This window comes from Phyllostomus discolor, chromosome 10 (genome assembly GCF_004126475.2).
Source record: "Phyllostomus discolor isolate MPI-MPIP mPhyDis1 chromosome 10, mPhyDis1.pri.v3, whole genome shotgun sequence".
NCBI classification, from domain to species: Eukaryota; Metazoa; Chordata; class Mammalia; order Chiroptera; family Phyllostomidae; genus Phyllostomus; species Phyllostomus discolor.
This window is the reverse complement of record NC_040912.2, coordinates 17,083,126-17,227,304: the sequence shown is the minus strand read 5'-3', so window position 1 is coordinate 17,227,304 and position 144,179 is coordinate 17,083,126. Positions and strand designations below refer to the sequence as shown.

General features: G+C 38.3%; 3 protein-coding genes across 11 annotated transcripts; all 3 read right to left on the bottom strand.

Annotated features, from left to right (window-relative positions):
* Positions 1 to 54,272: 54,272 nt before the first annotated feature.
* Positions 54,273 to 56,991, bottom strand: LOC114507288 (MAPK-interacting and spindle-stabilizing protein-like). Its single transcript, XM_028525196.2, is given in 3 exon segments — positions 54,273 to 55,642; positions 55,645 to 55,683; positions 55,686 to 56,991. Coding segments are annotated over 3 exon segments (1,020 nt in total). The 5' UTR covers positions 56,254 to 56,991; the 3' UTR covers positions 54,273 to 55,229.
* Positions 56,992 to 57,245: 254 nt separating this feature from the next.
* Positions 57,246 to 67,448, bottom strand: POLR1F (RNA polymerase I subunit F). 4 transcript variants are annotated; one of them, XM_036010541.1, is made up of 5 exons: positions 67,101 to 67,405; positions 63,515 to 63,656; positions 59,491 to 59,699; positions 58,092 to 58,246; positions 57,246 to 57,914 (listed from the first exon to the last, which is right to left on the bottom strand). In XM_036010541.1, the coding sequence occupies exons 1-5, from the start codon at positions 67,352 to 67,354 to the stop codon at positions 57,532 to 57,534; spliced, it is 1,143 nt and encodes a 380-aa protein (XP_035866434.1). In that variant the 5' UTR covers positions 67,355 to 67,405; the 3' UTR covers positions 57,246 to 57,531. The 4 variants fall into 4 exon arrangements, with proteins under 4 accessions (XP_035866434.1, XP_035866435.1, XP_035866432.1 ...); XM_036010542.1 differs by having other exon boundaries at positions 57,246 to 57,782; positions 67,101 to 67,404; XM_036010539.1 differs by having other exon boundaries at positions 57,246 to 58,246.
* A 13,450-nt stretch (positions 67,449 to 80,898) lies between these two features.
* TMEM196 (transmembrane protein 196) lies at positions 80,899 to 134,349 on the bottom strand. Of its 6 annotated transcripts, none has more exons than XM_036010536.1 (5): positions 132,888 to 133,996; positions 89,141 to 89,197; positions 87,654 to 87,908; positions 86,426 to 86,499; positions 80,899 to 83,711 (listed from the first exon to the last, which is right to left on the bottom strand). In XM_036010536.1, exons 1-5 carry the CDS (start codon positions 133,050 to 133,052, stop codon positions 83,705 to 83,707), a joined length of 558 nt encoding a protein of 185 aa, XP_035866429.1. In that variant the 5' UTR covers positions 133,053 to 133,996; the 3' UTR covers positions 80,899 to 83,704. The 6 variants fall into 6 exon arrangements, with proteins under 6 accessions (XP_035866429.1, XP_028381890.1, XP_028381891.1 ...); XM_036010537.1 differs by lacking the exon at positions 132,888 to 133,996 and adding an exon at positions 134,045 to 134,349 and having other exon boundaries at positions 83,585 to 83,711; XM_028526087.2 differs by having other exon boundaries at positions 83,585 to 83,711; positions 132,906 to 133,995.
* Between the last annotated feature and the right edge of the window lie 9,830 nt (positions 134,350 to 144,179).

The window sequence follows — 144,179 nt, the reverse complement described above, 5'->3', positions numbered from 1 at the left end:
ATATATTTTGCTATGCTTTATCATTGTTTTAGAGAGTACTCTTTCTACTTATAATTTTGTTTCTATAAAACAGTATGCCAGGTTCTTGATGTTGCTAGCAGCTTCATATATCACATATTAAGCACGTCTCTTGGTTGCAAAATTCTCTCTTGTGCTTGATTTAGTCTCATGTTTTACCATTTCAGTGTGGCCTAAGTGTACAGTGTTTTAAAGTACAGTGGCATGCAGTAATGTCCTACGCCTTCATGTGGACTCACCACTCACTCACTGTCTCCCCGAGCAACTTCCAGTCCTGCAAGTTCCATTCATGTGAGTCCCTATAGAGCTTGTAATTTTTTTCTTTTATAACATACTTTTGCTGTACATTTTCTATGTTTAGATACACAAATAATGATCATTATGTTACAATTGCCTACAGTGTTGAGTACAGTAACAGGCTGTATAGGTTTGTAGACTAGGAACAATAGGCTATACCATTTAGCCTAGGTATGTGGTAGGCTATACGATCTACGTTTGTATAAGTGTACTCTAATATTTGTACAATAATGGCATCAACTAACAACACATTTTTCAGAATGCATCACTGTCCTTAAGCAATGCATGACTGTACTTATATGTCATAAATTACTTTAAAGAAATAGACATAGAACTTTTGAAAGGAACAAACCAGTAGAAGCATTTTTTTCTGTCCTCCCAAAGTGTCCTTTCTCATCCACTTCCCATCCCATCCCAAGTGAGATCTTTCAGTGTGTGGATTTTCCATGTTAAATTGATTCCAAAGGGGGAGGGAGGAGTGCTGGCATCACAGTGAACTTATTCACTTTGGGCAATACTTCTCAGTTTCTACAAGACTGAAGATGGTTGAAGATGAGCCCTGCCTGGCATAGCTCAGTGGATTGAGCGCGGGCTGCGAACCAAATTGTTGCAGGTTTGATTCCCAGTCAGCCCACATACCTGGGTTGCAGGCCATGGCCCCCAGCAACCACACATTGATGTTTCCCTCTCTGTCTCTTTTTCCCTCCCTTCCCTCTCTCTCTAAAAAAAAAAAAAAAAAAAAAAAAAAAAAAGGTTGAAGATGCAATTCAGCTATTTTCAAGCAATTGTGTTCATGATGATTCTCCTTTTCTGTTTTCAGCAGCTTCAACAGTAGGCTTTGTTTTCTACTCTAAAAATCTTTAAGGGTGTTTATTCTGTACCTCCTGGAAACATTTACCAGTGTCTTCAAGTTGTATCCAAATTCAATGTGTATTAAGGAGACTTTGTCCAACTTGTTGAAGCTTACCCAAGCATAGTGTAATATATCTCAAAAAAAAAAAGATTCAGAAAGTAAAAGAAGTAATTAAGCATTTTTAGGAATGCAATTCTTTTTTAATAGCAATAAATATTGACTAAATTTTTAAGGTGAAGAGTGACTTTATGAATAATTTTCTAAGGTGCTTGAGAGTTTAAGGGTCTTCTTTCTGGCATTGAATAACTCTTACCCTGCAGAACTTCTGTCCAAAGTCCAGTATCCCTCTTTAGAAGTGAGCATGCCTAATTTGTCCACTTTCTCCGGGTGTATTGAAATCCAATATTAGACTTTAAATCAACAATTACATAGGTATGTGTTTATTAGACTAAGTCCAAATGAGGTACTTCGCCTGGAAAACCTTGTATCAGGTGAGAAATAATGAATCTGTTAAATATAGACTTAATAACCCCATATGACATAGGGCAGAGGGAAAATTCCAGAAAGAAAGATCATTTCAAACACCTATTTACCACTGACTCACCTATTGAGTATGTAGGGTATATGAGTCCCTCAGAGAGGCATTTATAACCACTGAAAATTCCTGTGCTTAATGATGACCTTCTACCCCAAAAACAGTCAGATATGAATCCCATTCCCTCTCCCTTCCCACCTTTCCTTCTTTTAATTTTCTTTCTATGGAAAAATCTGTCTAGTGGGAGATGTAAGTGAATATCTCATCCTACCTTAAATATTCTGTGCAACTACCTTCTGTCAAGGTAGAAGGAAACAGGGGGACAGCACAGCACAACATAATTTGGAGACAAGCACCTCCTTAGAGTTAGCCTATGCATGATCCAAAACACTAATTTGGCTTCCCACTGTCCTGTACAGATGGGATGTTTGTGTCCCTCCAAAATTCATGTTCAGTACTGATAGCTGATGTATTTGGAGGTGGAGCCTTTAAGAGGTGATCAGGCCATGAAGACAGGCCCTCATGAAAGGATTAGTGCCTTTATAAAAGAGACCCCACAGAGCTTCCCAGCCCCTTTTCACCAAATGAGAAGGTGGCCATCTGTGAACAAGGAAACCCACCCTCACCAAACACCAAATCTGCAGGTACCTTGATCTTGGACTTTCCTGCCTCTGAAAGTAAGAAATAAATTTCTCTTGTTTATAAGCCACTCACTTTATGGTATTCTCTTCTAGCGGCCCAGATAGACTAACACGCTGGCTCATGGCCTACTCTTCTAATCTAAGGTTTTGGGTAGTAGCTCTTTGATATTTGCAGAAGACGACCTAATTGTGTTTCTTTGTGTGTATTATGTGAGAGAGAGGAAATTTTCCCAAATTTAATCATGTAATAGCTGCCATTTTATTTTCACATAGCCCTTTTGTTACAGGTATTACAGACAGAGTAATAAAAATCTGTAGAAAATTAAAATGTTATTTTATAGAAAATAATATATTTTAAAAATCTAGGACTAAATGAAAAGGCATCAGTGATTTACTAACAATAATTTATTATGTTGGGTGGTCAGTCATACAAAACTTAGAAAATAGAGTTCTGAAATGGAAAATCCTTGTGCTCTCCCTCTATCCAAACTTGTTCTTGGAACAGTCTTGCTTTGAGAACTATTCTAATGCTAAGGTTCACGAACCTTCTCTCTGTCTCCTCAGAAACTTACCCAGATCAGCAGTTCCCCATCTTTCATGGAATAAAAGGTGGGGATGTGGTCAGATTTTCTGAGATGTGTTGCCAAAACTTTAAGGTTATATCAACAATAGAGTGGATATAAAATGAACCATCCTTTCTATTAAAATGGGAGGAAAAGAGACCCAATTTCATTTAGAGGTTTGCTTTGAACATTTTCTCTGTGTTCTATAGTGACCTGAAGTTGCTTCTACCACCACACCCAATCCCACAAGGGTTTTAATTGGCATGCCTGATAATATTGTTTTAAATTTAGTAGGAAAGGCCTCCCACCGCTAACTGTTTCTATAGAGCGTTTTGAACTCTTGGGGAATTTTCCCTCCAAAGAAAGCATGGAATTCCTCTCTGAAATATTTATTTCTCTAGGACTCTAAATGGAAGTGTCTGGAATAAAAAAGTGAGTGAGAATGAGAGTGAGAGAGCAGAGAGAGACAGAGTAGTGGGGAGAAAATGGAGGGAGAAAGAGAGAGATTCTTGGCAAATTAATTTTTATTATTATAACTCATTTAGTAACTCTATTATTACCTATGAAAAACAAAAGAATGCAATTTTAATAATGTTGAAGTTTCACATTTGTTTGTTGTTCCATAGATTGTACCTATGGAAATCCTCTTTTTGGATTTTGAACATTTGCATTTGACTGAGAATAATATATTTGATGTTTGCCAAGCGAGGTTTGGAAGATGCTAACAAAAAACTGATCATTTCCATGTCTTTGGAAATATTCTTTTCAAATTATCCAATAGTAATAAAGTAAATGATGAATTATTTGCTATCTGTTGTCTAATAATCAGATATCGTTGAATCTAAAATCATTTTTTTTTTTCCTTTAACTGGTAGAATGTAGCTAAACTCCAGGCTGCAATAACAGATGTCTCACTACTTTGAGTCATGCCAAGACGTTTCGTTTCTTTTCTGACAGTAATTTTTCAGTAGTCTTCTCCAATTAAATTCTAGAATTTTGGGACATGTCAGGATGAGATGTCCTCTGTTCTGCCATTTAGACACATGACATAACCCTAGTAAAATAATCTAATCTACACTTTTAATTTGCTTGTTCTAGTATAAAACTTCATTGTTGGATACTTTTAGAAAATATATAACTGTGTTTGATTTCCTTCTTTTCATATTCTTCAGATGATCTCATGACCCACGTCCTTTCTTATACACTCTACACAGATAATCACCAAAGAGCAGTTTTGGCTGATGGACACTGAAGTCAGAAAGATCAATAACAATGTAGAACTTGAGTCAAGTTCCTGATGCCTTTCCTGCCATCACTTCCAAAGTAGCCCTTTTCATGCATCCAGGTAACGTGTGGGCTTTTAATCCAAGATTTAAAAACATCTGTGAGAGGAATGTCAAACAGTCTTGGAACGCTTAGTCGAATTCACAGGAACTCATCTGGGATGGTGATACTCCTTTCATATCTTAATTGTTTCTAGCACCTCCATAGATCAAAGTTCTCTCCGTAATCCTTTCTTTCCATCATGCATATTTACCTATTTTATATCAAAATATATAATCTTTACCATCTGGTTTCATAGGAGAATATAAATTCTTATCAAAGTAAATTAACATTAAGTAAATTCTTTTTCAGCTCTGTGTGCTTGTATTTCTTTTCTTATGTGCAAATTTAAGAAAATCATACGCTTTTCCATTGTAGATTTTAAATTTAGAAGCAGGATCCCTGAGCTTTTCTTAACTGTGGAGTATTTTTAAATGTTGCCTTGTGTTTGAATTTAGAAGTTCAAGGAAGTTAGTGTTTTGTTATATAGTGTTTTGATAGTTTTCTAAGAACAGTCTTGATTATAGTTTTTCACACTTGCAAATCTATGTCATATCTCAAGCTATCAATATCTAAAAGATATGATTAGCTTTTAATAATTTTTAGTATTCAATACTTGGCCCAGTGACTAGTTCATAGTAGACACTCAATAAATTACTATATTAATAACATTAAATCATTATGTTATTATGTGCTTAACTATTATGTTAAAACGTTAAATGAAGATTTCCAAGTTAAAATGAAATTGTAAATCAGCTAAAATGGCAGAAACTATGAAAAAGGAGCTAATTTTAAGGCACAGCTTGAAAAGATAGCATTTCTTCTAATGACATATTTCCTGTTGAACTTCAAACAGTAAAGTGTTTTAGAAGCAAATGATAGGGAAAATGTTGGGGAAGTCTGTAAGAGAAAGGAGAAGAAATATGTGAATACAGAAATTTTATTGAAATCATAGTTCTATAAGCTTTGGGATTTTGCTACAATATCATATTTACATTGATGAAGTGAAACATTTAAGTTTGAACAATTAAATTTATAAATATGTACTTGTCTAAAAAAGTGAAATACTTATAAAACATTCAAAATGATCTCTTTCATCCCCTGAATTAATTTTACTGTATTAAAGTGCCTAATAAAAGACCAAGAACCATGAAGTAGGCTTCCAAGGGTTAGGTTTAATCCAGTGTCTCATACTAATGGGAAGTTATGATCATAGACAACATATTTCATTACTCAGGGCCTCATATGTAAAATAAAAGGATTGGAATATGTGATTCCTAAAGTTCTTTTTCTTTCTTTTTTAATTGTATTTTTTCCCATTACCATTTAGTCCCCTGCACCCACCCTACTCACTACACTGTTGTCCATGTCCCTGAGTCCTTTTTCCTTCTTGCTCAGTCCCTCCCCCTACAACATCCCACACCTCCACCTTCGCTGTCACCCTGCTCTCTATCTGTGAGTCTGTCTCTGATTTCCTTGTTAGGTCAGTTTGTTCATTAGATTCCACACATGAGTGAAATCATGTTTTTTGTCTTTCTCTGACTGGCAATTTCACTTAGCATAATGTTCTCCAGGTCCATCCATACTATCAAAAAAGGTAATCTTTCTTTTCTATGGCTAAGTGGTATTCCATTGTGTAATGTCCCATAGTTTTTTTACCCACTCATCTACTAATGGACACTTGGACTGCTTCCATATCTTGGTGAATTGACTATAAAGGTGTGGGTTATTTCTGGGCTCTCTGTTTCTGTTCCATTGATCTACGTGTTTGTTTTTATGCCAGCATCATGCTGTTTTGATTGCTATGGCTGTAGAGTGTAGTTTGATATTAAGTAGTATGATTCTTCCAACTTAGTTTTTCTTTCTCAGGATCATTGTTGCTATGCAGGGCCTTTTGTGGTTCCATGTAAAGTTTTGAAATATTTGTTCTAGTTCTGTGAAATACATCATTGGAATCTTAATAAGAATTGCATTGAATCTATAGATTGCTTCAGATAGTATGGACATTTTAATTATATTATTTCTTCTATCCATGAATATGTTATATGCTTCCACTTATTTGTATCTTCTATGTCTTTCTTAGTATCTTATAATTTTCCAAGTAGAGGTCTTTTACATCCTTGATAGATTTATTCCTAAGTATTTATTCTTTTTGAAGCAATATGAATTAGATAATTTAAGCCTACTCTTTTATAGTCAGTTAATATTGGACAGAGGAAGCAAGCACATACAATGGGCTAAAGACAATTTAAATGGTCTTGGAAAATTGGACATATATGCGCAGAAAAAATGAAAACTAGACCACCCTTCTTACACCACACACAAGAATAAATTCAAAATGTATTAAAGGCATAAATGTTAGACCCAAAACCATACAAATCATAGAAGAAAACATAGGCAGCAAAGTCTCAAACATTGCTCATAGCAATATTTTATCCCAAATATCTCCCCAGGCAAGGGAAACAAAAGAAAAAAATAAATAAACAAATGGACTACATCAAACTAAAAGTTTTTGCACAGCAAAGGTAAACATAACAAAATAAAAGGACAACCCACAGAATGGGAGAATATATTTTCCAACATATCAGAGAAGGGGTTAATATCCCAAATTTATAAAGAACTTATAAAACTAAACACCAAAATAATAAACAATCTATTTTAAAAATGGGCAAAGGACCTGAATAGACACTTCTCCAAAGAGGACATACAGATGGCCAACAGACATGTGAAAAGATGCTCAGTGTCACTAATCATCAAAGAAATGCAAATTAAAACCACAATGAGATATCATCTCCCGCCTGTCAGAATGGCTATCATCAATAAGTCAACAAACAAGTGCTGGCCAGGATGTGGAGAAAAGGGAACCCTTTTGCACTGTTGGTGAGAATGTAGATTGGTGCAGCCACTGTGGAAAGCAGTATGGAGATACTTCAAAAAATTAACAATGGATCTGCCTTAATGTTCCTTTAAATGTCAAAATTCTGAGATCCAAGACTAAAAAACACTTAGATCATAATCACAACTCACTTGAAACTAACATAGTATGATATGTCAACTGTAACTGAAAAATAAAAGGAAAAGAAAGTAAGCCAAACAGCACATGAACCTCTGTAGTGCAACTACAACCATCACCCTTAAAAGCTGAGTGGAAAGCCGAGAATTTACCTTCATGAGGTTGTAATGAGATATCTTAATACCCCCACTGTGATGCTGTCAGGGAAAGCCAATTGGAGAGCTAGGACTTTTTGTCCCTGCTGGCCAGCAACAAGCCTTCAGTTTAACCTCAGGGTCAGTGGAAACCAAGTAGGAAGCCTGAACATCCCCTTACACCCAGAAGTAATAAGGCATTTCTTCCCCTCCCCACTGGGTGGTATCAGAAGAGGCCTAGTGGACAATCAGGACTTTGACAATAGCTAAGCCACCCAGCAGTAATGAGGAGCTTCCCTTCTTGTATAGTGAAGGATGAGTGGGGAATATGGACTTCTGCCACCAACTAACAATAATGATGTGGTGCTCTGTCTTCTACTGCCAGAGCAGTGTCAAACAAAGTAAGAAAACAGAAGGTTTAAATGAGATCCAGAGGCTCAGAGCATAGTAAAAATTGCTCTGGTTGCAATAAAAAGTCTCTCATCATCAAGAACCAGGAAGATCTTACACTGAATAAAAAGAGGACAAACAAAAGATGCTAACACCAAATGACCTCGATATTAGAATTATCTGACAATATCTTTAAAAAGCCATCATAAACATGCTTTAGGCAGCAACTAAAAACATATTTCAAACAAGTGAAAATTAAAAAGTCTCAGCAAAGAAACATATAATGTAGAGAACCAAATGGAAATTCCAGACCTGAAAAATACAATAACTGGAATTAAAAGGCCAGTGCAAGTGGTTGGGCTCAAGGGCAGGATGAAAAGGACAAGGGGAAGAAATTACTCAGTCTGACCAACCAAGGTCAAGTAAACTAAGTATAAAGGAACAGAGCCCAGGGACCTGGGAGATTATAACAAAAATTCTCATATTCATGTCATTGGAGTCCTAAAAAGGATGAGAGAAAAAGAAGAGAGATTTAAAAATACTCAAAGAAATAATTGGTGAAAACTTAATGCAATTTCTTTCTTTATTTTTATTTTTATTGTTGTCACTATTAGAGATGACCCCTTTCCCCGCCCCTCCTTTGTTCACCTCCCCCCAGCCGTCACTCTCGCTTCCCTCTGGCCATCACCACACTGTTGTCTATGTCTGTGGGTTATGAGTACACATTCTTTGGCTAATCCCTTCACCTTCTTTCATCTAGTCTCCCCCTCTCTTCGCCTCTCCCTCTTCCCTTCCAACAGCTGTCAATCTGTTCCCTGTGTCCATGCCTCTAAAACATTCCAAATTGGGTAAGAGATATAAACCTACAGGCTTGGGATATTGAATGAGCCCCCCAAAATAAATGCCAAAGTACCACAAAATTAAACTACTGAAAATTAAATAGAGAAATCTTGAAAGCAGAGACAGACAATACCTCATGAAGAGGAAGAAAGCAGTTAGAATGACAGAGGATACCTTATCAGAATCCATGGAGTGTAGACAGAAGAATTTCAATTCAGTTATAAAGCTAGTGAATATATCTTTCAGGAAGGAAGTAGAAATCAAGAGGAAAAAAAACTAAGAGGATTTGTCCCAGGTTAGCTAACCTCAAAGAATGGCTAAAGGACTTTCTCTAAACAGAAAGGAAACAATATAAAAAGGAACCTTAGAATATCAGGAAGGAAGAAGAGCATAGTAAGCAAAAGTATGAGTAAATACAATAAGCTTTTATTCTCTTGAGTTTTTCAAAATTATGTTTGATGGTCGTAGCAAAATTATAAATTGTTGAATGTAGCTCTAAATATATAGAGAGGAAATGTTTAAGACAACTGTAAATATGTGAGGGTAATGAGAAGTAAAGAAGCTAAAGTTTTACCCCTGCTGGTGTGGCTCAGTGGATTGAGTGCTGGCCTGTGAACCACAAGATTTCTGGTTCAATTCCCAGTCAGGACACATGCCTGGGTTGCAGGCTAGATCCCCAGTTGGGGGCACACGAGAGGTAATTACACATTGATGTTTCTCTCCCCTTCTTTCTCCCTCCTTTCTCTTCTCTCTAAAAATATATATAAATAAAACATTTTTAAAAAAAAATAAGCTAAAGTTCCATACTTAAACTGAGAAAAAATGAGGACATCAATTAACTGTGTTATGTACATATAATGTAGTAGTTAGAGCAACCACTAAGAAATCTATTCAAAGAGTTATACTCAGAATACTATCACTAAATCAAATAGAACTGTAAAATAGTGTTTGAGTAACTTACAGGAGGACATGAAAAGGAAAACAGAAAAATAAAAAACAGAAAGAACAAACAAAACCAAAATGGCAAACACGTCAATAATAACAATAAATGTAGTCTAAATTTACCAATTAAAATGGAAATTGGCAGATTGGATTAAAAAACATGGTACAACTATATCTTGTTGACCATAAAAATCACTTCAAATATAATGATACAGGCAGGTAGAACGTATTGTCAATTAAAGGAAGGCAGGAGTGGCTATACTAGCATCAGATAGACTTCAGAGCAAAGACAGAGATAGGTATTATATAATTATAAAAGAACCAATCCACAAAGACTAAGAAGTAGACAATAAGTTGCAAAATCTGGTAGGAAAAAAAACTCACAGACCTGAAAACAGAAAAAGTCAAATCCACAATTACAGTGAATCTAGGACTTGACAATGAGTTCTTAAACTTGACACAAAAACACAATCTATAAAGGAAAACTGATAGATTGGACTTTATTGAAATTAAAAATATCTCTTCTACAAAAGGTTCTGTTCAAAATACAGAAAGATAAACCATAGGCTGTAAGTTCAAGATTAGGTGCCAACATAATCAATTTCTGGTGGACACTTCCCAGCTTACAGCCTTCTCAGAGAGAGAGAGGGAGGGAGGGAGAGAGACAGAGAGTTGGAAGGGGGAGATGACAGGGGGAGGGAGGGAGATCTTCCTCTTCTTTTTTTTATTTTTTTATTTTTAGAGAGGAAAGGGAGGGAGATAGAGAGAGAAAGAGAAACATCAATGTGCAGTTGCTGAGGGTCATGGCCTGCAACCCAGGCATGTACCCTGACTGGGAATCAAACCTGCGACACTTTGGTTCGCAGCCTGAGTTCAATCCACTGAGCTACTCCTGCCAGCCAGGGTGATCTTCCTCTTCTTATAAGGCACTAATCCCCACATGAGGGCCCCATCCTCATGACCTCATTTAACACCAATTACCTCCTGAAGGCCCAGTCTCCAAATACCATCATATCAGGGGTGAGAGCTTCAACATGTGAGTGTGGAGTTGGGGGACACAAACATTCAGTCCCTAACAAAGCAGGAATGCCCAAAATCCTAGAATTACAGAATATGTAGTTGAGAACTTCCTTGCTCATACAAGATCTATAAAGAGACCTGACTGTTTCAGAGTTCAACCGAAATTGGGAAGTTTCTTAAAATTGCAGTGAGCCCTCAGTTCTTTTGCATGAAGATATCAATAACATTTTCTGTTTATGTTTGTATGGATAACTATATCCATTTATGGATAATGTTAGGTCTCCTCAAATGAATGTGTTCTTTGGAAATACAGCCGAGATTCATACTGTTAATTTTTTAAAGTTGTACTGTTAATTAAAATTTTAAATATTTTGAATTTTGATGAAGTTCAAAATTGTCTGTTGGTTTAGATTATTCTACATTGTACATTGGTATGATATTGAAATATGCAAATCCTTTTGCAGGTCAGCACTCCCAGCCACACATTAGGTGCATTTCCAATGAATCTGTCTAGGGAACTGGGCTCTAGATAAATAAACATAAATAAAAAATACTAGACTCCTGACTAGGTGGCTCAGTTGGTTGGATCGTCATCACATACACTGAAAGTTTCCAAGTTCAGTCCTTGGTCAGGGCACATACCTAGGTTATGGGTTCAGCAGCAACCAAGGCACAAATCAGAGACAACTGATCAATGTTTCTCACCTCTCTCTCCCTCTCTCTAATCAATAAACATATCCTCAGGTGAGGATTTTAAAAAATACTAGATAAGGTGTGAGAAAACAATACCCTTAACTTGATGTTTACAAAAATATGATTGCTATTTGTTAGGGTTAATTCGCTTCTTTTTTTTTTTCTTTTAAGAGAGGAACATAAGAAAATAACTGTGACCTGGTGCCAGCTGAACATTGAATACAGATGGGAATTCCCAAGGAACTTGTGCTATAACTAGAATAACTACAGAAAAACCATGTCTAAAAATTTAAAGGGACTCTTTATTCTATTTAAAGAATTTGGAGTTTGAAATAATTCCATCATGAATGAAGTTTACCATCAGCAGTCAGAAATAGTCCTGGTGAATGATGCTATAGGCATTTAGAAGGGTGGTAAGAGAAGAAAAAAATAATGAGGAAATAAAGAATTTTTTGGTAAATGGACCTGAAGAAGTTGTAGTAAGCATTTCAAAGTTATGGAAGGCAGGAGAAAGTCTAGTGATTGACATAAACATTGACAGTTTATAACCAGTAAGGAATAGTCGACAATATGGTCTTAATATCACTATATGCTATCTTACAGATATCTGTATGTTTTATGTGACATCTCCACCTCCTACTACCATCACACTGGGGGTTATGTGTTAACATGTGAATTTGGGGGGGGCACAAATATTCTGTCTGTAGTATAGATACATACAAATAAAGAAATGTGCATACATACACGTGGTCTTTTTATCTCACACAAAAGATGAGGTGTAAATATAAAAAATTGCCCCTTGTTTATTTTTCATACAACACACATATTCTTGAAATCCCTTTGTATCAGTTAATAGAGATATTAACTTTTTTGTGGCTTGATGGTCCTCCATTATACAAAAGTACCATAGCTTATTCAACTACTCTCCTATGTATGGACATTCAGGTCATTCCCAATATTTAAATATTGTAAGTAATGCTGCAATGAATTTACCTTAAGCAGATTTTTTGTATTCTGAGGGTAGGACTTAGATTAACTTACTAAAAATGGAATTGCTTGGACAAAAATTAGGAATGAACACCTTTACATGTGTTTAACAGTCATTTGTATATCTTTCCCTATAAAGTATATATTTATGTTCTTTGAGCATTTTTCTGATGGAATTGGGCCTTTTAATCTCTCAATTTTTTTAAGAGTTCTTTACCGTTAAGAGTGGTTTAAGAGTAAGTTTGTTACATGTTTGCATTATGTAAAAAATGCCCAAGCAACATTATATTGAAAATTAAGAACTGAAATTGGCAGATTTTAAAAAAAATTTTATTCTTTTTTTTTTAAATTATCGTTGTTCAATTACAGTTGTCCACATTTTTCCTCCCATTACTTTCCCCTGCCCTACACACCCCTAACCTCCCTTGTTCAATCCTCCCCTCCCTTTGTCTTTGTCAATGGGTCCTTTATACACTGACCTTCCCCATCTTTCCTCCCTTTTCCCCTCCCCCTTTCCTGTATGGTCACTGTCGGTTTGTTTTTTATTTCCATGTCTCTAGTTCTATTTTGCTTGCTTGTTTGTTTTATTGCTTAGGTTCCACTTAAAGGTGAGATCATATGGTATCTGTCTTTCACTTTCACTGGTTTATTTCACTTATCATAATGTTCTCCAGTTCCATCCATGCTGTTGCGAAGGGTAGGAGTTCCTTTTTTCTTTCTGCTGTGTAGTAGTCCATTGTGTAAATGTACCATAGTTTTTTGATCCACTCACTTACTGATGGCACTTAAGCTATTTCCAGCACTTAGCTGTTGTAAATAATGCTGCTATGAACATTGGAGTGCATATATTCTTTTGAATTGGTGATTCAGGATTCTTAGGGTATAATCCCAGCAGTGGGGTCATAGGATCAAAAGGAAATTAGTTAAAATAGATAAAATAGAAATCAACCCAGCAGGGTCACTTATCACGTGTTTATAAACTGTTATGTTCACACTTTAGCAATTTATTACCTATGCTTAAATATATTACACTATTCTGAAACCTTTTAATCATTATTTCTTCTATTTTTCCCCTTTGCTACTACTCAGTTTCATCTCCTTTCTGATTTATAATTAAATAAGTTGCTCTTGACAAACATAATTACTCAAGTCTGCAAGCTGAGACGGAATTTCTTTCAAGAGGAATAAGACTTATCTCAACTAATGAGTCATTAAGTTTCATTTCTGTTGCCAAGTGCTCATTATCTTTTATTCAACATGATATGCTGAATCCAGAAACTTTCCTGAATGCCAAAATGTCATTTCTCTCTCTCCACACTCTTTTTCCTGGGATCCGTGCATTTCTGTTCACTCACCTCAGCCCTGATCCACATGCCTGCTATTCCCATTGCAGCCATCTCTTCAAGCTGCCAATCACACCGCACTTGGCCCGAAGGCTCGGGGATTTTGAATTTGTGCAGCCAAATATCCAGAGACTGGGTTCACTCCACCCAACACTTTTGGATTTGGATTTTGGCATTGTTTTCACACAGACTTCCAGAGAGGAACAGTTGCTTTATCCCCCTGCCACCGGGCTCCTTCTCCTTATTCATCTTGTGTTGCCCCAGCTACATTGCAGCAACCATGTAGGAGGAAATAGCAGAGACCCTGGGGGGCACGTTGCCTTTCACCCATGCTGCCCAACTGCTGCCCAGGGGCCTTATTCACTGGAAATCTCACAATTTTGTGTTTCCTTCCAAGCCACCTTGGCAAAAGCTTTTCTTTTGAATTTCAGTGGTGAAGGATGATAGGATGACAGGTTGGTGTGATGCAGCTTTACCGACTGAACAGAAAGAAGCTTAAAGATTTGGGAGAAAATCTGCAGAAATAGCCATAGACCATTCACTTGGAGAATGCTGAGTGGTTCAGTTGAGTGACTTGAAACCACTGAGAGTAGCTTATTTGCTTCTCACAGCGACATTCTTATTTCTTCTCAAAATTTGGAGTGAAAAGTTGTTGAATTAGCACATTAATATGTTTTATTACCTCCTACTGGATGATGTGTATGTTGGGCTATACAAATATACAAATGGAAATCAATTTGATCAAAAGTGTTAAAAAAATGTCATTTCATCATAGACAACTTGTTACTTGTGCCTCATGAATTTTTTTTTACAAATTACACTTCTAAAACCCATCGCCCTAAAATAGGAGATTTATTCATTAAAACTATGTTCTCCTGGATCTAGAGGGTAGTTTTACTGCGATTTTTAAACATGTGTTTTAATCGTCAGGTACCAAATGGGGACAACCTCATACCATCTTTCCCATCAAACCCACTGCACACTAATCCCCCGTGGCACACGTGTGATACCACTTTCTCACCTGTATCCGGACTGCAATGCACCCTGCACTTCCCTCAGGGGTGAGGCAGTAGGCTGTATCATAAAGTCATCATGAGGTTTCTCAATCTTGACTGGGTCCTCATAGTGGCCTAGTACTTGATTCTGAACTTTCTGCATCCAAGATTTCAATATACCAGCTCTTCGGTGAGACCTTGGAAAATTTATGAGTCTGATTATATATACATATCAGACATGCATTTATAAAGTAAATTTCAGATATATGTATTTATCTTTGAACACATCTTTCCAATAATCAAAAATATTTCTGCTATACTAGATAACCAACTCTCAGTATCAAAGTCGTTAGATATGGAATTAGCAAGCAGAGACAGTTTAGGGAGAGTGAGATCATGCCGAAGGCCTGGGCTGGCACTAAAAGTGGCCTCACCAAGCCCTGTGAACACTCTTGTCCTATAGATTACTCCTTCCTGTGGGCCAGAACCTGTTACTTGAATCTTCCATACACAGCCAGTCGCACTTACGTGCTCTCTTACTCTTTCTTGCTCTTTCTCTTTCTCTTCCTTCCTAAAATTTTTCTGATGACCACAGTACATTTTTCTTTCTGGCCCATTCTCTCTTTCTTGTATCATTGTAACTGACTTTCATTTCCATTGCAATATACTTTCTTCATTTCAGCGTACTTTTGTGGTGTGTTACAAGTCATAAGGGGATAAATTAGAGTGCCATCTGCAGTGAAACCACATGGGAAAATCACCCAGCTTCGGTTCCCTTAGCCACGATCAAGCGCTAAGGGCTATAGCGCTTGAGCGCTAAGTGCTATATTAGCGAAGGAATGGATGAGAGGGGCCGTGCTGCACGCAGGTCATAAATGGGGGTCTCTTGTGAGAGATTTGGATTTGGACTGTAGCTCCTCTGTTACCTCAGCTAGGGAATCCTCTCTTAGCTTTAGTTTCTGTATTTGTAAAATGTAGAAAATAAAGCTCTCTCTCCTCTGGTGCCCTCTGTCCACACCACCACTGGGGTTGCTGCAGAACTTCAATGAGAAAACATGAAATGCTGATTAGCACAATGACTGGCAAGGGTGGGTCTTCAACAAATGTCTGCCAACGTGCTCACATCTGAAACAAGAAGAGGATGCTGGGAAACAAGAAAAGGAGCTTTGTGGGCTGCCAACTCAGAATCATAACCACACCCTTCTAAGGTCAGGGAAATTATATTCCCCAAATTCCCCTTCCCTATTGCATTCTGGAGAGGAGTTCCCTTTGAGAGGAAGCTGCATGAAGGCTGGGCAGCAGAAGAGAAGATGAAGCCATTATTCTCTGAATGTGCCGGCAACCACACTTGTAAGAAGGCTTAAGAGTCACAGCACCTTTTCAGCGCGATCATATGAATCTCTGACATTATTGCTGTAGGTTGCAGAAGTCTTCACTGACTCCCCTGACTTTGCAGCGTCAGTGCCCTTGATTTTCCATGACAACTCTCTGACCTTCCCTCCCCAGGTCTTCCAACAGCCCTGTAAAGCCAAATTTCTAATGAAACCTTTTATTCTTGGAATGGTAACAGTGGCTTTGTTTTCCTGACTGATCCCACACTGATAGAGCTGGCTATGGTTGGGTTCAGGAAGTTTCCAGAGAGTGCAATTCATTTGGAACAGGGCACTGCTCCTGTCCTCCATTGAAAGGGCTCAGGATGTAGAAAAAGAAGCCAGTGATTGCTCTAAGTTGGCTTAGGAGCGGGTGGTGGGGAAAATTAGGGCAACAAATGGCAAAAATATAGTGTGAGGAGTAGAGAGATGAGCCATGAAACAATGTAGGGGTGCCTCATCTAGACTGCATGGGACAGGGAAGGTTTCCTTTGGACGTCAGCTAAATCCTGAAGGGTAGTAGAAACCAGCCAGGCACAGAAGAATGAGCATTTTAGGCAAATGAAGCAGCATACACAAAAGCAAAAAGAGATGAGGATGTTTGGAGAGGAGCAAATCATTCAGTGTGGCTGGGGCCAGGAAGAAAAAAAAAAAAAGACTCAACATAAGAATTCTTTTTTGGAAAATAATTAAATAGGTTTGCACTATGCTTAAAAGGGACCTGAAATTAATCACAAAGCAAAAATAGTTTTGTTTTTTTTAAAAAAGGTGTGACAATAATATAAGGACTGAAATAACAGGATCAGCCCCAGAAGAAAGGAAAATGAGACAGAGAAGCATGAAAATAGATTGACCTTTGGTTGTGGGGAGGCAGATGAAGGTCTCTCTGTGGTCCCCTCAGCACAAATCAAGTCAGCCAAGGTGAAAGTCACCTGAAGAAACAGACATAAGTCACTGTGTGCATTTATTTTCCCTACCACAATCCAGAAGTGGGACCAAATCTACTCAGAACTTGTGGCTTTGCCTGCATGAGTGATAGCAGGTCGTTTTCCGTGGGCCAAGCCCAGCACTGTATTTATTCAGTGTTGAAATGTAGTGAGGGAACAGGGAATTGGTTGACTTCCAGAATTATGAAATAAAACATTTGGCCACAAAATTAACCAAATGAACAAATGTCTTTTGAGGTTTGTTGTGGTAGCTGCATTTTGCATCAAGCCTACTTTGGGATGTATAGGATTTTCATCTTACACTACATCAATTTGCCTCAGCCAATGAAAATCATCAATGTCAGAATATATATGATATTATGTATTATAAAATCCCCAGCCGTTTCCCTGAACCCCAGCAGAAATTGATACCTGAATCACTCTAAAGGAGATTTGCTTTCAACACTGGCCATCTCGCCAGGGAGGTAAGTCTCTAAAATTTTTTAAATTCCCCAAAGCCAATATTAACACAGACCCTGAAGTTCTATTCACTTAAATTCTTCCAGCTCCCTTTGTGAGCTGGGGTTGAAATTGGCTACCCAACTAGACTTAATTAGGTTGTATTCTATTAACTCCGTTTTTTTATTACTATTCAATAAATGCCTAATAAAGTGGGATGGGCCCACCCACTCCATCAGAATCTCCAAACTGGGAGGGAACACATCAAGTTATTTTCAGTATTCTTTGTATTCCATTTAGAGCTCTAAAGCATAACTTTAAAACTGGGTTTTGAATAAGAGCTATAAATTACCATTTTGTAATAGCAAAAGCAACTTCTTGTTTTCGTATAGTGGAAATATCACTGTGTTTGGATCAAAAAACCTACTTTTTCCCCTAGAGATGGAACTAATTACATTCTTTATATTGAACACGTCAAACCTCCTCATTCTTCAAATTCCAAATTCTTCCTGTGTAACATTGGGTATATAGACCAAATGGCCCCTATCATTCCTTCCTATGATTTGCTGAATGTTTAAACAAAGGTAGTTCACTGAAGGCTCCTGTTCAAAGAGAAATCTAGAGGCAAAACATACCTTACAATGAAGTCGCACCAGCAAATCATTTTTTGAACAGGCTTCATAATCGCCCTGACAATGATAACCCCAACTATGATGATATAGCATTTAATCAAATGTCTACATATTCACGTCACCATGCTAGATGCTAAGATATATCAAATAAACTAAACAGATGTGGTCTTGGCTGAACTCCTAGGAGCACAATAGATAAAAAGGGAAAATGGTTTCCCACATGAAACTGCTCCCTCAAAGGAACTATTCTTCTGGCCTTTCCTTCAACATGATTCATGATGTGTAGTGTTCTGTTCACTTCCAGGTTAAGAACAGGAATAACCAAGAGAAGGACTGACAAATTAAGGCAGTCAGTGCCACCTGCAGTTGGAACACGGACACAAATCCTACCACTTTTTACAGGAAAATCTCATGGAAACTGTTCAGAAGAAAAATCAATGAAGCCATCACATGCTGGGCACTGGTTAGATAAGAGTTTTCAGAGGGAGAAGGCAGAGAGTATAAGATGAGAATGTATATTTTAGTGACAAGAAGTATAACTGCAAATTAAAATTGATTCCAGAAATCATTGGCCATTTTATTAACAGCTGAAGCTTATATGCATGGAGATACTTATCAGTAAACACAGGACCTAACGATTATCTTGAACAGAAAATAATCTATGAGGTGAACACAGAAGGAGAGCTGTGAGCTTCCTAAACTCATCTGTGCCTTGAATGAGACACACGCAGGGTGGCTTTCCATTCATTTGTGTCTTCTTCAAATTATTTCAGCAATGTCATAGTTTTCAGTGCACACATATTTCACCTCCTTGGTCAAATTTATGACTAAGTATTTTATTTTTTTAAGATTTTATTTATTCATTTTTAGAGAGGGAAGGGAGGGAGAAAGAGAGAGAGAGAAACACCAATGTGCGGTTGCTGGGGGTCATGGCCTGCAACCCAGGCATGTGCCCTGACTGGGAATCGAACCTGCAATGCTTTGGTTCACAACCCACACTCGATCCACTGAGCTATGCTAGCCAGGGCTATTTCTAGATATTTCTTGATTTTATTTTAGTTTAGTTTTTTAACTTCTTTTTATTGTTGTTCAAGTATAGGTGTCTGCATTTTCCCCCATTACCCCCCACCCCAGCCATTCCCACCTCCCACCCCTGATCCCAACCGCACTTGGTTTTTGTCCATGTGTCCTTTATAGAGATGTTCCTGAAAACTCTTACCCCTTTTCCCCGCATTATCCCTTCCCACCTCCCCTCTAGTTACTATCAGTTTGTTCTTAATTTCAATGTTTCTGGTTATATTTTGCTTGCTTGTTTGTTTTGTTGATTAGTTATTTTTAAGCTATTTTCAGTGGGATGGTTTTCTTAATCTCCCTTTCAGATAGTTCACTGGTAATGTTTAGAAACACATCTGAGTTTTGTATGTTGATTTTGTATCCTGTAACATAAATGAATGTGTTTATTAGTTCTAATAGTTTTTGGTGGTCATTAGAATTTTCCATATACAACATCATGTCATCTACAAACAGGGACAATTTTACTTCTTACCTTCCAATTTGGATGTTTTTTTCCTTGCCTGATTGCTCTAGAAAGAACTTCCAGTATTATTTTGAATAAAAAGTGGCAGGTATGTGCAGCCTTGTCTTGTTCCTGAGCTTAGAGGAAAAGCTTGAAGCATTTCACCACTGAGTATGATGTTAGCTGTGGGCTTGTTTTCTGTGGCCTTTGTTATGTGGAGGCGTGCTCCCTCTGTACCTAGTTTGTTGAAAGTTTATATCATGAAAGGATGTTGAATTTTGTCAAATGCTTTTTCTGTACCTGTTTTGGTGATCTTTTTTCTTTTTAAAAATATATTTTTTTAATCTTTCATTTTGTTCAAGTGGTGTATTATATTTATTGATTTGTGTATGTTGAATCATTCCTTAAGCCCAAGAATAAATCCCACTTGAGCATGGTGTATGATACATTTAATTTGCTATTGAATGTGGTTTGCTAATATTTTGTTGAGTATTGTTGCATACATGTTAGTTAATCAAGGATATGCACCAGTAACTTTTTTTGTAATGTCCTTGTCTGGCTTGTGTCAGGGTAATACTAGTCTCATAAAATGAGTTTGGAAGTGTTCTCTCCTCTTCAATTTTTTTGGAAGGGTTTGAAAAGAATTAGCATTAATTCTTCTTCAAGTGTTTGATAGAATTTGTCAGTGAAGCCATCTGGTCCTTGACTTTTCGTTGCTGGGAGATCTTTGATTACTGATTCCATCTCCTTAAAAATAATTGTACTGCTTAGATTTTCTGTTTCTTCATGATTCAGTCTTAGTTAGGTTGTATGTTCCTATGAATGTATCCTTTTCTTCCAGGTTATCTAATTGTTGGGATATAACTAATTGGCCATAGTAGCCTCTTATGAACCTTTGTATTGGTGCAAGTGGTAATATCCTTTTCACGTATAATTATGTTTGTTTGAGTCCACACATTTTTCTTGGTTAGTCTAGCTAAAGGTATGTCAATTTTGTTTATCTTAAAAGTATCACAGTTTCATAGATTTTTTTTCCTATTGTCTTTCTAGTCTCTCTTCATTCATTTCAGCTCTAATTTGTATGTCCTTCCTTCTACTAATACTGTGTTTCATTTGTTCTTTTTATAACTCTTCAAGGTATAAAGTTGGGTTTTCTGTTTTATGAGAACTTTTATTTTTTCTTTAATATAGGCATTATCACTATAAATGTCCCTTTCAAAACTGCTTTAGCTTCATCCCATCAGGCTTGGTGAGTTATATTTTTTATTTTGTTTCAAAATACTTTCTGATTTCACTTTTCTTCTTTGACCTACTGATTGTTCAGGAGTACATTTTTTGATATTTACATATGTGTGAATTTTAATGTTTTTCTTCTATAATTGATTTAAGCTATATATCATTGCAATCAGAAAATAAGCTTGATATGATTTCAGTCTCCTTAAATTTGTTAAGACTTGCTTTGTGGTTTAACATATGCTCTACGCTGGAGAGTATTCTGTGTGCACATGAGGAGAATGCATCTTCTGCTGTTGTTAGATGGCATGTTTTGTAATTGTCTGTAAGATCCCTTTGCTGTTCTTTATTCATGTTCTGTCTGGCTAATCAAATATTAGTAAAACTGGATATTCACATACAAAAGAATAAAACTGGACCCTTAGCTTACACCATACAAAAAAAAAAAACAGAAACATTTAGGACTTAAATGTCAGACTTTAAACCATAAAACCCCTAGAAGAAAACAAGAGCAAAAGTTCTTGATATCAGTCTTGGCTTTTATTACTTGGACATGATACTAAAAGTACAGGAAACAAAAACAATTAACAAGATGGACTACATCAGCCTGAAAAGCCTCCCACAGCAAAAGAAACAATGAAGAAAAAAAAGGAAACCTATGGAAAGGTTGATATCAATATATATACAAGAAACTCATACAACTCAGTAGCATAAAACAAACAAAAAACCCAAGAACCAAAACCCCAAAACCAAATAACTCAATTCAAAAATGGGCAAAGGACCTGAATAGACACTTTCCAAAAAAGACATACAAATGGTCAATATACAAAATGATGCTCAGCATCACTAATCAACAAGGAAATGTAAATCAGACCACAATGAAACATCTTCTCAAGCTTATTGCAATGTTTATTACTTAAAAACAAAAAAGATAAAGCCTGGTGACAATTTGGAAAAAAGGGAAATTTTCCATTTTAGGGCATGTAAATTGGTGCAACCACTATGGAAAACAGTATAGAAGTTCCTCAAAATATTAAAAATAGAACTAATGTAAGTTCCAGCAATTGCACACCTAAGTATATACCCAATGGAATTGAAAGCAGGACCTTGAAGAGATAACCACACTCCCATGTTCACTGCAGCCAAGAAGACATGGAAGCAACCTAAATGTCCATCAACAAAAGAACAGACAGAAGTTGGTATATACTTACAATGGAATATTACTCAGTCTTAAAAAGGAAATTCTGCCATTTGTGACAACAGGGATGAATCTACAGGACATTTAGCTAGAAATGAGGCAGACACAAAAAGACAATACTACATGATACCACTTATATCAGAAACCTAAATTGTCAAATGCATAGAAACACAATAGAATGGTGGAAATCCATGGCTGGAGCAAGAAGAAAACAGGGAGATATTAGTCGAAGATCACAAAGTTTCAGTTATGCAAGATGAATAAGTGCTAGAGATCTACTGTATAGCACATTCCCTGTAGTTCATGATACTGTATTTTAAAATTTGCTGAGGGCATAGCTTATGTGAAGTAGTAGTACCACAAAAAAAGTCTGCATACTGTATGCTTCTGTAAGGACAATCTATAAAGACAGAGAAAAGATCAGTAGTTGTGAAGAACTGACTTGTGAAGTAGGTTGACTACAAAAGCCAAAGTGAATAATTGGTGAAAGATAGGAAACTACTCACTATCTTTATTGTGGTGGTAATTAACATTACTATATATATTTGTCAGAACTCAAAGAACTATACCAAAAAGGGTGAATTTTACTGTACATAAATTATATCTCAATAAACTTGATTTAAAAATATATATATGTAAATGAGGAGTCAATTGGTTTACTTAAAATTTGCATCAAAAACAAAAGAAGGCAGTATTGGAGGAGATGAGGAATCAAGAAGACATAAGACATATAGAAAACAAGTAGCAAAATTGCAGAAATGAGCCCTTCATTATTAGTAATCACTTTAAATGTAAATCAATTAAACTCACCAGTTAAAAGACAAAGATTTACAGAATGAAAAATAAAACAAAACAAAACATGATCCAATGACATGCTGCATACAAGAGACTTACTAAAGACACAACAACACAAATATGTTGAAGGTGGAAAGATGGAAAAAGATATTCCATAGAAATAGTCCCCAAAGGAGACCTAGTGTAACTACATGAATATCAGACAAAATAGATTTAAAGTAAAAAATTGTGGCAGGAGACAAAGAACAAAATTGCATATTAATACAAGAGGATATAAAAATTATTATAAACAAATACACATAAACAAAAGGGTTCCAAGATATATGGAACAAGCATTGACATAATTGAATGGAGAAATAGGCAATTTGGCAATTATAATGGGAGACTTCAACAATCCATTTTTAATAATGGATAGAATATTTAGAAAGCAAATTAATGAGGCAATAAGAACTTGAACAATGCTGTAAAGCAGCTAGCCCCAACAGTGACATATCACATAACAGCTCTATATACATATATATACACACACACACGTGTGTGTGTCCCAATATATACATATATAACCTAAGAGAACATGTCACACAACAAAAGCAGAGTACACACGAAATATTGTCCAGGTTAGAAGATATGTTAGACCATATGACAATTCTCAATATATTTGAAACAATTGAAACCATGTTAACTGTCTTCCAATTACAATGGAAATGAAGCTGGAAACTAGTAACAGAAGGAAAACTGGAAAATTTGAAAATACATAGAAATTAAATAATACACTTTAAGCAACCAATAAGTCATAGAAGAAATCATTAGGGAAGTTAGAAAATGCTTGGATATAAAAGAAAATGAAAATACCAATTACTAAAACATGGATGCAGCATAAACAATTCTCAGAGGGAAATGTGTATACTTATGAATATCCACATTAACAAAAAAATGATCATAGATTAACAATTCAACTTTACACCTTAAGGAATTAGAGGAAGAAGGGGAAACTAAACCTCAAATCAGAAGTAAATATAAGATTAGAGGAGAGTTAAATAAAATAGGAGATTAGAAAAAAATAGAGAGAACTTCTGGCCAAGATGGAGGCATAGGTAGACGCACTGTGCTTCCTCGCACAACCAAAAGAAGGACAACAACAATTTAAAACAAAAAACAACCAGAACCAACAGAAAATTGAACTGCATGGAAATCTGACAACCAGGGAGTTAAAGAAGAAACATTCATCCAGACCAGTAGGAAGGGTGGAGTTGGGTGGCCAGGTGGAGAGAACTGGCTGCAAAGTGGTGGCTGTTGGACACAGCAAGGTGGCAGATTGTGGAGGCATACGACACACAAGACAGCTGGCGGACCAGACAGTCCCACATTCGTGAGCAGATAAACCAGGTGAAACTGGGAAGCAAGACAGACCACACAACCCAGTGTCCCAGTACTGGGAATTCAAGTTTCAAACCATTGATTAAAAACACCTGTGAGGATTGAGATGCCAGAAGAGACTCCCAGCCTCACAGGAGAGTTCATTGGGGAGACCCACAGGGTCCTAGAATGTACATAAGGCCACGCACCAGGTATCAGCACCAGAAGGGCCCAGTTTGCTTGGGGGAAGCAGTGGAAGGGACTGAAATCCAGCAGAGAGTGGAGCAAGTGCCATTGCTCCCTCTCTGGCCCCTCCCCCACATACAGAATTACAACCCAGCAACTGGATTGCCTTACCCAGGTGAACACCTAAGGCTCCACCCCTCATAACAGGAATGTCAAGACAAAAAAAAAAAAAAAAAAGGCCTGAACAAAAGAACAGATCAAAGCTCCAGCACAATTACAACTAAGCAATGAAGAGATAGCCAACTTATCAGATGCATAGTTCAAAACACTGGCAATCAGGATGCTAACAGAATTGGTTGAATTTGGTTGCAGATTAGATGAACAAGTGAAGGCTATGCTAAGTGAAATAAAGGAAAATGTACAGAGAACCAATAGTGATGGGAAGGAAACTGAGACTCAAATCAATGGAGTGGACCAGAAGGAAGAAAGAAACAACCAAACAGAAAAAAAAATGAAGAAATAAGAATTCAAAAAAATGAGGAGAGGCTTAGGAACCTCCAGGACATCTTTAAACGTTCCAACATCTGAATTATAGGGGTACCAGAAGGAGAAGAGGAAGAGCAACAAGTGGAAAACTTATTTGAACAAATAATAAAGGAGAACTTCCCCAATCTGTCAAAGGAAATAGACTTCCAGGAAGTCCAGGAAGCTCAGAGAGTCCCAAAGAAGCTGGACCCAAGGAGGAACACACCAAGGCACATCATAATTACATTAGCCAAGGTAAAACTGAAGGAGAGAAAACTAGAAGCAGCAAGAGATAAGGAGACAGTAATCTACAAAGGAGTGCCCATAAGACTGTCAGCTAATTTCTCAAAAGAGACCTTGCAGGCAAGAAAGGGCTGAAAAAAAGTATTCTAAGTCATGAAAGGCAAGGACCTACATCCAAGATTGCTCTATCCAGCAAAGCTTTCATTTAGAATGGAAGGGCAGATAAAGTGCTTCTCAGATACAGTTAAGTTAAAGGAATTCATCATCACTAAGCCCTTATTATATGAAATGTTAAAGGAACTTATCTAAGAAAAAGAAGATAAAAAACATGTACAATAAAATGACAGAAAACTCATAATTATTAACAACCACACCTAAAACAAAAACAAAAATAAACTAAGCATACAACTAGAACAGGAACAGAACCACAGAAATGGAGATTACATGGAAAGTTAGCAACAGGGGACTGGGAGGAAGAAAGAGGGGAAAAAGGTACAGAGAATAAGTAGCATAGATAGTAGGTAGAAAATAGACAGGGGGAGAGTAAGAATAGTATGAGAAGTGTAGAAGCTAAAGAACTTATAAATATGACACATGGACGTGAACTAAAGGGGGGGAATGTGGTTGGGAGAGGGTGTGTAGGGTGAAAGGGAGTGAAGGGGAGAAATGGGACAATTGTAATAGCATAATCAAACTAACTAACTAACTAAATAAATAAATCAATAAAATAGAGAGTTAAAAACCAAAGTTGATTGATTGGATAGATCAAGAATATTGACAAAACTTTAGCTAGTCTTAGAAAAAATAGAATACACGAATAAATTAGAAATGCAAATGAGGGTATTATTCCTGACTTTACAGAAATTATAAAAACTACCATGAATGATTGCTGAGGGGAGGGGAGGGAAGGGGACTAACTGACAACGGAAAAAGAATACAGTAAAGACTAAGTTAAAAAAAGAAAGAAAAATAAACTACCACAAGCAATTGTAGGCGAAAAACTGATATAGATGAAATAAACAAATTTCTAGAAATGCACAGATCACTGAAACTGATTCAAGAATAAATAAAAATCTCCAAAGATATTAAATCAGTAAGTAATCAAAAACCTTTCAGTAAAGAAAAGTCCATAATCAGGTGACTTCACTGATGCATTCTACCAAACATTTAAAGAAGAATGAACAACAAAACTAGTCAAACTCTTACAAAGATTGGAAAAGGAACACTTTCTAAAACATTCTATGAGGCCAGTATTACCCTGATATTAAAGCCAGACAGAGACATTATAAAAGAAGAAAGGAAAAATAACAAATCAATATCCTTTATTAAAATAAATGCAAAATTCCTCAACAAAATACTAGCAAGCTGAATCCAAAGGCAAATTGAAATGTTTATATACCATGATCAAGTGGAATTTATCACAGAAATGCAAGAGTGGTTCAACACAAGAAAATCAATCACTGAAACACACCACATTAACAGAATAAAGGAAAAAAATAAACATCTCAGTAGACACAGAAAGAACATTTGGCAATATCCAACAACGTTGAATAATATAAATACTCAGTACACTAGAAATAGAAAGTCCTTAACATTAATAAAGGGCACTTATGAAAAACCACAACTAACCTCATACTCAATGGTGAATGGCTGACAGCTTTCCCCCTAAGATCAGGAGCAAGGCAAGGATGCAGCTTTCACCAGTGCTCTTCAATATTGTACTGGAAGTCCTAGCTAGGGCAATTACGCAAGAAAAAGAAAATAGAAAGTATTCAAATGGAAAGGAAGAAACAAAACTATCTCCCTTTGCTGATGACAAAATTTAAAGTATATAAAATCCCAAAGAAACAAACAAAACAAAAAATCCCTGCTGGAGCTAAGAAACAAATTCAGCAAATTCAGTCAAATGAAAAAAACAGTTGTGTTTCTTACAGCAGCAGTAAAAATCCTGAATGTTAAAAGGAAAAAAAATGTCATTTACATTAGGGTCCATGACTAAAATCCCTAGGAAAAAAATTTAACCAAGAAGGCAAGAAACTTGCTTATTGAAAACTACAAAACACTGCTGAAATAAATCAAAGAGGACCTAAAGAAACAGAGAGAATGCATTCTGTGTTCATAAACTGTAAGATTCAATATTGCTAAGATGGCAATACTCTCTAAAATGATCTTCAGATTCATTGCAATCTCTATCAAAATTCTAATTGCCTTTCCTTGTGAAAATGGAAAATCTTTCTAGAAATGCACATGGAATTTCAAGGAGTGTCAATTAGCTAAAAACAACATTGAAAGAGTTCACAATGGAGGACTCACATTTTTATTTCAAAACTGATTACAAGTTCAAGTATTCAAAATGGGATGGTACTGGCATAGGGATACAAAACAGACAAATGAAATGGAATGGAGAGTCCAGAAATAGGTTCAAGCACCTTTTGATGATTGGTTTGAGACAAGGGTACCAAGGCTGTTTAATGAGGAAAAAACAGCTCTTTAACAAGGTGCTGGGACAAATGGGTAACCTTGTACACAAATTTAAATTGGGCTCCTACCTCACTTCATAGGCAAATTAACATAAAAATGGATGAACAACCTAAGTATAAGAGCTAAAATTATAAAACTATTTGAAGAAAACATAGGGGTTATTCTGGATGACCTCATAATTGGGAATGGATTCTTAGATTTGACATCAAAAGCACAAGCAATAACAAAAAGAGATAAATTGACTTCATAAACATCAAAAATGTTTGTGTAGCAAAGAACATTATTAGGAAAGTGAAGACAACCTACAGAATAGGATAAAATATTTGCAAATTATCTAATAAGGATTTAATATTCAGAATATATATGTAAAACACTAAAACTTTACAACACAAAGAGTCAATTAATAAATGAACAAAAATTTAAATAGGCATTTAACCAAGGAAGACACACAAATGGCCATCAGCCCATGAAAAGTTGCTTAGCGTCATTAGTCGTTAAGAAAATGCAAATCAAAGCTACAATAGACAGTACTTCATGACTACTGAAATAATTTTAACTAAAAGCAAAACAGCAAACTGGCAGCTAACAAGGAAGAAGGGAAAGGGCCATCAAAGAACATGTATAAAGGACCCACGGACAAAGCCAAAGGGGGGTAGAATTGAGGGTGGGAGGTTGGGGGTGGAGCAGGGGAAAGTGGTAGTGGGAAAATGGAGACATCTGTATTTAAACATTAATTAAAAAATGATAAAAAAAGAAACAGAAAGAAAAGTTTATAAGGATGTAGAGAGACTGGCCCCCTCATACATTGTTGGTGATATTGTAAAAGTACATTTGCTGCACACAAGTTTGACATTTCCTCAAAAAGCCAAACACGGCACTACCCTACGACCCAGCAAGCCCACCCCTAGGTATATGCCCGACAGAACTGCAAACAGGGACTCGGGTTCTTGTGTGCCAATATTCGCTGCCACGTTTTTCACAGTGGCTAAAAGATGGAAACAATCCAACAGCCCATCAGTGGATGGATCAATAAACAAAATGTGGTTATACATGCAATGGAATATTATTCACCCATAAAAAGGAACAATATTCTGATACATGCTACAACATGCATGAACCTTGAAAACACTATGCTAAGTAAAAAAAGCCAAACGCAAAAAGCCACGTATTGTATGATACCTTTTATATGAAATATCCATAACAGGTTAATCCACAGAGACAGAAGGCGGACTAGTCATTGTCCAGGGATAGAGGGAGTGGGGAATGGGGATTGCTTATTTTTAATGAGTACAGAGTGTTCTTCTGGGGTGATGAAATAAGTTATGAAATGGAGATGGTAGTTTCACAACATTTTAAGTGCACTAATTGCCACTGAATTTGTTTGCTTTAAAAATATTAATTTTGTATGAATTACATTTCAATAAAAATTAAGTTGTTGGGCTAAAACATAAATATTTGGTTTCTTACTACTCAGCAACTATAAAAAGAGAAATTAAACTGCTCTTCAGTTCTGAAATAATGGCTTTAAATGTCTTCTTTCTCTTTCCAAATTTGAATTTGTCTTCCATTACCATCTTAATCTTGGCTCCGTGTACATGCTCAGGATGAGGTGTGGAGCTAGGGAAAGTGTCCTTTTCATTTTCATTTGCTGCATTTGATGATCATAAGTTGAAATATTTTGAAAACACTTATGTCTGGATGAGTGTTCTGAAACATTTTGGTCGAAGTCACATGTAACAAACTCTTCAGTGGTCTTCTCCTAGAGGTCTGGATGTGAGCCCGTGCATACTATCTAAGCATGCTTTCTTTATTTTTATGCAAAATTGTCATTTGTATTTGTATGAAATCGGTGTTGCTGCCTAATCATAGCTCCTGCCCTTAGTCTGCTGAGTAACAAACAAGGGGCATCAGGCAAACAAATGCCATGGACATGGAATTTCATGACTGTCAGATCCATAGGAATTGCCCCAGTAGTCTCAGCTTCCAGGAGAACATCTCGGCTTTCTCTGAGTTAAAACCAGGGGGGAGGGGGAAGGGGGAAATGGGGGATGGGAGAGGAAGGGTCAAACCAAGGAACATGTACAAAGGACCCATGAACAAAGACAACAGGGGAGGGGAAAGGTTGAATGTGGGAGGTGAGGGTGGGTGAGGTGGGGGAGAGTAATGCAGGAAAAATGGGGACAACTGTAATTGAACAACAATAAAAAAGTTGTGGGTTTTTTTTTAAATAGTATTGAGTAACTGAAAGGAGATAACTTTTGTTATATCTTAGCTAGGAATTATTTAATGTTAATAAACAGACTTTGTTTTGGTAAGTCAAATATTCAACATGATGATTTTAAAGCAATTCAGTAGCACAGCCATATTTTCAAAGGAATGTAATATATTATTTTAATAAATATTTTTCAACATAAACTGCATTATCACAATGAATATATACAGGACTCCTACCTTTGAAGGAGAAATATGCACAATTTGATGACAATTTCAAGACATATCATAACAACTCCATAGGATTGGAATAGGCTTCTTTGCTTTCTTTTGTTGGGGGGGGGTCATTAAGTGAAACATTTATGTTTAATATTTGTTCTTAATTGTACCTGGCTAATATTTCAAATAAGTCCTATAGGACTTAATGTTTTAGTACCTAAAATTTCATCAACATTCACTAAAACCCCATTTCACTATTTACCAACATAATAGAATTAATCTAGTTAAGAATGCATGGTGTGAAAAGGTCCCATATTTAAAGCAATACTCCACCCTGTGGTAGAGTATAAAAATGCATAGAAACTATTTGAACAACAAAGGAATTATTGCAAATTTAATGGCTCTAAAATAGGCCTTTTTTCCCCTTGACTTGTCCTTGGAGAAAAAGCTAGATGTATAGTTGCTTTTTATAATGGCTTCTTAAATAATGATCATTCAAAAGCAAAATTTCCATCTAATTTGGAGAAAATAGACTTTTGAGAATAAAATACATACTCTCACTATGTGATATTATTGACTAATTTTAATGTTCATATATTGATTAAAATATTTTTAACTTAAAATAGAGATGCTAGGTTCATTTTCTTTAATGAAAAAAGCAAGCCAGAGACTTTCTGAAATATTGTAAAAGTCAAATATAAAACTAAAATTAATATATGTACGTGTTACACATTTATAATATAAGTGATATTATAAATCATGGTTACACCATAACAAAAAGCATACTTGATAACAAAAAGTGTTATGTTTATGGTAAAAAGAAACCCAGTGCTTTAAAAAAAAGAACTGGAAAAAAAGTAACACTACCCTGAAATATGCATAGACATAGTTTTTAATTTAAAATCTGAACTTAACCATTTTGAAGTTTAGTACTAAACACATTTTATCTTGAGATTTTTTAAGTGAATATATTTTTCTCTGTAGCATTTTTTTTTGTTTTTGCTTTTCAAGGAAGAACATCTCTAAAGTATGTTAACACATATTGCATTGCAATAACAAAGTTTTCTGGGGTGACAGACGAAAGCACATTGTTGAGAGAGCTGACTTCTCTTTTGGACAGCAAGAAGTAACTGATGTTGTAAAGTTACCATTAGTCAGGGGCAACCAAGGCAAGCCAATGGATCAAGTCATTTTTCTGTAGCGCCTCTAAACCTGTAGCATCCCCACTTGAGAGATGAGGCAACAGGTTTAGAATCAGGCCCTCTGCCCAGGGATTTGGACCTAATTCTGCCAGGGTTCCAACCCTTCCACTGCCTACCTACCCTTTCCTATTCCATGGTAAGGGCAAAGGGGCTCGTGTATGCAACAAAGCAAATTTTACAAGTTATGTAAGGATTAGTTTTCATTTTTTGTTTTTTTTACAAATGAGATATAGTACTAAATTTGTATAAAATCAATGATTAAAATATGCTGCTCTTGTCAGAGAAGTTTAACAACTAAGGCTATATACCTATATAAATTTATATATATTAGACAATGTATGAATCTAATGAGACCATGTTTCTGTGTGTGTGTGTGAGAGTTCATGATGTAAGAGAAGTTTCATCTTAGATCAGGATGAATTAGTCTGTTATTAAAATGTCAGGTCTGATTTTAAGTATCATGATGAAAATCCAGGTGAACAAATTAGGAAGATGCAACAGGAGTTATTCACGGGGTGAAAATTCTTTGTTATCACATCCTGAAGTAACTGGCAAAGTGCTTGGTTAATCTAAATGGAATATCTTGAAAGTGAAGGGTGGAGGCATCACTTCAGGAATAGGCTAAGAACATGTTTATCAAAACTGTCAAATGTCAAAAATATGGCACGGGGTGAAAGATATCTCTTTTGGGGAAAGCATTAATATTCCTTAATTTCAATAAAGTGTTTAATTTTAGGGACACTGAAATAAATGTGCTTCGGAGATGTTCTAAAAAGTTTGGATGGTAAAAAGTTCTAAAATGTACTTGCATCTCTGCTTTTAATGGGCTTTTCCAGGAGGGAAGAATTCTCTTATAAATGAGAAAAGCTACAATCAGCAATCTTAGAGGGCTTCATGGCCCTCAAAAGGCTGATATCCTCAACCCTTTTAAATTAATAATGGGTTTATATAGAATACAATAGGGATAAAATTTTATTAGGAAAATCATACCACTTTGATTAATAGCATAAAAATCTATCTTTAGAAGTCAAGCTTAAGAAAACATGTAAGTGTTATTTTGTAGGAGTTCAAATTAAACATAAGAAAATAAATATTGATTGAATTGTTTCAAAATCCTGCTTGTCTATTTTTTTGTTTGAACTCAAGAGTGAAGGATCTCTTAATCAGGTAAGTTTAGACTAGATTATACCATTTAAGATATAATTTTGGAGTTTGAAAGAACTGTGCTTGAACCACATTTATTTGCCCACACAATGATGTAGAAAAGGGTCACCAGAACTGGGAGAAGTTATGAAATTTTATACACAAACATGTGTTCATTAATGGAGAATATGAATGTCTTAAAATATTGTATTTTTTCTTATTTCAAATGAGGTATGCAAAAAGAAACAATACAATTTAAGAAAGTAAGGTATTCAATATTTCAAACAATTGAATTTTATGGTTCTAACATTTTTAAATTAAATACTGTGAAGTTGATACTGCTGCCTATCTATTAGAATGGCTGAAAAAAAACTGACAGTACTAATTGCTGGTGAGGATGCTAAGCAACAGGAACTCTTAGTCATTGCTGATGTGAATATAAAGTGATACAGCTATTTCAGAAGACAGTCTGGCAGCTTCTTAAAAACTTAAACAGTCTTCTCATACAAGCCAACAATTGTTCTTTTAACTATTTACCCCACTGATTTAAAATGTTGTAGCAGTTTTATTCATAATTGCCAAAAAGTAGAAGTAACAAAGGTGTCCTCCAAGGGGTGACTGAACAAACAAACCATGATATATCCCGACACTGGATACTTTTTGGCAATAAAAGGGAATGAGCTATCAAGCCATCAAAACACATAGATGATTATTAAATGCATATTCCTAAATAAAAGCACCAAGTCTATTGTAGGATTCCAGTTATATGACTTTCAAGAAAAGGCATAACTATAGAGATGGAAAAAAGATCAGAACTTCAGGAGCAAGGGTAGGGCTGAATAAGTGAAACACAGCGTGGTTGTTTTGTTGTTTTTTTTTTTAAGCAGTGTGACTATTTTGTGTGATACCATAATGTATACATGACCTTGTATTAGTCAAAATTCAAAGAAATTTACAGTAAAAAAGGGAATTCTAAACTTTAATTTATGAAATTTTTAAAAATAATTTAGGAATTCAGAGGAATGGTAAAAAATTCTAGGTTGGTATTTTTCTTTCGGCGCTTTAAATATTTTACCCTATTCTTTTCTTACATGGTTTCCAAGGAAAAAGTGAATGTAATTCTTGTATTTGTTCCTCTGTAAGTAAGATGTTTTCCCCTCTGGATGTTTTAGGGTTTTTCTTTCTTTCCCTTTGATTTACTATAATTTAAAAGTGATATGCCTAGATGTTGCTTTTTGGCACTTACTCTGTTTTGCATTCTTTAGGTTTCCTAGATCTGTGGTTTGGTGCCATATTAATTTGGACAAGTTCTCAGTCATTACTCTTTCAAATATTTCTTTTGTTCTTTTTTCTCTCTTTTCCTTTTGATATTCCCATTATGCATTTGTTATACCTTTTGTAGTTGTCCCACAGTCCTTGGATATTCTGTTCTGGGTTTTGTCTTTCTTCTCTTTCTTGTCAGTTTTGGAGTTTTCTACTGAGATTTCCTCAAGCTCAGAGATTCTTTTTATTTTTTAAATATATTTTATTGATTATGCTATTACAGTTGTCCCATTTTTTTTCTCCCGTTTGTTCTCTTCCACCCTCTAACCCCCTTCCCATCATCATTCCCCCACTTTCGTTCATGTCCCATGGGTCACATATAGAAGTTGTTTGGCTTCTCCATTTCCCTTACTATTCTTGACCTCCCCTGTCTATTTTCTACCTACCATTTATGATTATTATTCCCTGTACCTTTTCCCCATTCTCCCTCCTCCTCCTCCCTGTTAATAACCTTCCGTGTGATCTCCACTTCTGTGATTCTGTTCCTGTTCTAGTTGTTTGCTTAGTTTGTTTTTGGTTTTGTTTTTTTAGGTTCAGTGGTTGAGAGTTGTGAACTTGTTGTCATTTTACTGTTTGTATTTTTGATCATCTTCTTTTTGTTATATAATTCCCTTTAACCTTTCATATAATAATGGCTGGGTGATGATGAATTCCTTTAACTTGACCTTTTCTGGGAAGTGCTTTATCTGCCCCTCCATTCTAAATGATAGCTTTGCTGGATAGAGTAATTTTGGATGTAGGTTCTTGCCTTTTCATGATTTGGAATACTTCTTTTCAGCCCCTTCTTTCCTGTAAGGTTTCTTTTGAGAAATCAGCTGATTGTCTTATGGGAACTCCTTTGCAGGTAACTGTCTCCTTTACTGTTGCTGCTTTTAAGATTCTCTCCTTATCTCTGATCTTGGGTAATTATATATAATTATAATGTGCTTTGGTGTGTGCTTCCTTGGGTCATCTTCTTTGGGACTCTGAGCTTCTTGGACTTCCTGGAAGTCTATTTCCTTTACCAGATTAGGAAAGTTCTTCTTCATTATATTTTCAAATAGGTTTTCAATTTCTTGTTCTTCCTCTTCTCCTTCTGGCACACCAATGATTCAGATATTGGAACATTTAAAGTTGTCCTAGAGGTTCCTAAGCCTCTCATGTTTTTTGAATTCATGGTTGTTGTTGTTTTTCACTCTGTTCTGGTTGAATGTTTCTTTCTTCTTTCTGGTCCAAATCATTGATTTGAGTTTTGTGTTTTTTCCCTTCACTATTGGTTCCCTGTACATTTTCCTTTATTTCATGTTGCATAGCCTTCACTTTTTCCTTTAATTTGCAACCATACTCAACCAATTCTGTGAGCATCCTAATTACCAGTGTCTTGAACTGCACATCTGATAGGTTGGCTATCTCCTCGTCATTTAGTTGTATTTTTTCTGGAGCTTTGATCTGTTCTTTCATTTGGGCCATTTTTTTTTGTCTGGGCACACGTGTTACAAAGTAAGGGATGAAGCCTTAGACATTCACCAGTGAGGAGCAACCCACCACACTGTGTTGTGATGCTATATGTGGGGGAGGGGTCAGAGAGAGAACAGTGCCACTTGCTCTGATCTCTGCTGGCTTTCAGTCACTTCCCCCACTACCCATAAGCAAATCGGACCCTTCTGGTGCTGATTCCCAGGTGGGTGGGTGGACTTGTGTACATTCTAGGACCCTGTGGGTCTCTCCCATGAACTCTTCTGTGAGGCTGGGAGTCTCTCCTGGAACCTCAACCCCCATAGGTGTTTGCAATCAGAGATTTTGAGGCTTTATTTCCCTGGACTAGAGCCCTGGGTTGTGCAGTCCGTCTCACTCTCCAGTGTTTCCTCCTGGTTTATGCACACACGAATGTGAGACCACCCAGTCCACCAGCCACTGCCTTGCCCTGAGTCCTCTCCACCCTGGCTGCCCATTTGGGTGAATGCTTCTTCTTTAACTCCTTGGTTGTCGGACTTCCACACAGTTCAATTTCTGTCAGTTCTGGTTAATTTTTGTTTTTAAGTTTGTTTTATTGTGGTTATGCAGCTTCTTGTCCTTCTTGTGGTTATGCAAGGAGACATAGTGTGTCTACCTACACTTCTATAATGGCCGGAAGTCCAATAAACCCAGAGATTCTTTGCTTAGCCATGCCTAATCACTAATAAGCCACCCAAGGTATTCTTCATTTGTTACACTGCTTTTGATGTCCAGCATTTCTTTTTGGTTTTCCTTGGATTTTTATCCCTCTACTATCTGTCCTTGCACACTGTCCACTTTGTCCACTGCAACTCTTAGCGTATTAATGTATTTGTTTATTTCCTCATCAGATAATTCAAACATCCCTGTTATGCCTGGCTCTGATTCTTGCTCTGTCACCTCAAATTGTTTTTTGCCTTTTAGTATGCCTTGTATTTGTATTTTTTTTGATAGCAAGTAAAAGTACACAGGCCTTTAGGCACGTGGCCATTAGCTCTTTGGGGAGGGGAAGCATTCTATAGCCATGACTGGGTCTGTTTTGGTGAGCCTGTGCCTCTGGGCTGTGAACCTCATAAGTTTCTTATTTTTATTTTTTTTCTCTTTTCCCCTCCCGCTAGGTGGTATAAGATGGTGAGAGTGGGTCAGATTTGGGTTTTTCCCTCCTCCTGCATGGCAGGCTAGAGCTGATAGCCATTGGTTACTTTTCTTCCCCTGAGTCAGCGAGACTCCGATTAGATCCCAGATAGGCTCTGGTGGACTAGTTTCCCCTGAGGATAGGCCTTGCTAAGAATAGAGTGTTCTGGAGCATTTAAAAATGGTTCCTTTCCCTTCCTTCGCCAAAAGCTCAAGGGGATTTCCCTCCAGGATTTACTGTGAGAACCTGTCAAGCTCCTGGAGGTAAATCTCTCAATATTGTGCCCCTCCCCTCCCTGCAACGACTGAGTCCCCCTGGAGTTCTGAACTGTTAGACTAGTCTGTGCCGAGCCTGCAGCAATATGTCAGTTACAGCTCAGGGGTTCCTCCTCCAGCCCCGGCCCCTGCAGTGGGGGCCACTCGTCCCTGCTCCCACAGCAGTGACTCCCTGTATTTGCCTGTCTCTCTCCAATCTCGGGGGAGCGATTTCTCCTGTGACTTCCTCTCTACATGGATGCAAGAAGAGTCATTGATTTTCCAGTCTTTTCAGCTTCTTACTTTTGTTAGGATGGAGTGTCGACTTCCAAGCTCCTTTTATATAAAACTGGAAACTGGAAGTCCTCCCATGTGCTTATAGATTTTTAAGGTTCTTTTGTTATTAAGTTTCTCATAATTTAAGTGCATTTATGAGGAATGAATTAATGGGAAGGCTATTATGAAAGAAATAATTATATTGCACATTTAGTAACAGGAGGGGATTTCAAGGGGTCACCCACTACAGGAATGATTATTTCCAGTATACAAAGGATTCAAGCCCGGAGAAGTGAAGGGAAACAGGGAGGAATGGAGAAGTTGATGTGACAAAAGAGGGTATCAAAATGGAAGGGTATGAGACAGTGAGGGGAGTTAACACATAAGGACAGTGAAAGAGGAGTTATTATTGTACCCTGGGATTGTGAAACTGGAATGTTTCTTTAAATGCTCTACAGAAGAAAAAAAATAAAACAAAACTAATGAAATGCATTCTTTCAAGGGCAAATATGAGAAATTAAAGATCCCTGTTCATGTTCTGTCATTTTCACTCCCTGATAGAGCCGGGAGGGCCCAAGCCCACTTTTCTCCCTTTGGCCTCATTCTGTCCACAGAAAACCTGAGCTATTAGGACTTGCATCCTGGTTCCCTTCAAGAAAACTTACGTGATGTTTTAAGTTTATTTCAGATCTTAAAAATGGTGAAAACACAGTTTACATGAATAAAATCACTTCTTCTGGAAGATAATTATCAATCCAGTTGAATTTATCATTATATTTTTACCTACTATTTCATTTGTCTTTGTCCAAATTTATACTATTATAATAAATTTTTCTTTAGCCTTAAATTTTACATGTTCAAGTTATTTTAATGATTACTTTGTCATCTAGTTAACTGTAATTAAGGACTATTATTGAGTTATTGAGTTATCTTAATCTTGCATAAATCTCTCTGGCCCTTAATTATTTCTATCTTTCTCAAAATAATTTGTAGCTGGGTCAATATATTCTATATTTGGCACTATACTTTTTACCATAATAGTCTGGATTTTGTTTTAATTATAATAACACCTTGAAAATTTAAAAAAAAATTTTCATATCAACTTTTAGGATTGGACATAGTTTTCATTTAAAAAATACACATAGAATATAATTGCAAAAATGTAGGTCAAAATATCTTCTCCTGCCCATTCATAATATCACACATTTGCAACCTGAACAACAATTTGTTGTTTGTTGAACTACAGAAATTTAATGTTAGAAACTGTATTACCATGTTGTAATAAAAATATATGAGGATAAATATTACTGTAAACAGTGTTCCATCTTACCAAATAACTCATTTATCCTTCACTTCATTAGACAAACAATATTTCTAAAATACCATTTGCTGATCCCATAGTTGACTGATGGATGATTAGAAATGCTGTTAATCACCACTCCCATCCCCACATACATGTTTTATCTGTTTTGGGGTTTTGGTTTTTAAAAGAGTAAACTAAATCTAAATACTAAGTGAAGAGTTTCTTGGGTTCTTTGAAAAACTTCTTAAATGTTTTATAAAAATAATGTTATAGTGACTCTCAGATTCACCCTACAAATCTTGCCCATTTTGTCAGAAGGGCAACATAATCAGCTTTCTGACAATGGTTCTCGACCATACAAGAATGTTAACAATTCGCTTTATTTGGCCATCATAGTGAACAACGTTTGAATTATAGTAATGCAACCCAGCACATGGACCACTGCTTTCAGAAAGATTTTTTTTCATTCAAAAGTTCCTCTATAAGGGAAGGAACAATGTGGAGACCACCTGTTAATCACGCTTGTAGCCCTTTTTGTACTTAATATAAAACCTGCACATAGCAAGATTTTAATACACTATTTTTAAGTTTTTAAAAATTAAATGTAGTACAAACCTTTTCATCTCATCAACATTCTGTATATAGTTTGGTCACTCTTACCATAAAATGGGGGAAAAGGAGGTAGTTAGAAGGAAAGTGATGTTTTCCAATTACTGAAGAAATGAGACCATTCACCTCTAAATAAAGGTAGTTGCAAGTCTAGCTATTTCCTTCAAATAGAAGAACTTGCAACACACTCACAGCTTTACAGGCCCAAATGCAGCAGAGCAGTCACTAAACTCAACTGTAATCAAGTGAGGAAGGAAAAGAGAGATGCCCTATTTATTTCAGTTATGGGTAGCTATCAGAAATCTGAGCAACTTTCCATCATACTTAAACAATGTTTTAAAGGCCAGCTTAAACAATACAGGCTTATTTAATTAGCATAAGCCAAACCCTTACAATAACCAGTCCCTAACAATAGTAAAGGGCTCTTTGGTTTCAAGAAACAGAACCCCTCAAAAGGATTCAAATTAAAAGGATGTTTATCGTAAGGAGAAGAGCACTCTTGCGGAAGCCAAAAGCAGGAAATGCAGCCAGGCCTTACATAAGGTAGGAACTTGGCTGGCAGCCAGTCTCTCCAAGTCTGTCCCTCTGGGGACACACAATCTATCATCTTCTCACAGATAGCTCTCTTTGCAGAGTCCTAATTTTTGCTTGTCAGTAATTTCGCTTGCACCAGTATCTAGCTGACATTATCTCTACTCTTCGCAAATTTATAGCTCCAAAAGCCATATAATATGCTGGTTCAGTTTCTGTTTTCCTCTCCCCAGGTCTTCAGAAAGAGAACATGACTTTCAGCTTGAGTCCATCTGTAATCCAATCAACGCGGGTGGAGTACTCAGTATATGATACACAGGCCGCCCTTACTGGGACTCTGGGCCCGACCTGATTGGGTTAAAGAGGCTATACACGGAAGAGAGAAATTTCATTGCTAGTTACATCTACAGTGAGTTTCTCTTACCGCTTATTTGTGATGAGGGTTGTAAATTACGTATTTCCTTCTGCTATTAAATCATGTGGTTTCATAGCAATAGGTGTTTTTTTATAGACGTTTAAGTACCATATATGTTGAAGCATATAAAGAAAACATACCTGAATCAATCATTTAAACTTACCAGAAGATAAAATAACCAAAAACTGCCATCTGGAACACATTACATCATCTATTAAATAGTAATTATGCTACTTGATCTACTGTGTACAAGTTGAAAACCATGAATATATTTTTTTCATAATTTGAAGCCAAAAACAGATAAAGCATATTTCACATGGCACCGAACATTTTCGTTTTTTCCAATAATAGGTTTTTAGTTATCCTTGATACAATTGATACGAACACAGTTATTAAGAAAACATCATTACTCCCTTGAGTTCCTTTAGATTTTGGGCCAAGGTGAAATCACGGCAAAGATGCAGAGATGTGCCTGGCTCTGAACTCGCCGTGTCTCATCTTCCACCTGCTCACTCTGGTGTAGGCGTCCTTGGTCTGGGAATCTTCCAGAAACATGAAACCCGGAACACTTCTCCCACCTTTAGGCCGCCACTGGACTCTACAATTCTCTACCTCTAGAATCCATCTCCGTCGTTATTTGCTCTAACTTCACCTTCTAATGAGGTCTTCATTCGCTGTCCTGTTGAAAATTGTAAACCTCACACTGACATGTCTTCCGCCGCATGTTTCCTCATAACATTTATCATCCCCGGACACACTACCCGTGTGCTTTGGTCTGTCTCCTGCAGCTGGAGTGCGCCCTCCATGGAGAGGCAGCTTTGTCTCTTCTGTTCTCTGACGATTTCCTGTGCCTAAATCCAGAGTCTGGCACGTAGTAGGCACATACTGAATATTGTTTGCAGGAATGAATGGCTCAGAGGACACAGGAGAACCCGAAACTGTCTAAATATGACAAAGCCACGGGCCTTTAACGGTGTGGGCATGTTCACAGTCGGCCTCCAGGAAGGACGTGGAGCCACCGGACTGCTGGGCCTGGGCCTCCTGCCACACCCACGCTCGGGGGCAAACCACCTGCATAGTCGGAAACCAAAATCCACAGCAAATAAAAATTTAGTAAAAAAAAAAAAACATGTTTTCACGATAAATTAGATGCAAGCTCTTCAATTTTATGGGTGCTATAAACATGTTTCCAAGAAAAACTGATCGACACTCCTCAGTTGTGATTTTGTGGAACCATACTGATCTCTACTTGAGATTAGAGCTGTCACTTTTTACAATTTGAGTTGTTTCCGTCTGTAAACTCTATTTGGAAAAAATTCAAAGGCCACTTTAAAGTGTAGGTGGAGGAGGATCATTATGCCTCCAGCCTTGTCCCTTCTCTTTAAATCTTAAGCGTTGTTCTTAAGCTAATAGAATAGAGAAATGTGTGCCTAGAAAATATATTTCAGAAATTCATCTCGCTACATAATTACTTTCAAGACATAAAAAAAAGGTGTCCAAAAGTAAAGTTGGTCATAGTCTCTTTGTTCTTTGAGACTCAGTCACGACTAGTCCAAGTCTGCCTCTGAAGTGTTCGTTTTGAACATTCTGGAGACCAAGGAGAACTTTTCACCATTTATTTTTGAATGTGTTGGCAGAACAGGTTTTCCATATTTTGAAATAAATCAAGCTCCAATGTAGAGACAGTTAACAAAGGAACCCAAACCCCAGCCGCGCACACATACTTCTCCCTCCCTGCCACATGTGGATTGGTAAAATATACAGCACCTCCAACATTTGGCTGGATGAAAACAATGCTTCTCTTGGCTTTTCTTTAATCTGCTGACTACACCCACGAAGGCACTTTGGCAGTCCTCTTTATGTTTTCATGTGTTTTTCTTGCACAGAGCAATAAACAGGGTGCCAGCACCGCAAGCCACAGCCTCCAGGGCACTGAAGGCAAATCAAACAATTGAAAGAGGAGACTGGAATACACTGTGCTGCCCCAGGCCTGGCTGAAACTCACCAGTGACTTACAAAATAGATGGCTTCCTTCCCATTTTTTGGTTCAATTTATGATTTTTGAAGGGAGGAAATGGATGAGCCTTATATTTCATGCAATAAAATGCAAACTTCCAGAACTCTAGCTTACTGAATTCATACATGCCTCACCTAATCCTCCCACCACGTATGACCCCTTTGTGATAACACAGGCATATTACCTCTGGGTTATACAAACAGAACGTGCATCTTCTCAAAGCGGTATGTTTCCAACTTGACTGATTCATTTAGTATTAGCCTGAGCTTGCACTTTGCTGGTAGATTCAGAGGCTATAAGGGGTCTGTCTAGAAGGTATCCAGCCACATGACATAAAAAATAGAGATATTGAAGAAGATACAAGAAACATTGTACATAGGACAATGACATTTCAGTCCCCTTCAACTTGGGGCCTCACACAGTTCTCCCAATAGCAATAAGCTGCCCCACCTTATTTTCCTGAATCTCATCTCCTTTCAAAGGTTATTTTAGTTTGTGGAAAAGTCAGAAGTCACAAGGCGCCTAATATGGGCTGAAGTGGGGATGAGTCACCTGGGTGATTTGATATCAAATCACAACTGTTGACTGTGTGTCACCAAGAAACTGCATGAGACATGATGCATGAGTAGGTTCATTGTTGTGATGAAGCTGCCAATCACCAGTTGCTCATAGCTGTGGCCTTCTTAACCATCTGAATAGTTTCCATGGAGGAATGTTCAAATTTAATACAAAATTTGATGTAGAATCTGTTGCTCTACTTGCTCAGTCATTTATTATTATTATTATTATTTTGTTGTTATTGTTGTTCAAGTACAGTATCTGCATTTACCCCTCACCACTCCCCCTTAACCCCGGCCATCCCCACCTCCTTCCCCTGCTTCCACCCCCTCGGTTTTGTCCATGTGTCCTTTACAGTTTTTCCTGAAAACCCTTCCCCTCATTATCCCCTCCTACCTTCTCTGGGGTTACTGTCAGATAGTTCTTAATTTCAATGTTCTAGGTTCTATTTTGCTTGCTTGTTTGTTTTGTTGATTAGGTTCCACCTAAATGTGAGATTGTATGGTATTTGTCCCTCATCGCCTGGCTTATTTCGCTTAGCATAATGTTTTCCAGCTCCATCCATGCTGTTGCAAAGGATAGGAGCTCCTTCTCTCTTTCTGCTGCATAGAATTTCATTGTGTAAATGTACCACGGTTTTTTGATCCACTCATTTACTGATGGGCACTTAGCTTGCTTCCAACACTTGGCTATTGTAAATTGTACTGCTGTGAACATTGGGGTGCATAGGTTCTTTTGTATTGGTGTTTCAGGAGTCTTAGGGTATAGTTCCAGCAGTGGAATTGCTGGGTCAAAAGGAAGTTCCATTTTAGTTTTCTGAGAAAATTCCATAGTGTTTCCCACAATGGCTGCACCAGTCTGCATTCCCACCAACAGTGCACTAGGGTTCCCTTTTCTCCACATCCTCTCCAACACTTGTTGATTCGCTTATGATGGCCATTCTTACTGTGTGAAGTGGCATCTCATTGTGGTTTTAATTTGCATCTCTCTAATGGCTAGTGATGCTGAGCATCTTTTCAAATATCTTTGGGCCCTCTGTATGTCCTCCTTGGAGAAGTGTCTGTTCGGGTCCTTTGACCATTTTTCAATTGGATTGTTTGTCTTCCTGCAATGGAGTCGTATGTCACTCAGTCATTTTGAATATGATAGCCACACAGTACACATGCTAATTCAATGGTGTCTACCACCCCCACTGACTAGTACAGTGAAGTCATCATTGTTTATGCATGTGCATTCTAATTCTAGTCCACCCTCCTTGGCTGCCAGGTTACATTGATGTTGCACAAACCATTCTTGTTATATTAACAATGGCTGGACTTTTTCCAGAGGGACCTCATATGTATAAATGTGTGTGTCTAATGCACCCAGATGGCACTTTGCCCATGTATTAGTTTAAAATGAGCAAAACTATTTAAACAACAAGCAACTTTCAGATGTTTCCTTAAAATAAACCCACACAATAAAAAGCATTAGTGAATAGTTTGATACTAAAGGTGAAATATGGATTCAATAATATAAATATATCATATACATTTACATAAATTGTATTAATATGTAGTGACAAAGTACACGTATAAATTATTTATAGACTATTAATTGACCTTATCTTTTGGAATAAGGTGATGTCTGGAGATACTTTTCCACAAGTGTCGTGCCTTTCTACACATCTCATGAACAAGAGGCACTCACAGCTTCTTACTCCAGATCAACTTTTCAAGGATGTTCATATAGCTAAAGCCTTGGAAAATGAAAATAGTGTCTCCCTCCATAACAGAGGCCAAGTTTGCTTACTGTCCAGTGTAATCAAGTTAACGTCTCCCTCTGGAGCAAAGGTTGGGCATGATCGCTTCTCCCTAAGCATAGGGCTTCTTAGCTATGACACAAGCTTGTTTCGTTTCCAGCATCCTCCTGGGCCCTCAACTCTGCCCTTTTGGGACTTGCAGGGCAAAGGGAGCTGACACAAAGAAACTCATACTGTTTGATGCACCCTGAGTAATAAAAGTCCTGTGTTTCTGACCTAGGAGTCTCCTGTCTTACTCCAGCAACCATGAATTTGTGGCAAACGAACTTGTTAGCTTGCAAGTAAGTTAAAATCTCACTCTTTACAGCTTTTAGTAAATGCAAGTAAGTGAATAAGACTCCAAGAAGTAACATACCATTTACAATAAGCAGCAGTGTCAATGACATTTAGGATTTTATACCCGAAAGGAACCGTTAGATCTTATAGCTCCCAGTTCAGTGTTCTCATTCTACAGGTAAAGTAGTATATCCCAGAGAGGTAAGGAAAACTGTTAAAAGTAATGTTGGGAACCACCCTGACTGGTTTCAGAAGCCGTGGCTCATGGTTAAGTATGAGGGGGATCCACCAGCAGGTCGCCCTCCCACCTCCAGCCGCCATGGATGAAGTCTACCAAGACATGATCTGCTTGGGGAGGAAAGGTGGCCGATCTCTCAAAGGAGAAGGGCCAAGAGCCTTTTCCTCGATGGGCTTTTATTGGGTTCATTTTGCACAGGAATACAGGTAAAGCTCATCAATCATTGTCAGGCAGTTAGGATTAAACAACAGATAACATACAAAGAACTATGAGGGCTTACAGCGATCCCTCACCTATCGTGGGAGTTACATTCCAGAGATGCCCCTCGACAGGTGAAAATCCACGAAGTAGAGGCATTATATTTATTTTATTATTTATATATATATTTTAAGGCTTTATAAACCCTTCCCACACTCCTATAAACCTTTCCCACTCTCTTATAAACACTTCATATGCTCTTAAACACTTTCTACACTCTTAAACCTACGTAATTTTAACAATATATAAAATTCTGTATGGGTACTCACCAGTGAAGTATACATTTGTCCCTCGCTATATCGAGGTTTACTTATTTTGGCTTCACTGTATCACGGGCTAACCAATCATGCATTGGGGGTCAGGCAGGGTGAAGTAAAAGGGGCAGAGGCGGCACCCCTGCCAGGGACATAAGCTTTGTCTCCTTAGTGGCTTATGGTCACAAGGTCGCTCACTCATCCTTAGCCATAGAGGGGTTACAGCTCCTGAAACCAGGCAGGGCAGTTCCCAACAGCTAAGGCTGAGTAAAAAGACTTTGGGACCATAAGCCACTAAGGAGACAAATCTTATCCTCCCAGCAGGGGCACAGCCTCTGCCCCTTTTACTTCACCCTGCCTGGCCCCAGGCAGATGACTGGTTAGCGAATGATGAGTAATATTCTTCAAGGGGGGGACGACCTAAGAAAGGCACAGTTATGAAGGGGCCTTCGGGGAAGGACTTAGGGGATGATAGAAAAGGGGTGATAGACCCTCACCCTTTGGTTTTGTTATAGCCTGAGTCCTCATTCTATCTGTAAAAAGTCTCCTAATCTCTTGGCTGCTTGCATCCCCCACCTGACTTAAGCCTGCAACAATGCCAGAGGTGGGTGTGGCCCTGTGCTGGAAAGGGTGGTTCTCTGGGGCAATCAGGCCTATGAAAAGAATGCATAAAATCCTGGGAAACCTGCTTTGCTAAGAATACCTTCAAATTAAATGATAAAGGTCCAAGCATAAAATGAGTTTGTTTTCCCAAGTTTTATGGCCCTTTGGCTATCTGACCCTGACTCAGAATAAGCCCTCATAGTTCTTTGAATGTTATCTATTGTTTGATCATTACTGCCTGACAATGATTGATGAGCTTTACCTGTATTCCTGTGCAAGTTGAACCCAATAAAAGCCCACTGAGGAACAGGCTCAAGGCCCTTCTCCTTTGAGAGATTGGCCACCTCTCTTCCCCAAGCAGATCATGTCTTTGCAGACGTATTCTCATCTTTGGTGGCCAAGGGGAGGGGGTCTCTTCCCAACCCCACCCCCAGGCACAAAGTAACAAATTTATAAGCATCAGGAACACTGTCATATTTACTTTACTCTACCCCATGGGGTTAAACCACTGTCATTTAACATGCAAAGGTTAAAGGCAATGAATAAAAAATTGTGTTTGAATATCTTAGAACACTAGGCATTGAAATATGCTTGTGTAATCACTTATTTTGGAGGTTTAGTATTCTTGTGGGTTTCCTTGCACACATGCATGAATACTCACACTTACACAAAATGTTCTTTGATGCCTGTAAAATCTTCTTTAACTAGTGATCTGGCCTACAAACAACCAAGCCTGAAAGCCACTAGACTAACAAAATATGTTGTGATGCAGAATTAACAAGAACTCCTTTCATGTATCAGACACATCGTGTTTATACTTCTTTCCTTTCAGGCTCATTTACTAATGCATTCTAATTTTAAATTCTAAATATAGTTCTCTTTAATGGTTCTGTTACCTTGTACTTCCAAATTTTTAATAAGAATTGGCAAGGTAATTCATTTGTCCTGGCCTTTCCCTGAGTCAGTAACTACAAGAGCATTTCCTAATTATACCCGATGAATGTGGAACTAATTACCTACAACTACTCAGACTCAGCTCATTTGCTATTGAAATCCTGGTTGCAGATTCATATTTGCTGATTCAGCTTCTATTCTTAATTGCTCAAATTTTGTAACTTAACTAGCTTTTTGCCTTATTAACATTTTAAAAATAAACTCAGGATGAATTACCAAATTAATGTGAATAAGTGTGAATAGGTTTATCAGTCTAATGTCTGAGGGAAGGCAACTGTCATTTAAGGGGACCCAGTGCACTGAATATTTATTTGAAATACAGAGAGGACAGAACAATTCCACGAAGTTATTCACTGCTGGCAAAGTCGAGGTTTGAGAGAGAAAATGAGACCAAGTATCTGAACACCACTGTTTTTAGGAAGGAGAGTCAATGACAGACTGAGTGGAATGTTCATTTCTTCTCACAGTAGAGTATATTAAAATACATTAAACCAGTGATTTATACATTTAAATTTTTTTCTTTCCAAGTACTCAAAGAATATTTTTTAAAACTGACAATGTGCTGGGCCCCAAAGAAAATCTCAGTTTCCAAAAGTAGAAATCTGAGCGTACCTTTGAAGATCTCAATACATGAAAGAGCTGGAAACTAACAATGAAAAGATAACAATGAACATCAATAATAACAACAATGAAAACTCTTAGAAATTTCAACAGGGCTCTTCTAAATAAATCTTGGTTCAAAGAATTCAGAGATATCTAAACATTAGAAACATTGAGAACACTATGTACATATCCTTGAGGGTACATACAAGACAGAATTCAGGTGAAGATTTTAGGGTCAAATGCTATTAATGAGAAAGCTTGAAATTAAACTGGATTGGAGAATTTAATTTAAGCCAAGAAGAGAAAAAGGAAAGCAAACCATAGTATGTAGTGAAAAGTAGGAATTAAGGAAACAAAACAAAAATTGGCAAACCTGGTCAATTACTAGTTAGGAAATGTAACATTTTAAAAATCCCAGGAACAAAACCAGAAATTCCTGAAAATAAATTTAGTATGTAGAAAAGAGAGAGTTTTAATAGAAAAAAACTTAATGCTACTGAAGGATGTAATAGACTTGAATAAATGAAGACCTAATATGTTTATCAGCTAGGGAAACAGGGTATGATATGGAACTCAATTGTCCTTTAATTATACCTCAATTTAGAGCACAGGTGGTAAACACAAGGCCCGTGGGCTGAATCCAACCCTCTACCTTATTTCATCTGGCCTGGCACCTTGTTTCTACCCAGTGGCAGCACGGAGCTCTTGATTAACTGTTAAGGAGTAGTTACATTTACATAGTCCTAAAATTACATTCGGCCCTTTGACAGCAACTGCAAAGCTTATGTGGCCCCCAGTGAAAATGAGTTTGACACTCCGATTTAGAGCAATTCTATCAAAATCTCCAAAATGTTTTTTAGTGTGACAAGTGATTTGTAGGTACATCCAGAAGATTATATGAGAGGTGAGCCAATACAATTCTGCAAGTGCATACTAAAGGGTATTTCAAACAGATCTCAAAGCTTACCATAAAGCTATGTGTATTTTTCTATGGTTATTTAGCATTACCAAAAATGAAGCAGCTTCAGCCAATATCCATTCAATAGTTTACAGCTGTCAGTCAAAAGTCTGGCAGGTTCGCGTGGGTTCTCTGCTGAAGATTTTACAAGACTGAAATCCAGGTGTTGGCTGGCTGAGTTCTCATCTAGAGGGTTTAGGGCAGGGATGTCAAACTCATTTTCACCGGGGGCCGCATCAGCCTCACGGCTGCCTTCAGAGGGCCGAATATAATTTTAGGACTGTATACATGTAACTACTCCTTAACAGTAAAGCGAGAGCTCGGCACTGCTGCGGGATAGAAATGATCTGCCAGGCCGGATAAAACAAGGTGGAGGGCTGTATTTGGCCCGCGGGCCTTGTGTTTGTCACCTGCTGTCCGGGGGAACTCTTGCTTCCAAGATTATTGGCAGAGCTCAGTCCCTTGAGGATGCTGGACTGAGGCTGCAGTTTTCCTACTGGTTGTTGGCCGGCGGTAGCCCGCAGCAGCTCAGATTCTTGACACTTCCCTCCTCATCTTCAGTCAGGGACTCTCCCTCCAGGCACCTGCTTCTCGTGCTGCTAATCTCTCTTCTTTCGCCAGTGGTTGGAGAAAACTCCGTGATTTAAAAGGGCGGCGCTTGTATGTCAAGTACAGTGTAGGGAATAGTCCATAATATTACAGAAATTGTGTGCGGTGCCAGATGGGTATTGAATTATCAGGGAGGGAGGGGATCATTTTATAAAGTATATGATTGGCTAACCATTATGCTGTACACCTGAAACTAATATAAAATAATATTAAATGCCAACTCTAATTGAAAAATAAAATTAAAAAAATTACCAAATACATCGTACAGCTCATGTGATTAAGGTTTGGGCCACCCAAATAATTTCTTTCTTAAAGCCAACTGTGCCATATAATTATGATGTAAAAAATATTACAGAGATAAAGTTTATCATCTTCAGTTACAAGAAAGGTGGGGCACCTCAGGGTCCATGTGAGAATTCCGCCTACGGCACTGCAGTAACAAACAATGTGGTCCTATACCGGGGTGCACAAGCACATCACAACAAAAACAGGACTATTTATGGTACGTGCAATGTAGTGTAAGCGAAACTAGGTCTTCAAATCTATAGAAAAAATACGGCTTTGACTGATTGTTTGGGGACACATGGACATCAATTTAGGAAAAAAATAAATTCCTACATTAAAGTATATGCCAACTCCAAATGGATTAAAATTTTAAAAGTAAAATGATAAAAGTACTGCAAGAAAATATGAGTATTTTGTGATCTTGGGATGGAAGTTTTTATAAGAAACACAATGTCTGAGATAAAACTCCAACAGAAGGGATCACTATTACATAAAAATAATAGCTGAACAGCAAACAAGAAAGCTAAACTATAAATGACAAATTACAAAAATTATTTGAACATATATAGAAAAAAAATCATCATCCAAAATGCAGAGGGCTCTTAAAAAAAAAGAGGGAAATACATGGAAAAACACCACAGGACATGAAGAGAAATTCTTAACAAATGTATAGAAAATACACAAGTGGTTCAAGCTCACTAAAAACGAAATCAATATAAATTATACAACATCATATTTTCCCCTATCAGATAGTCAAAAATTAAAATGACCCATAATTTCCATGTTAGCAACACCGCCAACCATACATTGTTGATAGGATTGTAAACTGGTACAAATGTCCTGGAATACAAAACCACCCATATCAGAAACTAATTCTTTTTAATTTTTAAAAATTATTTTATTGTTGTTCAAGTACATTTGTTTGCATTTACCCCTCACCTCCCCCCCACACCAGCTATTCCGCCTCCCTCCCCTGCTTCCACCCCCACCCTTGGTTTTGTCCATGTGTCCTTTATAGTTGTTCCTGAAAACCTTCCCATTATCCTCCATTATCCCCTCCCACCTCCCCTCTGGTTACTGTCAGATTGTTCTTAATTTCAATGTCTCTGGTTATATTTTGCTTGTTTTATTAAGTTCCACTTAAAGGTGAGATCATACGGTATTTGTCCCTCACCACCTGGCTTATTTCACTTAGCATAATGTTCTCCAGTTCATCCATGCTGTCGCAAAGGAGTTCATCCTTTCTTTCTGCTGCATAATATTCCATCGTGTAAATGTACCACAGTTTTTTGGTCCACTCATTTACTGATGGGCACTTAGGTTGCTTCCGGCACTTGGCTGGTGTAAATTGTGCTGCTGTGAACACTGGGGTGCATAGGTTCTTTTGGATTGGTGTTTCAGGGTTCTTAGAGTATAATCCCAGCAGTGAAATTGCTGGGTCAAAGGGCAGTTCATTTTAGTTTTCTGAGGAATTTTCTCAAAAAGTAAAATTATTCCCCTTCACACAGTTCTACTCCTGGGACTTTTATCAAATAAGGATGCCTATATGTGTATGTTCAATGTGTGTGTTTAATAAGAGAGAAAATATGAACCCAATTAAGAAAATATGAACTCAAATATTCATTAACAAATGAAACAAATTACACACTGAAATCCTGCCAGCATTAGAAATCAGAGTATCTTTATATATTCATATGGAAAGTAATCTGTATCAGATGAAAGTATGCCCAAAGACTGAGTCATGTGACTGCATTTATATTTTAAAATATTTTAAAGTCAATTTGAAAACTAAACTCCAAAACTACACGTGAAACTGACAATAGTACTTATTTCTGGGATGCAGAATGTTACATGGGTGTGTGCATGGGAGGAGGGTGGGACACCTTTTGCAGTTCAAACTTTAAAAAATGAATATACATTAATTTTGCAACACAATATGTCTTATTTGTGGAAGACAAATATCCAAAGATGATCCCTGTGGTGACTGTGTTGTGTAAAGCAAGTGAGACTCAATTTTGACCATTTGGAAGTTAGTTCTAAGTTATCACTGACACACTGTTGGGATACAAATACCATATTTTTAGGACTATAAGATGCACCTAGGTTTTAGAGGAAAATAAGGAAAATATTTTTGAAGGAAAAAATGTGGTAAAATATTTAATAACCTGTGACCCTGCTCCACCGCTGCCCCTCCCCACACAGCGAGCCAGATAAGCTACATTTGGACTATAAGATGCACCCCCTTTCCCTCCCAAATTTGGGGGAAAGTGCATCTTATAGTCCGAAAAATGCCGTACTTGAAACTGGCATCATCTGTAGGCAAAGCACTTAAGACATTAATTGAAGCAACATGTGAAAAGGCTAATATCACATCAGAGGTAAAGTGATACCACTTGAAACTGTGCTTTTTTTTTTACATTTTATATATTTCACATAATGCTTTTTTAAAATATATTTTATTGATTATGCTATTACAGTTGTCCCATTACCCCCCTACATTCTCCTCCACCCTGAACATTCTCTCCCACCCACATTCCTCCCTTTAGTTCATGTCCATGTGTCATAAGTTCTTTAGCTTCTACATTTCCCGTACTACTCTTGCCCTCCCATCTATTTTCTACCTACCGTCTGTGCTACTTATTCTCTGTACCTTTTCCCCCTCTCTCCTCCTCCCACTCCCCTGGTGCTAACCCTCCATGTGATCTCCATTTCTGTGGTTCTGTTCCTGTTCTAGTTGTTTGCTTAGTTTGTTTTTGTTTTGTTTTAGGTGTGGTTGTTAATAATTGTGAGTTAGCTGTCATTTTACTATACATGTTTTTTATCTTCTTTTTTCTTAGATAAGTCCCTTTAACATTTCATATAATAAAAGCTTGGTGATGATGAACTCCTTTAACTTGACCTTATCTGAGAAGCACTTTATCTGCCCTTCCATTCTAAATGAAAGCTTTGCTGGATAGAGCAATCTGGGATGTAGGTCCTTGCCTTTCGTGACTTGGAATACTTCTTTCCAGATCCTTCTTGCCTGCAAGGTCCCTTTTGAGAAATCAGCTGACAGTCTTATGGGCACTCCTTTGTAGGTTACTGTCTCCTTATCTCTTGCTGCTTCTAGGATTCTCTCCTTCATTTTACCTTGGGTAATGTAATTATGATGTGCCTTGGTGTGTTCCTCCTTGGGTCTAACTTCTTTGGGACTCTCCGAGCTTCCTGGACTTCCTGGAAGTCTATTTCCTTTACCAGATTGGGGAAGTTCTCCTTTATTATTTGTTCAAATAAGTTTTCCACTTGTTGCTCTTCCTCTTCCCCTTCTGTTACCCCTATAATTCAGATGTTAGTACATTTAAAGATATCCTGGAGGTTCCTAAGCCTCTCCTCATTTTTTTGAATTCTTATTTCTTCATTTTTTTTCTGTTTGGTTGTTTCTTTCTTCCTTCTGGTCCACTCCATTGAGTCCGTTTTCTTCCCATCACTATTGGTTCCCTGTGCATTTTCCTTCATTTCACTTAGCATAGCCTTCATTTTTTCATCTAGTTTGCCACCAAATTCAACCAATTCTGTGAACATCCTGATCACCAGTGCTTTGTACTGTGCTCTTGATAGTCTGGCTATCTCTTGGTCACTTAGTTATATTTGCTGTGGAGCTTTGATCTGTTCTTCTGTTTGGGCCTTTTTTTTTTTTTTTTTTGTCTTGTCGCACCTGTTACATATGAGGGGTGGAGCCTTAGGTGTTCACCAAGGCGGGGCAACCCAGTGGCTGGGTTGTGATGCTGTATGTGGGGGCCGGGTTTGAGAGGGAACAATGGAGGTTGCTGTGTTCTTCGTCAGACTTCAGTCCCTTCCACAGCTTCCCCCAAGCAAGCTGGGCCCTTCTGGTGCTGATTCCCCTGTAGGTGGAATTGTACACATTCTAGGACCCTGTGGGTCTCTCCAACAAACACTCCTGTGAGGCTGGGAGTCTCTCCCTGTGCATCAACCCCGACAGGTGTTTTCAATCAGTGCCCCAAGGCTCTGTTCCCGGTTGCTGGGACCCTGGGTTGCGCACAGTGCCTCACTTCACAATTGCCACCTTGCTGGGTCTGTTGCCAGCCCGCGCCTGGGATCTGCCAGCTGCCACCTGCATGCCCAGGGTCCGCTGATGCTGTCTTGTGCGCCTGAGATGCCTTACTCTCCCGGTCCCACCACTCTTTGTGCCTCGACCCCTCACCACCAGGCTGCCCAACTCCGCCCCCGCTACTGGTCTAGATGAACGTGTCTATTTTAACTCCTTCGTTGTCCAATTTCCATACAGTTCAATTTTCTGTCAGTTCTTGTTGTTATTCTGTTTCTAAATTGCTGTTGTCTCTATCTTGGTTGTGCGAGGAGGCACAGTGCGTCTGCCTATGCCTCCATCTTGGCCGGAAGTCCTGAAGCTGTGCTTTTCATTTCATCAGTTAAAAGTAGCTGCTGATGCTTTCATTTCTCAGCAGTGTAAGGGCAGTTAAGGTGCAATCCCAGCTCTCAAAAAATTTATTGGTCAAAACATACTTCTCTTGATCAGTATGTGATCAGTATGCAAAACAGGTAAACAGTTTCAAACAACAGAGTGCTACAAGTTTTAAAAAACCATAAAACAATTATGATTACAAAGCAAGCACATTTAGCCCACTTCAGTCTGGAAACACTTTATGTAGAAGCTACTATCTCAGACAGTTTTCTGTACTGGGTATTTCTCATGCGCCTGCTGGGCCCTCCTCCATCTCCTTCCCTTCTCCATGGGTGAAAATGCTGCTCATCCAGCTTCATGGGTGAAAACGCTCTTACATTACCCTTTGCTTCCACCTGCAAAAGTGGCAGTTTTTGACTGTTTCTACACTTAGTTCATGCCTTTCAAACTGATCCTTGACTTAACACTTTGTTTTGTATCTCATGGAAAAAACTCTAAGTGCTTTGAGAGCTGAAACCATTTAAATCATCTATTTATTCCAAATGATTAATGAGGTGCCTTGAAAGTTGGTGACTGATGGGAATTAAAGCAAAGGTAAGCAGTCTGGGCTAGGCCAGAGGAGTTTTATGAGTGAATACTGAGATAAAAAGATGAAACTCAGGTTAGCACAGCATGTGACGAATGTTTTGAAAAACACCTGGAGGCTATCACCGGAGGTTTTATATCAGATAAAAACAACAGTCACTGTATTCTAGGCAAAGCAAATGCCAGATCTGCTTTTTAAAGCTAATCATCGTGAAAAAGCATAAATAAATAGTTTCAAGCTTTGTGCTTTTTCTTCAAAAAAGCAAATTATTTTGAATTGTATAGGACATGAATGACTGAAGCACCAACTGAAAAGATATACCACGTGGGAATTTGCTCCCATTGATAAGCCACAATGTATTTTTCTATGAATAGCATAAATTTGAAGTTTCCTTGGTACTTATGAAAGGGAAATTGCTTCACTAAAAATTAATTTTCTATGTTGCCAGACACGATTACAATGATGTATTCAAATTTTTAAAATGTAAGGAAGCATCTATGAACCTTTTCTGGGTATACCACAATAACAAACCCTGAGGATACAGCTTGTTTTCAACTGCTTCCCACTCATCCTCTCTTTAAACCAGTGCTGTCCAGAAGAAAGATAATGTGAGCCTCATGTGCAATTTTAAATCTTTTAGCAAAGAAAAAGTTTTAAAAAACTGGAAAAAAAAACAATTTTAACATTTTATTTAACCCACTATACCAAAACTAGTATAATTTCACCAATATACAAACTGAGATATTTATATTCTTTCTTTGTACATCTTCAAAACTTGGTGTGTATTTTATACTGACACCACATCTCAATTTGGAGTACCCACATTTCAAGGGCCCAATACGCACCTGAAACTAAACTGTATGGAAAGACACTGGCCTGTACCTTTGCACTGTGTATCTACTTGTAGGCAAAGACTGTATTCTACCATTATAAGTTTATTTTTATCTTTTTATTTTCAAAGTGTATTTAGGGAAGAAGTGACTATAGAAAAATACTTTAAGTAATTTACCAATGAAGTTGCAGATTCTACCAATAATCCACATCTTAGATTTTTAAGTGTGTAGTTACACAATATAAACAAATCTAAAATTTGTTCTAAATTGTATCAGAGATATTCAATACACTTACTTTAACTTTCCATAAAAACTCAATAAAAATCACATTTTAATGATTTACTTTTACATTTTTATCTGATTGTATCCAATATATTATAAATCAAGCACAAGAGGCAGATTACCTTCTGAGATGCAAATGTTGTTCATGAATGCCCTGTAACAGTGAAACCAGCAATTTTTATATATGCATTCATGTGCATATATATGTACTTCAAAAAGCAAAGCGCCATCTCTTCGTCCATTAACTTCAAGGTAAGAATGGGGACCACCAGGCACTGGTGGAGCACCAGAAGGTCCCGAAGGCACTTGGAAAGGATCATTGGGAGTGGGATAGAGGCCTGGTGTGGAATAGGATCCTGCAGGCGCAGGATATGGTGCTGGTGGTCCCCAGGCCCCTGGTGGAACGGTGCCCCACGGAACAGGTGGTGCTGCTGCTGGTGCTTGGGGAGGAGAAGGTGCAGGATACGGCCCTGGAGATGGATGTGGCAAATTAGGGGTAGGATACTGCCCCCGATTCCTGGTGCCCAAGGTCCAGAAGACATGGATCCCATGGCCCTAACAGACCAGCTGCAGCTGGATCAGCGGGTGCACCATATGGTCTCAGAAGCTCTGGAAAGGGCATATTTGGTGTAGGACATGGCCCTGTGGGGCCAGGACCTGGCATAGCTGGGGCTGGATAAGGACCATGAGGTGGGGGGCATGATGATCCAGTAGGAGGAAAGGCTGCTGGGGGTCCTGGAGGTGGTCCAGTGGGAGGCACAGTGGGACACATTCCTGTTGGTGCTGGTCCAAAAGGCACCGTGGAGGGTGTTGCGCTTGGTAGGAGTCCAGATGGCACAGAAGGTGGAGCACCTGGGTTATGCCAAGGGTTGGAACCTGGCCAGCCTTGAGGAGGTTGGCCAGGTTTAGTATTGTTCACTGCAGAGGGTCTGGCAGGGGAGTGGTCAGGTAGCGCATCTGCCAATGAAAATTCATCATTTTTCCAGCAAGATCCAGAAGCATTGACGGACCTGAGGAAACCGAGGGCTGAAGAACCAAGAGCAGCCTGGCTGACAGTGGCGGTGACGGCACCAGCAGTGGAAGCGGCAGCACCAGCACCAACAGCGCGCACTACCATTATAAATTTAGATCAAGATATACTATTAGCAGAATTTATACATTAGCAGAAATTAAACAATGTAAGACCAGTACTGTTTCTGATACTACATACGTGGCAACAACACTGGCTGCTATTTGTAGTTCAATTCAACCATGCGTTCATTCAAGATACTAACACAACTAACAGTGAGTGAACAATCTTCTTTTTCTTCGTAGTACTTAGCGCAATTGCTAATTTTCTGTACGCTCTTACCTTTGCTGTGTGTACATGCATCAGTTTCTCTATGATATGCCACGAGGGAAGGAACCGCATCTCCTGTGTGTGCCATTGCAGCCCTGGACCTGAGTAGAGTGTGTTGCACAGAGACAGCCCAGCACCTATCACAAGAGTGAACACTGCCACGCGTGGATCATTGGCCTGAACCGGCTAACCCTTTCATTGCTCAGTCCTCCAGTAGTTAATGCACGTTTGACATTTTCTCAGTGGAAGCAGTGAACAGCTGTTTTCTCTTCTGAAGAATTTCCAGCAGCCTAACCCAACTATTAAAAGTATTTGGGAAACTCCCCACTAATCAGGATCTGATTTATCCTGCCTTCACCAGATCCTCCTTCCCCAACACACAAGAACAGAATGGCTGCGGCACAAGTGAATCAGCACAAGAGAACACCCCTCTCCCAACCTCATGGACTCCGACAAAAAAGAAGCCACCACCAAACGTGCATCTGGAAGAAAAGGAGAGTGATATTGTGCCCTGCCAGCCAGCAGTGACATGGCTCCTATGAGCGCTGGAGACTTCAGAAGCTGCTGTGGCAAGCCATTCCCAGTTAAACAACAGAAACACTGTAGCAGCCATGAAAAACGAAAATCTGAAACTGGTAAATGCCTTGAATTTTTTAAAAAGTGAAACAAAATGGCCCGTAATTTCATGATAAAGGCAGTAAACTGAGCACCCAAGCTCCAATTAATTCTTTAATGATATAACATTGCAAAATAAAGTCCTTTTGCTAGTATTGCGATTATACAAATACTTTTATTTAGAATGTAAGACCTGGAAGAATGCAAGAGTCAACACTGAGAGGAACTCTTACCTTCCATTCTGTACACAATAAAATGGCACTTCAATAATACTGGCATTTTCCAAATGATCGGTTCTGCAATGTTAGCATCAAACACTCAACTCCTATTCAATAGTTTCCTGTTCTAAAAACTATTTCATATCATTCAAACATGTTTTCATCCACTGTGCATAAATCAACCTTTTGAAACTGAATCATATTTACAACACACTAAAGAAAATCACTGTTTCCTTTTCTTTCTAGGAGAGTGTTCCAAAAGAGGAGTAAATTCAGCCTCCTCACTGTGCTTTCTTTTCTTTTTTTTCTTTTTGTGGTCACTCTGGTAACCACTGGAGTCACTGGCTGGAAAAACAGGGTCCTGGTCCTGATCTTCCTGGTGCTGCTCCTTCTTCTTCTTCCCCGGCTCTCCGTCCCACAGACCATTCACACTGCTATTCACCTGCGGGTCTGTCTCTTCCGTCATGGGGACACCTGCAGAGTCTGCCGGCTCTGTGGTCCCACCTGCTCCTTCACTGGGCTCTGGGTCTTTCTTCTTTTTTTTCTTCTTCTTCTTCCTCGGCTCTCCGTCCCACAGACCATTCACACTGCTATTCACCTGCGGGTCTGTCTCTTCCGTCTCGGGGACACCTGCAAAGTCTGCTGGCTCTGTGGTCCCACCTGCTCCTTCACCTGGCTCTGGGTCTTTCTTCTTTTTCTTCTTCTTCTTCTTTGGCTCTCCGTCCCAGAAACCATTCACACTGCTATTCACCCATGGGTCTGTCTCTTCCGTCACAGGGACACCTGCAAAGTCTGCTGGCTCTGTGGTCCCACCTGCTCCTTCATCTGGCTCTGGGTCTTTCTTCTTTTTCTTCTTCTTCTTCAGAGGTTTTTCAAAAACTTCTTCAGGGCCAGCTTCTGTTACTTCTTCAGAAACTGCAGAGCACTTGGCCTGTAAACTGTAAGTTAACAGGTTAAAACTTACTGAGTAATAAACAACAAAAAGGGATCCAGAATATTCCAGCATGCTAAGATTTTTCTGAATGACAGCACTATGAGACACATAACCATGGCATAAATTTCAAACATTCTTTCCCACTACCCTCAGCCCACTGAAGTGTTAAAATTACCGTATCCCAAGTACTGCTCCCAGACTGTTTTCACACAGACAGGACTTAAAAAACTGTCAAAGCATGCCTTCTAAATTTTGGTTTTGCTCAGAAAAATTTGGTCACTGAACACTACACATGACAATACCCAGGCTCATTAGTCAAACCACTGACATGTGAGAGAGAGAATATACTGCTGTTATGCATCAAAATACTGGAGTTTCCTGTCTACTATATCTCAATCCTTGTTTTAAATAATAGTTCACTGTTCTTCTTAGCCTACACAGAAGCGTATTACTTCACAATTGTGAATTGCATCCCTAAAACAGAAACAAGACTCAGGGAAGCAGCCTCCTTTCCAGAACGATGGCCCTATAGAGCAGCACCAGACACAGACGACTATCTAACGAGGTAACTTTAAAAACAGCCCCTCAGCCACACCAGCCACACGCCAAATGCTCGACTGCGGCGCTACTGGGCTGCACAAGTTCAGCACGACTCTGCCATCGCTGCAAGTTCTACTGCACGGCTGCTGGAGAACTCGAGCCTAAGCTCTTGTTCCTTACCAGAGCAGAAACTGGAAAATTGGTTACATTAACATCAGCAATATTCTATAGTTCCCCTGCCCCCATTCAAGTTGGCTCCCCAAGCTTGAGATTCAAGATCAGAGTAATTAAGCATTCCAATATGGAAAAATATAGGAATTAAATGATCTACCTGGCTTAATGATAACAATCAAATTATTTGTTTCAGGTTAATAACTTATACGACATGATTAAGCTTTTAGTAGCTTCAAGCTCAGGGGATCTACTATTTAAAAAACTAACAACAAACTAGAAAATATTCAGTAAAATTGAGTTATTAAAATGCAGACCAGTTGGCTAGATGTAGACTTTAGAATATTTAATGCATTGTTATAGCGCTTACGATTATTTACAATGACTTCCTGGTTTGAAAGCATAAACACTCTAATAAAACTTTATATATGTACACATACACACACTTTTTTTTTCAAAAGAGGGTTTATGATCTCTAAATTTAGAATTAAATAGAAACAATTAAGTATCAAAATGATAACGTGATTAGGAACTGACCTAGTGATATTTAGTTTTCCCCGAATGCAGAACACTCCAGCAGCATCTGAGTCTAAACGAAATACTTCAAACTCTAGTTCATCACCCACATTTATCTCCAGGCCCTGCCACTGCTCGGCCGGCATGTGCTCAGGCTTAGGGATGGAGGCATTGAAGCACCCGTGCACCAAACAGCCGATGTGGCTGGAAGACACCTTATTAACTGCACCCTGAGAATGAGAAAGAAGAGTGTGGCATCAACGAAGGATCCAGAGAGTTAACAGATAAACCAAACTTTAAAGCTTCAAACTGACCTTCAGAGAGGAAACATCAAAATAGTTTGATGTGAAAAAAGTTTACCTCAATTAAAACTTACCGCATGTCATACTAAAGCATTGCTTTAGAACGCTGTTGAGTTTTTAGAAAGCTCAAAGTTTATTAAATAAGTAATTGCATATCAATTAATTGCTTATCAATCACCTGGCTGGATGAACAATGACCCTTCCCTCTACGCCTCCCCCCAAAACCCACTCAGCTCTGACCTGAAGACTCGGTGGGGAGCAGGGCACTCTGTAACCACGGTGCAGCGAGGCAGAAATTACTCTTTGACGTGGCCTACACTTGAACAGAGCTCAAGGCAAGAAGTGTGTGCTTTTTATCACTAGGATCCACACTGTCTTTCTATCCAAAGTCTACTTTCAAAACCTAGAGAGCTTTCCTATTAGAAGACAGCCTACCCTTTACATGTAAATCTTGAGCACAGCTGTTTGGACTGAATCACAAAAACACTAGAAGCTTCAAAACTAAAATAAAAGTATGTGCTATATAATATAAAGCTTGAAATGAGAATTTCCAAAAAACTTAGTTTTCTATTCTTCCCCTAAGAATCAACATAGATAAGTATACTATTACAAACCTAAAATATTTTTTTAAAATCATATACTTTGAATTACAGGATTTTAAACAATATTAACATGTATAAAATGCTGCTTAATGCAGGCAACTCCTTATACATATAGAATAAAACTCCCTCGTCATTATCAGGAGACTGGCGTCCACAACGGTACCTTCTGCATGCTCTGGACAAACTGGTGTATCTATAAAATGGAGCCCTGGCTGCTGTGGCTCAGTGGATTGAGAGCCGGCCTTCAAAGCAAAGTGTCACTGGTTCGAACCCCAGTCAGGGCACATGTCTGGGTTGAGGGCCAGGTCCCCAGTTGGGGGTGTGTGAAAGGCAACCACACACTGATATTCCTCTCCCTCCCTTTCTCTTCCCTTCCCCTCTCCCTAAAAATAAATAAATAAAATCTTTCTTTAAAAAATGGAGTATTATTCAGAAATAATAAAAAAAAAATGAGTTATCGAGCCATGAAAAGACATGGAAGAATCTGAAGGGCATCCTGGTAAGTGAAAGAAGCAAATGTAAAACAGCCACCCAGTGCACGGGGCCGACTGCATGGCACCCTGACAAGGGCAGAACGAAGGGGACAGCACAGAGAGCAGCAGTCAGGGTCCCAGAGGGAGGGAGGCCGGGATGCACAGGGCGACAGAGAGCACATTTAGGGCAGTGACCAATTTTTCCATGGAATACTGTGATGGTGGAGACAAATTATTATAAATTTGTCAAAAGCCACAGAATATACAACAAAGAGTGACCTCTAATGTCAACTATAGACTATGTTAAAAAAAAAAAAACGTATCAATATTGGCCCAACAACTATAACTAACATAGCTCACTAACATGTGCTATCCATAATAGAAGAAACGTGTCTGTTCCATTTTTCTACATGTCTGAAACTGCTGTAAAAAATAAATTGGTAGCGAGTCTACCAATTAAAATACATTCAATGGGGAAAGTCTTTTCAATATGCGGGTCTGGAGTGACTGAATAGCTAATGGACAAGAAAATGGATCTCAAGGGCCTGCCTCATACTATATACAAAAAATTAAAGCTTGGCCCTGGCTGGAGTAGCTCAGTGGATTGAGCGCGGGCTGCGAACCAAAGCATCACAGGTTCGATTCCCAGTCAGGGCACATGCCTGGGTTGCAGGCCATGACCCCCAGCAACTGCACATTGATGTTTCCTTCTCTCTCTCTTTCACCCTCCCTTCCCTCTCTAAAAATAAATAAATAAAATCTTTAAAAAATGTTAAAAAAAATTAAAGCTTGACCAAAGACCTAAATGGAAAAGGTGAAACAAAAATTCTAGAAGCTTATAGAAGAAAATCTCCAGAATCTAGGAGCAGGCAAGTTTCTTAGGATCCAAACAGTAATAACCATAAAAGTATATGATGATGAACTGGACCTCACCAAAATTAAAAGCTTCTGGAAATGCTAATTAAAACCATTGTGAGAAGCTACTATCCGCCCACCAGTAAAATTAAAAGACTAACGGCACCAACTGATGGCCAAGACGCAGAGCAACGGGAAGTGCTGAATGGCAAGTCAGCCTAACGGAAGTTGAACACACATGTACCCTGCGACCTAGCAACACTGCTCGTAGTTTTCAACCTAGGAGAAGTGAAAATGTGCGTTCACAACAGCTTTATACTCACAGCTCCAGACTGAAAACCACCCAGTGCCCATCAGTGAAAATGGATAACCGAACTGTGATACAGTCATATAACTGAGTGCCACGGGCAGTCAGAAAGGAACAAACTGCAATACAAGCAACAGCACGGACGACACATTGAGCAAAAGAGGCCTAAAATCTTTTAAAAAACCTATAAATTTAAAAAACAAAAATAAAAAATAAAAATTGGGAGAAAGCTGGTCAAATGTATTTAAGGACTGGATTTTGCTGTAGGAAACCAAGTCCAAGGGACAATTTTACTTTTCATTTTATACTTTACATTAGCATGTTATCTCTGTGGACATGTTTACATTTGTGATAACTTATATAAAGCAGATGACAGTTAAATTTAGGAATTTTTAAGTACAAATCTACTGCCAACTCTAATGGTATCAAGGCTGGTTGTCGGATTCCAGTTTGGCAGTCCAAATATACCACTTCTTCCTGTTTAACTGATAGTGAAAAAAATATTTTAAATTAGAAATTCCATGTAGATTTTGTCATAATAAAATCTAACCTATATTTTTATTAACAGTATCAAGAATTAGTTATCATCATTAGATTAAGCAATTCCTATAAACATTTTTTAGGTAAGAAAAAATTATATCTATATACCTATATACATATGCGAATAGATATGCATATACAAACATATACACACACAATTGCTGATGGAAGACAAGGGCAAGTGAAAAGGATAAAGGAATATATTTCAGTAGATTTCACTTCAATTTCTGCATTTCCAGCTTCTCTTGGAAAACTAGTTCCCTCATGGCAGAGTTCAGGTACCCTAACTGCTCCCTCACCCTTGATTCATTTTCATTGTCTGCCTGGTCCCATGATCATTTTAATTTGCAACTCCTGCATTACATACTACTACATGGTTTGAATCTTTTATTTTTACTTTTTAAAAAAGTATTTTATTTTATTTATTTTTTAGACAGAGGGAGGACAGAGAAAGAGAGGGAGAGAAACACTGACTGGTTGCCTCTTACACACCCCCAACTGGGGACCTGGCCCACAACCCAGGAATTTGTCCTGAGTGGGAACTGAACTGGTGACCTTTAGGTTTACAGGCCGACACTCAATCCACTAAGCCACACCAGCTAGGACAAATCCTTTCGTTTGAAAAGCAAACAAACAAACAAACAAACATCTGTATTTATGTATAACTGGGAAATTTTAAAATGATAATAAAAAATGATCTTATTTTATACCTTAAGGTCATTCTGCTGCTATACAGAGAGAAGAATAAATTGGGTGGACACATACTCTATACATGCATGTGAGTTTAGGATGAAGTTTTAAAAATGTATCTAAGCTGAACAGATGAAAATTAATTTTTCCTTTATCTTTTAAAGTAATTTTTAGTTACCCACAAAAGCAGTCCCAAGGCTGCTTATATAGTTTCAAGTTTCCAAATTACATGATTATTTAACTATACGAAGAAAGCTAGAAAACAGATATACATACCAGAAGTTTCTGCCCTGGTTCAGGGCAGAAAATAACAAAATCCGCTTCAATATTAAGATGAATGTATCCTTGATCATCATAAATGTCTCCCAGTTCACCCACTACTTTGATGTTATCATATGCAATGGGGACACCTGAAAGGCTGTTTAAAAAAAAAAAAAGAAGTAAAAATGGCAGGTTTTATCCTCTTTTAGGCATTGTCATACCCACTAAATAGATATTCTGAGTCCAAAAATATATCTCCCTTATAAGTATAGCCACCCAAGCCCAAGAAACTGTATAGTATATGCTTAGTCTGTGATAACCTTTGCCAAGTGTTCAAATATAATGGCTAAGTTAAAAATAACTCTTTAAGATAGGTACCCAGAAATGTCCAAATATGCACAGAGTCTACCTTTCTTCCCTATTTAGATTTTACTTTCTACTCATTTGGATTTCAGTGATGCCAGAATGAGGGAAAAAAATAGGACTTGGCACAAAAAAAAAGGTCGTTTTTATTTTTGTAAGAATGACTCAATAAAAGCAATTTTGGTGTTACACAGAATTAACTGAATATATACACACCACACACACACACACATATACCTATATATATTTATTTGCAATTGTGTAGGTAGGTGATATTATCTGTTAAGTTTCACTTCAGCACAGTAAAGAGTGTTTTCATTTCATTCAGTACTGCAAACTATTATCAGAGGGAGGTTTTGGGTGCTGTGGGGTTCAGCACTCTTGGCTGGGAAACATGACCATAGAGCCTAAGCCCAAAAGGACTTGTGTGAGCCCGTCAAACCTCTGGGAAAGCAACTCACAGCATGAAGCTTACTAAAAGTCATCAGATGTACAATGACAGACACCTTAACCATGTCTACCTTTTCTCCTTTTCTACATTTTTCTGACACCATCCTAAGTTAGTTTCAGGTCAGGGTGGTAGCCTCACTTAGGATCTTTATCAAACAACTAAATCAAGTTTAAGGGATGCTTAGAGCACACATCCGAGGCTTCTATAGAACCAGTGGAAGGGGCCGTATTTGCCACCTTCAAGTAACTCAAGAGCTGTCGTATACAAAAGGAATAAGATTTTCTTTTTTATTAATAGCATCTCAAAGATATAGCAGTCAGAAGTTACAATGTGATTTTAGAAAACTACTTTCTCTAAGCAGACTTTTAAAAATTGACATGGGACGTCTTCAAAGAAATTCTGTTACTGGTACAAAAAGGGTAGAAAGTCTGTCAAACGGGATGCAGCTGAGATGACTTGGATAACGTGTATCTCAACTGCTCTCTTTTCCTCATTTCTTAAACAAAGAGAAGCAAGAAAGTCCTCTTGGTTCCCTAGTCTGGAAACAAACTACACATAATATATTGTTGATTGATACGTATTACAATTCCTGCTGGGTTCAATATTTTGTCCCAATATTTTGTTAGTAGTGCACAGTTCAGTGTGAGGTGCCTGACTTGCACTGAATAAACAGGAGTCTTTAGCACACCCACGAGGTGTGTGGAGGTGGGGGGAGGGGGGATGAGGGGAAGGTTTGGTCCAGGATGCAACCTGTTCCATAATCTGAATTGGCCACACTGTCCAATCCATCTAAAGAAATTCTCATTCAAGTCTCTCTGGTGAAACAACTCCTATTGGAGACACTCTGAGTGACTTTGCCTCAGCCTGTCAAGTGGAGGCATTGATTGATTATAGACAGTTACAAAAATACATCAAACAGCTGCTTGTGTTTCCAGATTGCATGACCACCTTGTACAGCCATCATCTCTCAACTGGTCTCTTGTCTACTGTCTCACCCTCCTTAAACCACCATCTAATGCCACCAAATCATAACAAGACTTGCAGTTTAGTTTCTGAAACTGCAAATCTGATTAGGTCCCAAAGATCAGGGATATGTACTACTCTCTCAAGAGTGTGCCCAGTTTCAGAGTTGGAGGGTATTGTGTTAACCCTTTTTTAAGGAAAAAGGCTGACAAAGGGAGGAAAGAAGAGGATTGCTCTTCTTTCCTCCCATCCTTTCCTGGCCATCCTCTCCGGGCTGTCCGCCACCCCCACCCCACCCTGTCTTTGACCCAATGCCCTCCTCTCCAACTGTACTATTCATCGTTTTTCCCAGGACAGCAACCTTACTCCACTTACTTAATACAATTCTCTGGTCAAAGCATTCTATTGCACATCTACTATCTGCTTGTTTATGCCACTCTATTTTCCTGGAATGCTACCATCTCGAAGCATCTTTCTCCTAGGAAGTTGTTTTCAAAGGTCCTCAGGTCAAATTCACCACTCCTTCTCTTATTATAAATTAATTTAGATGACTGCCAAATTTTAACTTCGTTGCATTTGGCTTACATACATATCTCTACTAGAGCTGAAAGTTCCTGAAGGCACAGACCTTGTTTTTTCTTTGTTTTTATACGCCAAGTCCCTAGTATACAAAAGAGACACCAAGTGTGGATTGGTGCTTGCAGAATGCAGTATATTCTGGTGGGTTCTTAACCTCTTTGGGGTTCAAAATTCCTTGAAAGGTTTGGATACTTTGCTCAAGGAAATTGATGTAAGGAATTCCTGCAATTTCCAGGAGCTCATAAAATTCCTGAAGGGTAACAAGGAATCCTCAGAGAATCCACTCACCCTAGTTGTAGAACCCTTGCCTTTGAGTCAAAGCAGTCCAGAGGAGGATTAAGATAATCTGTCTGCCCCCTCGCCTGAGACTCCACCCTTCCAACTCTAAGAACTTTGACATTACTCCAGATTTTAATTTAAATGCATCAGGTTTTTGTTTTGTTTTGTTTTTTAACTCTCAAGAACAACAGGCCGGCCAGTTGGACTAAAAACAAAACATAACAAAATTAATAGTATTTCTCTCATCCCTGATCAGGTCCAAGAGAGGGGAAAAGTACTAGGGACTTGACAACAATACCGCCCTTCACGGTTTACAAATAAAAATTGCACCAAGGGCTCTGGTTCCTGCGGCTCAGTGGATTAAGCACAAGCCTATGAACCAAAGGGTCTTCGGTTCAATTCCCAGTCAGGGCACATGCCTGGGAGCACCAGCAGGCCTCGCTCCTGAGGCAACCACACACTGATGTTTCCTTCTCTCCCTCCCTTACCCTCTCTAAAAACAAAAGATATATTTAAAAATTGCGCCAAAGCTTCATTTTCTATAGAATGTGAGAGCATCAACTCGAGTACTGCACTCCAAACTTTCATTGTCCAACGAAAAAACATACAGAACTGGGCCTCACCGGTCTTCAGACCCCTGCTCTATTCTTACCCCTACACCCAGCTTCTGGAGTGAGCTTCTCCAAACTCTCCCGCCGCCACAAGTCTCGTCACCTTTACGTTCTCCTTCTTGCCTAGGAATGGGGCTCTGCATAGATCTTGACCAGGGCTGTACTCGCCTTGCCTGACTCCAGGACGCCTGGGGGCAGAGCTCGAAGTGGCCGGTGGGACTTCCCCCACACGCCCCCTTTCTCTGGCGCCGTCAGAACTTGCACCCGCCGACGCCTCTCGTGCCCAAATGAAGGGGAGGCAGGCTCCCTTACGGCGTTGTGTGCACCGAAAAGGAAAAGGCTAAGAAACTGATACCTTTCGGAATAACGCAGGAGCTCCGCATCGAGCTGTTCTCGGATACCGGTGCGTTTCCGGTGAAGGTAGCGCGGCGACAGCGCAATGTGCCTTCGGTGCGGCCCCGCCACGAGGCAGGAGTAGCGGCTGTTCAGCAGTGCACACGCGGCAGCGTAGGTCGGCAGCTCCAGACAAGGCAGGACGCCGGCGGGCCCCACCACCGGCCCCTCGGAGGCCGTTTTCGGCCGCGGAGACTCGGAACAACCTGCAGCCATGCGGCTGGTCAGGTTTCCCACGGCGCGCACCAGTGACGCAACCGTAACCCCTATTTCCAGACGCAGGTTTGCTCGTCATCCACCGTCTGCCACGCCCCTTGTACATTTCCCTCCTTGTGCTGCATCACGCAGTTCTGACCAGCAGGGGGCAACCTCTTTTTCTCACTCGGACAACTCCGGGAGCCAAGCGCAGAGACTCCGTATTGAGCATGCTCCAAGGCCGACAAACGCCGCTTCTCTGTAAAGGGCTAGCTAGCAACCCTGTGTTTACGCTAACGTTCCCCTTGGATTTAGTATGTAGATTTAATAGGAGTTCACACTTTGGTCATTTCCAGTAGTAAGGTGATTTGATAGATTTTACAAGCTTATGGTATATATTTTCTGCCAGGAACCCCAGCCTAAGAAGCAGCCCATAGGCTTCAACTGCAACAATATGAAAACATCCCGTATCTCTCTCCAGTCTGTGTTCTCTCCTCATTCTGTAATTGCTAATTCAGGAGAGTGTACTACTGGTTTTCCAGGTGGCTCAGTCTGGCTGTCATCCCTTGAGGCTTGTGGCTTCGGCAACATCAAACCCGCCACGAGGCCTTTGGGGATGGAGCCAAAACATTACTCTCGTCAGACACTTATCTCAGTCCTTGCTTCCCAAACTACAGAGCTGTGTGTGGAAGCTGAGGCTACGATCCAAGGGCACTTTGGAGGAGCCAGATTTTCTCTGAAACACAGATATGATCATGACTCTCTCTGTTTAGAGCCCCACATAGATGCCCTATTCCCTTCAGAATCATACAAGCTCCTTAAGTTTGCATTACCTGGCTCCTAGTTACAGGGCCGTCATAGGACCCATCCCCAGCAGTTTTGTTTATCACGCTTTATCTGCTCGCCACCGCCTGTGCTCCTGCCCCACTTTCAGGCCCTTCTTTCTCTCTCCCCAGTCTTCCTCTCTTCCTTCTGCCTGAGAATATGGTAGCTTCTTGCATACAGGAAAAGTACTACTCCTGCATCAAATTTTAGCTTATACAAGGTCTGTCCAGAAAAAGCCAGCCATTGTTAATATAATGAGAACAATTTGTGCAACATGGATGTAACCTGGCAGCTAAGGAGAGTGGACTGGAATGCGCATGTGTGAACAATGTCAGCTTCACTGTACTAGTTAGTGTGTCGGGGGTGTTGCAGAAGACACCACTGAGTGAGCATATGTGCTATGTGGCCATCACAATCACAATGACTGAGTGAGTAGAGCAACGAGTCTGCATCCAATTTTGCATTAAGCTTGAACATTCCTCCGCAGAAACTATTTGGATGATGCTGAAGCCATTCGGGGTCAATGCAATGAGTGCAGCGCAAACAAAAGGGTGGCACAAATGCTTCAAAGACAGTTGACAATCTGTGGAAAGCCATCCACATTCTGGAAGGCCTGCAACAAGCAGAACACCTGAGAATGTTGAATGTGTACGAACTACAATCAACAAAGACTGGTGACTGACAGTGCAATTCCTAGAAGGTGATTCCAAAACTACTGTGTCCAAGATTGTGATGCAGGATCTTGGCATGAAACATGTCATAGCAAAATTCATTCAGTGGCTTCTGCTACCAGAGCAGAAGGACCACGGTGCTGCAGTTGCTAATGCCTTGATTCAAACTGCTACCAATGAACCATATTTCCCAAAGAAGGTTATAACTTTGAAGGGACTAGGGCATCATTGTCCTATGTACAGTGTTTCTTTTATTTTGTATCTTCTTCAATAAATGTCTCTATTTTTCATATTACATGGCTGGATACCTTCTGGACAGACCTGGTATTTTATATTCTTTTTCTCTGTAGCGTTCACTACCACCCCATCCTCTTGTCCCACTAAGAACTGGGTAGCTCCTTGTAAATTACCACCATCAAGTATGTACTTGTTTTGTGTTGATTGCCCGTTTGTTAGTTCTTTCACAAGACTCCAAGCTCACTAAGGCAGGGACCATATGTGTATCTTTCACCTCACAACACCTTGTACAACTAAAACAAAACAAACAAAAAACCCCAATGCATCCTAAATGAATAAATGAATGAAAGAAGTAGGTGATAAAGAGTTCATAGTCTAGGTGAGGAAATAGAAACTAAACTAAACACACATATAACGTAGATTACACTATATAAGTACCAAGAGAATTGTGTAGCAACTAATTAGCATGCTTGCCACTTCCCATAGCTGCTGTAAAAAGCCTCTAATCTCTCTAACCCCCTTTTCACACTTATAAAATAGGGACAATGATATCAGCAGCTATGTGGTCTCTTGGTGCTTGACTTCTTGCAGGAAAGATTTCACAATACAGGTCCAGGTGATTTGGAGAGTATGTTGGTTAGAGCTGGGGACAGTGAAACAAAGGAAGGACTTAAGGTAGAAGAGGCAAGATCACAGCAACAGGAGTGAGCCTAGGCGGAGCTGCCTTGGCCCTTTGGAAATGTGAGGAAAAGTTGAGCCTAGGTTTGGAGATCTTGGCTCTTTAGGAAAAAAGGTCACAGAGGCAGAAAAAGGCTGGGCTGTGTGGACTCAGCTGAGACAAGTTCTGAGTTGGAGAAAAAAAGCAAAGATACATCACCTAGGAGAGAAGGGGTCAGGGGAAGGCACTGGCGTGCTCTAGAGAGAGAGAGGGCTCACACTGGGTCCTTTGCCTGAAGAATTTTTGTCTGTTTTCTAAAGGTAGGAATTTTAGGGGAGCTCTCAGGGGAGGATCTCAATAGTATAGTCATCAGCTTTCTAGGTGTGTCCTTGCAGGGTCCTGGTCTCTAGTGATTTCCCTGGTCAGGGAAAGGGGATTCAATCAGTGCAGCTGGTCCTGATGCCAGTGACAGCATCAGTTCGTCTGGTTTTGCTGCTTTCCTGGGCCTGGAGCTGAGACTCCATTGAGGCCTGGATGTTATCTCTGTCTCTGTGGTCAACAGACCCAAGGCTTTGTGTCTAAAATCATCTGATGCTGATCAAAGCCTTATTGTCATGAGGGCTTAATGCTTCGGGGGAGTGGTGGGCTAGGGAGAAAGAGGCAGCTGAACCAGGGTTGTGGGCGGGGCCAGTGTGAGGTGGCTTCCAGTCTCAGTTTCCTGGTTCCACACTTGCCAAGGAAGTTTTCTAGTTTCTTACTATGTGGCCTCAATGATACTTGCCCTGGTTACTGTAGAGATGGTAAGAGGTTCAAATAAAATGAATAAAAACCATTTTCTTTAGTATTCTCTGACTTGCACAAACTCAGCATATGATAATGGTATGAAACTGTTTCCAATGCACGGTGATAAACCTGTGAAGTCTACAGATGGGAAATGTACCAGCCTTTCCCTGGGTTTTGTTGCAAAGTCCTGCAACAGCCCTGTCGGAACTTAAAATCTGAGGAGCTTTAAAATCTCCTGATGCCTTGATGGCACCTCAAATCAAATAAATCTAAACCTCTTCGTGCATGCAAGATGCCTCTAGATTATCTGCAAGTTATTTGAATGAGAATAATTTGTCCAAAAGCAATCCAACAAAACAAACCGTGCATGCAAACAAAAACCACCACCACCAACAACAAAACACAAGCTGGACATCAGGATATTTCAGTCAAAACAAAACTTAACCTGAAATCAATTACCCCAGTAATGATTTTCCTCCAATTTTAAACATGGAGTAGTTTTGTAACCATTTCTGTGTTCATAAGCAATTTAGAGACTTCCTTGTTTGACATTGAAAATTGTGTTTTAGTTTTTAAAATTCTGGCCTGATTGTTAGCCACTATCCAACATTCTGCATGATTTCGAAGAGTGAAAATGTGATTCAGCCTGCATGGAAATTATTCACCATTATAAATGTTACCAAATTAACTGTTTCTGCCTATCACCCTGTGAAGAACAGAAGTACTGTGAAATCTGTCCTACCCACCTCCCATTTCACATAATACTCAAAGTCTATTTGATCAAGAACCCATGGTTGGACTGCACCCCCTTTTTTTCCCTCTAAAATTTGTTCAAAGTGTCACAGAAAGTCGGGCATTGGTGGTCACTGTCTCAAGAAAAGGCTGTCAAGCCAAAGGCTTGAAAATCAATCTCCTTTCTGCAAGAGGAAGAGAGAAGGTTGGAAATGACTCTGAGTGCATGTCCACCGGCCCCAGGGACAAGTGTCCCCACAACAGGCTGCATGTTTTAAACCAGCTCCCTCTCCAATACGCACACAAACACCGCATGGTGTCAGCATCTTTCTATTCCTCACAATCGAAGAATCTCTGGAACAATGAAATGTGCAATAATGAGTAGTTTGCTGAAACAAATTACAAAGTAGTTTGTGCTGCATGTTCCAATCAAATGCGTGTTTTTCCTATAAAAAGAATCTGGATGCATAAATACCATGTATTAATATAAGTATCCCAAGGGTGGGTCGATAGCTTGTATTACTTGTCCGAATTTTCATGTTATTGTAGTGAGTCGGCATTGTTTTATGTTAAAAAATATCAGAAACTTAAAAAGGGAAAGGATCTCTATTGTTGCAGATTTGGGTGGTTGTAAAAATCGTCTATTTTTAGACCATGTAACATAGTGTGAGGAGATGAGCTTGAGTGCTTAACTCACACTGTTTGAGTCTGAATCCTGGCTGTGCACTTACTGGGTGTGATAGTAGGCCACTTTCTTTCTTTTGTTTAAAGCTGAAATTATTAAAGTAGACTTTCAAATGGAAATGGAATTAGAAAATTTGAACAATATATAAAGCCTTAAATAAAAGAGTTTCATACAAAGGTATTCAAGTGAAAATGCCATTGCATCAGTTGGCTTTGTGCATAGCAAACCATCCCCAAATTCAAAGACCTTGAAAACCCATGAATTTGGTTCATAATTCCGCAGGCACAAATTTGGGCGGGGCTCAGATGCACTCATGGGGGCATCTGTGGTCAGGGGTGCTTCCCTGCGCTCATCCGCCTGCAGGTTAGACAGGGTTTGCTTTCCTGGTGGCTGTGCAGGTTTCTGAGGGAGAGAGGGACCCGCACAACCTCCTGCCCAGATTCTGGAACTTGCACAGTGACCATCCAACGCATAGAATGCTCCTGATCTCAATGCATTGTACTTTTGCCTAGGAGAGCATCGGGGGCTACTTCTATCCCATATCAGGTGCGCACTAGAAGTCCCTAAAGTGCCCACCTTCTCCCCCTGGGTGAAGCATAACAATAGTACCAACCGGAAGGGTTCTATCACCATTATGGGTCGCTTTTGTGAAATTGGTGGAATGCGTGATGATTTCAGCAGCCTCACAACCACCACCATCTTCATCCTAGTTAAGCTTTGTTACAAACCTGCCAGGCTGTGTAAAGGTCACCAACACAGAATCTTTATGCATCTATTATAACTACTACGTATGTTTACAGACAAGGAGACCAGATTCTAATGAAGATTAAACAAGGTCAGCCCCTCGAATGTGGCAATCCTATCTGTACTGTGAGCAGCCGCAAACCATATTTCTTGAGTGAGTGAATGAATGAGTTGCCCAAGACACTAACACACAGCTGTTAATCAAAAAATCTAAATCAGGAGTAACTTATTCCACAATTCATGCTTTAAATCACTAAAAATCCTCGCTTTTCCTAAACTCATGACCAACACCATTACGGAAGAAATTGGAAGTCATGAAAATGGGTGGCTTATTTTATTTAGCCTCTACCTAAAAATTGTTAAAGTGGGAATCTGGCCAAGCTGATAAATATGACCATTTTAACAGACGTGGGAAGAATGTTTTAAAGCCCTGGCTTTGGCAGACGTGTGAATGCTGGCATTCTTGCAGAAATAATTCAGGCAAGACGGCATGGCTGGTAGGTGCTAGCATCGAGTGGTCTGGGTGTCAGTCTTGGCACCGTCACCTGGGACAGCCAGCCCACTGTCTTCAAACTTCAGCTTCCTAATCTGCAGTGTACCACTGTGACGTGGAGAAGCTGTGAGGGCAGAAGAAACAAAGACAGTGCAACGATAAGGACAGTGACTGGCCAGTATTAAGTGCTCCACAGTGTACCCCTATTTTAGTCCCTGGCCAGGCACCTTAGTTACAATCTGCTTGATTCCGCCTAATTAAGGCTGTAAAGAGGAACTTGGGAGCAGAAGCGCCGGACCTTCTAGAATGAATAGCATGGTAGAGCCTGTGACATAAGAGAAAAAATTGGATAAGAGTATGAATGAACACTGGAGAATGCTTTGGCCCCATCTCTGGGAATGAGTTCATTGTTTTGTTTCGCTTGGTATTATTCGCATGATTAATTTCAGCTCCTTTTCAATGTCCTGCTACTATAAGCAATCTATCTCTATATAAATTTGATTCAGCTTAAAACAAAGATTCAAATAGTATTCTCTTAAAGATTTTATTGATAAAATTTACTGTATGCATACACTAGGTATACTGAGACACAAATTCGCGATTTCATTTGTCAGTAGGAAGAATGAAAATAGGTTGAACACAAACTAGTTTTTTGAAATAACTGTATTTAGTTTGGAAAGTGTTTTGGGAGTTCAATAAAATTTGAAATACAGTGCTTCTGGGGAAAATCCTTGTTTAAAATTTGCCTAGTAGATTTTGGAAATGAAAAACAAAAAACCAAAAATCTAAACACAAACATATCCACCAGCTATTGGTTGATACAGACCCCTTGTAATTCACAAATATGTCAGCAGATGGCAAACATGAGCTTTAAATTTGTAAAGTTTCACTGCAGTCCAAAGTACCGTAGGAATGGAAAAAATGGAAGCAATTATTTATGGACGGCTTGTTTTTACCTATAATCTTTTGAAAGAGGACTTGGGATCCTTTTTTGACTCTGAGAAGTCTTTTGGCTTTATTAGACTGTTGAATTTATAGATGTATGCTTAAAATGAAGGGAAAATATTAGATTTTATTAAACATAGATTTTACATTTTTGCCACTTACGCTGTTACTGAAAATACACAGAAATGAAGTGACTCAAAGGTGCCTGTCCTTAAGCTAAGACCCAACTCCCTCCACACACTTACGCTTCCTTGGTGGTCCTCAAGGTCAGGTCCCTGCCCCAGCAGCATCCCTATTCCAGGCAAGTGGTTGGAAATGCAGATTCTCAGGCCCCACCCCAGGCCTATTGAGTCAACCTGGATGGAGCCCAGCAACCTGGCTCACTGAGCCCTCCAGGTGATTATAATACCTGCTGGGTCTGAGAACCAGCGCCTCTGAAGAGTCTTCACTTTCAGGACAGAGGCTCAGAATTGATGATTTTTATTCAGGTATAGTGGACATAAATGCAGTGATAACCAACAATGTAGCTGGTTTTTTTCTTTCATATGGTTCCGTGTTCCAACTCAGTAAATTTTGCAACGTAAGGAAAATAAAATAATGCACAATTTATACGGACTTGGAAAAGTAGAATGCCATCATTTAATTTCCACACATTTCTCATGCTGCACAAAGGATTTCACTTTGTATTCCCCTTTGGATTATATGAACAGGGATAACATTATGGTCAATTTTGCATTGAGACAGCTAATTGAAACAATTAAAACTAAATAAAAATATGATTATTTCCGAGGGGTATAGAGCAGTCTTCAGGGAGGAAACGATTCTCTACAACGTGTGCATTGTTCTCATTGGTTTTAGCGTACATGTATGCCCCACGCTTTTAGGCACAGCCAAATCCCCCTGCCATTCTCTTCTCACTGAAATAAGATGAACAGTCCTTTGAAATTAACAACAAATGCTCAGGCCACATTTTCATTAGTAAATAAGGGAAGGCTTACAACAAGTATTTCACAATGTGATAAAGTTATCCTACATACTACTTTGCCTCAATTATCGCACTATTTCAAATTTCCTTCTATTAATTCAGAAATTTTCAAAGGACACGTAAACTGCCAATCCCCACGACAGTGTTTATTCAGCTTCTTCAGTCTGGAAGCAACCTTTCTTCTTGTCCAAAGTGAATAAATACAGCATTTACACAGTTTTAATAAACAGATTGTTTGTAAATCACATTAGGTGCCAGAGGGGTAATAATAAGAGCAAAAAGCCTAAGTTAACCATTGCATTCTCAATCCCTCTCTTTGTTGTTACTTGTTTTTCTCACTTACGTAGTAACTGGATATAATGCTGTTGAAAAACCCTGATCTTTATGCTTGGATTATATCTCCTGGCCATAGTTTAGATGTTCTGAATATTATCTAAGAAGAGATTTATGTGTATATATATATAAAATACATACGAAGACTATCCAGAAAGTATCCAGCCATCTAATATGAAAGATAGTTTATTGAACAAGATATAAGATACAAGAAACATTGTACACAGGACAATGATGCCTCGGTCCCCTTCAAAGTAGGCATCTCGGGACCTTACACAGTTCTCCCAGTCACCATCAGCTGCCGTATTTCCTGAATATCGTTGATGGTCTGAACTCTCTTTCCTTTCAAAGGTGAATTTCAGTTTTGGGAAAAGCCAGAAGTTGCAGGGCACCAAATCTGGGCTGTAGGGGGTACTGAGTCACCTGGGTGATTTGATGTTTCACCACAAAACTCTACACAAAACGTGATGCATGAACAGGTCCATCATCATGATGAAGCTGCTAATCACCAGTTGCCCATAGCTGTGGCCTTCTAACTCATCTGGATAGTTTCTGCAGAGGAATGTTCAAGCTTAACCCAAAATTTGATGCAGATTTGTTGCTCTACTCACTCAGTCATTTTGAATGCAACAGCCACACAGTACACATGCTCACTCAACAGTGTCTACTGCCCCCACTGACTAGTACAGTGAAGTCATCATTGTTCACTCATGTGCATTCCAGTCCACTCTCCTGGGCTGCCAGGTTATATCAATGTCATGCAAATTGTTCTTGTTATATTAAAATGGCTGGACTTTTCCTGGACAGACCTTGTTGTAGTTCCTAATTTTACTTATCATCATATTTTACTTATAACTATATATGCTTTAAATCTGAACTTTCAAATATGGACTTTGATAATGTCATATCACCTGAAGTTGCAAGTATCTATATAAATATTTATCAGACAAGGAGGCAATTACATAGCCCTTCTGGATGAAATGTTCTAGTTTAAAAGAATTTGCTTAAAATAATAAAATCACTTTGCGATGTGTGTTTGGCGCTGTGCACGTGCACCTAGCTGTGAGCATTGGGGAGACTCCTGAAGGGGTGAAGAGGGTATCGGAAGGGGGTGGGCCACTCTCTGAGGTTTTGATACCATCTTTACATGATTTATACCACCCTTTTATGAAAACTAGGGTCAGCATTTCTTGTAAGGGCCTATTTCCTTCCCAATTAGATCTTACTGCAATGGAATTTTAACACTGCTCTTTTAAGGTTTTCAAGTCCCAGGAATCTGGCCAATAAAATTAACCATGGTGCTTTCAAGGGGACCTGTGAATATCCTCATTTTCTTCCATCTGTCTTTAGCTCACTGCAGACCAAAAAAATAGAAAAGCGTTTCCTTTTTTATTTTTGGAATATTATTTTAAAGCTGTAGTTTTAATAAACCACCTGCTGGTTGCACAGTGTGTGAGGGTGTGAACCCTCCAATCTTTGACATTAAATATATTCCAAAGAACATGGTATGGAAAGTTTGAAGGTGGAAAGTAGACAAGAAAGAAATCTAGATATGGTGTGTTTTGATATATAATTCATTCTTAAGTCATTAAACAAAATGCATATTAATAGATCATACTCTAGATTCCCTTATAAGAAGCCACAGGGTATTCTTAATATTCCTGTGCTTTGGAAATGATTACAATAGTGAATTCATCTTTATCCAGTGGCAAAGAGTTGGCGTCTCCAGTCATAAAAGAATGCAACAGCTTGCAGGACTTTACAAGGGAAGACCACATGAAAGCTCTGGAACTCCAAGACTCACACTGAAAAGGGTATTTCGGAGTGAGGAGAACCACGGACTAATGAACGCAACTGCCGATGTAGGTGTAAGGTGTCCTGTTAAACAATCCGGAAGGCCCTGAGTGAAATGAATGGGTGTAGTGGTCAAAGCTTGACAACTAGAATAATGAAGTGTCAGGTTCAAGTGCAGGGGCAGCTGATGGCGATTCCAACAGAGGATGATTTTGCAGAGTGTTTTGAACAGAGAAAGAGATGCTGGGAGAACTGTGTGAGGTCCCAAGTTGCCTACCTTGAAGGGGACTGAGGTGTCATTGTCCTAGGTACAATGTTTCTTATATCTTGCATCTTCTTTAATAAATGTCTTTATTTTTCATATCACGTGCCTGGATACATGCTGGACAGACCTTGTATACCTAGAGGACCGAAAAGCCAGAGAAGCTCAGATCTTAAAAGGCTGAAATGTAATGAGGGCATACCCAGACAACACAGGACCTGTAGAGTATGTTTGTATGATAAGGTTGAGTGCTACCTCTTTGATTGGCTGGTTTATAATGAGGGACAGAATGTTTCACTGGTAAAGCCATCCACAAAGAAAAATGTAGCTTTTTTTTTTTTCAGTCCTGGGCAGTGACCTTGGCGGACACAAGGCATTTCTCCTAGCCCTCTTTCAGGATGTTGTGGAATGATGTGTGAGGAGCACCTCTGTTACTGAGCAAGGTGGGAACCAATATCCTGACTGATTACTAGGAGCAGTCATGGTGCTGATTCCTTGTGGTAGAGGAAGGTTTGTTGCAGACTGACAATATTTAAGCTTTCTCTCTGAAGCTTCAGCCAAGATCTAGAGTATCTCTGGCAATTTACATTAACACAACACATTTTGAATTTGGGGGTTAGAATTTATAGTATATTGTATAATAATGAAGCAGAGCCTTTGGGTGTTAATGAAGAAAAAAACTTTAAAATCAATAGTTCATAGCTCATGTGAAGGAAATAAATATGGATCCTAGTTCTTGATGATGTCCTATTAAATGAAGCTATCTGCCTATAATTAGTTGATATAGATACTATTTAATTGTTAAAGTATTGAAATAACTTTTTCTAGATATAGAATTTAACTTTTCACAATATATTTCTTGGGAAATACACCCCTGGTAAAAGACTTATATTTCATAAATAATGTTCCTGGCATCTACATTTCCAAGCAATTTCTGAATTGGTTTCCTCTGCTATCACTAACTGACAACCTGTGATTTATGGATTGGGAATAATTGAATTTCTTGGCTGTCATATACTTTGAGTAAGAAATATTACATGTGTTTCCAGAAAAATGATTTAAGGAAGAGAAGAGTGAAGTAATGTCAAGCTTTGAAACTTTATTTGGAAACTGGGTTCTAACCAAATGGTACTTAAGATGCTCTAAGTTTCTGAAATGTGTTTAAATAACCTTTGAAGAAATGTTGAAGTAGTTTGAGACAGATGGGTACTAAACTTGCTACTTTTGAGCTAAATCGATAAACAAAAAGGAGAGTGCAGCTTATTGTTGTCCTCACCTTCCCAAGCTCAAGAAATGTAGTTTTCATTGACGCATGGTAATAGGATGAATAAATTTCTTCAAAAATTGGAGTTACACAACATTTCATTTTGCTTGTCAAACAGAAAATATTTAGTGATTTAGTGAAATCGTTCCAGGACCAGATTTCTTTTTTTGAAAACCATGAAATCTCTAAAGCAACTTCTCAGTTTTATTGTGGGTTTGGCTTGCACTGTTTTGGGGGGAGTTTTTGCAAGTTTTGGTCAGGCCACGGATTGAATTGGTCCATCAACTTCAAATTCCATACCATTCTATCATGATGATAATTAGTCGACTGTGGCAGAACCTGTATAAGTATTGAAGCTTCCGAAGCTCCTCCCCTCCATGTGCTTTTTTTTAAGTCTCTTAAAAATTTGTATTTATTGATTTGAGAGAGAGACATCGAGATGTTGATTTGACGTTCCACTTATTGATGTGTTCATTGGTTGATTCCTGTACATGCCCTGACTGGGAGCGTATTGGGTCAATGTTCTAACCCACTGAGCTACCTGGCTAGAGCCCCTCTGTGTGCTTTTGACTAGCACTGACCAATAGGACTTTCTGAGATCTTGGAAATATGCTTTAACTGTTGTCCATATGTGGCTATTCAGCCCTAGGAATGTGGCTAGTTCAACTGAGAAACTGAACTTTTGCTTTTGTGTTGATTAATTTATATTTAAATTTAGATAACCCCATGAGACAAGTAGTAGCTATTGCATCAGAATATATCAGCTGACGTTAGAACAGTGAGTCTGCGGCCCGGAGCAGGTCGAGTCTGCATTAACATTGGCTGCTCTGGCTTGTGCTCAGAGGCTTTCCTCAGTGGTTCTACATTCAGGAGGCAATAATTCCCTACCAAAGAGATAGATGAAAATTTGTTAGGATGTTTTTGGTTGTTCTGACTGGGGTGTCCTCCTGGCACTAGTGGGTGGGGCCAGAGGCGCTTAGTGACCCAAAATGCATAGGACAGTCTGTACAATGAATTACCCTCCACCTCACATGCCAGCAGCAGCCAATTTGAAAAATGCAAATAGATTAGCAGAGTTGTCTAAGTTCCTCAACCTAGTGATGGGGTTACATCATCATAAACCCATCATAAGTTGAAAATATGATGTCCAAAATGCATTTCAAACACCTAACTACCAAATATCAGGACTCTCAGCCTACCTACCTTAAACCTGCTCAGAATACTTACATTATCAGGACGTAATCCCACCATCAGTCAAGGAGTAGCTGTGATTTCCTCCCACCTCTTCTTCTTTTCATCAAAAGAAGGAGACATTTATGGGCATTTTGTACATATTATGGGATGAGAAAACAACAAGCATGACATCCAAGAAACGCTGGCAGTACAGCACACTGCAGAGCATCGGGTGTGTGCCCTCATAATTGTGTGACTGACTGAGAGGTGAGGGTCACTACTGCCCAGCACCACAAGAGAGGATCACACTGCATAGGAGATGAGCAAAGTGCAGGCTTCAAAGTACAGTGTCTACTGAATGCGTATAACTTTTGCACCATCAGAAAGATGAAAAATCCAAAGTCGAACCATTGAAAAACAGGGGCTATCTGTATTGTGGTTTCTTTTGTGAGATCTGTGATCTCAGTCCTATCTGGAGTTAATTCTGTCTCTTGTGATCTGATCTTATTTCCTCCTGCCTCCCCAGGGACCTCACTTTCCAAGAATGCTCATTTTGTCCCGTATGGACAGCCATTCTCTCTCTATTTGAGCACGCTCTAATCTATCCTTTGTCAAATACTACCTTTCCTTTTTTTTTAAAGTTTTTATTTATTTTATTTTTCGAGAGAGGGGGATGGAGGGAGAAAGAGAGGAAGAGAAATGTTAATGTGTGATTGTCTCTCATGTTCCCTCTACTGGGGACCTGGCCCACAACCCAGGCATGTTGAAAGTGAACCAGTGACCCTTTAGTTCGCAGGCCCTCTCTCAACCCACTGAGTGACACCAGCCGGGGCCAAATAGTACCTTTTCTTAATTCCATATTTTGGCTGGGACCATCTCTGCCTCTCATTCCCTGTAAAACTCAGAACAGAACTTTTATTCACCAAGCTATTGAGGGAAATTATTTTTTGTATCATGTTGAAAGAAAGCCCACACGAAATGTAATTTCAAAACACACTATTTTATTATGCAGACACATCAACAGAGTCATCATACCATGTTCCACTTTCAAACAATTGTATGTATTTGTGTGTAGGTGTGCACACACATACACATATATGTTTAAAAAGTTCCAGGGTGAGTCCATTTTTATTCTTTCATGCTACAATAGCTGCCTCTTTTGTAGCTAGTCTCCACAGCACACTACCATATCAGTTTCATGTATTTGTTTTCTATTTTTGTGTCACATTAGCTTTTCCCAAGGGTAGGCTTCTACTAAACTGTAATGTAGTCACTTAAAAATATTCTAGTTCACACTTCAGTGTTTGTGAAAATTAAATTTTCAGGTACTGCAATACTGTCTTCCTAATTTTCCCTACCTACCTCAAAAAGAATGACTACACACCCCAAATATATCACTCTAAGTAACCGAGTCCTGAAAATATTGGGTAAAAATAACTTACATTTAAAGATATAGCTATACTTGGTTATATATACTGTAGACTATTTAGAAAATTGTGATGATTGTATTTCTTCTTAACTCTATGTGAAAGCAGTGGTATGCCTACTTTTGTCCTTTAAGTGTGATTTCATGAATTATTTCAAAGGCATTCAAACATCTTACTGATGTATTATGACTCTGTGTTGTGCAAACATGTCTACAAGGAAATGCCACCGAAAATTAGAGTCAGTGACTATTCTTTCAGTACAAAACTACAACTTTAGATAAACTCAGTAAGACCACACGCACACAATATTGGCATTGTACAGTTTAGATTTCCAGAAACAAAGACCATGCCTGCTTGTGGCATCCAATGAATAGTGCCGATGTGGATTCACTATCTGGGATTGCATTTATGGCAACTTTGGTAATCTACTGGGGAATGAAATCATCCAAATGAGTTGGGAGACTTCAAAAACTACACCACACAATCATAGTCCAGCTATTTTTTTTGACTATATACAGCCAGGAATTTTTATGAGCTCATTTAAAAATGGTAAGTGATTATAATGTTGCTCTAAAACTAAAAGACCTTCCGATTTCCACTAACTGGAATTACCATTTTTCTTAGCACAATTAAAAGCTGTATTTTTGCATCTAAATGATAACATGTTCTCATACTGGGTATTAAAAGTGTTGATTTACTTATGGTTCAGTAAGTAACACACAAAAATGAGTTGAAAATTGATTAGCTTTGGGGAAAAATAAAAATATACAGTACAGTGAGAGTTACATATTTAAAAATATCAGAGTTCTTTATGTGCTACCAGAGGTTATGTTCTTACAAATATTTTCAAAGACCGTACTACTTTCTTGCCTATACATTTTGTATAGGTTACTATCTTAACATTCTATCTATCATGGAAGAATTGATTCTTGTTATGCAAATGTAAACCTATCTTTTTATTTCCTTCTATAGAGAACTTTTCAGGTTCTTTGGATCTATGCATTCTTAAAAATGGTTTGTCTATATTGGCCCATGTGAACTGTAAAGCAAACAAAACACTAAATTCAGTTATAGCAAAGCTCACTGTAACTTCATCATTTGGGAATACTTCTCCTTCCTTGCATATGATTTAATTGGGCTGCAAGTGGTTAAAATGTATATATCATGAATAACCATTTGTCTATAGTTATGAATGTGGAAGTATATAATTTAAAGTTATGTATATAAATCAATATTACTATTGTTATTACATAAACACCATAATAATAGTGAAATAGCCAAATAATTAAGTAATTTATCTTTATACTACACTGTTCAGATCAATCGACTATAAATCCCAGCGACAATAATATGTACACACAGCAGACGTATTAAAAAGAATAAAAATGAGCAAATTTAGTAGAAATTCAAATATGTGATTTTGTGGGCATAGAAAAGCCTTGAACAATTGCCTTCCCACCTCTGTGGGAACAGAATCTCGATGATACCTGCCCAGGATCACAATTTCTCTTCTACCACCTACTCCCATTCACGAATGCTATACGTATGTGCTGTATAGATTGTCAATATTCACAGTATATACATGCACATACACATGCATACTTGTTTACTCTTAGGCTCCTTCATGAACTTGCAGACCAATCTACACAGTATAATCAATACCTGTTTATTTGCCCTAAATGATATTCATTTACAACGTTTTCGCTCTTGTGCAAAAATGCAAAAATATCATACAGATTAGTATTCTTTCTCTAAAAATCTTTTTATGCTTTAAGTTTTTTTGTCACTTACAAATAAATTAGGAAATATAGTTTATTCAAATTGAAAATCATTACAATGTTTTTACAAGGCATTGCTGAGGTTTTGAATTGTGGCGTTCTTGAAACCATCGTCTTTCAAAACACTAACTCAGTAAGTTATTGTTATTTCTTGATAGTTGCAATTTGGATTACTTACATGAAATATATCATGACAGATCTAACGCTCATGCTATTCAAAAAGTGTTTGTATAGAATATGAATCCTTCTGTTTTATCTATTCCTTGTTTTTTTTTTCTCTTGAAAAGTCTTTTTAAGAGCCATCTGGAAAATGTCGAAATTGCTGTACTAGAACATTTCTGGAAAGTTTTTCACCCAGTAAAAAAAGCTGAAGACATAAGTGAGGCAAAATTGAGGAAGAATAATTTTAGTGGATGTTCAGGAGAGATAACAGCAAATGCAACAAATGTTTCAGTTTTATCTCCCAGTCCTTTGGTGTTTCCTTGCCTCATGAAAATCCTAAAAAATGTTCAGTTCTTTAAAACATCAGCTATATTCTTCCATTGAATATCAGTTGTGGTCCGCCATTGCTCATGCTGTCTGTCATTTCCTGTTAGGAAAATAACATGAATTAATTAAAATTTCTATCAGAGTAAAGACATGGATTTGGTTGATGGGTTTGCAAAACAGAAATTTGAAGCCACTGAAGAACTTGCTGGGTTTGGGGGAAGGACAAGGATTGGTATTGGTGTTGCATTGGAGGCAATGGACTTTCACTGGACTGCATCTTGGGGCACACAAAAATACTGAAGTGACATTCTGTAAGACTAAAGTCTTCTGCCCACAGAAACAGTGCAGTCTAGCTCCAGTTCTGAGTTCCCCCTTTCATTCCCCAACTCTGTTTTGGAAAGACCTCACCTAGAAAGAAGATGGTTATATGCCCAAGTGTCTCTAATGTAGAGGCTCCTCTGCTGAGCATGCCAACAAAGAGCCAACTAGGGGTTGCCTTCATTCTATAGACAAGTATGTGGCCTTTTTGCTGAGAACTGAAAAAGGCCCACTAGGGGATCACTGCTTATTTGTAACTATGGCTCACTAATAAATCACTGTGGAAAAATTACTTTTATGACACTGTCACTCATACAGTGAAAAAAAAACAAACAAACAAAAGGAAAACACAACATGTTCTTTAAGGGATCAATTACTAAGCTAATGAGAAAACTACATGGGATAGCAATTACAACTTAAATATCAAGGATGACCTAACATAAAAAGTTCCATTTGCAAAGATAGAAAATATGTTAATTTAAGAAAAATTTAGAAGCTTCAAATTTGTAATTTATTAAGCCTTAAATTCTTCCCTACACAATAAAATGTAGTGAGGAGATGTGAGGTCTGTTCACATTAATAGTGGTTAGTGTACCATATTATAAATAATATTTAGGCAAAACTATCCAAAAATAGGTAAACAGCATCTTTCCTCACTTGAACAAGCCTACTTGCAACAGAACAGTAAAGAACAATTCAAATGAAAGTTATTTTCTCAATTATCTCATGCCTATCAGTTTATATCTACTTTCTGTTTGGATGAATTAATAATTACGAAGTAGAGTGTTTGCTTTTATAACCTTTGGAAATTCTTTCAGATATTTATTTGAAAATGAAAAGCTATCCATACCTCATTTTTAGTCTTTTCTCTTTGAAAATTCAATATACAAGTTAAAATAGAGTGAAAATGCTTGCTTTTTTGTATTGGGGGGTGGTTTTAGAAAGCTCCCGAGGAGGAGCAAAGAGGTCCATGAAGATAGGAACTGGCCTGGTGTTTGAACATGACTTTCGAAAACTTTGCTGCCTTTTAGAAGATGGGGTCGAGTTCCTTCCAAGAAAATTCTGGGAAAGGAGACAATGGGCATGCGAGACGTTTCCTCTCCCATCAAGACCAGTCTTCCCAGGCTAAATGCCCTGGCCCCTTCCAGGCTGTAGGGGGTTGGTCATCTTGTCCCTGGGCATCCATTGTGTCACCCCTAGTAAGATGCTAAGAAATTACCAGAATAAAAGAGCTTAAAAATTCAAACCCCTTTAGGATAAAGGCTCTGACAGGAAGCAGAGAACATCCCTTAGAGCATGCAGCCGGCCTCCGTGCTCTGGTGATGGTACAGTGAATTGAGGGGCTGGCCCTGCTAGAGATGTGTGAGGTGGCAGTGCATCTGAAACCACACTGAGATTACTGGGCTGTTGTCAAGTTAATAAATAAGAAAACAGATTTAAGGTTTCATTCAAGAACTCAGGGCTGGTGGCAAGGTAAGTAGAAAGAGTTCTTCCAAAACAAAATGAACTTTAACAAAATTTACCCATACCTCTTTTTTCTATTTCTCTTACTAGATCAAAAACACAATTTCCTAATGAATGTATAAGAATGAACTTTCCTAGTTTCCTTTTCTTCTCCTAAAATGACACTGCATTAATAGTGTAGCCTAAAACCATTAAAAACTAATCTAATGTATAATCTTTTATTGCAGGATTAAAATATTCAGTTTCTTAAATCTTAACAAAGGAAGAATTTTCTCAACTAAATTCACCCTAATATAGATTCAATAAAATCACTGATGGAAAGTAACAATGGAAACCAATTTTTAAATGGGTGAGTATCATACAGTTTATTTGCAAGTAGGCATGTCCTGTTTAACAAGATTATACTCTAAGTGTGGGCCTGACCAAACAAGAGAATTTGCAAATGGACATCTTTTTGCAATTGGGCCACGGTGTCTATGTGAATTTCTGTACTTCCAATTATATTGTTTAACCAAACCAAGAACCGCAACTATTTTCAGTGATTCAAAATACGGGAAATAAATTTAAAATGCATCAATCAAATAATTTTGCAAGAAGAAAGTTTCCATACAGGATTTTTACTTTATTAATGTCAGACTTCTTTGCTCATGCAGTCTTGGCATGAGGGAGATACAGTTTGTCTTGATCAGGTACATCTATTATTAAAAACAAAACTCTGGTCTGAGAATGATGATACTGAGTCAGAATCAATGACATAGCAGAGAATAAAGGAGTCATGAATCATCCAAGCAGAAGAGTGTTTGGATGCCTATAGGCAGGCTGAATATTTTAAATACTCAACCAGATTTCAAGCTTCAAATATGCCATGTAATTGTATGTCTGGTCCTCAAAGTAGCGCTCATGAAAGTGACACTTTGAGGAGCCACATCCAGCATCAGTCCAGACTGATCTGCTGACCCCATGGCTTCCTACAAGAGGCAGCACTTCCTGCAGTGACATTACAACACGGTAACTCCCTGGAAATCAGCGTACCTTGTAGGTAACTCTGGTGTCGGGGGCACCACCGGGCAGCTGGGCAAGTCGGTTATTTCAATAGCCCTCAATCTCTAATGTAAATATAACAATCATACAATAAATATTGCACACACATATACACAAAAATAAATCACACTAGTATTAAAAAATAGAGCATGAAACAGCCACTCTCCAAATAGATAATGATAATATATTTTGAACAGCCCATTGCTTTACATGACCAGTCTTATTTTTCTACTATTAACTCTTTTTTTTTGAAGGACACACATGAATCTAAAATTGCTTTCTAAAAACAGTTTAAGAGCCTTCACTCTCCTTATTTGAATGCATAGATTGTATACATAAATAGAAACATAAAACTACAGAAGAAACACTTTTTCTTTAAAATAAGATTATATAGAAATATGCAACAGTAAGTCTTGCTCTTCTTTCTTCAGTTCTGTAGTTATGTAGTTTTATTTCCATGATATCAAGTAAAATATGATGTAACCACTATCTTACTGAGTTTATGTCACAGATGCTTTATCTTTTCCTTAATAGACCCAGTGGCAGGAACTAAATTTAAAAATATGTGCAAATATGGTAGAAACACAGACAACTCACTATATCATTTGTCCTTTTCTGCAGTAAATGTAACTTCCTGTCTGAATGGGTTTCATGAAACAATTATGCAAAGAACATTGTTTAAAATACCAGCAAAGCTACCCAAATATGCATGAACTGTAGATGAAAATTAAATGAAGCTTTATGTGAATTGCAATTTCTGCACTGATAGGCCAGGCTTTTTGTCGCCTTACTAAAAGGCCCTTTTATGCTTGAAAATCTAATTTACATAATCAAATGCATCTACTTACAAGCACAGGGGTGGGCTAGAAAGGCGAATTCATCCAATTTCTAAAACTGGCGTCACTGAGTGGAGAATGTATTTAGTGTTTTTCCTCAGTATAATACATAAACATCCATATTTACAAAGCATTTAATATTTTATGAAATCCTATTTTAGATACTGTGTTTTTGTATAGAGAGTCTCCAAAATTATGTTGAAAATAGGTGTGTCCAGAATTGCAGAGAAAAAAAATAAATGCCCATCCTTGGTCCAATAGGACCAAAATTTCATAAAATGTAATTTCTCACATTCCCGCCTAAAGCTCCAAGTTGACTCATCTAGATTTGACTGCGGTCTTCATCCCCTGCCAGCAGGGAGAGGACAAGGTACAAGACTCACTTTCTCGGCCATCTCGTGAGAGTGGTGCAGCGAATGCTCCCTTTCTGAGAACATCCTCCTCTGTTCATAGCTGGCTAGACGACACGTGAGCCATGAAGAGAGGGTGCAGCCCCCAATCCCAATGCAGGCAAGAGACATGGAGGCGAGATGCAGAGGATAGAGGGAAGAGGTCTTCTTTGTCACTGCCCGGAGGAACTGGACGTTCAGGATGCCCCCAATGAGTCCACAGATGCAGCAGGCGGAGAAGAGAATCATCTGGTAGGAAAAATAAAAGGCGTGTTACTGTTGAGAAAGCAAAGCTGACTCAGTACAGCGCAATCTCCCCTCCACCCTCCCCAACTCTTCCTTTCATTCAGGTTCCAAGCAACTGTTACTACATAGCCATAAAGAGTCTTGGGAGAAAAGGTGTAGAAAGAATGAAGGCCATGTCTAAAGAGCGATGGGAGAATTGTAGAGGCTAATCACAATCCTCCAAGAAAAAAATGTAGCTGAAGGTTTCTCTTTATGTAACTTTTAAACATTACGTCTCACACGTCTAAAGCGATGGGGCCTTCATCCTTTTCATCGCTATAGATATTCTCACACGGGAAAGTGTTATTTGAAGAGGAGTCACACAAACAAGCTGCACTACCCTTCCCTCCTCGCCCTTTTCAGACAACGGGTCTCCCCCTGGAAACTCTTTCAGGCTCAAAGATCACTTCCTAGGGTCCGTGTGTGGTATTCATTTCGCCAATATTTAAAGGTCTATGATCTTTCCTATGGCACTCAATAAAATAAACCGCATTTTCCCTTCTTTCCAAACTCTCATAAAAGGACGTGGAAGGCAGTGGGGAGTCCACACTCAAGCACACAGAAGTTGTCCTCCAGCCAGCATCAGAGTTGATGGGGAGTATGTTCCGCCCCCCAAAACCCATGATAGTGCCATAAAACATCTGAAAACACTTACGTTTGCATTCACAGTAATAAAATAAAATTAAATAAAAAATTTGGGGGAATTAACTCTAGCTATAACAACACAGCTGTTTTGCTGCTGTGTAAAATTAACTTCGCAGTCAAGCAAAGCCAGTAATCTTTATGCTTGGTTCCATATTTAAACAGTTAAATTTCCCACAAACTCAAGTTATATCTTTTTCAGCTTATTGAAGGATTCATGTGTATGTTTGGGAATCTATAAATTGGAAAAGTGGAGACTGTTATCCACAGAAGTCATTAAGGGTTGCATATTCATGTATTTAAAGAGTGTCAAAGCATCTTCTCTCTCTCTTTCTTTCTTTCTTTCTTTCTTTCTTTCTTTCTTTCTTCATAATATCTAATAATCTTCATGGTTTTCTTTGAAAACAAAAAAGCCAGGATTTATTTGTCAGTCTTCTTTTTATCCTAAATGAGTAACATTCAACATATGAAAGTTGGCTAGTCACCAATTCCATTTTTTGAGCTCTGATATTTCAAATACTTCAATGCACAACACAAACAAGTGGGAAACTTACGACAAGTCCAGATTTTTTTTTGGCGCACAATATCCCACATACGCCACAAAGAAGAAACTGAAAGGGAAAAGAACAACAGTTACTTCACATCCAAAGATAAGAGGACACCTAGTTTTTAGCTTGTAGTTCACTCATGGCATTTGCTCCAGGGAAGCCAGAAACGTTTACATTCCCATCCAAAGCTGAAAAAGAAAATACTCCATTCCAGAAGAGGAAGGGGAAAAAATGCAAATGCTAATGAAAGTTTGTTATTTGCAAGGTTGACATAGATAACTGTGGGATCTAAGCAAAATTTGAATCAGTTTTACCACCAGGCAAAATTATGAAGTTAATGAATTTAGAGTTCTGTTCCTCCAATTTCCATTCACTGTCGGCTTGTCCCTTCCTACTTTCTCAGGGGAAACACTGGTGTGATACAATCATTCATACTACACAATTAGAAGCCAATGGGCTAGACTGCAGCTAGGGAATCTAGAACAAATGAAAAGATAAGGCATCAGAAATGAACATCAGAGATGTTTTTCTATAGAGACATTCTTTACACCTCTCAAACTATGTCAGGTAAAATGGCTATCCCTCATTCTACCAGAAATACTGTCCTTGTGGATATGTTAGAATAATACAAGGGGATGAAACTACAAGAGTCTCCCCATCTGCTGGGGACACGTTCTGAGACCCCCAGAAAATGCCTGAAACTACAGATAGTATTAAACTCTATATATACAATATATTTTTTCCTATACATACATACCTATGACAAAGATTCATTTATAGATTAGGCACAGTAATTTTCAAATAATAATAAAAGAACAATAACAATATACTGTAAGAAAAGTTATAGGACTGTAGTCTCTCTCTCAAAGTATTTTATTGTACTGTGCTTACTCACCTTTTCACTTAAAGCAGTGATTTTCAACTAGTGTGCTGCAGGAATGTTTAAAGCATGCAAAACCTGACTATGTAGTCAGGGGCACTGACCTCTTTTCCCTTAGATTGTCAAATCAAAAAATGACAACATCCAACACAATAGCCAGCTGGTGGGAATGAATCAAAATTACACCATTTTTTTTTGATATATTGGCAAAAAGTACATTTTTGGGTGTGCCAGAGAATTTTCATATTTAGTTGATATGTGCCATGAGATGAAAAAGGTTGAAATCCATGACTTAAAAGAAGGACTTTATGACTCCTTTCTAACCTATCCAAATTGCCAGCATCACTATTCTTAAGCTTTGGGGTCTTTGCTCAGTAAAATAAGGGTGACTTGAACACAAGCATTGTGATAGTACAACAGCTAATCTGATTTTATCACACTACTCAGAATGGTGTGCAGTTTAAAACGTATACATATTTTATTTCTAGAATTTTCCATTTCCTATTTTGAGACCATGGTTTTCCATAGGTAACTGAAACAGCAAAAAGCAAAGTCGTGGGCAGGGGTGAATACTGTATTGATGGCAACTACTTCCTTGTAAGTGAGCACATGGCTGACCTAATTGCTTTGCAAAATTAGCTGCATCAAATCATCTTTCAATGAGACACTATTAAGACATTTCGGCTGTCAAAAAGGTAAATGGTTTAATTTGTATAGAAACATTTAGGGCCATTTGAATGTACATTTATACATACTTCTGGATGAGAGGAAACCATATAAATAAAAAAAATCATTCATTAATAAATAGTAAGCTCACTAAGGGCCTTCAGATTAGCAAAAATAAGTTTGAATGAGGTTAAACTTATTTCCATTTGATTTTCTTCTTTTTAAATTTGCTACCTCAAGTCAGAACTATTTCACATGTTGATAGATTTTTAAAACTACAAATCAAAAGACTTGAAGGATTATCTAAAATAAATTGTATGCTGTGAGAAGCAGCAGTAAAATTGGATAGATAATATTAGGTAAGAGAATTTTCCCTTTGCAAAGGAGTTTTTTGTATAAGGAAACTCAGTGATTACAAAGCAAGCAATGATGCAGCAAGGCAACTCAGGGAACACAGGGATATATAAGAATTTGGTATATAGTATAGGTGATCTTTCAAATTAATGGGGAAAAGATTAGGATGATTTATTTAATAAACAGAATTAGGGCAATTTTTTTAATCTGCCCCAACATCATATACCAAAATGTCTAGGAAACTGTTTGAATATTTAAATATATAAAAATATAGGACTTCTAGTCAAGATGGAGGTGTAGGCAGATACGCTTCATCTCTTTGCACAACCAAAAGAATGACGACAACAAATTTAAATAAAAAATAACGAGAACTGGCAGAAAATCAAACTGTATGGATGTCCAACAACCAAGGAGTTAAAGAAGAAACATTCATCCACACCAGTAGGAGGGGTGGAGACAGGCAGCCGGGGTGGAGAGGACTCTTGGAAGGTGGTGGCTGGAGGACTGGGACAGACAAGGAGGTGGCTTGTGGACCATGTGAGGTGGTGGCTGGTGGACTGGGCAGTCTCACGTTTATTTGCAGTTAAACTGGGAGGAACAACTAGGGAGTGGGGCAGACCATGCAACCCAGTGTTCCAGTGCTGGGAAATGAAGCCTCAAATTTCTGACTGAAAACACCTGTGGGGATTGAGGCAGCAGGAAAACTCCCAGCCTCACAGGAGAGTTTGTTAGAGAGACCTACAGGGTCCTAGAATGTACACAAACCCACCCACCTGGGAATCAGCCCCAGAAGGGCCCCATTTCCTTGGGGGTAGTTGAGAAAGTGACTGAAAGCCCACTGAGAGCCCAGCAAGCCACACTGTTCCCTCGCTGACCCCTCCCCCACATACAGTGCAAGAGCACAGTGCTGTTGCCCCTGCCTCAAACACCTAAGGCTCCACCCCTGACTATATAAAAGGTGCTCTGAGACAAAAAAAAGTATGGCTCAAATGAAAGAACAGATCAAAGCTCCAACTAAGTGATGAAGAGATAGCCAACCTATCAGGTGCACAGTTCAAAACACTGGTAATCAGGATGCTCACAGAAATGGTTGAGTATGGTCACAAAATAGAGGGAAAAGTGAAGACTATGAAAAGTGAAATAAAGAGAAATGTACAGGGAACCAACAGTGAAGGGAAAAAAAATGGGACTCAAATCAATGGTTTGGAGCAGAAGAAAGAAAGAAACATTCAACCAGAACAGAATGAAGAAACAAGAATTCCAAAAAATGAGGAGAGACTTGGGAACCTCCAGGACAACTTTAAATGTTCCAACATCAAATCACAGGAGTGCCAGAAGGAGAACAGTAGCAAGAAATTGAAAACTTATTTGAAAAAACAATGAAGGAGAACTTCCTCAATCTGGCAAAGGAAATAGACCTCCAAGAAGTCCAGGAAGCTCAGAGAGTCCCCCAAAAGTTGGACTCAAAGAAGTACACACCAAGGCACATCATAATTATATTTCCCAAGATTAAAGAGAAGAAGAGAATCTTAAAAGCAGCAAAAAGAAAGGAGAAACTTACCTACCAAAGAATTCCCATAAGACTATCAGCTGATTTCTCAAAAGAAACCTTGCAGGCCAAAAGGGGCTGGAAAGAAGTATTCCAAGTCATGAAAGACAAGGACCTACATTCAGGATTACTCTACTCAGCAAACCTATCATTTAGAGTGGAAGGGCCAGATATAGTGCTTCCCAGATAAGATCAAGTTAAAGGAATTCATCATCACCAAGCTCTTATTATATGAAATATTAAAGAAACTTATCTAGGAAAAAAAAGATGATCAAAAATACAAACAGTAAAATGACAACAAACTTACAACTATCAACAACTGAACCTAAAAAAAACAAGAATGAACTAAGCAAACAACTAGAACAAGAACAGATTCACAGAAATAAAGATCACATGGAGGGTTATCAGCAGGGACGGGGAGGGGAGAGAATGGGAGAAAAGCTACAGGGAATAAAAAGCATAAATGGTAGGTACAGTTAGACAGGGGGAGGTCAAGAATAGTAAGGGAACTGGAGAAGCCAAAGAACTTATACATATGACCCATGGACATGAACTAAGGTGAGGGAATAATTGTGGAAGGGTGGGTACAGGGTGGAGGGGAATAAAGAGGAGAAAAAATGATACAACTGTAATAGCATAATCAATAAAATATATTAAAAAATAAATGTATAAAAATATGAATGTAGAAAGATAATAAAGTTAAATATTTATATGATTTAGAAGAGTAGGGAAAGATTTTCTAAACATACTAGCAAAGTCACACAAAAAGGAAAATACTTGTAAACATGAATACATACAATTGTAATTTTGAAAGTCAAAAATATAACTCTCAAAGGCAAAAAAATAAATTGGGATTATATTCAGAAAGCATAGGGCAATAGGTTAACAAAGTCATTTTAATATCATAAAGCCATGAGAAGATAGAACTCAAATACTTGCATCATTTTCAGAAGCCTTAAAAGCTATTTCCAAGTGATCCCTTCTCACTGTCCTCTGTGTCCACGGTGTAGATGATCACGTCCCATACGGAGTGTTTCTTACTGATCCCATCTCATGTCTCTTGGGGCTGGGCTCAAGCCATTCCAGACTGGACCAGTTCTGTACCTCTTGGCGTTTCCAAGCTTCAGACCAAAGCATCAGCGTGTTCTTCCCCTTGCTCCCCCAACTAAACTAGTATTCACCCTGAAAGTCCATTCACCTGGAACTCATTCTTGAAATAATTTGAAAGCAGTTCTTTGGATCCCTTTTGAAATCTATAACCATTGCCATTACTTATTCACAGCCAAGCCTGAGGGGACCTCAGGAGGGGTAAGCAGAGTTCTCCACGCAGCCACTTTGTTGGAGCATCTAGGTGGCAATAAAATCGCTTCTATCTATTGTTCCACTAGGAACAGGAAGTTCAGGACTTGGGAGGAGAAATGCAGAGTAGGAGGGACATCAAATAATATTTTTTCACTCTCAGTCAGCCCTGGAGTGTAAGCACTTACCCATAGTTACTTTTGTTAGGCGACCCAAAATCCACATTCCTTAGAGGGAACTTGTAACCTGAGGAAAATTAGACCCATATAATCAGAAGTATCTAAAATCATGGAATTTCTGAGGAGGTTTTAATGGATCTTGGCTGAAGTTCAGCCATCATAGTTTATTGAAAAGTGAAAACAAGTGCAAAAAGCAGCAAAGGATATTTTATTTCATTGGCTGTCTTTACCCAAGTCACAGCACTGCAAGGGATCTTAGCAGATCAGTAACCGAGCCCTTACAGTGACCGGGGGAACCAGAGGTCCAGACAGGGTTAGCGGCTTCTTCAAGGTTCCACATCAAGGCCACAAATCAGAAAATAATGTAAGGTTTTATTACGTGTCTAAGTTAATTCTAGTAAGTGAATAGAAATGCTTTTCACAAGCTTTTCAGTGCTAGTGTGGTGTATTATACTAGCAAATCCAACCAGAGGAGTTCAGTGAGTTCTCCAGGAGTTCCCGGTCATCTGTAATTGCTCTCCTTTGCCTCTGCCATTATTAATTTTTGTTATAGGAAAAATAATTATGGGATTACTCAATGGTATTGCAGTCTAAAATTAAGTGTACCTTATTATATAGGGAATTTGTTATAATATTTCAAGACACTTTTTTGTTGCTGAACATAGTTTTATTCACGATGCCAAGCACTCACCACATTATGGAAATTACAAAACATGTGAAAAACAATTTAGTTAGAGGAAGTAAAGCTGATGGCTGAAGATTATACACACACACACACACACACACACACACACACAATTTAACAGGAGAAAATGTAATTTTATTCCTGAAAAGATGGGCTGTTTAAACACATAGAATGGTATTTGTTTATGTTCATGAAACTATGTAAACTAAGTGATCTAAAGACGGGGAATTAAGTGCAACAATGTAATAAAACTAGTTAGTCCTCCAAGTAGAATTCATTTCATTCCAACTTAGATTAAATTTGATAGATAACTAAGGTTGTGAACTCACTGTAGGATGAAATGGAGCTCTTGTGGGGATAGCATCCTACATTTTGAGTGGATTTTCTAAATAAAAGGTCTATGGAGATTGCAGAAAGTCCAAAAATGTTCTTTCCACCTTAATAGTAAGCAAAACCAGATAACAACTACTTTTCCAGACTGACAGCTTTTCTGCAGCCAATCAGAGAGCAAAGGTTCCAAGGCCGCAACTCAAAGAGGAAGGTGCTCCTCCAAAAAGTCTGGAAACACAAACTGTCACCAGTTGCAGAGATGGGAGGAGGGGGTGCTGGTTGTCATACACATGTGGGGGGGGGGGGTGTGATGCAAAGCCCAGCTCTGCCCTTGGGTCTTCTTTCTTACAAATCAATTGCCCTAAGCCCTTTGCAGAGGGGTAGCAAAACCTGTCATTTCCAGGGCACTTGCAAATACACATCACTACATAAAATGGAGAAAAAATAGAAGAAAAAATTCTTTAAGCAAGGGAAGGGGCAAAAATTCATCTCTGGCCTAACATCCTATGCGTATTCTAAAGGAGAGTCAATAACCACAGAGGGGAGGCAGGCACCTTGTACACAAAACCAACCACAGATGCCAGGCCAAGTTTGGCTGTCTCAGGGAATGGGGTACAGGGCACTGAGAAAGTCTTGCCCCTGAGGCCAGATCCCAGGGCCTTCCCAAACCAAGACTGGAGCAGAACAACAAAAAATCTTCATCTCCACCCCCACCTGTCCAGCACCATGAGCCTAACAGGTGTGAGTAACAAGCAACAGCAGTCTACACTGAGGGAGATGCCAGAGAGTGGCAGGAGCCCTCCACTGCGGGGAGGTGGGTGGGAACAAGGAAAAGCTGAGTTTGAGGCACTGCTGCTGAGTAATGTTAAGGCAACTGCACACAATCACCGTTGATGGAATTGATCGACTGCGGTACTCCGAGGACAGTCATCGTAACAGGAAAGTCTGCTCCTCACTAGAATGACTCCACCTTCATACTAATAGCCTAAAGCAGAGACTAAGATAAAATACTACCAGGTTCTGATAAAAAGGACTTTGGATTTTGAGCTATACACCAGCCCAATCCTCACACAAGAGATTACAAGAAAGACACGCTCATTTGGTCAAAAGCACTGTGGAAGGCTGGATTATGGCTCTCCAAAGATTATGTCCCAGTCTCCAGAATCCACGACTGTTGCCTTCTGTGGCAACATAAATAAATAAATTATAGATGTAATTAAATTATAATCTTCACATGAAATTATTGTGGATTATCCAGGTTGTCTTTATATGAAAGCACCAGGGTCCTTTAAGAGGAATACAAGAAGGTCAAGAGAAAAAGAAAGCTGCATGAAGGTACCAAGAGACAGAGAGAGGAAGAGACTTGAAAACGCCACACTGCTGGCTTAGAAGATGGATAAGAAGGGCACAAGGCCACAGACGTAGGCGGCCTTAGAAAAGTGGGGAGGACAAAGATCCTCCAGGAGGAATGTAGCCCTGAAGACCCACATTGGACCTGTGGCCTCCAGAACTGAGAGAAAAAAAATTTCTGTTGTTTTAAGCCACAAAGATTGTGATACTTTGTTCCAGTGGCAATAGGAAAGTAACACAGGCTCCAAAACCTTATTTCTCTAAAGGAGTTACTAGAAGCTGTTCTTCCAAAACACAAATAGGGGGAGACATGACATAGGAAAGGAAGGCAGAGTAAAAACACAAAATAAAACAAAACGGTAAACCTTTTAAATTGAAAAATATTGACTGGAAAAGTTAATATCTGTTTAGAGTTAACATCCCAGGTGATTTCAGCACGAGGGATGGTGGGCTGGGAGCAAAGAAGGCGCAAGTAAACTGTCCCAAGATTCTTGTCTCATGAACAGTATAAAAGAAGACTTAACCTATTCTGGATGTCAATGGAAAAGTAGAACTTTAAATGTGTTCATTTAAAGTAGAACTTCTCATTTGTTCATTTGCCCATCAGTAGAGGAGTCGGTAAAAAAAAGCTGTGGTACATTTACACAAGGGAATACTACTCAGCCAAAAAAGAGGAGGAATTCTTACTTTTTGTAACAGCATGGGTGGACCTGGAGAATATTATGCTAAATGAAATAAGCCAGTCAGAGAATGACAAGTACCACGTGATTTCACTCATATGTGGAATCTAACGAGTAAAATGAACTAACGAAGCAGAGACAGACTCATGGACCCAGAGAAGAGCTGTCAGAAGGGAGGGGGTTGAGGGCTGGATGAGAAAGGTGAAGGTATTAAAACTCATGGACACAAAGAAAAATATGGTGATTAGCAGAGGGCAGGAGGGTGGGGAAGGTGGAGAAGGATGAAGGGGGGATAAATGGTGATGAATGGAGACTTCAGTTGGGGTGGTAAATGCAAAATATTGTCTACAGATGATGTATTGTGGAATTGTATACCTGGAACCTATATAATTTTATTAAACAATGTCACCCCAATAAATTCAATAAAAAATATAGGTGACCAAAAAAAAGAAAAAAGAAAAACCATAAAATGACACTAAAGTTTGAACCAACAGATGTCAGGAAAGTTAAAAAAATGAAAAGAAATAAATGAAGCTATAAAGTAAATTGGTATCATTACAATAATGCAAATGATCCAACTAAATGTGAATTCATTCAATTTTCTTAATAGGAAAAATAAAAAAGGGACAGGTTCACTGCTATGTAAGAAAGAAAAGGGACTTGTCAGAACCTCCCCCCAAATAAATTAAAACCTCTTTTTTTCCTTATTGGTTTTCTCCTTCTCTCTCTGCCTGTTTCTTGCAATCTCACTGTCTTCTCTCTCTCTCTCTCTCTCTCTACCGCTCTCTCTCTCAGCACTGACCTACATGCTAGTTAATTAGTTCTTCATTAATATTTCTTTCTGCCCAAGAAACTTTATTTTGGGAAAGGACCAAGAGTAAAACAAGCTATTGTAGATTTTCCGAGTTTAAACTGTGTAATGGAAAGTTTTGGAACCACAGTGGTAATGCAAGCAGGTAAAAGCAGTGGTGGTATCAACTGACCGGGAGAACAGTCAGGTGCTGGGTAGTTGGCATTGTCATAGACTGAGGGATGATCTTGTTTTAAGACAGCTTATTGAAATTTTTCCCACATTACATCTATCCACCTCAAATTAAATACTTTTGGAAATTCACTATTACAGAGATGCACTCATTAATAAATAGAAATGGCACTTTTTTTTCTCATGATGATGAGCTGAATCACAAATTGAACTTAATACTTTGATACCTTTTAATATGTATACAATTTCATCAAACTCAGTCAATTTCTTTAAAAGGTATAGAAAAATTACCAGGAAAACACACTGAGAGTGAATGTTGACACACTGATCTGGAAGGAATCTATCTCTGGTTCAATAGCGCATTTTCCATGTGCGGATTAATTTCGACGATTTGCTTCGCTACCACCAGTTGTTGAATAATTTTACTCTACTTCAATCACCAGTGAAGAATGACAACTGGACTCTTTAAGAGATACTTTGTAGTGCACAAAATGCCAGTGTGCTGAGCAGTTCCTATTTTTGCTGATACTGAGCTGATGAGATGGTGATTTTCCTACATGATACCCTGGCTAGACTCATGAGGCCATCCCCTCTGCCACGGGCTTCCTTCCATTTGGGACCCCGTGTCTCCAGTGATGCCAGTATAAATTATCTGTGCAGAACAAGGAAAGTTCATCGAGTTGGAAAGCCTGCCTGATGACAGTGATTCTTGCTTATATTAGCTTTTAAAATTCCTGATACCTTGGCCAATTAAACACTGGAATCTCCAAGCTGGGGCTAGGCATCACTATGTTTAAATCTGTCCACTATTTTAAAATCTTCAGTGTGTTCCTGATGTCCAAAGTGGCATGCAGGGGGTTCCCCAGTGCTTTCTCAGAAGGCCTGCTTGCTCAGGCTCCCCACTGAGGCACCCAGGTTCCCCTTAATCACTTGGTTAGAGATGAACAAGCATGAAGCTACAGGAAGTGCTCTTCAAGGGGGAAATAAAGTCCTTGTTTATGACATAAGGTCAAAGTGTTATAACTGTTTGGTCTCTAATGGATCTTAGAAATAGACATTATTTCATAATCTTTTAACTTATTCCACCCAGTGCCTTTCTTTCATCATTGCTCACAGATTTTTACATATATATGTGTGTGTCTGACACAAACAATGCCCCTTTTTATTACAAAATATTTCATTACAAAATCATAAGCATGTAATTCTGTAACACAACAATATCACACTCAAGCACATCATATGACATTTTAGGTGAAATTTTCAAATTGCTGTCCATCTTCTGTGAGACATTTGTGTACCCTACCAACCACACTCAAGTAGGCATTTCTTCTGCCAGACCCTGTATCATGTAAGCCAGTATATGTGTGAATGAGATAGAATAAAGTGCTGTATATTTCATACTAACTTGCTTTATTTTATTTGCATGTATGTACCATATACTGGCAATGAGCTACCTTTATTTCAGAGGAGAGAAGACACAAAGGTAGTTACAACTGGCTTAACAACTAGAGAATTAATTTCACATTCTGCCCTATAAAGTGACCCAAACACCTTGTCCTACTACATGAACGTAATATAGACACAGTTCCCCATTAACCTATAAGGATACTTGTATAGCACATTACTTACATCTTGTTTCAAGTATGGGGCTGTTATAAGGCTCCAATAGAAAAACATGTAAGAAACAAATAGTTGTGATTACCTGGGTTGGGGAAGTGCTGGAAGGTATCAGGCAGTGATTGCCCGTGAAGATTCATCCTCACTGGTGAATCACTCCCAGCCTTGTGCATAGGCAGGCAAGATAGTGGCCCGAGTGCTGAGATGAAAGAAACACTAGCAGAACTCCTGGACTCTGGAATACAGGCTGCCATCTTCCTGAGCACATTCTGAAAACGTATAGGTCAGTGAATGGCTCAAAGTTCCATGCTCCTTGTGGGTATGAAAAAAAAGTACTAGTAAAAACTCTCCAATCTATGTTTTTAGAATGTGTGTTTGGAAAGCAGGATGGCAGGCCATATTTGAGAGTCGAGGGGGTCTGATTAGTGTTTCTCCAAATCACTGTATAAGACCATTATCTCGTTTGCCTTTGCACAAGGCTGGGTTTTTGTGTTTAATCGAATTGAACTTGGAACCTGCCATGATCAGAACTTTTAGGCATAGATTTGTAAGTGCCATGGAGTGGTTGACAAGGACTGAGCTCAGCCCTTCTGAAATAAATGGAGCCTGTCCTGGAGAATTGAGATTGAAGGCTGGATGTGGTTTATTCTCAGTTAACTATAACAAAAACTAAACCCCTACATATTAAAGTAGATGTAGCCTCATCTTCAATGACCAACAGATTTCATCTTTGTTTAGAAAAGATTCTGTGGTTCTATACATTCATGGTAGTAGCCAAAGTAAAGCTTTTATTGTGAAGAGCATTTTGAGTCTCTCTACCTTGTAGGAAAAAATGGATAGCAAAAGGAAAGTTTGCTCCATGATGAGCAAGTCAATGAAGAAAAGAAATTGTGGGGCAGAGACACAGTTTTTAACCTTATATTATATAAGAAAAGGAATTGAATGTATTATTTATTTGTGATTACTGGTACAGTCATGGTAAAAAATCATCGATTTTTATATCCAACTTTGCCATAGTTTGCCATTGCTATCCAACTCAGACAAAGCTGTGCTGTTGAAATCAAGTTTCTGGATGATATAATGAAATTTCAGACTGAATGAATGAATTGGTAGGTGGACAGATGAATGTAACTACAATAAGCATGGGCAGAGGCAGAAATTAATCAAATTTAGCCAATTTCAAGACACATAACTGAGTGCAATTAGTCTTTTCATGGAATAAAATCCAATTAACTTCTTTTTTGTTTTTCTGAAATACTCAATGGTTCATCAGATTAGGTTAATTCTCTTCTCAATGGTGGCATTTCAAAATAATTTGAATGATATTGACCTTTTCAACATCACAATCATAGCTTTGTGGGTTTCAAAATTTCCTTCTGAAACCTCAGATGCTCTTTATACGTCAGCATTAGACCTTTCTACACCAAGATCACTGAAAAAGGTGTTAGCGTGGCACTGATGATAATCGCCACATTCTTTTTAAAGGTGAGAAGGTACTTCCCAAACTAGAAAAAGTTGTGACCTTTTAAAATATTTTATCAAACATTTTTATTGAGATCTCATTGATACATAACATTATGTTAGCCTGGGTTCTCAATTACGTGAGACAGAAAATGATTTGGGAAAGTAACCTATGAGTATATTTCCCAGCTGTTGATTCATTTTCCCTGAGAACACCAGGCTTGGCTTCAGAATAGACATAAAATAACCTTTTCCACTTTGGTGAAATGAGAAGTTGGACAGGGTCTCAGCACTCTCCTCTGAATGCTGTTACCTATAGTCAGCCTGTCTGTTCTGTAGTAAACTGTCCTTGGTTATTATAGCTCAGTTTCCCCTTTGATCACCCTTTCACTTTGATGCACACACTACCCCAATCCCATTCAGAAAGTTGATCCTGGAAGAAATCCAGATACTTTTCCTTCAGTCAGGGTAAAGATCAAATGTAAAACTATCCAAGAATATCACAAAAAAGTGCTTTAGGACACTAAAATATCAGAATACAATTTTTAAAATTGTTTTGTAACTTTTGTAAGCCATCAGGTACTATACCTGGCAAATGCAACCCGTCTGCACAGAGATGCTAAAGAAAGGAGGGGAGTACCTCCTTTCCTGGTTATAAGCCATGGCCTGTCCTGGAAGGGCCATAATCAAAGGTAGGTGTTTTCTATCATTATGTGGTCCTTCATACTATGGCAGGCAGAGCAGGATCCCTACAAATAACTCCATCAAAGCTTATGTCACAATTATAACATTTCTGGCTTTATGTCCTGAAAATCTTTGTATGATCATAAAATAAATCAATCTTTCCTCAACTGAGGACATATGTTTCATATACCAATTCCATCTGAATACGCATGGACCACCCAGTTTCAAGTAACAAGGTTTCTCTCAACACTCTTGGCTTCATGCAGCGTATAAAGGTTGCTCATCTACATCCTATTTTCTGTTTCTCTAAGGACAGTCTTTGAGAATAGAAGTTTGGGTATCTTGATGCTTGGACCCATTTTAGCCCCAATGACCCAAGTTATAAAGCATTGACAAGAATTTTTCAAAGGATTTTGTTCATAAACCATTTTATCAGGATGGCATGGGGACACTTCTTTTTTTTCTATTTTTTTAAATTTTAATCATTGTTCAAGTACAGTTTTCTCCCTTTTACTCCCATTCCAGCCCACCCACCCAACCTTCCCCACTTTCCTCCCATTACCACCCCCCCTAGCTTTTCTCCATAGAGACACTTCTTATAAGTGTAGTCCTGGGCTCCTATTGAATCAAATGTTGATGGAGTGGGATCCAAACATCTGAATCTTGGATAAATCCCAAGGTAACTGTCACGCTCCTTATAGTTTGAGAAACTTAGATGTAGCATCACAGGACTGATTTAATTTTCTGTCTAATAGTTTGGCTGAATGAGTTGGCCCTACCATAAGCTGGCCAGAGGTGGGAACCACCGTGGGAGTAGTAGCCCGTAAGGGAGCAGCAAAGGACATCTGAAACCAGACCCTGAACACTAGGCTTACATGATGAACCAAGCTTCTTCTCTTTCCTGAAGGGTTTAAACTCTCATATTTCTCCATCCCCAGGTATTCAGCTGGTTAACAGAAGCATTCTAGGAGATGTACTGTATTTTGCCACATATAATGTGCTCCTGTGTATAATGTGCACCCAAACATTAAGGAAACACATTTTTGGCCCAAACATTAAGAAAAAAAATCTTTCATTTTAATTTTTTAATTCCATTTCTTATTTATTTATATTTAGAAACAAACCAGTCATCATATTCAGGGTATTATTTTGCATACAGATATCATTATTGCTTTCTGGAGTTATACTTTTAACACATAAGCATAAATAAAAGAATTAAAAACATTTATATAGATATAGAATTACTACTACCCATGTATAATGTACATCCTTATTTTTCCCTCAAAAATTTGGGCAAATGAAGTGCTCATTATACGTGGCAAAATACGGTAAGAGTGTTTTGTTCATACTTATCTCCATCAGCCACAGGAAGGGAGGAAGTTGATGTTAATTTCTCTGGATGCTCTTGTGGACATTTTATGTTTCTGCATGGCCAGTTTTAATGGCTTATCTTTGACAGGTTCATTTTTCCCATCAAAGAACTAGCAGTATATTTGGGTTTTAAGATCCTTTAAGCTTATTTTTTTTCCTCTGTTTTCCATGATGGTGGATCCTGTTTGGGGATCAGAACACCAAGATTTAAGCAAAGATGGGGGCCATCAGGATTCCGCACAGAACCTCCCAGGATCGAGAGAATTGTTTCTCTAAGTGGGGTTAACAAAAATGGTGATGACAAAAGGGGAAAAGGGCCAGAGGCCATTTTTCTGTTCATCTGCTTCTTCTAATTTCTTGCCCCAAATTTTCTCTCTATTCCTTTCTCTATCTGCCTCTGTCTTGTAAGAAAGAGTGCCTACACCAGTTGATTTAGAGAATCTTGCAAAAGAAACAGAGAAAATTTTTGCTTTCAGCTTTCACTCTGTGAGTCAGCATTTGTAGTTTATATTATGCAGCCAGGCTTTCACTATTTGAAATAGTTCTTATAATAAAAAGTTTGGATCAGGTAGAAAATTACAGTTTTCTTTTTGAGTATATTTATGGCAAAACCTGCCAGTAAACATAAAAGGACTGTGAAAACCAAGAGGTTGGAAAGAGTCAACCAGAATAAGGTGTTTCCAAACTCCATGGGTAACCAATGAGTTGCAGAGAGTTATTTATAACACACCTGAAATTTCCTAAGGGAAAAGTGTCCCTTTTCTCCACAAAGCTATTTAGTTAAGTTCAAACTGGTTTTAAACAAGGGCAAACATGCATTGCATCTTTCACTACCTGGTTCAGTTAGATTGTCAGCAAGCCCTAAAATCTTGACAAGGTACATAGATAGACGAAAGTCAATTCTCAAAAAGGGCCATTGGAAACATTATGAAGTTGAAACCGATTATAAATTTCTGATTGCCTTAAAATGATCTTACAAGACATGAATCAGGCTGTTCAAATGAGCAGATTCTGGGAAAAGAATCTGGAGAGTGAGGTATTTGAGGACTAAATGTTGGAAGGTATTATTGCAATTAAAGTACAATAATGGTGCAGAAGATTTATAAACTTAAGGTAACAAAGGATCCGGGGAAGATGCTGAGTTTCTGAATTGCTTCAGAATAGCTCTGAATGGTGGTTTCTGAGACTCATTGATTTGTGTTATTAATGTGATGACTTTCAGCTTCCTCTGGATAAAGAGGACGATCATGAAACAATTGGAACCCTTCTTCCAGGCTTCTACCCATTCATTTCCTCATTACTCAGCACCTTTATTATGCCAGTGTAACTGAATAGACACGTACATGACTTTTTAGTATTATAAGATAGTATTACAGTGAATAAAAAATAACCTACACACTCAAAAGAGCCAGACAATAGGTTCTGGCTCTTAAAGGAGCAAAAAGATTAAGTCTGACAGATTTTCCATTTCCTGTTAAGGTGTGCCTGAAAACCCCACAAAGATTGCAGGAGAAATACAATATTGTGGTTAAAAAAAGAATTTTGGAGCATAAAAGCATTCCAGATGCAGTCTTTGAAGAAAATATTAAATGCTGCATTCTCCGTCAATATGCTTCAGCACAAAGATTATTTGCCCTCCTGGAAGAAAGGTTACAGATGCCTTAGCAAAAGGGCCTTCACCTTCACCATCCAGCTCCTTTTTTCATTTCCATTCAGTGGCCTCAAACAGAAATGCTTTCTCAAGTATTGTTGCGATCAATTCTCAATTTTCCACAGTTAACTTTTTCAAAAGTTTGTAACACTTATTGCTTGGGTTCTTCCTCTCAGTATTTCTGGGAAGGCTGGGGGACAAAAAACCCACACTCTTTAATATTTCCATTTTGTGGATATAGGAATTAAGATGTTAAAGTATCACACAGCATGTGGGTAGCTTACATTCAATGAGAACGGAAGATTGGGGTTCTCACATTATTGCTTGGTGTGCACTCCAGCCTGTTTCACCACAGCTCTAAGTGTACCCGAAACATCTTGCCAAGAGCATTTTTCTAATAGAGAAGTCATCAAACGTTCCCAATGAAAAAGCTTTGAGAGAAGTAGCCAGAGGAGAGGTGGGAGGGGGATAGAGGGAAAAGAAAGGGAAAGGTCATCAAGGAACATATATAAAGGACTTATGGACAAAGCCAATAGAGGGGTGAGGAGTGAATGTGGGAGGTGGGGTGGGTAGGGTGGGGGAGTGTATTGGGGGAGAAATGGGGACAACTGTAACTGAACAAGAATAAGCAAACAAACAAACAAACAAACAAACAAAATTTCCAAGGGAAAAAAGAAACCTTTGTGGAGGGAAGAACAGCTATACGCATACAGTCATCACCATAGTTTTAACCCTGCCCTTGAAATTCCTTCCTCATTTTCCTCCCAGTCACTATCATATTCAGCCTCAGCTTCCTGACTGTATCTCTAGCCCCCTTTTGCATAAAACCTAACGTTAAATAAACCCCTTTCTACTTATCCCCTCAACACAGCTGAAATAAGCTGGTATTATAAAAACAACTGGATAAGAAAACAAAGGGGTGTGACAGCAACATTAACAAAGAACTTGTCAGAGGCATGGCCATGGTCCCCTTGCGGGTGCACAGCTCATCTAAAGTGCAGGCTGTGCTCCACACGACTCCGTCTGAAGGACCCGATGCTGCTGATTCCAAGAGGAGGTCAAACCTTAGGAGACAAAGGGCCAGAGGCCAATTTGATGTTCGTCTGCTTCCAATTGAAATCATCCTTTGGAGTGTTCTGTGAGTTGATTTTTTTAATTGAATTTATTGTGGTGACATTGGTGAATAGGGTCATATAGGTTTCAAGCACACATTTCTATAATACATGATCTGTATATTGCATTGTGTGCCTACCACTCAAAGTGCAACCATCTTCTGTCACCAGGTACTTGGCCCCCGTTATCCACAAGACAGGTAATAACAAATGTTGGAGTGCTGGGGGAGGAAAATGAACCCTCATACACTGCTGGTGGGAATGTAAACTGGTGCAGTTTCCACTATGGAAAACAGTCTGGCAGTTCCTCAAAAATCTACAAATCGAGTTACCATATGACTCAGCAATCCCTCTTCTGGATATCTACCTGAAAAACTGTGAGTCGATTTATTAAAAATGGTGACCTCTTTTTCATTCTGATTTCTATGCTGAGTTTTTCAAAAATTAAATACCCAAAGGATCTTTATCTTTACTTATTAAAAGTGCTAAGATCATAAAAACACCTGTCCATGAGATTCAATTGCTGAGAGATAAGAGATACAGACTATACAGAACATGTGCATTTTGTGCTATAGGATGTACAAATTTTGTGAAGCTAATGGTAGCAAAAGTTTGGTTCTTTGCCCTATATGGGACATGGGGGTAGTCTAGAATACTGACTATTATTTTTGGATTTAAATTCTAGACTAAGAAAAATGCATATGAGTTACATGGAGGGAGATTTTCAACCATTATGAGGAAAGTTTCTCTAATGAACAGACCTGTGTGCAAAATAGCTTGGGTTACTCATAACAATAGTGAGGTCCCTTTGGATATGTTTGGGGAATGACCAAGTGACCATCTTTTGGGGTGTAGAGGACAAATTGCTATAATTCTGACAAGGAGTTAAAGTAGGATCCTGTGAAATGTACTCACATTCTGGTTGAGGGTAATTTACTGCGTAGCAAGATGATCAATTTTCAAAGAAGTGGAGTTCAGTGACAGACGTGTGGCACTATGCAGTCTACCTCTGATGAAACACAAGGCATTTTAATCTTAGGCTTCTCAGTGTCCTGGGCTATTTATTGTTGTGACCATAAATTAGTCAAGACAACTTACTGAAAATAAATGTATGGACATACTGCTTAATTGAAGCTACTGAATATAGGGAATGCCAGATATCAGTTTACCATAATTACAGAAACAGCCTTGCTATTTTTACCTTTCTTTTTATTTAAGGTTAATAATAGATGACACTTTATGGTCTCCCATACATAAAATTATAATTGGCATCCATATATGGATTTTATATTGTAGGCAACTTTCCAAGGAATTAATTAATTAATACTCTTTAGAGCACAGGGTAAGTTAGGGGAGCAAAAAGTGGACTTGGTTGCCTGACCCAGAACCTGAGCAGAAAGAAACCACTGCCAGGTCTAGATTTAGAAGTTAGAGAGTTTCTTCATTCCTGTCTTCTCTCCTTAGTTTTCTCTTTGGAGCTCGAGAAATCATGGAACATCCCTCTCATGCTGGCAAAGTTTGCTGTGGTGGTGATTTTACCTTCTTAGCTTGTACCTCTCTAGGGTTAGTTAGGTTGGATTATGTTAATAATTATTGCAGTGACAAGATAATACATAGGCTTAGGGAGTGAAAATGCAGTGTAATAGGCATAGTAATAAAAAGAATGGGCTAACATTTATTGAGAACTTGCTAGAGACCAGGCTCTGGATTAAACATTGGACATGCATCATCTAACTTAATCCTCATATTCCACAGAGAAAACTGAGACAATCTTTTCTCATAACACAGCTGGTGATGGCTGACCTGGTGTTCAAACATTGGCCTTTCTAACTCTAGAGGCTGAACTACACTGGGTTTTCTGACCATTATTTTACACCCCAAATTCCCTCCGAATTCATTGCCCTTATGTTTCCTTTTGCTTTCTGTATTAGAGGAAGCTCCTGAGGCAAAGATCAAAATAAGCCTTAAGGTTAATCTTTTGACAGAAGGATATTTTGGTACTGTGGTAATAGAGATCAAAGAGAGCTGTCCATCTGATGATGATCAGAGCTTGCATGGTTGTGACGCAATGGGAAGAAATGGAATAAATGAGGGCCCACCATGTAATTAGGAAATGTGTTAAGGGATCTTTTCCCCTTAAAGGCTATAGATTCTGGTCTCTAAAGTAGTATTTTCCTACCACTTGGTGGCAGTAGCTACCAATTAATTTACAGGTTTGTTTTCCAATTTACCACAAAAAATCTGGTATCTAGCTGGGAGTGATTTCTCCCTTCAATTAATCAACCTCTTTAAAATATATATATATTTTATTGAATACGCTGTTACAACTGTCCTGATCTCCCCCTCTTTGCTCCCTTCGACCCAGCATCGCTCACTCCCTCAAGCAATCCCACCATTATTGCTCATGTCCATGGGTCATGCATATAAGTTCTTTGGCTACTACATTTCCTATACTGTACTTCTATTCTGTAACTACCTATTTGTACTTCTTAACCCCCTCACCTCTTCACCCATTCCCCCACAACCCCCTCCCATCTGGCAACCATCAGAATGTTCTTCGTATCCACGATTGTGTCCTTGTTCTTGTTTGCTTAGTTTATTTTTTGGATTCAATTGTTGATAGACATGTTTTTTTTCCATTTCATTGTTCACAGTTTTGATCTTCTTTTTCTTAAACAAGTCCCTTTAATGTTTCATATAATAATAGTTTGGTGATAAAACCCCTTTACTTTTTTCCTATCTGGGAAGCACTTTATCTGCCCTTCCATTCTAAATGATAGCTTTGCTGGGTAGAGCAATCTTGGCCGTGGGTCTCTGCTTTTCATAACTTTGAATATTTGTTGCCAATCCCTCCTAGCCCGCAAAGTTTCATTTGAAAAATTAGCTGACAATCTTATGGGAACTCCCCTGTAAGTAACTAATCTCTTTTCTCCTGCTGCTTTTAAGCTTCTCTCTGAATCTTTAACCTTTGGCATTTTAATTATGATGTGTCTTGGAGTGAGCCTCTTTGCATCCATCTTGTTTGGGACTCTCTGTGCTTCCTGGAAATAGACTTGCATGTCTATATCCTTCACCAAATTAGGGAAGTTTTCTTTCACTACTTTTTCAAATAGATTTCCAATTTCTTGCTCTTTCTCTTCTCATTCTGGTACCCCTATGAATGTGAATGTTGAACCTCTTGAAGTTGTCCCAGAAGCTGCTTATACTATCCTCAGTTTTTTTGGATTATTTTTTCTTCTTGTTGTTTTGACTGGTTGTTTTTTGCTTCCTTATGTTCCAAATCATTGATTTGATTCTCAATTGTATCCACTCTACTGTTGGTTCCCTGTAAGTTGTCCTTTATTTCAATTAGTGTATCCTTCGTTTCTGGCTGGATTTCTTTATGCTGTTGAGGTCCTCACTAACTTCCTTGGGTATCCTTATGACCAGCGTTTTGAACTCTGCATCTGATAGATTGCTTATCTCCATTTGGGTTAGCTCTTTTTCTAGAGTTTTGATCTGTTCTTTCATTTGGGCCATGTTTCTTTGTCTCCTCATTTTGGTAGCCTCCCTGTGTTTTTTCCTGTGTTTTAGGTAGAGCTGCTTTGACTCTATGTCTTGATAGTGTTGTCTACTGTAGTAGGTGTCCTATAGGGTCCAGTGGCACAGCCTCCCTTATTGCCCAAGCTGGGTACTTGAGGTGTACCCTTTGTGTGGGCTAAGTATACCCTCCTCTTGTAGTCAAGCCTTGATTGCTGTTGGCAGATCAATGGCAGGGATTTACTCAGGTCAGCCAGTTGCAAGGACTGGCTATGACCACTTATTACAAATCTCCACCCTCCATGGAAGATTGGCTGTGCAGGGGCAGGGTGTCAGTGCTCTGATGTGGTCTATATCTGTCTGCTGGGTACTCTGGACCTGGGGTTTCCAGGGTGGTGTAGGCCAAGGTCAACCCCCACCTATGTTTTCCCTGGGGCACCTTGCCTAAGCTAGAAATCAATCTGAAATGGTTGTGCTGGGCTTGGAGATTCCCAGGCAAAGCCAAATCTAAGCTCGCTGCTGCTAGTGCCAGGCCTGGAGCTCACTAAATCCAGCTGTTGCTTGTTTGGTAGGACTTAGGAAGTTGTGAGGCATGAGCCAAGACTAGCCATTCACATGGTGAAGGAGTTTGGGTGGGCCCATAAGTTGGGTGGGGCAGAGTCTCCAGAGATCTCCAAGGCAGGTCAAACAGTGTTAGCCTAGATGCAATCTCAGATGTGGCACCAGCTTGCCGACTCTGTGGGTGGAGTATTTAGCAAAGGAACAATGGCCTGTGCTCTCCTTGATATTAGACACTTCAGTTTCTCTCAGTATGTCATTGGTGCCTTTCAAGCTGCTACCCAAGTTCTAGAGCTCAGAGAGAGTGCGTCTGAGTAGGTGAGTCTGTGCATGGGTTCTTTAAGAGGAGAGGCTTGGGGCTTCAGAAGTTTGCTCTACCAATGCAATCCCTGCTTATTTTTGCAGCAAGAAGTTGTGTGGACTTATCTTCCTGGCACTGGAACCCTGGGCTGGTGGGCCTGGAGTGGGGCTGGAACTCCTTGCCTCTGAAATATCCCTCATGAATTTTTATCCATGACACATGGGTGTGGGATCCTCTTGCTCCATGTCTGTGCCCCTCCCACCAGTCTGGATGGATGTGGTTTCTTTAATTCCATAGTTGTCAGACTTCCATTCAACTCTATTTCTGATGGTCCTGAGCACTGATTATTCTATATTTTAGTTGTATTTTTGATGTGATTGTGCAAGAGGAGAGCCATGTCTGCCTACACTGCCATTTTGCCTGGAAGTCCCAACCTTTTAATGTAATACATATACTTCCACCAGTTCCTCTCCCAAGTATATTTATGATGATGCCCTCCGGTTTCTCCTAAGTTAAAGTCCTTTGCTTTCCCTTTAGAATAAAGACCATACATGATTACAGTAGAAAAGTTTCTGCCATTCACCGCTTTAGCGGTGTTCATTGTGTGACTGACCAAACCACAGGGATAACAGAGTCTGATAAAAATAGATAGGAAGGCTTATGAAGGCACAGGTGGAAGGGAACTTAAATAATCATTGAGTATTAATTTATTAGTACTGGTTTACAATAATCAAGGAACTTCAAGCATGTTTTCTCAATTGATGAAACCAGTCCATTTTACAGAAGAAGCTGAAGTTCAGAGAAAAAAGTAAGTGATCTTGCCCAGTGTCTACTTGGATAGTGTTAATTGAATGGCAGAATCGGATTTAATTTCAGAACTGTCTCACTCTACAGCATGTGTACTCTCCACTGTCTCAGGCTGGATCTCTGATAATGGTAATACCATCCCTTAGGAAAAAAGCAATTATGAAATAATTCTAATTTTCAAGCTTGAGAGGTAATATCAAAATTCTAAGGATGCCCAACTCTCCAATGTGGAGACAAGAAGAAATGAGTTTATTTGATAAAGAATACATCTTTGTTGAGCTATGAAGTAAGGTAGAAGGTGCAGTGGCCTACCAGAACAGGTAAAGGCAAATGTTTTTTAGGAGGTGTAGATAATATTTGTCTTAAATAATTGTATAAAGTGCCTGAAAGAGGGCTGGACTAAATACTAAAATTTAGTCCTTAAAACCATCTTTTCTTAGAATACATTAGGCTACCATGAAATGATTATAACACTCTTTTAAGTTTGACAAAATGACAGAATGCAAATTTTGTTTTTATATTGCAAAAATTATTTTCTTACTTACAAACCTAAAGCAATATATCACAACATAAACAGTGATTATTTCTGCATACTGGGATCATTGGTGATTTCAATGTTATTTTTGTTTTTTGTTTTTTTTGTTTACTTTCCCAATACCCCAGAGTAATCTTTTATATAAAATAATAGAATATTTCCTTTTCTGTTTTAAGAACTTTGTTCTGGTCACATTGTATAAGCCATTGGTTATGGCTTTAGCATTTAGAGGAGTTAATGAATATGAACAGGATGGAAAATAAGTCAGCAGAGGCAACCCTTCTTAAAAATGGAGAAGGACATAAGCGTACATGGAAAGAACTAAAAGTATTTCCCTCTTTGGCTTTAGGTTCCCACCATGTGAATATATATTTGAATTAAGTCACAGAATCCCCAAAGGGTATCCATTTAAATTCCAATGTATAACTTGGGTGGGTTTTACACACAAATAATTAGTATCCATATGGGGAAAACATCAGCTTCTTTTTTATGTGTACGTCAGAACACTTGGTAGCAATCCAGAGCAGTGCTAAATGTCCTGGAGAGTTCTGTTTTCAATGAAAGAGAAGGTCAAGGGTTTTTGGGAGTTAGCCTTGTATTCACAACAGCTCCTCCAGATTCTTCTCTTCCATTTATCTTCCTTCCTTTCTACTACTCCCTGTTCCTGCTTCCAAATAAACAACATTCACAAACAATTTTCCTGCTTAGTAAACTAGGAAGTTAATGAGTCATACAATCATACTGTCACCAACATCACTCTATTATCTCTTGCTTGTCAAGAGTCTACAGTTTAAGATCAATCTTGTCCATTAAAAGAGCCTTTCTTGTTCACCTTTAAATGACTTTGACTTTCAGAAATTTCTTTCTTTCATTAAGCCTGAAGCCCTTATCCTTGTGGTTTCTATCCATCTGTCCACATGTTAAGACAAGTATACCCTTAACCCTGTATTTTCTCTTGGATAAATGAGCCCTGGTTTCTCACCTTCCTAATCAGTCCTGACCATTCTCTTATCTTTCTCTCTCAATCTCTTTAAGAAACAAGTGTCAGGAAGATAATTGCCTGGAAAGAAAATCAATAAATTGGAATACCTTCTTCTTTGAGTCAAGAGAAGATTGCTTTCAGGTCAATTTCCAGATAGTTGAGGTCCTAATCATCATTATCTCTAGCCCATAACATTTACCCTCCTTATAGGTATTTGCATCTCAGAAGAATTAACACATGTCCTAAAGTAGTAGAAATGTGTTATTGGGTGACAGACATTTTTAAGTGGTGTCCTTCTGGTGTTGGACATTCCAGGCCATTTTCCATTCCCAAGTAGAACAAGAAAGATGAAAATATATGGGACCTACAATGTTTAGAAGTCTGTAAACAAACCCCACACATTATCCAATTCCTTTCCTTTACAGATTGTTCTGTACTTTACAGAACTCAATAAAATTAACACCATTCAGTCAGAAATACAGTGAAGCTTGTATAATTTATGCCCAAAATACAGCTTCAGATTCTCTGAAGGCAGAAATAGCATGTATTATGTGATTTTTAATATTTGTTTTAAAGGTTACAACTTCCCAATGCTCATTTCCTTGAATAATGTTTTGTTTCTAAAAGTGTCTGAGAGGAGTAACTGTAAGAGTTGAAACAAGTTGAGGAGAATAGTTAAACATGAAACATAATTTTAAGCTTTCCTCTGATTTCTGGGGGAAAAATAAGGAGCGCATCTGATTAGAGGAAAAGAACATCGTGGTTATTTTGGGTTCTAGGGCAGAACTAGGAAGAACACAGGCTGGTGTGTTTTTTCTGCTGCATCACATGAAGAGAAAACATGAATATTGGAAGAGAACCTAACCCCTTTCCCCTGCTAGATAGCGTGGTGCTTATGCATTGGCTAGCAGATACGATCAAAGGGCGAGAAGGGCACCTGCAGGGGCTTTTCAGGTGGAGCTGCTGGCTACTCTGAAGCATTAGAGGAGTCATATTTAAGCCTCAAGTCACTTCTCACTCTGAATGAAGATTAATCGATGGCTGCTGTCCACCAAGTCTGGGTTATAGAACCACCACTGCTATTTCTAGCCAGGGCTTAAAAGAAATGGATGGAAGATAGCCTGACTGTGACAAGTACAGACTTTGGAGTCAGGAATGCATGGGATTTCAGTTGAACTATGAAATATAACAGTGGGGCATCAAGCAGCTATTTAAACTCTTTGAATCTCAACTGTCCCATCTGTAAAATGAATATATTACTACAAGTATCTTAATACTTATCCTAGTGTTATTACATTGGATTGAGAGAATGCTCATGAACTTGGTATAATTTCTAATACCTAATAAAATAAAACTAAGTGAGTTATTAATAATTACTGTAAATATTATATGATATTTTTCAGCACTTGATGGGTACAGATCATTGTCTGAATTCATGACAAATCCAAAAAAATTTTTACATAGTCTTTTTTTTCCCTCATTTGCAGAATCTTGCCTGAGGCCAACCAGTGTGTATAACTGCTCGTGTTCCCTCCCTCATGGAGGTGGGTTGTCTGATAGTAAATCAATATGTGCCTCAGGATTTGGGTATTATTCTTCTCTCCAGCTTCTGGCACTGCTGTGCTGAGCTGCAATTATCAAGACTTAAAGGCTTATAACTGGACTACTTTCTAGAAAGTAACAATCAAACGTATTAATTTCTATTCAATAAAAGGGAAGTCTTTTAACTGTTAGCAATATTATTTGCCTCTGAATGTGATATTTCAAGGCAAAATGTCATGTCTAAAGTGGGTCCGTGTTCCAAGAGACCAGAGAATAACACAGGATGTTGTTCGTCATGAAAGCTGCATCTATTTTTAGCTCAGCCTACAATCATCCTGCGAGTCAGTGTGCTCGCAGCCAGGAGCTGTGGAGTCAATGAATAGAGCCACAGGGTTACTGTCAGTTCCAAATACTCGCAAAGTAACTCAACTCAGCTTCGGCTCATGACTTTCCTGCTTTTTATCACTCTTACCACTATTCTCTGAAAACTCAGAGGCATTTAGATTTGTTCTCCTTTTCCATATCCATTCCCATCAAATCAATTTCTGTGTGCCATTAACTCTACATCCACAGCAAACACACTTCATTCCGGCCCTCACCAGCCCTCACCTGGATTATCTCAGAGGCCCTCCCTGCCCTCAGTTTCCCCAATGTCACTCTAAGCTCATTCTCAGCATGATTTTTAGCATCTCACTCCCTTGTTCATTTTTTTCCAATGGCTGTAAAAACTTCTTGGCCTGTAATCAGGGCCCAGATGGATGGTTCATAAAAATCTGCCCTTTTATTGCTATTCCCACTGGAGTGACCTCGCATCTGATTCCATATTTTAACATGAAAGATGTACAGAAGCCCCCTGGCTGCACATCTCCACACTGCTGACTAGGTCATTATTCCTAAAATACATGGACTCTTCATGTTACTCCTGTCCTCCAAACCTTTAAAACATTTTTAGTGCCTGTCTGCTTTTTTAAGTATGTAATTCAAATTTCGTAGTATAGTACTCAAATTCCTCAGTTAGGTCAAGCGTCCCTCTTCAGGCTGTTTTCCGCCTGCACATTCTGCACTCTGAGGCCAACATTCTCTCTACCTGCCTCAAGCCTTCCATGGGTCATGCCTCCACCAACCTGAGATGCCTTTCTCTCCTCACCCGCCATCAGCCATCAGTCCGTCTCTACTTCCTTTTCCCAAGCTTGCCCTGCCCCCAAAGACACACCCTCCACAAAGTCATCTGTCTCCCTCTTCACTTTCCTTCGTGCACCCATGGGGTTAGCACACATCACATTCTCTGTTTATTCATATTTATTTTATCTACAGTGGGAGGTAGTATATATAAGTCAGTGATTAAGAGAGACTGATCTAGAGTCAAGCTGGCTGCTTTTGAACCATGGCCTCACCATTTACCAGCTGTGTCACTTTGAGAAAGTTCTCAAATTATTTTACCACAGTGCTCTCTTTAATTAGATGCATGGGAGTTCATTCCTCATAAAATTGCTATAAATATTAGATAAAATAGCGGGTGTAAAGCACTTAGAAGATTTCAAGTGCTTAATACGTAAGATGATTTCCCCCACAGGCTATAAAGACCTTGGAGTCAAAGTCTAGTGTATCGTCTACTTTCAAATTCTCAGCAAAGTGAGGCCAGTAAGTGTTTGCCAAGTTGATATATTGGGAAGATCCAGGATCCTGTAGGTTCCGAGACTTTGTATTACAATAACTATCTCATTCAGATTGGCCCCGTTAAAGGACCAAGTATTTCGGAAAGCAATGAAAGGAGAAGGAAAGCCATCAGAATATTAAAAAGGAGAAATTAGTTGATAAAAATGTTAATTATATTATAATATCAACTCTAAATTGCAGAATACAGAGGGCAGTCTTGGGCAAACAAGCTGACAGCTTGCAGTAAAGGATGAGTTGGGGTGAGTATGTGTTGTTACCAGACAACTTACTACAGTAAATTCTGATGGACTTGCTAAGAGGCTTTCTTAGATGGCTTACTAAGATGGACCTAATTGGGCTAGGAGGATGAGGCTACACACTGTCCAGAAAAAACCCAGCCCTTACAGCAGAACCCCCATGCTCCCACTCGGCCTGCCTTTGCCATTGACTTATATTGAGCAAGTCAATGGGCTTCCCCTTTACAAGGAGGAAGTTGGAGTGGATGGGGTTCGTGAGTTCCTCCCTGCCCTGACATTCTCTGCTCACTGCACTAAATGCGCCTGTTCTTCCTTCATTCATTTTTAGCAGACTTTTCTCCAGTATTTACTGCATGTACCAGGTATTTCTCCAATATCTACCCGGACACATATCATAGCGCCGTGACACTAAACATATCATTTATAATGAAATAACATCCCTATTCCTTTTATAAGAGTGAGGAAATTCAAATATCACATGATTATGAACTTAAAAGGGTCAACCCATGTGAGAGTGCGTAGCCTTGGCTGTGGGATATGGCAGGCGCCCATAAATGTTTATTGTCTCTATCCATTTGAAAATTCTTTCTTAAACGTCAAGATCCAGTGTAAATATTAACTTTCTTTGTGAAGGCCTTTTCAACTCCTCTTATGCATTCCTAGTCGAAACCTAACAAAATATGTTATACTCATGTCTGTTGTAAAAACTGATACCCTGATGATAGTTTATGGTAACTATTCACTAAATACCTGTCATTCCAAAAAGGTTTTGACTCAAGTTCTTTTTTTTTTTAATCTTTAAAACTGTAACATTGACAAAGGGCCTCTCACATACAAGAAGTTCAAATGAGTGTTTGTTGATGAATCAATAAATACGAATGAAAGATATGCAGGTTAGCAGAAATGGTAAAAAGTCTCTCCTTTCCCCAATTCTTTTGGTACTTGCCAATTGACACTTGAAATCCCGTTTTAAGAAGTCAAACAAAACTGATTTCATCATTTCAAAAATAAAGGTTGAGCCTTGCCTGGTGTGGCTCAGTGGACTGAGCACAGGCCTGCAAACCAAAGGGTCACCGGTTCGATTTCCAGTCAGGGCACACACCTGGGTTGTGAGCCAGGTCCCCAGTAGGGGGCACGTAAGAGGCAACCACACATTGCTGTTTCTCTCTCTTTCTCTCTCTCTTCCTTTCTCTCTAAAAATAAAGAAATAAAATCTTTAAAATATAATAAGAAATAAAGGTTGAGAGGCTTGTACCACATGAGCAAGTATCTTAGTTGTCCATTTTGGGAAATGCTATACAGGTAACAGCTGCTTCTGTTACCAGCCAACTAAGCCAGTTCAACCTTCCTAGTTCACTAGGAACGCAAATGGATTTAAAGTCTTTCCTCATTGGCCTTGCTGGTGTGGCTCAGCAAATTGAGTGCTGGCCTTTCAACCAAAGGGTCACTGGTTTGACTCCCAGGCAGGGCATGTGCCTGGTGAGGGGCACGTGAGAGACAATCACATATTGCTCTTTCTCTTCCTCTCTTTCTCTTCCCTTCCCCCTCTCTCTAAAATTTAGTAAATAAAATCTTTAAAAAACCTAAAAAAAAAGGCTTTCCTCATCTATTGTTCATATCTTGGGTAATCCAGGCATGCAGATTTTCCTGACAAAAAATCCTTTCTTTTGATAAAAAAAAAAGAATGTATCTAATAAGAGTTGTCCAGTAGGAATCTAAGGAAGCCACAACACAAGCACACATGTCACTTTGCATTTTCTAGTTGTTATATCTTAAAAAGATAAGCTTTTAATAGTAGATTTTATTTATCTCAATAGACTCATTATCATTTCTCTATGTAATCAACATTTTAAAAACTTGAGCTATTTTACATTCTTTTTGTCTATACTCAGCCTTTGAAACCCAGTGTGTATTTTGCACTACAGCTAAACCACATTTAAAGTGCTCAATAGCAACATGTGGTTAATGGCCACTCTACATGACTGTGCAAATCTAGATGATACCGTGACCGCGCAAATCTATGTGATTCCAAAGGCCAGCTGCAGCCATAAATCAAAGAAAAACAAGTTCCTCCCAAATATCTTATCACCCAGAGATTCAGTGCTTTCCTAGGTTGGCGGATTTCAGTTCTATGAGAGCTCTTTTTGCCCTCTGCTGACCCCAGTAATCCATTACATAATGACTCTCAAACTTGTATCATTTAATGCCATGCATACTTTCAGCTTGATATTTCATAAAATCCTCATGTCTCCCTCTAAGATAATATGCTGGAGATTTGAGGTCCTAAGATACTTGATGATACTATTTCTTGGCTAGAGCTGAAAATAGATGAGCAAAATTATGAGTTAAAATTACAGTTCTCCACAAGAACTGTTGCTTTCAGAATATCCTTTACTCTTCACTATAACTGATCGGGGTATAAAGGTGGTGAATATTGCTTATCTTTTATAATGATATTTCAATTTCTTAATGTCACACTAGAAAACTCAGCTCATATAATCACTAGTAAGAACACTCTTCTATATCCATGGCTAAGAATACATTTATGGAACAGAGCATCTTTAAAAAAAAGTGTGGCCCTTTTCTTTTCTTTTTAATTTTTTAAAATGAGATTTGTTCAGATGACAATGATTAATAAAATGATGTGGGTTGCAAGTGCGCATTTCTATGGTACATCATTTGTACATTGCATTGCATGCCTACCACCCAAAGTCACATTTCCTCCCTTCATCTTGTATTTACCTCTATTTCCCTCACCACCCCCCACCCTCTTCCCTCTCCCATCATACTGTTATCTGTATCTACGAGTTTTTGTTTCTTCATTTTTCTTGTTGTTCATGTGGTCTTTTTAGAGACATATATCTTTATGTAAAATATGCTGACAAATTTTTTAAGTGTTAGATGAAGGCACAATATATATATAAACCTATTTGTTCTTAGCCAATTTAGGCAAATTGTATACTAAATCTGAATGTTAATTTTAGTTCCCATATGTTTGAGTGAAAAAGAAAACACTCAGAAAATATTCAGAGCTACAGGACTTTGGCATTCCCTGTTTACAGCTTGATAAATGAGCTTTGGAATCTGTTTTTTAAATTTTCTTGAAGGAAATTCACTTACCTAAATTGATTACTAGCTCTTGTGGGTTTGGAAATAGTAGTGAAATTTTTAAAATTAGCTTCAATCTCTTAGTTGCTTTGGAAAAGCACCATGGAGAGCAGACCACTATTTCTGTAGAAAGCTGTTTCCTTGAAACTCCCAACTGGAAGGAAACCCCGAAAATCTGTTAAAATGCTAATTATATCTCCATGATACTTCAGCAGTGCCAGTAATTTGAAATCATTCCTATTCATTTTGGGGTAGTAGCCAGGTAACTGCATTTTCCTTTTGGTTGAGCACTTATTTTAAGGATACTTAATAATCTGTGGAAATAGTGTTGGACCAGGATTCGGACTCTTGTCTGGTCCTTTATCAGCAGTGCTAATTTTCTGGGCTCCAATTTGCTCATCTGTGAAGTGATAAATTTGGAACAAACAATTTCTCCGTCTCTATCCCCTTTTTATTGTGTGAATTATAATTCTCAACCAATAGGGAGAGAAAACATTTTCATGAAACTCTCCTCAAACCAGACTTCGAGCTCTTCCTTACCCTTAGCAATCAACAGATCTCAGATTAGACAGGAAACCCAGAAGCCTTCAGAGACTCCTGTGAGCACTCCCCCTTGAGTGAAAAAATCTGCATCTTTACTCATCTGCATTTTGCACTCTCTCTGTTTTACAATAGACAAAGATAAAACATCAACATGAAACCTCCACTTCAATCGCCCTTCACCCACTCAAAGAGTCCCTCTCTGTTTATAGTCTTCCTTTCTACTCCATTATTCACATCCACATGCAAAAGTGCTCCGAAATCTCCCTTATAACTTGAAACTTTTCCCAATTCCAAATCTTTTTACATTTCTTGCTGTATCCCTCTACACAGTCCCATTTTTTTCTGTACCAGGAGACATCTACGCTGAACTATTTCTATAGTCTTACTTCCCCTTCTCCCTTTAGCAGGCTTCAAGGTGGCTTATACGCCCCCTGTTTAAGTACTTCTGCTAAGGTAGGCCCTGACTTCTACCTTTCCATCCTCATCTTACAAAGAAGCCCTTTCCCTCGGGCTTCTCGAACACTATGCTTTCTTGGCCTTCAACATATTTCTGTGGTCACAAATTCTCAGTCTCTTTTCTTCTGCTTCCTGACCACTATCTGACCTCTGAATATTATAGCAGCTAAAGGTTTTGTTCTGGGTGGGCCAATCAGTCACGTGGTTTTAAGTACCTTGACGTGTATCCTTGCATTTACAGGCTACTCTCATGTTCCTTTTCCCGGCACAGCCCTGTCTCCTGAGCTCTGGGCCCATCCAACAGTCCACAGCATCGCTTTGGATATCTCGCAGGCACCTCTGACTTAACAGATCACAAATAAATCCTTGTTGTCTCCCACTTTATGTAGTTACCCACCCCAAATACACATAGGAGTTCTCCTTTTCTAATCATCTAATTCTCTAAAGAGTAAATGGGATCCTACTGGTTGCTGGATCCCAAAATCTGAGATCCTTTCTTACTACTTCACCCTACAATGGCATCTAATCAGAGTCTTGTCAACTCTGTTTCAAATATCTGTGCTTTCTCTATATTTTTTAAAGATTTTATTTATTTATTTTTAGAGAGGGAAGGGAGGGAGAAAGAAAGAGAGAGAGAAACATCAATGTACGGTTGCTGGGGGCTGTGGCCTGCAACCCAAGCATGTGCCCTGACTGGGAATCAAACCTGCGACACTTTGGTTTGCAGCCTGAGCTCAATCCACTGAGCTACACCAGCCAGGGCTCACTTTCTCTATATTTTTATTCTTTCACTCTTATCCAGGTATCCATTGTATCCTATATCCTAGTAGCTTCCTGACTAGACTTGTAGCTTCTTGTCTGACTCTAAAATGTTTTCTAAACTGTAGCCCTAGGTGGCTCCTATTATCCTATTATAATTAAAGGAAGATCAAAGCATTGTAGCACGTGTCTTTAAATTTTTTTTATGTTTATTGATTTTAGAGAAAGAGGAAGGGAGAAGGGAGAGAGAAAGGGAGAGAAAGAGAGACACTGATTTGAGAGAGAATCTGTTGCCTCCTGTATACAACCGACCAGAGATCCAACCCGCAACGGGTATGTGCCTTGACCTGAAATCGAACCCACAACCTTGGGTACATGGGGCGACGCTCCAACAACTGTGCCACCCAGAGGGCAGCAGCTTATGCGTGTTTTTATTGATTGTTACCTGTTTGCCTCTCCACCTCAACTAGCGCTTTCTAAATTTCCTCCTCACTGGCCATATTCTAGTCACTCAGGCCTTTTTCCGGGTTCTCGAGCACATTGAACTTTTCTTCTCTCAGGGTCTTTGCCCATGGTGCTCCCTCTGGTTGGAACCGTGCTCTTCCCCTTCTTCACCTGGGCAATGCCTCGTTATCCTTCAGAAACAACTGCTTTCTTAGAGGTGCTTTTCCTGATTCTCTTATTACTAATAACAGTTATATTCTCCATAAGCCTACATTTCTCCTGTTTAACATGTCACAACCTGTCATTGTTATTCTGTGCATTATTTGTTCATTGTCTATATTATTTTTTAAATTAACCTTTAGGAGATAGGGGATCATGATTATTGTATTCACTGCTAGATCCTCAGAATCTAACTCGGAGCACAGATTATAGCTGAGGAATCAATATTTGTTGACTAAATCTTATGGGAAAGAGAACTGAGGAGACTGAGCATTTGGCTCATGAGATTGGGAACAGAAACCTCCCTTGATTTCCCATAGCCCTTCACACCACACTCCCATTCCTTTTTTTTCACTCTTTCCAACCCCGTGCAGACCATGTAGCTCAGGCACATCAAGTGCCTTTGCCAGTGACTTTAACGTTGATTTGGCCCCATCTCCATAAGCCTTAACCTGAGGGTCCCAGGCTCTGGACTGTACTACCTCGCAATTCAGTTCCTTCGGCTTGTTCTGCCTTTGTTAGATTTACTGATCTCCTTAGTGGCCTCTGCTCTCCCTTCTCTCAACTCTTTTGCATTTTTAGCCCAACATTTATCTTTTTTTTAAAAGGCACTTGTTCACTTTTCTATTTATATTTCTCTTTTCTTAGTCCATGTGAAATCCTGCTGATTATGCAGTGTTCTTTGCCCCCTTAAGCTAGAACCAATTTCTTATTTTCTACTCCCGAGGAGAACACTGAGAGATAAAGCAAGGCGCATAGGTTCATATACCATATTTCTCCCACTCCAGAAAATTTTGAAATTCTCAAAATTTTAAAAGTTCAACTAGAAAAGGGTAAATGTACATTTTTGTCTATAGAGCCACAACATCTTACACATATAATCACCTTCACAGAAACATAAATTACCAAGGGGATAATATGTACAAGAGATAGATTGATGTGATAAGCAGCCCCCCTGTACCGCCTGGTCACCAAGAGGCAACCACAGCACACAAAGAAGTCGAACCAAAACCACTCGAGGGAGAGAAGTAAAAACCCTCACAGTGATAAATGGGACACACCGCAGGTACTAAGAGTAACCTTTTCAGAGACTGTCAAGTAACTGAATGAAACCAGCAATACATGAGAATGAATTTCAAAAATTGTCAAACATAGCATGTAGCTATTTGGCATGCCAAGCTCTTCTAAATGAATCCAAGTCCAAAAATCTCAGAGCCTTCCCACTAGCTCAAGACTCAAATCTTTTACTGCACAGAAGGAAACAGCCTTGGTCCTCAGAATGCCTTTCCATCACATACCCCCTCTCAATGTCCATGTAATGCAACCTTTCTTGTATTTAACTCATTATGCATTGTGGCCTGTTCCAATTCTGCTTTATGATAGTTTTTTCTTTTTAAAAAATAAGCTGTTAAATATTTTGAGTATATTAACCAAATAAGTGTTTTGCTGTTAGAGTTGTTTTTGTTTCAAAGGTAGCAAAGAAAGTTACAACTAAACTCATGGATTTGGGTGAGTGGGACTTTGAATTTGCAGTATGTTTAAGTATCAGTTGTCCAGTTAAGTCTTAGGTGTAGTCTTAATTCATGTTAGCACTTAAAACAAAACAAAACAAAACAAATGTCTCATAAATAGCAGTTACAAGATTTGAAGAGTTTAACTCCTGAGTCCAAATCTCTGTTATTTCAGCCAAATACAACAAATAAGTAAATTTTAAAATTCAAACATGTCAATTGAAGGTAATGATTCCTACTTTGGTAGGAAGTAAAAGAAGGTGCAACCAATGTTGAACATCCAGGTACAGATATTGTATCAATAGCATTGTAATTACTAAAGCAACAAACTTCTTATATATATTACATAAGACCTGTGTATGCTATATTTCATAATTATAATTTGGTAACTATCTTTATACAACCTAAGGTAGTTTTACATGTTAATTTACCTCAATTTGTATGATTTTTGTTTATATTTTTATGTTTAAGATTCCTTCATGTCATATATGAGTAAAATAAACTGAGGTGTTATAATATATTTGAGCAACATTCAAGTATACTTGTGGTATATGTACATGTATATACATCAAATATACAACTTGATATACATGGAAAATATAACAAAGTTTAAAATGTGGAAGATGAATTTGGTAGAGAGGAAAGAATGACAAAATCAACCCTTGGGAACATGCCAACTTTGAGTTTATGACTTGTGACCTGTCCCCACAGAGCTGAAGACAGCCAGGGACTCCAGGGGTTGAGGACAGAAGTTCTCTTTTCCCAGAACTGTCCAACCACAAACGAATGTCCATCCACCATGTCTGGCAGTTTCTACAAGCCAGCCAGTGAGGGAAGCAAACTGCAGTTGAGAGAGGGTCGCGGCACTGTGAACTTGCCCCAGATCAGGGCATCTAGTAACCCAAATGCAGCCTATATTGCACATTAGTGAGCATTGTGAACTGCCTCCAAGGAATTGCTTATCTCTTCATCGCCCCCTCATACACGCATGCGCACATGCCCACATGCCCACACCTACCTTCTTTCTTCCAGTGACTTAAGTTTTTATCCTACTGCTGTTACCTACTTTACTTTCAGATTTTAAGTCCCTAAATCCTAAATTCATTAGGTTCTCATCCCTCAGTGAAGAAACTGATCTGCTGAAATAAATGGTATAATGAAAGCAGTTGAATTCATAGATAGTATAGTATCCTGTAAACATAAGTTGCCATTGCTGTTATTATTAATGTCATAATTATCATTATTATTTTAATTCCTCAGAGTAATCCATGCAGGGAAATAATTGGCAGGAAACAAGTTAGAGAACAAACTAAGATATCAAACAGCCCAGCCAAAAATAATGAGAAATCAAGCATACATCTCTATTTAGTAAATAATAGTTATTTTTCTTTATCCCAATATTGACCTGGAAAATATTCCTTGGACCCTGGGACATGCATACTAAATCACAGTTAACTATTAGTGCCCCAAATTGGTTATGAAAAGTGCATATTTCCTAAGGGAGAGTACGTGACCTAGATGCTCCCAAGCCTTGAGTCCAAGGTCAATTTCATCAATGGTCTCACAATAAGCTCCCCTTCAGAAATGTATAAAAATAAAATGTCTATAATACACAAATAAAAAACACATATGAAAAAATGAATTTTCTAGAAATATGGCAAAAGCATGCAGTCATTGTTGTGGGTCAGTCATAGCTATTTAATACCTAATATGTATAAAGTCCTTGATGTAAGTATTACATTTAGTTTTTGGAACAACTCCATGAGATAGGCAATAGTATTGTTATTTTGTACATGAGTTAGCTGATTGCTCAGTGAGATAATATAACTCACTCAAACTTAAAGAACTAGAAAATGCCAGAGCTAGAATTTGAACCCAATTCTTAATACCTTCAAAACCAGTTTTCAGTTCTTTGTGTCACTCTGACACCTCCAATGACATAAATGTCTCTTATTTTTATATGTCAGGCAGCTATAGGAATAATTGAACAAAAGGAATGTATGATCTTACAAATCCACCATCAACAGGAAAGTCATTTGAAGTTGGGGTTATATTTGTGTTGGTAGATTTATGCTTCCTTCAAGTCTCAAGACTTTCTTCAAGTCTTTCTTTTGATCCAGGATACACATCTTGGAGCTGAGGGCTGGTGTTTTGCCTTGAAATTGAGCAGCAATGCCTGGCTCAAGTGCCTTTGCCTCATGATCATTAAGTTCAACCCAGCAGAGCTCACCAAGCTTAGTCAAGAATCAATAGCAGACTAGTCTTGCTGTTTTTTTTTCTGGACACTTAAAGCAGGTCCCATCCTACTTAGATGGGGTAGGTATTTATTTACTATGTGAATATATCTTCACTCTAACAAGTCCAGTCTCCTCAACCTCCCACAGACTCTTCATTTTGTTATCCCTTCCATGACTTCACACAAGGTAATAGCTATGCTTAGTACACCTTTTCTCTTCTGCCCACTGAACACCTGCCCAGTCTCCAAGGCCTGGAAAACATTCTCCCTCCATGAGGAAGTCATCCTTGACCTTCACCAGTACCTCTTATTTTGAACTATCTTTAAATATGTTGTTTTATGTCATCCTGATTTGCCTTCATAACATTTAATAATCATTGAGATGCATAACTTAGTCTAATTTTTAAAGCTAAAGCTCAGGCTGCAAGGGTAGCAACAACTTAATTTGATACCTCACAGGGTATCAATACAGGGTTTGAGTTGGTTGATCAGTTGACTTTGCTAGTCTCTTCTGGAAAATGGACATAAACTGTGATCAAGACCTGACCTTCATGCCATCCTGTTTGGTTCATATATTCAGGAGTAGGAGCAAATAATGAGGTCAGGCCTCAGTGAGTGACTTTTTTCTTGAAAATTCACAAGTACGTATTTTGAAATAGGGCTGCCAGGCTTTAATACTAACTCAGCTGATTAAATAACATTGAACACCAGGTAATTTCTTTTCTCCACATAAACTTTATAAAGTACTGTATTCTTCACAAAGTTAAAATTAGAAACAATAACATATGTCAAAGTATCTGAACCATAGTTAACTATTAATAAATCATACCCTGTATTATTTCTACCAGATAAATAGCTTCGGCCACCCTGTTTCCCAAGGCGATCTACTTAACCACTAATATTTTCTTTTTGCCTCGACCACATGATTTTAATAATAGATCTTGAACTAATGGAACCTTCAGTTGCTCCTCAGGAGTCTTAATACTGGTGCTAAAGATCATGGGCACGGATTAACGTTGTAAGAATCATTGTTGAGTATGGACACCTCATTGATGCATCTGTTAATAATACACAGGCAGTAAACACTGCTTCAAAAGCCACTTGGGTTGTTCAAGCAAAGCTCTACAAGCCTCCAAGATAATAAGTATATTTATTAGAGTATTCATTTGTGCTTTTAACTGTTTGACAAGACTTACATGGTTTTATATGTTTTTAGGCCTTTATGACATAAATAGTAGTTATGATATCTCCACTGTTTGAGTTGTCTAACTTAGATAATTGTCTAATTTACCTGATTACCAAGTGTTTTTATGACAGTTCCTATCACTGCCTCCACTTCCCAAAGAAAACAAAGAGAAAGATGTTTCATGGCAGCAACTGTTTCTCTATTCAGTTTTATCTAATGTTGCTATTTGGGTACATTTTTGTGGTTGCTGATGTGTTTACCTGAATTAAATCAAAAGCTAACTAGGCACATGCTATACATGGAAAAAAAAAAGGTTGAGTCAAACTGGAGTGAATTAAGAGGGCTGGAGAAACGCTGAGAGGCCGTGCAGCCCTGGTGTGCTGTAGGTCCCGGCCAGGCACGGAGCAGCATGAGGACAGCAGGGAACGAGAGGAGCTGATGCCCACTGGGCAGTTACTCTGTGCCAGGCTTGGTCCTGACAGCTTTGTACATACGGTCTTAGCCTCACTGTGACTTCACACAACCCGTGAAACAGGTACTGGCATTTCTCTCCTTGATCTAGTGAAGATACATAAATATCTAGTGCCACAGTTATACTAAGTGAGATGTGTGCATTGAAACTATCATTCGATTTAAATAAAGTATAATACATTAGACCTGTATTCATGAGGACTGCGTGACTTTGAACCTCACAGATGAAAACAGTCACATAGTTTCTTCTTCTCTTTCTCTCATTCTCTTAGGACTATCAGAGTCTTTATAACTGTCATCTAATGATTATGGCATTGTCCATTTGGCATCCTGAAATAAACATCGATCTGCAGAATGACTATCTGGTAATTTGACTAAACTACTAAGACAAAAAAAGTATTTTGAACAACTTTGGACTCAGTTATTTAGGTACAGAAATGCTAGAAGTGCTATTTAAATGAATAGCATTTCATATATATATTTTACTATATACTTATATTTATACTATATTACACTTATATACTATATACACTTATACATAGTGATATATATACTCATGTATAGCATATATACTGTATTACTATAAAGTACTAATATAGTACTATATTTAGTAATATATATTATAGATATACTATATATACCTACATATACCTATACCTATAGTAATATGTAGGTATATATAGTAATATGTATACTTATATATAGTAATATGTATACTTATATATAGTATTATATATAAGTACTTATATATACATAGTAAATGAAAATCTATATATTACTTATATATATTACTTATATATATACATAGTAAATGAAAATTTCTTTGCTTCAAAAGTTAATGATTCAAAATCATTTGAACAGAAAATCGTTGGGTGTTTCCCTCTTTTGGTGGGTTTGTGCATACCCATCAGATCTGTTTTAGTTTTTATTGATTTTAAAAACAAGAATTTCAGTTAGGATGGCTGGTCTTTGCCCCTATTTACCAATAAAATTAAGTGTTATCTGAGGGCGAAGTAAATATACAAAAAAGTTAAATTACTTAGCCGTATTCAAAGCACATACTGGATGATCTGACTAATAATTAAACTAATGCAGAGAGCCATCTTGAACATTTTAGGCAAAAACATCCAAATGAAAGACTTTGACTTTATTCAGATTGTTTGTATCAAGCAAACTGTCAACAAATAGATGGCTGAAGGGGACCAAATTTTCCTTGAATAATAACTACATTTACCAGTAGTTTAGCTCGGCTAACTTATCTAATTGCCAATTATCTAATTGCCCTACCAGGGGTGTCCACACTTTTGGCATCCCTGGGCCACACTAGAGGAAGAGTTGTCTTAGGCCACACATTAAATACATAAACACTAATGGAAATTGATGATCAAAAAAAGGTTTTAACTAAATTTACGTTTGTGCCGGGATGCATTCATAGCCATCCTGGGATGCATGTGCCCCACGGGCCATGGGTTGGACACCCCTGCAACCTAAGCCCAGTGGGTAACAAGTAGCACTTGAGAATAAGAGTGTGTTTCATATAAGGAAGAGATTCTTTACCCAGGCTTTACAGAGTTCATACATAGACTTCACTATATCCAGAGACTTGATCAAAATTACTTTATATGTTCAAACAATACTATTTATGCATGAAGAAATATCTATGAGATTACACACTAAATTTATAAGCATGGCTAATTTAGATGACATGGTAGGGAAAAGAACTTCAGTTTTAATCCTCTTTAACCCTTTGAAAAGAGATTTTATTTATGAACTAATTACATAATTAAAATTAGTTTTAAAATGACACATAAATATACATTTGTGGTTTTATCTTCTTAGGATAGGTCAGTGTTTTAATTCATGCTAAAAGATATAAATCCTTTATGTTATCTATTTTGAGCCTGGTGAATAATGATATATTATATGGTAAGAGACACACTAGCTCCAAATTTTGTACACTTGAAGTAACTGTTTGAGGGATTTTTTTCATTTTATTGTTTTTTTTCTTAAATGAATTGGACAGATTTAAATATTAAAAGTTATACTCTGGAGCAGCTATCATTTATATCCAGCACATCATTTGTATCAATATAGTATGGATCAGAATGTATAGCAGGCGAATTTTATCACAGTCTTAAAATTGGCTGAGTTGTTGCCATGGTGAATCAGAAGTCCACACAACAGGTAGCACTGGAGACTGAGGAAAGTGAGTATCACACAGCAACTTGGAAATGTAGCCTTGTCTGCTTAACTCCCTGTTAATAAATCTTACATGTCAATTATATTCCATGCGACTATATCTTTTCCAAGGCAGTTTACTCAATGGTTCATTCATTGTTATCTAACAGTTACTTCTTCTTTTATGCTTTTAATGAGGTGACTATATCAGCAATAGCAAAGAATCAAGAAGAAGCAAACTACTGCAAAGGCATGTATAGTTTTCTGTTGCTATAAAATTGTAGTTAAAAGATTTTTTTCCTTCTAAATGCCCAGATTTTTAAACTGATTGCAGAAACACCTTTCCAGGGTTATGAAATAGTGACTGGAGATAATCTGTATAGCATCCATCTCATGGATTTTAAGACCTTTATCTTGATACTATTTTATTTTTAAGCTATCTTTTAAATTTTTAAAAATATTTTGGGTCCATGTAATCAAAATACTTATCTGAATTCTTACTGCATTTGGCCTAGATAAAAGAGCTTTTGACATTGGGTTCCAAATATAGAAAATAATCCTTTCATAGTATAGCTTTTATTTCACTTGACTTCTAAAATTTAACTCAGAAATTTGTAATAATGATATTAATGTGTTGAAAACATGTCATGGCACCAATCAAAACTCACTCTGGTTATAGACAATGGTAATCCTGACAAGTTATTATAAAACACTACCTTGTATTTATAAATAATACTGATTTTTAATTCATAAAATGCCAGAGAGATTTGTAATCTTCTGTCTAGTTTTCCTCTGCATGTCCTTGGAGTCTTTTCAGAAAGTAAAAATTATTATTATTATTATTGTTATTAATAACAATGCACAAACGTGAGGAAATAAATCCATTACCCTGGACGCACACACAGCCTCTCGTGTTCTGGCCCTAACCACCCTTCCCAACCCGATCGCGCCGTCACACAGCGAAGCCGCAGAGGAGCCTATGCGTCCTGGAGGATGACCCACCCTGCCCCAGGTTCTTCCTTCATCCATACTGCCCGGAGCGTTTTCCTTTCTCATGCCCTTCTCTGCCAGCCTGTGCACCCAGTATTAGCTGCTTACATTTATTCAGTGCTTACTACATGCTGTGCTGTTAACTAGGAGCCTTGTTTGTGCCTTCTAATAACACTATTTCACAACATAGGAGGAAACTTTGGCTAGTCGTGCAGACAGCAAGTGGCAGATCTTGGATGTGTACCCAGACAGGCTCCAGGTTTTTCGCACTCTGCTGTATTACTTAACACTGCGATACACTAATCCCAAGTCCCCTTAAACTTGCAAGATCAAGAGAAAATAATAGTTCTCATGCTGATGTTTCATTGGCCACCCCAATTTCTCTTCCTTTTATCTGCCCCTCTGTTTCTCTGAGGCCAGATTCTAATTTGTCACTGATAAAGTCAGTGATGTGCCCTTCATGTTTCCTCCACTAGGCATTCTGATTCATTTTGATAGCCTTTGTGTCAGACAGCAAAATGCCTTACACATGGTAATTCCTCTGTAAATGTTGGCTGTATGAATTCATCATTGACAGAATTGAGAGAACTCAAACTGTATCACAAATGACCTCTGAACAAATAATTTAAAAAATCAATTTAGCAAGCCCATACTTTGATAAACAATGATCACAACTTGATATTGATTTCTTCACAAAGTTGCTTTTGTAACTTGAGTTTATAAAAGAAATCAGCTGTTTGGGCATTCCAGTTTCAAATCCATTCATTAAATAACATGCAGTTTTTAATTTTTTTTACTGAATCAGACAGTAGAATTCAAAACTATTGTTCTCAGGTCATAAGTGAATTCTAGTTACTCTAAAGAATCAATTAAAAATGGAAATAAGTATTTATGATAATGACTATACATTACTCTTTTATTTGCTTTTCACTGAGATTCAAAATTTTCATTTTCTTTACGTACACATATATCAACTCATCTAGATAGTCTGGGAAGAGAGATAAAATCATTTAATTATTTTTCTTACATGATGTTAAACAAGTGTAGCTATTTTTATTCTTGAATATAAATGGGATACTTTGATACTATTTAGGGACAACCTAAGTTCACTCACTCAGTCTCTTAAATATCGGAGGGAAAGTGGTTGAAGTGTTTGAGGCTTCTTCCCATAAGCCATCAAAAGATCACATTTGCCTCCCCTTGCTTTGAATGTTGACATTACATTTCATTTTGACAATCATCTGTTAGAAGTTTTAGAGTCAGGCCACTTCTGTTAAATAATAACAACTACAACTCTCAGAATAATCGCTACTACATAAAGGATGTAAAATCAGATTTAAGCTTTGCCTTTTAGCTTGTCATATATAAATTTAAAATATTCATTAAAATTACATGATAAAGAAAAAGGTAAATGATTCAGAGGTTGGTAGTAACTTATTAAATCTAGAACAAGGATGTTTGGAAGAATTCAATGTTAAGCTTGAACACCATTTTTCTTTTTCTTTTTAACTTCTGCAATTTAAAAACATTCATTTCACTTTGAAAAATTAAAATGTTAAAACAAGTTTTCTAAAACAGAGTTATACTGGGTTTAATAATGCTAGAATTTCCCTCAAAAATAAATTACTTTGGAATAATTTTTTTCTTGAAAAATGGCAATTTTTCCCTCAGGACTTAAAGCACAAGTAACTAAGCCATGATTGTTAATTACAGCCACCAGTTATCAGGGAGAGAATAACATCCTATTCAATTACCGAAAGTAAGATCGAGCTAGAGACCCAGAAGGACCTGACAGCTATGTAACTTAAAGGAGAGGAAAAGTTGATTTTCACCATTGGATCCCTACTGGAAACACTGCTGAGTTATTTTGCTGGCTCTTGGGGGAAGGAATGGATCTGTAAGGCTTTCTTGGAGATTCACCTGAAGTAAATAAAGCAGAAGCTCTTTGGGTCAGCCATCTGACCCAGAGAAAAGTATGGCATTTTCCCCGAGCATTGGGCACTCTTTGAGCTGAGTTATTCTCCAATTAGAATGTTGTTAAATACCATACCATTTACTGTCCAACTTGCTGCCTAGGACTTACAAAAGAGTTTTTAGATGCAAAGTACAGGAAGCTAGCAAGGGAAATTAAAAGCAGTGTTATCTGGGATAAAATGCTCCTTTCACACCCACACCACAGTTCTCTTTTTGTCATACTGGTGTTTCCTTTAGTGTACGCGAAAATAAATGCATAACTCCGTCCTTGCTTGTTCCGGGTACAAGAAAATGATGTAACAACTCTCTCATTTTGATTTCCCTTGTCAAAGAAACAGGACGCTGAGTCTGCCCTTGACAGGTGTGACCCCCACCCCCACCCGCCGTCAGCACCCCTGGGCAGTCTTTTGCAGATGCAGCTGGTGAAAACTGCCCCCTCCCCAACTTTCAACAAAGGCATTTAATTTGGTCTTAAGCCAAGTTATTAAAAAGAAAAGAGAACAATTAGTGTGCTAAATAAAAGGGCAACATCAAGAGGCATACCCTGCCAACGCGAACCTACACGCAAGCCAGAGGAGGTTTATGCTTTTCTTCCCCGGGGAGGGGTGACTAACGCACGCACACTGCCCATCACCTTAAAGAGGTAAAGAGAGTGAAATGGCTCAACGTACACACACCCCGCTCCATACCGGGGACGAGTCTCCGAGCTGCGGCTTGTGCTGTCGGAGGGCCAGGCTGAAGCTGACCGCCCCCACGGCCACGCTGGACAACCCCAGCCCTATCTCCAGCACGGAGAGCACCAAGAGGCTCCCAATAATCTGGCCGCTGGTGCACATTCTTCCTCGGTCATCATTCCTTCCAGGTCAGAGTGGGAAACCAACCTTCCACCTTCTTTCTTCCACTATCTTCCTTAGCCCTTCCTCCCCCTACCAGACCCCAAAACTTTTCTTTCTTCACCAGTGAAGCATTATCCGCAAGGACTGGATTTCCAGAGCCGGAGACCCTCTTCCCTGACCGGGCCAGAGGCGAAAGAGCCGCTCCAGTCCCTGGCACGTCCAGACAGGGATCTTGGGGGGATCGGGGGTCTGAGTCCAGGAGTGGAGAGGGACTGGGTCCCAGCGCTTCCGAAGAGGAGCCGAGAAGCGAGAAGCTGGAAGCTGGCCCGGCCTGGGGCTCAGAGTCCCGCTCGCGAGGCGCTGTCCAGAGTTCTGCCGCGTCCCGCGTCTCCGCGGGGGAAACCCCGCTCCCTCCGCCTCCTGCCAACCGTCAGGCTCCCCTTCCTTCCCTTGCCAAGGAGATGCGCTTGGCTTCCCGGAGATGCAGAGCCGGACTGCTCCGCGCCTCCCTCTCCTGCTCCCGCTCGTCTCCTCTCCTTTGTTTTCGTGGCCACACAGGGTGCTTCTGCGAGTCCCTTGGTCCCCAGGCGGAGCGGGTGGATGCTATTCAGCACCACACGCCTCGCAGTTGCTATGTCGCCAGAAAAAGCGACCTTGTCTGATGGCCTTTTCCCGTCTGGATTTCTTCTCCCTCATCGTCCTCTTCCTCCCCCCACCCCCGCCCCTTCTCTTGATCTGACTCTCTCTCATCGCAGTGACCTCATCGGGATTTAAGAGGGTGACGGAGGAGGGAAAAGCTTGGTCTATTTGTGGGTCTAGAACCAATACTCCTGGCTGGCCCTTAATTGGTCTCGCCTAGGGACCCTAACCTCCGCGACATAAGCGATCCCCACCTCCGCATCTCCCTTACTCTCTCCCTCCTGGGCTTCTATCCGGGTGGGAGGGAAAGGGATACCTACGTCAACGCGGGACTCATTCTGTGTAAAACTTACCTGCATGCACACAGGGTGGGGGCGTAGTGGGCAAAGAAAGGCAGGGAGCGCGCAGGGGATGGAGAAAGGCAAGACTCCTAAATTCACCAAGGAACGCCTCTCTCTGAAGGGCTAGACTCAAGGTTGCTCATAAAGCGTGTCCACTCCCCCGTTTCCTTCCTTGTTTGGTGGAGGGGGACATGCGATTAGCTGGGGCCACGCTTAGGTGGAGATGTGGCCGGCAGACCCCTGCTGTCCCTTTGCTCCACATTCCGGGATGCGTTGCCAGACCAAACAGGACTGGGACCGTGTGTTCTCACTGGAATTCCAAGAGATGTGCACATTTAAGTACTACATTGGAAAGGACACAAAACCCAAATCTGGCACAATGCACAACTGTTTATGACAGTGTGCCCTCGTCAGGATCGTTAGGGCAGGGGCCACCCTTGACTTGGAGATCTGTGTTTTGTAGGCTGATGTGTACAGGCCTATAGGTGTCTGCAAATCTGTGTGGGGACCCTGTTTGCAGGTCTCTGATTTTGCCCCATGAAAAATCACTAGGAGGTATTTTCCCCAGGAGACTCAGGAAGTGGGGGAATGAGAAGGTATTTGGACTATCATCTTTCTCAAAAGCTGGGTTCCGTAGTTGGACATGGATTGAAGGAAAATGGAAGACAGGAGGATTGAATTAGGACACGTGAACAAGACCAGGGTATCGTGACCTCTGAGTATATGCAAACCAGTGCCTGTGCACGCACCTTCCTGATTTAGAAGCTTCTTTTTTAAAGTCCCAATGAGGAGAACACTAAAGCTGAGCGATGTACAATCTGCAGCCTAAGTGGCAGTTTCAGTTTTCTCAAATTTGATTCAGGGCTTGTTTCATAGTTAAATTCAATTTTACACCATAATTTACTTTCCTTATTATATATTTATACCAGATACTTTTTTAAAATTTGAGTCTTCTTCCTTTAGAAGTAAAAAAGCAAGACAGAAAGACTTATAAGTTATTAGGCCTTAAAGAATCTTCAGTTATTATGATATGTGGAGAAGGAAAACTTTTATTTTGAATGATTAGTGAATTTACTTCCTACTTCTTCAACACTCAATCTACCAAGTAGTCAATTGTTAGAATCCTTCAAATAGTTTTGGCTTTAATGAAGCATAGTTTATTTTATTTAAATCTTGTAGAAGTCACCTAAATGATCCAGTTTCTATGTAGAAATCATGAAGCATCTCAGGACCCAATTTGGGTTTGTTTTTAGTCATTGCTGCCCCTTTATGAAAAAAGTTATTTTCCCCTAGGAAGAGAATAACAAGCTGTAGCTATTGTTAGAATAGACTGCAGACGTATAGGAAGGAAGGTAACTTACAGGAAGGGAAAGGAGTTTTGTAGAGAACACAGAGGTAGTGTTAACAATAGACGACTTTCACACAGGGAAAGAAATGGGTAAGCCATGTATTATGACTGAATTTTTATCTCTGAATGTGATAGAATGATGTTTACTTAAATACCCCAAGACCTAATCATATGTCTCAATACAAGCAATCTTGATTGATCCTTTAGTATTGGTACAAAATCTAAGACTTTTGAAAATCAAATGTACATGAAAGAAATTAAATTCATCTTAATGTATCAATGACTACCAGTAAGTCACACTAAAACATAAATATTTGTAGGAATAAAATTAAAACAACTATTACCTACAGAAGAAATGACTGTTTTGTGTTCAAAAACATGAGGGTCAGTGTTGTTAAAACTTCCAAAAGCATATTGCATTACCTGTTCTGGGAGACAAAATATATATTGCATGACCTTATAAATGATATAAAGCTCTCCCCCAAAGTAAATGCAAGAGAAGCTAATATTTATTCTTAATCAGGGAGATCATGGCACATAATAGTTCAAACTGGCATCCTCTATCTCCCAAAACTATTTGTTAGAGAAAGAATTATAGGATAAGATAGTCACTCAAGAGAAAACTACAATGAGTGCATTGCCATCCAAATACCAGTGGCTCTACAATTAGAGAGGGTTTAATTCTTCCTATGCCATGGTGCACCAAAAGAGCTATTTATGAGATCCATTGATATGCTGTTTAATACATCTTCAACAAGAGCAGTAGTACAGAAGAATCTCAAGTTTGCCACCTGCTGGCTTATAAATGACACAGTGAATATACATGTGTGGATAACTTCAAAGTAATTCTTATTAAACATAGCTGCTAATCAGAATGAAATTCTTCACAATTGCTGTCTTTAAGGACCTAAATCCTGCCAATAAGTATTTAAGTTCAGAGCATCTTCTGTATCCATTTGCCCATATAAGATTTAAACACATTTTAATGCATGAATGAAGGAAAATCTAGGAGTTGGTAAACAAATACCGCCTGTCTTAATATAATGAAGTAAGCTGATGAAATAATTGAATCACAAATATAGGGTTAATAACTGAAAAGGTCAAAATTTTAAACTGATGAATTTTGAGATCTGAATTAGTGTTCAAGCTATTATAAACTAAATTTGTATGGTGATCCTAGGTACTGGACTGAATGACCAATGTAGTATTGAAGATTAAGGAAAAGAAAAATCACAAAATTGTTACAAATCATTTAGAAGTTCTTAAGTGTTGCAAGTCTATTTAATATTTTAATACTTTTATCAGTGTGTTTAAAAATGGTTGTACTGTAGGACTTAGCTAGGCTTTAATAAAGCGTTTCAACCAAAACCCCCAAAAAAAAATCCAAAAACACTTTGAGGATTTTTAAAATTTAAAGATCAAGAAATATATATAACTAAACCTGAATTTAGCTTTTTCCTGTTTTTCTTGTAGTAATAATGGAGTTTAGAAGTTATTATCTAATAGTAACATTAGTTACATTAGTAATAGTAAATAGTGCTTATGAAAATTAGAGAAATTACAGCACTTAGTACTGTATTTATTATAATTTTGCATTTGTCTAAATATATTTTGACTATTAATGACTTTTACACATGGAAATATCATATGATAATTTTAAAGTGCTTTCTATCTTTAACAAAGATCACTGGTACTTCTACATCTGGCCACCCCTGAGTAACTGGCATTGGATTTACTCTCCTGCCATATACAGTGTATTTAAATAAACAGAGTTCAAGAGTCCTTGTTGAACACTCAGCCTTCGGTGGAGAACACAGGTGGGGCACACACAAGGAGCGGGGCTGACCCACATCTGAAGTAAAGACAACTCCATATCTTACCTTCAAGTGCTTTAAAGCAGACCCCTTATGTAGCAATCTGTCATTAGTAACTTATCAAAATCTAACACATCTTTTAAATGATGACAAAACCCATCACTTGACAAAGTAAAACTCACAATATATGCTGTCTGACCACAAAATAAACCAGATGTTGAAACTAACACATAACTGTTTAAAAATAGAAATTACAATGATTCCCAATAAACTAAAAGAAAACATATTTTTCAACCAATGAATATTTACATTAGCAGAAAAGTGGGAAATTTTAATGAGGATAAAAAAAGAAAATTTGAGAAGTAAAAATACAATTTTGAAGTAAAATAACACTGGAAGGACTTAGCTAAATGAATATATGACCAAAAAAGAGTGAGTTAATTTGAAGATAGATCAATAAAAATTAATAACTGTAATTTAAAATGTTAAAACAAGATAAGTGTTTTAAAATTGAATGGAGGCCCAGGGACTTGTTAAATGACAACAAATGGTCAAATATAAATACAACTGTAATAGATGAAAAAGAATGGGAAAAGTAATTGACCAGAAAAAAAATGTGAAAATATAATGGCTAAAATTTTATAAACTTATGAAAGAGAGAAGAAAGAAAATCACATATTTGAGATACTAAATCAACAGCAAACAGAAAAAAATAAAGAAGCTAACAATAAGGCAAAACAAAGCAAAGTTAAGTTGTTGAAATCCAAAACTAAACATCATCTCTTAAAAGTAACAAGAAAAAATGCAATGTTATGTATTGGAATCAATGCCTTCTCATCAGAAACCATGGAAACTAGAACAGTGGAGTAACATACTAAGTGCTTTAAAAAAATCAACCCAGAATTCTACATAGAACTAAAATATCCTTTAAAAATAAAGGCAAAACCAAGATTTTTTTAGATAAAAGACTACAAATTCATGCTTTTCAGTCATGAACCATAAAAATCACAAATTCTTCAAACTGAGGAAAATGATACCCAGATCCTAAAAAAGGAATAAAGAGAACAGAAATAGTTAATAGATGGGTTAATACAAAAGGCTATGTATTTTTTCCTCTTTCCTCTTTATATATTCATGAACTATGTAACTGTTTAATGCAAAAATCATAACATCATCTTATAGGATTTATAATGTACATAGATACAGCATATATAATACACTATAATGAAAAGGACAGAAAACATGGTCAAATGTTTTTTGAAGTAACAAAAAGAAAATGCAATATATATAACTAAGCACACAAACATAGCTAAAATGTTAAATAAAAAGTTTAAATGGAATTCTAAAAAATATTTTAAAATCCAAAAAAGTCAAGAAAAGAGAAACAGAAGGACAAAATATAGAAGAGACACATAGAAAACAAATAATAAAATGGCATACCAACACATAATATTAATAATTAAATTAAGTGTTTTAATAATGAAATGAATATTACAGCCAAAATGCAAATATTATCAGAAAGAATAGTATCTCTCTCTCCTGTTCCAAAGCAAATGAAAATGTTCTCAGGTGAGGATAAGTAATAAAAGAAAAAGAGAAAAAGAAAGGAGCGAAGGAAAACAAAAGACCCAACAACATGTTGAATACAAGATACACACTTTAGAGCCCTGGCTGGTGTGGCTCACTGGATTGAGCACCAGCCTGTGAACCAAAGGGCCACAGGTTCGATTCTCAGATCTGGGCACATGCCTGGGTTGCAGACCAGGTCCCCAGTAGGGGGTGCGTGAGAGGCAACCACACATTGATGTTTCCTTCTTTCTTTCTCCCTCCCTTCCCCTCTGTCTAAAATAAATAGATAAATAAATAAATAAATAAATAAAATCTTAAAAGAGATACACACTTTAAATAAAAACACACATAGAATAAAAATGAATGGAAGGAAAATAATATTTTATGCAAATGATAGTTATCATGATAAAAGATAAAGCATATTTCAAAACAAAATTATTACCAGAGAGAAATGGACATAAAAGGATAAAAGTGTTAATTCAACAAATAAACTGTGGTGGTTAGCTTCTGACTACAATGATTTCTACCTCTCAGTATTCAAACCCTTGTATAACAACCTCCCTTTGAGTGTGGACTAGACTAGTGACATAATTCTAAGAGAATTTGGTGAAAGTGATGGGACATCACTTTTCTTATTAGATTACAAGAGACTCTACTCTCTTATGGTCATCTCTATCGCCTCCTCTGGTTGTATGTTTTAATAAAGTATGCTGATATGTTGTGAAGCCCACAAGACAAGGAGCTGAGGGCAGCCTCAAACTGACAGTCAGTAAGGAATTGATACCTTCAGACCAGCAACAGGATGAGAGACTGAATAGTGCCAACCATCACATAAGTGAGCCTGGAGAAAGATCTTTGACAGGACAACCCTTGAGATGACTGCAGATCTAGCCAACACCTGACTGCAAGAGAGGACCCACCTAAGTGGCACTTGGATTTTTGATCTCCAGAAGCTATGAGATAATGAATGCTATTTCAAGCCATTTAGTTTTGGTATAATTTTTTACAGAGCAATAGATATATTAACATAAAGACATAATGATCATAAATATGGAAACTCCCAGTAACAGTGTCAAAACATATTAGGCAAAAGTTAATGGAATTTAAAAGAGAACTGGAAAATTTCATAATCATATTTGGAGACTTTTAATATCCAATGATAGACCAGGTAGAGAAAAAATCAGCAAAGGCATAAATGAAATAAGCAACACTGCTAACCAACTGTCCTAATCTATAAACCAGGGATAATAGCAACTGCTGAGACTTGCTTTCTACTTTAAAAAGGATTGACTGACTGGCTATTGAGGGACAGTGAAATGCAGTGTTCTTCCCAAATTCTTGTGGTTAGAAAAAGACAGTTTTCACATCCACTTTTAATTTCTGATACTCTTTTGAATACTTAAAAAAATCACTGCTAAGCTATTTAACAATTATTTTGTTGTGTATTAATTAACTGAGCAAACTTTTACAAAATTGTTTCAGAAATAAAGAAACCAATGAGAACATTGCAACATTAAAATTAGATTAGCATAGAATGGTAGACGTGATAGGGCCATGAGAATTTCTCTTATTAGATTTCATCCCATATTTAAATTTAAAGTATAACATTCCTGACCTCTTCTTCAACTCTTCCAGTAACTAGAAACATACATTTTTCATTAAACAAAGATCTATGTTGTTGTAAATTCCATCCGCCGCACTCATTACTATCTTCTGGAACAACAGAGAACAAGAAAAAACTGTTTTTATTATCATAGTCATTCAAATATTTTATAATGTTCATGCCTCATGTAGAGTCCCGTAGAGATCCTATAAAATGATCCAGGTCATTGATAGTAGTGAGTCTTAACTTGTCCCAGTTTCTATAAAGTAAAAACACTTATAATTGTGCAAAGTCTAACCAGTGTGTTCTGATCAAGACCAACTACTGGAGGATAAGTACCTATACTTATATGTGATTATATATTTTTGTAAGTGCACCTTATAATAATTGTGATCATTTTTGGCTACACTCTGAACCACTGATTCATACTGAGTTTTCAGTCAGTTAAAACCCCAATGCATTTTTCTTGGTTCTCCAATCTTGTATTTGTACAGCTGACATTTTTTTAATTGTTCAAGTACAGCAGCCTCCATATTCCCACCACCACTCCCCACCCACTCACCCCCACCTCCCACCATCAGTTTGAATCATTTAACACTATTTATTTTTATCTTGTTAGCTTGGACCCTTCATTCTTTCCTGTTGAGATCTTCCTGAATCCCCTTTCTGTCATCTGATGCATTAGCTATTCCTTCCAGAATTATATCATATGGCCCCAAGCAGTGGGCCTATTCTGGCTTCATTGTTCTTGTTCTGGACAGTTCTAAAAATGTCACTTTTATTGTCTTTGGCATTTTTAACGAGCCTCTGCTCATTTATGCCTCTTGCTTTTCTGTCTCTATTTCAGATTCCTGCCACTCTGGGCATTTTCGTCATGCATGTGCCCCACCTCTCGGCTTTTCACATTTCCCTCGAAATATCTGAGTTGCTCCTGGGCAGGCACAAGATTTAATGGTTTTTATCTTTGTATTTTCCCTCAAATAGGGAATCTGTGGTTATAAACAGAATCTTGGCTTCAAGAGATTCCTGTCCAATTCAGCTGTCTCACAATTAAAGTATCTGGCCAGGAGCTCATCTTCCAGGGTCTAGAGATTTGGGTGTACATCTCCCTACGTCAGTCCCGATTTTGAGTTGACACTAACTTATAAACTCACTGAATAAATACTTAATAAATATCTGTTGAACAAACATATAAAAATTAAAAGAACTAGTGAAAATCTGAGTTATGATGTTATTTTTCTAAGACTATCCGCTTCAATTTTTTCAGATAACTTATATTTAATTACAAAATCAAATCAGCATAGTGATTTCTCTCCTTACTTCCTTCACTGGTTCATTTAAAAATTCAATGAAAGAGGCAAATAATAACCTAGAAAGATGAGAAGCATTTATGACAAAGCTTCATTATTCATGTATAAATAATGATTCCAAACAAAAAATAAAATAACTTGGTTGCAAAGGGCATGATGTATGAACGGGAAGTTTTCACACCCAAACTAAATATTACAAATGGCTAGTTCACTTGTTTAAAAATGTTCAGACTCAATAGTAAAGAAAAATATGCAATTGGTCATTAATCCTCATATTAGATGGGCAAATACTTATTTAAAATGATAATTAGTGTTCATAGAAAAATGCTTATCAATCTCAGTACCTCTGGAGAACATTTTATTAAAATTAAATTTAAAAATGTCAGTTAACGGTAATGCTTGGATATTAAAGTTATAGCACATTAAATATTCCCAGTTTAAGAAACTAGTAGGTTAAATCACAAGATTTAAAAAGACTTTTTAAATGAAAAATCTTTAAGATTTAAAAAATAAATTCTTCTGCCATTTAGGAATGAAGGAAATATTGAAAATCCAATAATATAGAAAGATTTACCCCTGCAGGGATAGGCTATTACTGTAGTAGGTCATATGTCACAAGGGTTGAATAGACACAGGTCTCTGTGATTTCTAAGGAAACCCGTGCTCCTTAGCCAACACTACATTCTCTCCGCACAGACGCCAATTGCTGAGGATAGATAAAAAACAGAAGTTCTCTTAATTTTGTAAGCCATTGAGACATAAATATATAGTATTTTATTTCATTTCCTGCATCTACAGTTAGTAAAATCTTGAGGAAGAAAAGTAGACTTTCTATTTATTTGATAACTTAGGGATGGTTTTTACTTCAGAACTCTATGTAGTCAAAGGCAACTAAAAACCTTGGGTTATTAATTGACTAGAAAGTTGCTTGTCCCTAAATAAGTTGGTCAAACTTTATTTTGAGGGGCATGGTATAGGAAGAGAGATATCACATAATATAAAAAAAGTTTGATTAAATTAATATTCTTTGGGATTATTATAATTTCCTCTCACCCATACACCAGATCTTGACGTGGGGTTCTATGTGTCATCTTAGACCCTGGGACATTTTCTGAGCAGGAGGACAAAGTAATACTGATCCATGAGATAATATCAGAAATGAATAGTAGCTAATATTTATGGAGTGTTTACTATGTACAAGACACTATTCTAGCCACTGGGGATACCTCATGAATAAGAAAGAATATCTTCCTTAACACAGTTTACATTCTGTGAGGGATTCATCAGTAAACATAATGTTGATGTACGCTCCCTCTCCTCCCACTTTGCCAAGTGTTTCCACCATAAACAAATCAACAAAAAATAAGTGCTGGTGAGGATGTGAAGAAAAGGGAACCCTAGTGCATTGTTGGTGGGATGCAGACTGGTGCAGCCTCTATGGAAAACAGTATAGAATTTCTTCAAAAAACTAGAAACGGAACTGCCTTTTGATCCAGTGATCCCACTGCTGGGATTATACCCTAAAAATCCAGAAACACCAATTGGAAAGAACCTATGCGCCCCAATGTTCATTGCAGTGGTATTTACAACAGCCAAGTGCTGGAAACAGCATAAGTGCCCAGTAAATGAATGGATCAAAAAACTGTGGTACATTTACACAATGGAATACTATACAGCAGAAAGAAAGAAGGAGCTCCTACACTTCGCAACAGCATGGATAGAACCAGAGAGCATTATGCTAAGTGAAATAAGCCAGGCAGTGAAAGACAAATACCATATGATCTCACCTATAAGTGGAGCCTAAACAAATCAAGAAGACAAATAAGCAAGCAAAATATAAACAGAGACATTCAAATAAAGAACAAACTGACAGTACTCGGAGTGGAAGGGGAGGAGAGAGGAGGATAACAGGGGAAAGAAGGGCAAGGGTCATCAAGGAACACGTATGAAGGGCCCACAGACAAAGATGTAGGTGTGCAGAATTGAGGGTAGGAGGTGGGGTGGGTAGGGTGGGGGAAAGTGGTGGCAGGAAAACAGAGACAAGTGTACTTGAACAACAATAAAAAATAAATAAATAAAAGAGATATTTATTATAATCTAACTTTTACTGAGGAAATCTAATACAGTATTACTCTTTGAACTTCAAAGAGCTTTAAGGAACAAGAAAAAAAAAATAATTAACTTCCAGTTAGCATATAAGGATTGGAGTTATTCCATAGCACTTAAATACACTAACAGAATCCAGTATTTAATATGGTACTGAAAATTGGATTTGGCATGGCATAATACTTTATCCACTTTATAATTAAATACTGAGCATAATTTAGGTATGTCTAGTTTCCTCTAAATTCAATCTTTTCATCATTTATTTACTGTTTGTTGATAGGCACTGTTTTATGAGTTGAAACTAGAACAGAAAAACCTACCTTTTTTGGTCAAAACGTTAAAAATATCATTAGCTTTAATGACACTACAGAGGCACATTAACATTTTCCATAAGACA

Bases quoted from the DNA above. Each gene is read 5' to 3' on its own strand.
- TMEM196 (XM_036010536.1), bottom strand. From the start codon at position 133,052: ATGTGCACCAGCGGCCAGATTATTGGGAGCCTCTTGGTGCTCTCCGTG. The intron at 89,198-132,887 runs GTACGTTGAGCC...TTTCCCTTTCAG, and splicing joins CGGTATGGAGCGGGGTGTGT to TTTCTTCTTTGTGGCGTATG. The intron at 87,909-89,140 runs GTAAGTTTCCCA...TTTTCCTACCAG, and splicing joins AAAAAAAATCTGGACTTGTC to ATGATTCTCTTCTCCGCCTG.
- POLR1F (XM_036010539.1), bottom strand. From the start codon at position 67,354: ATGGCTGCAGGTTGTTCCGAGTCTCCGCGGCCGAAAACGGCCTCCGAG. The intron at 59,700-63,514 runs GTATGTATATCT...TCTCATTCTCAG, and splicing joins AACCAGGGCAGAAACTTCTG to GGTGCAGTTAATAAGGTGTC. The intron at 58,247-59,490 runs GTCAGTTCCTAA...GTTAACTTACAG, and splicing joins GGAAAACTAAATATCACTAG to TTTACAGGCCAAGTGCTCTG.